General features: G+C 36.5%; 6 protein-coding genes, 1 long non-coding RNA gene and 1 pseudogene across 16 annotated transcripts; 5 read left to right on the top strand and 3 right to left on the bottom strand.

The window, feature by feature from the left end:
- LOC109709164 lies at positions 1,188-30,344 on the top strand (annotated as a pseudogene).
- LOC109709166 lies at positions 12,787-13,281 on the top strand. Its single transcript, XR_002215893.1, has 3 exons — positions 12,787-12,928; positions 13,029-13,141; positions 13,268-13,281. It is a non-coding gene; the product is annotated as an uncharacterized LOC109709166 (long non-coding RNA).
- On the top strand, positions 15,971-22,933 carry LOC109709165 (TATA-box-binding protein 2). Its single transcript, XM_020231253.1, has 9 exons — positions 15,971-16,594; positions 18,284-18,371; positions 18,635-18,706; positions 20,257-20,307; positions 20,440-20,484; positions 20,576-20,668; positions 21,903-22,004; positions 22,096-22,169; positions 22,449-22,933. The coding sequence occupies exons 1-9, from the start codon at positions 16,518-16,520 to the stop codon at positions 22,450-22,452; spliced, it is 606 nt and encodes a 201-aa protein (XP_020086842.1). The 5' UTR covers positions 15,971-16,517; the 3' UTR covers positions 22,453-22,933.
- On the top strand, positions 36,944-47,706 carry LOC109708862 (casein kinase 1-like protein HD16). Of its 4 annotated transcripts, none has more exons than XM_020230749.1 (18): positions 36,944-37,149; positions 37,278-37,425; positions 38,116-38,551; positions 39,916-40,041; positions 40,139-40,212; positions 40,589-40,658; positions 40,773-40,828; positions 41,128-41,199; positions 41,297-41,391; positions 41,891-41,957; positions 42,075-42,204; positions 42,582-42,800; positions 43,233-43,363; positions 44,054-44,228; positions 44,636-44,726; positions 45,462-45,619; positions 46,391-46,579; positions 47,281-47,706. In XM_020230749.1, the coding sequence occupies exons 3-18, from the start codon at positions 38,180-38,182 to the stop codon at positions 47,338-47,340; spliced, it is 2,085 nt and encodes a 694-aa protein (XP_020086338.1). In that variant the 5' UTR covers positions 36,944-37,149; positions 37,278-37,425; positions 38,116-38,179; the 3' UTR covers positions 47,341-47,706. The 4 variants fall into 4 exon arrangements, with proteins under 4 accessions (XP_020086338.1, XP_020086337.1, XP_020086336.1 ...); XM_020230748.1 differs by lacking the exon at positions 37,278-37,425 and adding an exon at positions 37,893-37,957; XM_020230747.1 differs by lacking the exon at positions 37,278-37,425.
- Positions 54,091-59,006, bottom strand: LOC109709651 (cysteine synthase-like). The gene is made up of 10 exons (XM_020231965.1): positions 58,868-59,006; positions 58,618-58,727; positions 58,465-58,522; positions 57,548-57,811; positions 57,053-57,190; positions 56,907-56,958; positions 56,032-56,111; positions 55,507-55,566; positions 55,314-55,394; positions 54,091-54,377 (listed from the first exon to the last, which is right to left on the bottom strand). The coding sequence occupies exons 1-10, from the start codon at positions 58,907-58,909 to the stop codon at positions 54,285-54,287; spliced, it is 978 nt and encodes a 325-aa protein (XP_020087554.1). The 5' UTR covers positions 58,910-59,006; the 3' UTR covers positions 54,091-54,284.
- LOC109708957 (FRIGIDA-like protein 4a) lies at positions 60,146-64,495 on the bottom strand. The gene is made up of 3 exons (XM_020230932.1): positions 63,536-64,495; positions 61,585-61,760; positions 60,146-61,019 (listed from the first exon to the last, which is right to left on the bottom strand). The coding sequence occupies exons 1-3, from the start codon at positions 64,398-64,400 to the stop codon at positions 60,486-60,488; spliced, it is 1,575 nt and encodes a 524-aa protein (XP_020086521.1). The 5' UTR covers positions 64,401-64,495; the 3' UTR covers positions 60,146-60,485.
- LOC109708493 (ferredoxin-1) lies at positions 70,357-71,217 on the bottom strand. The gene has a single exon (XM_020230265.1). It carries the CDS (start codon positions 71,130-71,132, stop codon positions 70,677-70,679), a length of 456 nt encoding a protein of 151 aa, XP_020085854.1. The 5' UTR covers positions 71,133-71,217; the 3' UTR covers positions 70,357-70,676.
- Positions 73,392-102,160, top strand: LOC109709414 (protein MON2 homolog). Of its 7 annotated transcripts, XR_002216087.1 has the most exons (45): positions 73,392-73,702; positions 74,728-74,913; positions 75,168-75,257; positions 77,244-77,317; positions 77,407-77,559; positions 77,712-77,829; positions 78,054-78,109; positions 79,166-79,220; positions 79,304-79,360; positions 79,916-80,017; positions 82,698-82,778; positions 82,863-82,915; positions 83,055-83,127; positions 83,829-83,892; positions 84,774-84,922; positions 85,012-85,139; positions 85,224-85,281; positions 85,558-85,655; positions 86,779-86,863; positions 86,991-87,056; positions 87,147-87,206; positions 87,641-87,727; positions 87,816-87,990; positions 88,783-88,826; positions 88,904-89,035; positions 89,375-89,503; positions 89,595-89,647; positions 89,755-89,803; positions 89,982-90,040; positions 90,422-90,555; positions 90,722-90,912; positions 91,848-91,976; positions 92,060-92,145; positions 92,394-92,509; positions 95,174-95,286; positions 95,786-95,909; positions 96,962-97,080; positions 97,717-97,924; positions 98,434-98,608; positions 99,552-99,873; positions 100,209-100,348; positions 100,445-100,566; positions 100,724-100,925; positions 101,472-101,558; positions 101,654-102,160. XR_002216087.1 is itself a non-coding variant. In XM_020231651.1 (44 exons), the coding sequence occupies exons 1-44, from the start codon at positions 73,598-73,600 to the stop codon at positions 101,730-101,732; spliced, it is 4,899 nt and encodes a 1,632-aa protein (XP_020087240.1). In that variant the 5' UTR covers positions 73,392-73,597; the 3' UTR covers positions 101,733-102,160. The 7 variants fall into 7 exon arrangements, 6 of the variants coding, with proteins under 6 accessions (XP_020087240.1, XP_020087241.1, XP_020087243.1 ...); XM_020231651.1 differs by lacking the exon at positions 101,472-101,558; XM_020231652.1 differs by lacking the exons at positions 89,375-89,503; positions 101,472-101,558.

Genomic DNA, 104,073 nt, shown 5'->3' on the forward strand with positions numbered 1-104,073 from the left:
TATAAAAGTAATAAAGAGGATATCAATTAAAAGTCTTTTGAAGTTAATATTCCATTGAGTTTGACCATTTCAGGATATATATATATATATATATATATATATATATATATATATATATATATATATATATATATATATATATATATATATATATATATATATATATATATATATATATATATATATATATATATATATATATGATGGTTTATTATACTTAATAAAAAATTTTATTTTATTTTAAAAAATATTTTTAAAATAATATATAGTTTAATTTTTAGCCTAAAAGAAATATTTGGCTTATTTAATCGGTTAATTTGGTCAATTCAGGTTTCAAGTTAGACATCCGAACCGAAAACCAAAAATCAAAATTTAGATCATACAGAACCATTTAAATCAAAAAACCGGTAAAACCATTTTTTTTTGTTTTTGACCGAATTAGATTGATTCGGTTCGGCAATACGATTTTAACCAAATAGTGGTCACCCCTATCTGTAGAAAAAGCTTCAGTGGAGAGCTTCCTAAAAATGCTTCGTTGAGGAGCTCCGACCCAGAAAAAAACTTCAGTAGAAAATTTCCTAAAGATGCCTACTTAAGGAGGTCAAATCTGCTGCCACACATCACTTTTATCTTTTGCTAAAAGTTATAATTTTTTTCTTTAAAATTTCAATTTTTTTACATTTTAATATTTAAAAATATCAAACAAATCATTAGATAAAAGCAAAATTAACGTATAGCAACAGATCGTGGGCTCTTTACTAAAATTTTCTTATCTACTATACGTGTTTATTTTACCTCTATTAAAAAATTATAATCATTCACTCTACAATTTATTTATTTTTTTATAATTTAAGTATTAAAAAATACTCAACAAACTCTTAAAAAATGTGCATTTAATACATAGCAATGGATCAAAAATTGAGAAGCTCCCGAGTGTAGTTTTATCCCCATATATATACACCGGCAATACAAGAACAATTAAATACAATCAAAAGATTCTCACACATTACACAAAAGGCTTTGGTGCACGATGCTCGCGGATACACCAGGTGCATGCAGTTTTTTTTGGGTCTTATATATATAATGGATATCCTATTGAGGGTAAAACTGTAAAAATTGGCAACCGTACACAATCCCTTTACGCGCTTTTACCCGGGGTGATGTTCCCGTCTTTCTCTCTTTATATATTCCCATCGCTCTCTTTCTCTCTCTTCCTCTTATCATCTCGTCGAAGAGCGTCCTCTTCGTTGCACGCGAAGGGGAAGAGGAAAGAGGCCTCTTTCTCTCTCTAAACCCCTCCCTCCCTCTTCGATCCCATCTCCTCGTTGCGGCGATTAGGGGTTTGCTTCGCCCAATTGATCCGGATTCGTCCGTGTTCTCTTCTTCATGGGGATCGAGGAGGGGAGCAATAGCAAGGAGGGAGGAGGAGGAGGAGGAGGAGGAGGGGGATGGGGAATCGGGAGTTTGATGCGGAGGAAGCAGGTGGATTCCGATAGGGTTCGAGCGGAGGCGGCGAGCCACCACCAACTCGCCAAGGAGTTGTCGATTCCCCAATTAGTCGCTATTGGTATGGTTTGATTTAGTCCGTCCTTGCTTTAATTATCTCGTCCCTTTTCTTTGCCTTTTTTAGGAAACGGATTAGTTTTTTTTTCTTGTGATTTATTTGTTTGTTTGTTTGGATGTAGCGTGATGTAGCTTACTCGTAATTGAATGATGTGGAGTTGTTGATTCTTTGAATCGTTTGCTTTTTTGAGTTTGTTGACATAATTGAATCCTTTCAGGTTGATGTATGTTTTAGGAAGAAGATGTGAATTTTGCCTACAAACACTTTTCACAAAAAAAATAATAATAATAATAAAAAAATCCAGTGGTGGACCTTTTTTCCGCTCATTTGTTCCGCTATTTTTGTACTTTTTGGGGAATTACTCGATTCTAAATATGATTGAGTAATTAGAGAATTTAATTGGTCCCATTTCAATATAAAGGACAGGTTTGAAGCATTTCAATATAAACTTGTTCGAACTAATGAAACAATTTTATGCATATAATACTTCACTCCTCGACTTAATTTTTACGGAATTGGGGGATTTTTTTTTTTCTTACTTATTTGATATCACGTTGAATCCTTCAGTTAGTAGACTTTTTATATGATTTGATTGTCTTGAGCCCCAATTTTTAGTTAGAAGTAGTGTCTAGGACAATTCCTTTAAATAAGATAATTTAGTATTTTGGTTTGTATTTTTGGTGGGTGGGGGTGTGTATTGAGTTGGTAGTTATTTTCTTTTTTTATTTAATATATGGATCTTCCTATATATATTATATTGTCTGGTATATATATCTAGAATTGAGCTCCTATGCTTTTAAAAGTACCAAGTTATTGGTGCTTGTAGATTTTTAGCCATTGGATTAAGAGATGTGCGGTTAGGATGATGTGGGCCCCCTCGGATTGAGTGGGTGGTTGGTTGAATAGTATAATATAACGGGTGAAAATAATTAAAGGCGTAGACCTAACGGTAAAAAATTCACAAGCACCAAGAGCTTGGTGCTTTTACAAGCACCATAGTCGGACTCTACATATCTACTAGTTTATTTTATGTTTTCTTAATACAAGTGGGTTAACCCATTTCTCAAAGGAAAGAAAAAAAAAAGAATTTTATTGTAGGGTGATGTTTCTCATGTTTCCTTTGTCGAAAGCATTTGGTGTTTTCCTGTTTGCTTGTTCTTTGAATGTTCTGTCTTTTGTTATTCTATTAACACTAACTGATTGTTTGCCAATTTGTTCTCCGAATTTGACTCTATGATAGCTTGGCTTCTTACTACAAATTCATTAGCTATACAATTCGCGAAATCTTATTTTTGGTTGTTGATAGGTGCTTGCATTAAGAAATTTGTTTTTCTTTGTTCAGGTGTTGGTTCAACGATAGGTGCAGGGGTCTACGTTCTTGTAGGAACCGTTGCTCGAGAACACGCGGGACCTGTCCTGACCATCTCCTTTTTGATAGCTGGAATAGCTGCTGCACTCTCAGCTTTTTGTTATGCTGAGCTTGCGAGCCGTTGCCCCTCTGCAGGGAGTGCCTACCACTATTCATACATTTGTGTTGGAGAAGGGTAATTGATTGGTTTGATTTTTGCTGGTTTTAACTCTCTTTTCTTCTCTAACAAGAAGAAAATTGTGTTATTTACTTAGAAGGAAAAATAGAAAATGACAATTATTGAACCGTGTCTTAATTATTTTAGCGTTGCTTGGTTAATCGGTTGGGCTCTAATACTGGAATATACAATTGGCGGCTCAGCAGTTGCGTGCGGTATATCCCCAAATTTGGTATATGGATTTCCATTTTCTTTTTCTTCTTTTTATTTCCCAAGTGACTGCATTTTCAGTTGATAATACATCATACTGTGGTTATTCTCTTTGTGAGTTTTAACTGAGTTTACGTGTTTCTGAAAGTCTGACAGTCCAAATGGTTTATGCAGTTAGCATATAATTTTATATTTTCGATGTACCTTTCCTTGAATATTCAGTTCACTTTTTCCACAAACTCTGTGGCATACAGTTGGAGTCTGAAGAAATCACTTACTTTGTGTCTTTATTATTTCTCAAATCACTGGATTAAGCTATTGGCTTCCTATTCTCATAGTTTGGCTGGTCTCAGATAATAGGTGTACTGCATATTTATCAAGTCTTTTCTGAAAATCCCAGTAGTCAGATTACATTTCTTGTTATCTGTTCTTAGGGCATTTTGTCCTGGATAGATGATCTCTTGAAGTGCAGTTCAAGAAGAGTTGTTTAGGGATGTGCAAATAGATTTTCTGTTAAAAATTCATTAATACCTAGCTATTCACTAAAGCCAGAAATAGAAGCTATTCACTAAAGCCAGAAATAGAAGCAGCTTATGCTATTTCCAGGTTTGAGTCTCTTTTTGGTTTTTCACTTGAGCCAAAAGATCTAGATTCTAGATGCTTTGATTTATAGCAAGAAGTCGTTTTAGAAGCCGGGCAAAGAGACTCACGAGATATGAGGGGCGGCAGTTTTCACTATCCAAACAGCCTTTAAGCATGTACTCACATTCTTGAGTATAGGCAATACTTTTTTTTTTTTTTTTTTTTTTTTTTTTTTTGCTTTTTTAGTCCACACTTTAGGAGTTAGGCTGTTCTGCAATTTTATGGAATCTTTCTGTATGTTATCAATTGAATAGAAAAGTCGTTTATGTGATCCGTACCTTAGAAGCTGGTTAGCAGATTGGAAAAAGAATGAAGATCTTTTCAGTAGCTAATAGTGTTTGTAATTTTGGCCTAACAGTCTATTAAATATCATTTCAGGCCTTGTTTTTCGGTGGACCAGATAGCCTTCCTTCTTTTCTAGCTCGTGCTTACATTCCATGGCTTGATATTGTTGTTGATCCATTGGCCGCTTTTCTTGTATTAATTGTAACTGCACTGCTTTGTGTTGGCATAAAAGAGGTTATTGTTTTGATCCAAGTATTCATTTAGTAATTCTTGGTTAATGCTATCATAAACATCACTTGATATCTCTTTTTCTTTAATGCAGAGTTAATTTGTTCAAGCAATTGTCACAACATTAAATGCCTGTGTCATGCTATTTGTGATTATTGCTGGTGGATATATTGGCTTCAAGACTGGATGGGTCGGCTACACTGTTGCTGGAGGGTAATGAGAACTAAGAAAATCTAGGTAGTTTTTTCCTTTTTTTTTTCTGAATTTTTAAAAATTTTTAATGTAGAAAGTTCTAGCAGTTATTTCATCCTACCTATTCAATTTCCAGGTACTTTCCTTATGGAGTAAATGGAATGCTTGCCGGGTCTGGTGGATATATAGGCTTCGATTCAGTTGCTAGCACTGCTGAGGAGGTAATTAATTTGCTTCTAGAACCTCCTAATTGCACTAGAAATTACTTATGTCATATGCATGATGAGCAACTCTCCTAAATTCATTAAGTGCTGCTTATAGTTTTTCTTCAGTTGCATGAATAATCTCTAAATCTTGACAATATTGCAATTTAACCCCTAAGCTTCCCATTTAAAGTGTTTTATTCCTGAAGTTTTGTACATTTCATAATCGCACTAATGATCCTTGTACTTTTGCTGTCCAAAATGATCGTGTTGTTATTCTCATTTGCTGGTAAAAAATCCTCAGCGAGATTTACCATGGGGAATAGGGACCGCACTGTCTATATGTTGTTCCCTCTACATGATGGTGTCAATTGTTATTTGTGGCATCGTACCTTATTTCGCAATGGACCCAGACACTCCTATTTCGTCGGCTTTCTCAAGACACGGGATGCAGTGTTCAATGTTAGTTTCTCTTGTCATTATCTGTTGGTACTCGTCCTAGTGCTCTGCAGTTCTTGTTTGACCTCTTATTTTGTCATTCAATTATAGGTACATAGTCACAACTGGTGCTGTGCTCGCTCTTTGCTCAACTTTGATGGGTTCTCTTCTCCCTCAGGTATAGTCAATCAAAAAATGCTCCTATAAAAAATCTTGCAAAGATAACTTTTTTTTGGTTGAGAGTAGAATTTATAATTCAGGGACAAATATCTTCGAAATTGATTTTGGGGGAAATTATGATTAGATAATTACTATGTTTATTGGACATAGCTCTGGTGCATTCGATTCTTACCTTGTTTTACCTTATCATCTTGTAGTTGCAGTGACTAATCTATTTCTGTTTTGACCACTATCTAGTCTAGTATGGCATGCCATCAAATTTATAGATAGGAAAAAATCGCCAGTTCAGTTGTAATTTTGCCTCTGTCAAATCCACTATCATGTTTATTAGCTTCTGCAAAATCCTAGTAGTCTTCTACAAAGAGAGTCATTGTTAGCTCAAGGCTAACGAAAGCCTCCTGCTGTTTTGATCTCTCTCTCTCTCAGCCTAGAATACTGATTGTCACGTCCCGTGCCCCGCCTATTTGGTCGGGTTCGGGCACGCCAACAGACCGCCGAACGGACAGGGTTTTCTGTACCGCGGACGGAGTTTTCCCTGTACGTCCAAGGCGTCGCAATCGATACAATTCACGATGTTCCAACCAGGAACCGAATTCAACCAAAGATTGCATAAGGAAGTATCAAAAACATAAAACAACTAAGTTATTACAACATTTGTCTCAAGTGTATTTTACATCACAATTTTCTTTTACATTCAACTTCCAAAATACAATCTAGTTATTACAATGATTACAAGTTTGAAACATTTGTATTCTTTTCACTGTCTATACCCCTAGCTAGTCGACTGGGGTACTTCTATCTCTGGTCTCTGGGGTAGGGCCGCTATCTACGGAGCTACGCCCTTGCCTCGCGCCACCGCGCCGCTCACATGCGAACCTGTAACACCCCAAAATAACGTGGGGTGAGAACCAACTCCAAGATTCCCAGTGGGTACGGTCACCCAAGGGAAAAGCTCAACCAATAGGTCTAATGAGGCACTGCAACAGGTTAGTCCAATAACATATAACAGATATTTATACATTTACTCGATATTGAACTACATGTCATGCCTCTCAATATGCAAAATGAAACTATGCAACCAACCAAGTAGATTACTTTAATTCTACTCTTTAATCTTAGTCATTCTTTGTCCTTGACTATTCTTTACTCATAGCTATTCTTTTCTTTATTCATAGATACAACTTGCTCGTTGGCTATTCTTTTCTAAGGTTATTCTTACCTTGGTCACACTATGCCACTCGACTCGGTCTTGAGTCAATCAACGGCGGACAATCCGCGCTCTGTCCAGCTCGAGGTGAAGGAACTCACACATGCACCTCAGCCTTCCACAGCTCACCGCGCTCTATGACCTAGCCACCCGGCGGCGAAATCGTCGCACAGGCCACGTCAGTGGTTCGAGTCAACTCCTGTACTTCACTAGATCCGGCTTTCTCAGGCACCTCAGGAGATGGTGCCGGAACGGACCTACGCACATAGCGTCTTGGGGACATTGTTCCTGCAACGCAACAACCGGGTTAGTCATCTAACCCACTTAACTCCGTCGCATACACTATACTACGCGACTCAGCTCCGCCATAAGCGGACGTACACTAGTGTGTTAGTCCTAACTCTTAGCGTCGTGTTGTCGGCCGTCAACACAAACTCCTCGAGCTCGGGACTAACACCGCTCGGATCTATCTCTAGTCACACTAGAGATCTATACTCGATCCGACCTAATCGGATTCTTCTTCAACCGATATAGGTTTACGTTTCTCTTACGTACTTATCACCTTAGGGTTGCCAACCTAGGTCCCCTAGGTCCATCCTAGACTCTCTCTTTACTTGCTCTTACTTGCTCTGATACCAACAAACTACTGTCACGCCCCGCCCCGAATCCACTACTAATTTGGCACGGTTCGAGCGCGCCGGACGGACCACCGAACGGACAGCACACCTCCTGTCCGCCCAAGGCTAAACAACCAGATCATGTACAATCAAGCACCCAGGAATTTGCTTAAACAACATACATGATCGATACGATGCACACAAGTGCACTATAACTAAGAGCAAGAACCACGAGTGAATGTACAAGTGTATAAAGAGAGATAGTCTAACTATTACAACCATTCAATAGTTACATCATTTGATTATATTACATTTTTCCATCTTCCAAAATGTAAATACATGTTTTCCAAAATATAAGTAGCTCTCCAATAACTACCAAAACATCATCATCTAGTACACGAGGGTACTCTAATGCATAAAGGAAAAGCTACTAACTAGGCTCACTTAGGGCGCTATGCCCTTGCCGCGGTCCTCGCTCGACTCGCCTCCGTGTGTACCTGTACCCCAAAACCACACGGGGTGAGAACTATATAAATATAGTTCCCAGTGGGTTCGGCCGCCGACGCCGCCGGTTTTCCCACTAGGTCTAAGCTGGCACAGATAGAGAGATAGATAGATATATAGAAAATGAACTACAACTACTCTATCATGCCATCAATGATAATAATGCATGCAACGACTACTATCATGCTAGTATCATGTCATGAGTATATAAAGTGCATAGCAATGTAAACTACAACATACACTGTGTCTACTCAAGGTAATAATGCAAATCTACTATGCATTTCATGTTTATTACCCAATCTACTTGGTTAACCCGTAGGTTAAACCCTCGACTCACTCTCAATCTCATAGGTGAGGAGAAACTGCACTCGCACACCGAGACCGTCTGCGGGACAACTACGTCTGCCCCTAGTGAAGTACTCCGGAGACTCGTGCCTCGGTGGAGCGACCACCGACAAGCAAAAACAGACTAGTGAGTATGATCCAATCCTCACAAGAGGATACCCTGTCTACTAGGGTCAATGTGCCTCTGCTGCACAATCATGATATATAATCAATGTTGGGACTTCTAACTATCCCTAAGTTCCATGTCAAGTTTTACTACACTAGACTCAATACCACTCGTTTAGTCATTGTAGTAAATGTCTCAATTATTCTACATGCTACTTGTTCATGTCATAGTGCTTCTACCACACTAGTTCAATGCCACTCTACTAGGCTATGTCCAAGTTCGGCTCTTTATGCCGCTATAGGATTTTATGTCACAAGACCCAATTCCTCATGCTATCCTAGTCCACGTGTCAAGCTCACCCCGCTACACTACTAAGTAAGCATGCAAGGAAATGGAAATGTACAACTACTATTTCTATAGCACAATATGATCAATGTAATTAACTTAGACATAAAAAGAAACCCGGATGCTTCGGGATGACACCCCCCACCTTTTCAGGGTATGGAGGCTCTAGAAATGCGCTTCGGCGTCCTTTACGGCGAAGCTTCGGTCTTCTTGGTCCAAATGGTGCTCAATCGGCCTTATTTTGCCGGTAGCTCTCGACCCGCTCAACGAATCGAAATTCCGACTTCGCCCCCGCGTTTGGTTACCTAGCAATTAGGTTTACAAGGCCTCAAATGAGATCAATCTCATATTTTACCAAAAACTCTATTTTGGTGCCCTAGGGTTCCCATCTTGCCATTTGCAATTTGAAACCCTAACTCTAGCTTCAATCCACCAACAATGGTGTTAGGGGTCCATTTGACCCCATTTCCAAAGCTCAAAACCCAAAAACCCTAAATTTCACAAGCTAGGGTTAGAAGCTTACCTCTAGGTTAGCTCCAAGAGAGAAGAGAGGAAGAGGGAGAGGTCAAAAGCCTCCTTTTGTTGATCTCCTTCTTCTTCTGCTTCCTTTCCTTCTTTTCCTTCTCTTTTCCTCTTCTTCTTCTTTTTCTTCTTTCCCTTCTAGAGAGAGAGAGCAAGAGAGTGTGAGAGAGAGAGGGAGTAGAATGAGAGAGTGAGAGGGAGAGAGGGACTAATAAGCCCTCTAATATAACAATATCCAGCTGGCCCCCTCAACTTTTCATCCTCTGCACAGCCCTCACTGGGCATTCTGCGCGCGGAGGGACCGGTCTCCCCGACTTGGGACCGGTCCCCGAGAGCTTCAGCTCGGGTCACGCGTTCGGGTACCGGTCTCTCCTAGAGAGACCGGTCCTCGGGAGACCGGTTCCTTCCTGAGAGACCGGTTCCCGAGAGCTGGGATTTCAGGACTTAGCCAATTTTTGACTTTTCACGCTGGGCTCGCGTTCGGGGACCGGTCCCTCCCTGCCAGGGACCGGTTGCCTTAAGCAACCCTGCAACACCCGCTGATGGGACCGGTCCCTCCTTGCCAAGGACCGGTCCCCGAGAGCAGTTTTGCTCCAGTGCAGGTTTCACACTATTTGCTCTCGTGGACTTGTTTCCAATGCACTTTTGGTGATTTTGACATCTTTGGCTTTTCCAAAGCTCACCAACACGACCCTTGGTCGATCCTGGATGAAGTCTAATCCTCGTATTTCGAGAATTCACTTCCTCATAAGTACTCACCTGATCAGGAAGAGATAAACAAGGTAATGAGCAGATATACTGAATACAGTAGCAATAAACTGAAAGAAAGTAGGAACTATACTGAATAACGGCTACCGCTACTGTAACTAGAACAGAAAGCATACATGAATATCTACTATAGTAGCAAGACGACTGTAAAGTAAGAACTGTAAGTATGCATGCAACGACTGCTACTATAGACATATGCGTCAACTGGATGTATAGACCAAATATACCCAATCTGAAATCTGCTGCTCTGTTGGTCCGCACCTGAACCTCAAGCCTGTGCCCTGGAGGTCCGCACCGCAAACCTCCTGACAGTACCATTGCCACTCTAACATGCATATAACCCTTCTAGGGCTCATGGGTTGACACCTGCAACCATTTTTTCGGAAAAGAACACCCCTTGCGATGGATCAGACCGCCGGTGTTCGTGAAATGCGAACGAGTCTCGGGCGGTCAATGCTGATATGCTCAAAGGTCAACCGTCGGCAACCAGCCGACAATCCTGCCCACAGGGCTCACCGACCGTATAGGTCATCAACTGTAAGGAAGCACAAGAACCGACCACTCAGGTCAACTAGGATGGAACGACTCTACATCCTCTCAAAAGTATGAAAATACTGCTCGATGGGTCAACTAAAGTATAGATGTAAGAACCAACCAATAGATCACAGGAATGTATCACTATAATCTGGAACTACCGTCAGCCACTAGCCGACAATCCTACCCCTCAGGGTACACCGACCTCAACGGTCATCGGACAACAGAAGTCAAAGAACCGACCAACCAGGTCACTGATACGAAGTACAAGAAACCACCAACCAGGTCACCAATACGAAGTACGAGAATCGACCAACCAGGTCACTAATACGAAGTACGAGAATCGACCAACCCGGTCATAGGTATCACAAATAGATAGACTACTCTACTCCTACACCTGATACTAAGCATGGGAACATCTGAGTAGAGTGTAATGTAAACAATAGAGGTGCAAAGCTCAACATATAATATATGCATGGATAATAACAAAAGAGCAAGGGTAAGAAACCATCACCGAGCGTGCACCACTGTACCAACGTCGGATCGAAGTACCCACCTGTACGAATGTCGCGCCTCTCTCCTGACTGCGAAAGAACATCAACCGGACCTAAGGAAGGTCCACCGGGTTAGTATCTAACCCACAACTAAGAAACCCTAAAAGCATAACCCCACAAATAAACCCACGAGAATCGGTTTCCCAAACCGATCGCCGTAATACGCCGGTAGTCCCGTAATCGCACCGAGACTCCGCCGGGACCCACGGACTGTCCCGGAACTCACCGACTCGTACCACGAGTCACCCGCTGCCACTAAATACAAATTTACGTGTGACTTGGTAGCAAAGACCTTAACTCACTCCAAAACGATTATCGTCGGATAATCGTTCCGATCCGGGTTCCTGGAAGTATCGATTTCGACACCGGAACCCACCGTCGCTCACCCGTCGTTTCCGAACCCTCGAAACGACGCGAGTGACCAGCCAACAAGGCTCAGCGACGTGGCAAATGATCACCTAGTATCGTCGGAAGAGTTCCGAACCGAAATCGCGTTTCGTCGGCGGATTTCGCCGAAAAACGCTCCGAAAATCACTTTTTGATTTTCGCAAAGGCTTGGGGCCTTGGACGATCAGTCCAGAGGTTATCCTCATCCTTAACTTGCTGCCAACAGCAGCTACGTCGAAGCAAAAAGAATAAAAGCCCACACCGATACATAGAATCACATCATTTTATGTGATTTCGGGGCTTTTATGATCCGTATACGCAAACCAGGGATCGATTAGCCAAGCCGTCACACTCGCTGATAGGTTTCTGCGTGCCAGAGGCCGTGCTCACCTTTCGGAGCACTGCTGGCCACTGTGGCACGCGCACGAGCGACGCGAAAACCTGTGAAACAGCGCGCACAGCGCCAAGATCGCAATTAACTCGCTAACCAGGGCATCCTTGCCCCTGCCGGAGGTGAGCACGATGTTCAGCACGAACCCTAGATCATCGTGCTCACTTCCCGACATCGGATCACCGGAAAGCTAAACTACTATGTTGGAACTTAAAAACAGCATACCGGAGCAGTGGGAGCTAGGGTTGGCCTCCGGCGGCCGGACGGCAAGCACAGTCGGTGCGAGAGGTCCGGGGAGGGTGCTGGCCGGCGGAGGGCGGCAACCGGTGGCGCGGCGGAGGAGATCAAATTGGTGCACTAACTCACGGGTTCAAGGTTTCCCGGCGGCGCGGCGGCGGCAGGAGGAGGTCGGGGAAACGTCGCTCCGTCGCCAGAGGTCGAGGGGGAGATGGTGCGCCCTGCTGTGGGTGGCGGCGACGTGTGCTAGCTGAGGTGGCTCGGCCCCGATCCGCACAGCAATTGGGCGGCCGCAGGGTGGACGAGCGGCGACCGGCGGCGTGCGGGAACGACGGCGTGGCGAGCGGCGGCTAGCGGGAGGTCGCCGGAGACCGTATAAGGTCGGCGCGACTGGCCTCTAGCTGCGGTAATAGGCGGAGACCCTGCGGTTTCAAGCTTTGCCCGCCCCAGGCCTGGGTGGCCGCAGAGAGTCAGATCGGCGGCCAGCGGCTACGGGGCGGCGGCGACGGTGTGCGGAGGGTCACCGGAGTCCCTGGACATCGGCGCGACCGTGTTTGGGTGGCGGCAGCGCGCGGGCCACAACCAGGGCTGCGCTTGGCCTTGGCCGGGTCTGGCTTGCCGCGCGGAGCGAGGAGGTAGCCGGCGGCGCGGTGTACGACGGGGGCCGGCGGGGATCGGCACCGGAGGTAGTTCTCTGCCTACTCAGGCCGAGAGGGTGGTGGATCGGTTGAAAGAGAAAGATGGAGGGGTGGCCGGGTTAGTGTTTTCCGGCGGTCGGGGCACTTGCCGGCGGCNCTGAAATGCGGATTCCAATAGATATTTCACGGCTTATAGCTAATGAAGCTCCTAATTTTTAACAGTCTCCAATTCGACTCGAAGGAATAAATAAACAATGTTCAGGGCCTGTTTCAAAATCGCCTATAAGTTGACGGGGGCTCTCCACGTATTTACCTTGTTTCATCTTTTTTGGTTACATTAAATAATTCTCCTACAACTATTTGTGCAATGCTGATTCTGATTTCATTTTATTATTTTCCTTCCAGATCTGTTCGTTATTCGGCTTGCTCTGTTGGTGGTTTGCTCCTGCTAGTGGGTCTCTCTGTACTCTCCTGGATTGATCAAGATGACGGGCGGCACAGTTTCGGACATTCCGGAGGTACACAATCATTTCTTTTACCAATCAAAATTTACGAAAAAACAGTTATTCGGGCAAATCTGATTCCTCGCAGAAATTGCTTCTCATAAAAGTGCTTCTGCTCTCTCTCTCTCTCTCTCTTTCCAGGATTCATATGCCCCTTTGTTCCTTTGCTGCCAGTCATGTGCATCCTCATAAACGCTTACTTGCTGATAAATCTCGGGTGAGTTGTTGAACCCGCTGTTTCGTGTTTCTCAGATTTAATCTAATTCTCAAAACTCAAAAGTTTCATGCAGCAATTTGGATGGAAGGATTTCCTACCATTTCGAGTTTTGAGTAGGCATATTTTTTCATCTTTACAAAGAAACCTAAACATAGAAAAAAAAAAACTGTTCTGAATTTATGCAGAGCGAGCACGTGGTTTCGTGTTTCCATATGGCTTTTGACTGGGGTTTTTGTGTACATATTCTACGGCCGAACGCATAGCTCTTTGACCGATGTGGTATACGTCCCTGCAGCGCATGCGGACGAGATTTACAAAACATCCGCGCAATACGTTGTGTAGAGAACATATTTAGCAGTAACTTGCTAATACGGTGTATTGTAATCCCACCGTTTTCACATACTGTTGTCTTTGTATTACTAGAGTTCAATTTATTGTTCATTACACATATATTTATATGTATACGGATAGTGTGTGTGGGAAACATACAATGCTTATCTCTCAAAGCAATGTAAATAGTTTGAAGCAATGGCTTAATCACTGGGAATGGTCTTGGGCGAATTAATGCTCTTTATCTCTGTGTTTGTGTTGTTGTTTATTTTGATTGTTAAGTTAAACTAAGGAGATCTTGGGTTTTTACAACATTTTCATGCATACTTCAATGCTACTAGTAATTGGCTCTAGTTTGTAATAAGGTAAAAAAACAAATAGAACTTTTCCTGAACTGTAAATACTTTTTATTCAACTATTTTTTGCTTTTTAAAATTTTAATTTTAATACCGAATTTTTAATTTACTTGATTTAAGTGATTTGATGGACCCACTTAATTTTCAGTACCAAATCCTTTAATTCGTAAAGATAAGCGATGTATTTAAGTAAACGAGTTATTAATTGGCTTAAATTAAATAAACCAAGAGATTAGATAGTGAAATTAAATTCTTTAGAATATAAATAGTCAGATTAAAATGAGTGATATTTGAGATCAGCTTTATGTACCATATATAATAATAATAACTAAACGTGCGGAAAATTGAGAACATCAATAGCCTCATGTTTTGGGCCCATTGAGTTTAAAAAGGTTACAATTTAAAAATTCTTGGTAGTAATCTGTTGAATTGGCCTAAAGTGACGTCCCCTATAGTTCTTTTTCCATTTTTCTTTTTCCTTCTTTTTTCTGGATTTGATTTGTAGGTTTGGGGGACAAATCTATATATCTTTTTTTAATTATTATTATTTTCATAGATTTGGGAAGTCACTTTCATTTTTCCCATTTTAGTTTTGGGGATATTACTTTTTTCTCCTTGTTTCTTTATATATCAAAGTGTGCTCTTTTTTTTTTTTCAAAAGTGTTCAATCTTGTAATCAAACTCTACTTTTTTATGAATCGCCTACAAGCTTAACCTTAAAAGAAAATAATAATTAAATGTGTGCAAAAATTGGGAACATAACTAGGGTCATGTTTTGGGCCCAGTGGGCCTGAAGTTGTTCGATGAATTGGGCCAACATTGGCCTGCAAATGGTTCTTGTACAGTATAAACTATTAGTGGCCTAGTGCTTAATTCAAACTTAAATTAAAATTTATGGATTCAAATTAAAATTTAAATTATAATTTTAAGTTTGAATTTAAATAAATCGAAGTTTAGTTTTATATTTTGAATTATCCACTCAACGTCAAAGTTTAATTTTTTTTAAAAAATAGATTTATAATTTTGACATTATTTCAAAATTTTGATGTAAATTTTTAATATTTAATTTTCAATTTGAAATTTAAATTAATATATTATAAAAATAAAGTTAGTATATTAATTTGATTACGTTTTTTTATATCTAGATGAACCAAACACTGACAATATGAATAATTTATTCCGATTCTGATTCAGATGATGGATCAAACAGAATTAGGTAATGAATCATTCCGATTCCGATTCCAGTTTATTTCGATTTTGATTTCGATTCTGATTCTGATTCTTATTCCGACTTCAACCCAAACACGCCATGAGTGTTCGTAAGTTTATTGATAACATGAAAATCAAATGAAATACACTAAAATATAATTACTACAATTAGCCACCTAGCATCAAATTCTTTTATTCCTTCAATAATTTTCAATCATGTACAAATCCAAATAAATTGTATTATTATTAGAATAAATTCTTTTATTTGAATGTTTGGATAATTTTTAGCATTTTTAGAATGATTTGATTGATCAACTATTTATAAATTTTTATCACAATTAGCTTGATTTTTTAAAATTCAGATTACTGTATATCATAACCGTTCAATTTTTTTTTAATACGAAGCCGTATTCAATCCTCACCGTACATTCAAATCGACCTGTTCTATACCCTTCAATCAATCAGCACATTCCCCCAACTAACAACTCGGAAGAGTAAATTACCATCCTACCCTCATACTCTTCTTACGCGATACCCAACTCACGGGCCCATTATCGTCATTTCACGTACACCAAGTGCTCTCCAACGGAAACCTTTTCTAGAGACCGCATATAAATACCACCTTCGCCAAACCGGCTACACCCGGTCGCGTCGCGGGTCCACCGGCTACTACCCTTCCAACCGGTGGACCACTATAAATACCAAACCCTAGGCTACAAAACGCTACCTCCACCGACCCCCTCCCCTCCTTTCTCTCTCGACCGATAAGAGTCGTCGCCTCCTCCTCACAACCAAACGAAACCCTAAAATCCCCCCCCACACACCCCCCCTCTCCCTCTCGCTCTCCCTTTTTACCTCCAAAATCCGATCCCTTCTCTATAAAAAGACCCCTTTTTTGAACCGGGACTCCATTTTTTCGCGCATTAAACCCCTTTAAATTCGCCCTCTCTCCTCGTTTTCCCGCTCAGATCGATCGTTTCGATTCCCGGATCGGAAACCCTAGATCTCTCAAAAGATCGATAGATCCGTCGATTTCCACTTCTCATCTTGAGATTTCATGCGATTTCGCGTCCGATCTCTGTTTCTTTTTGTCCGGTAGGTAGGAAAACCTAATAAAACGCTATTAGATCGCCGGAAAGTATATAATATATGACAATTTTGGGTTAGATTAGGAGATAAAAAATAGGAGCCAGTGTAGAAATTGTGTAAAAGAGGGTTTTTTGAAGGAGTATTTGTTGGATCGAAGGGGAAAATAGTGGTATTGGGAGGGGAGACGGAGATGGCCGATCAGGTCTTGGAGGGGAGCCAGCCGGTTGACCTTTCTAAGCATCCGTCCGGCATCGTTCCCACTCTCCAGTAAGTTCTCATTATTTCCCTTTTCGTAGAACGAAGGTTTTGGAATCGATCAGGAACATTAATTTGGAAATAAAAGGCTATAATAGTTATTTGAGTGCTGTATGGTTCATTTTATAATGGACAAGCTACGGTCGAAAATTCATAACGTAAGAGATTGCTGAAATATATTAAAAATATCGATAATGATGAACTCAATTATAGATTTCAATTTTTTTTTTAATCTCAAATAATTTAAGATATGTTTTAAATATTCTTGATCTATAATTATACATAGTTTAGATATAGAATAAGTTTTTATCTACTGTTTATTTATTTAAAATACTTTTTTATTTTTGTTATATTATATTTATTTAATTTTTGGAATAAAATTTAATAAATAAAATAATTCAAATCAAGAAAATTCGAGAGAAAAAAAATGTAAAAACAAAGATTGGAAAAGAAGAAGAAGAAGAAGAAGAATGTTTAGCTTATGAACTTTTAACTTTGAGGTCGAGGGGAGAAAACCTTTTCTTAAACTTTAACTTTGAGGTCGAGGGGAGAAAACCTTTTCTTAAGTGATGAACATGCACAGGATGTTATTTAAATCAGTGAACTCATCATTTACCTGAGGGATGCTTGTTAGTAAATTCGTCCTTTTGCTATGGGATGCTTATCCTTTCACTAAGCGAAAAGGTGCAAAACTTCATGTCATTTACAAATTCTCTCAGTAAAATTTATATTTTTATAGGAAGGAATGATGTGGCTTCATGCACGGACTCCAGATTCCACAATTTTATGTATATATTTGATTAGAGGGGGATCTTATTTGATTGATTAGTTAATTCTTACATGTGTTTTGGAAGTTTATCTAAGAGGACCAAGTTTTATTCAGCTTGTAGGATCTAAAGCTTGATTTTAGAAGTTAGATCTGTCTGTTGGGAAAAAGGTTAGGTGCCTATAACCTAATAAAATTATTGTTTTCACCTGGAAAGTGAATTGTTACTATATACTTCGTAAGAGAGTTGATTGTTTCTATGAAGTTACAGTTTCTGAATTAATTTTGTACATCAATGCCCCCTAAGATGTACATTGGTCATTTTTCAAATCTCATATGATTTGGGATGGTTGAATGTCCGGTTTTCTGACTTTCGAGTAAAATTTTGCCTATTGTAGTGAGTTTTACTGTGTGCTTCTGGTTAGAAATGCCGTCTTGAAAAAATGTAGAGGCCCTTTTGCTGCAAGAATTCATGTCAGATGCCCCGCAATCACTGAGCTATATGGTTTTTCTTTTGCTTTTCCATAAGAGGAAAAATTGCTGTGACAGTTAAAAACAGCTAGACAGTCAGCCAGCTATATTTTTGTCTAATATAATGGTTCTTTTAAACTTGTGGCTGTATCAAAAGAAGCTCGTGCACTATGTCTGTGTTCTCTCATAAATAAGATGTTATGGGGGTTATGGGAATCTATGCTGATTTTGCTGCTTCGTTTTCCAAACACAAATCTTTCTCGTGATACTGTTGTGAGTGGGGGAAGTTACAAACAGACGTAGTATTGAGTAGTTGATTATTTTTGTTACACATTGTACCTCGAAGAAAAAAAAATGTTTTTATTGTTATCTGTGGTGTATTAGTCTAATCCATTGCCACGTAAGGATATAGGAATGAGCCAATTGGCAATTGATTTTGCAAAAACTAATGGTATGATGTCCAGGAATATTGTCTCAACCGTCAATTTGGACTGCAAGTTGGATCTTAAAGCCATAGCTTTGCAAGCCCGGAATGCGGAGTATAATCCTAAGGTATCAAATAGAGCTTGGCGACATGTTTTTGTTTTTGTCATTTTTGTGCTTGTTTTCCCTTGTTTCCAAATTGTATTACTTTCAGGGTGAAATAATTTGATGAATATGAACACACACTTTTTATTATCCTTTATGTTTTTCCAATATCAGTTTCAATCATAGATGTGTTAACATTATGATTGCATGTGTTCTATATTATTATTAGTTTGTTGAGGTAAAAATATTTCTCCTTTTCTGCTAACTGTTCCTATCTCCTTAAACAGCGTTTTGCTGCAGTAATCATGAGAATAAGAGAACCAAAAACCACAGCATTGATTTTTGCATCGGGAAAAATGGTAAGCTGACTTCGATCTGCAGCTATGCGGGTGCGGCTTTCATTGTTTTTTTTATAAAAAAAATACTTATCTATCTACCCTCATGAAATTCTGTTGTGATATTCAAGCTTTCATATAAGCTCATCAAGAACTCGAACTTTTTCACATATATTCCTTGCAATAACGGATTCTTATATATCTTTGAGGAAGTTGTGGCTTTTTTTACATAAATGCTCACGTGTGAAGGCTTTGATTTAGCTGTAACTAACTGCGATCTCGTGAATTGGTAACTTCCCTAAATGAGATCCGTGTTTTTTTTGTAACAAATTGTAATTCTAAGGGGCATATATGTAAACAGTTAATTTTTCTGCCGCATCTATGTAACACATTAAATTTTCAAGGGCATATGTGTAATTTTGAATTTTATAGTTGTACCCTTGTTTAAGCTTTCATTCTGATAGTCATTTCTCATGATGAGTTGAGAGATTAAATTTTCAAGGGCATATATGTAATTCCGAATTTTATAGTTGTATCCCTTGTTTAGCTTTCATTCTTATAGTCGTTTCTCATGATAAGATGAGACCTTACATGTTGTACTCAAATTTTCATTATGATTTTATTTTGGTTTGTACTCAATCTTGAGCTCTCTTTATATAGGCGGTTTAAGGATTCTTAGAATTGTAGAGATTTTCTTTTAGAAACTCTTCCTTATTCTTAGGTTGTCAGAACTCGACAGATTTCTCAGTTGCCTAAAAGAGAGGTTTAGGAAGCCCTGCTGCATCTATGGATCTCTATCGTCCTTAGATCTCTATAGGTGCTTGCATTGTAGCACCTATAGGAGATTTATTGATGCACCACCCACAAAAGTTCCTCTTAATGAGCTGGTAGCTCATTTGATTCAGTTTGTGTTGTCAATATGATGCAAGGATTTAAGTGCTGTGATATGGGATTATGCTGGCATGGCACGCACGTGCTGTGCCTTACCGATATATGCCATTTGACAAAAATACATGTGTGCTGATACACTTCGGCATAGAATATTTATTTTCTGTGGCACCAATATATTTTAATTCCTTATTATAAATTCTTTATCAAACTTTTTGCATTTTATTGATGTAATTACTTGCTAATTTCGAGCAAAAGAGGGATTTGATGTAATTACTTGCTAATTTCAAGCAAAAGAGGGATTTGGGCAATGCCATCAGCATGAGGATCGTATTGTGCCGATATTTTATCGGAACAGTACGGCACTGTGGGCACTTACATATTTTGGTTTTTTGGTTTTGATATCAATTGACTGCTTTTTGTATGAAGAATATTGCCCTAGATCCTTTCTCCTCACGTATTTTGAATCTAGCAGTGTTGTGGTTAAGCGCCGCACCCTTTCGATCATCACCTAACAGCTACTATATAGGAAGTTATTATAGTCAGTTACATCAGTTTATTCAGTTCTTAGGCTTTGAACCTGAGCTTAGGCCGTTCTTTTGTTTCGAATAACTGATTTAAGATGCTTTTGTTTCACTATGTTAGTGCTCAGTGATGGACTTTAGTATAAAAACGTGTATTGTCAGGTTTGTACTGGAGCAAAGAGTGAACAGCAATCGAAACTTGCTGCTCGAAAGGTATTTGACGATATTCCATATTTACATCATTGATTTCCTAGATTGTGCTTCTTGCTTATTCTCTTTGACATTGGTTTTTCTGACCAAAAAACAGTAGATAACTAACAGGCTCTTTTTTTTTTTTGCTTCTAGTATGCTCGCATTATTCAAAAGCTTGGTTTTCCTGCTAAATTCAAGGTATCTTTTTTTTTTTTTTAAGAGTTTCTTCATCAACCTTAATGTCAGACATGTCTCGGTTTATTTATCACCATCTAATTTTGGACTGTAGGATTTCAAGATTCAAAACATTGTTGGTTCCTGTGACGTCAAATTTCCGATAAGACTTGAGGGCCTTGCATATTCTCACGGTGCTTTCTCTAGTGTAAGTAATACTCCATTTGTATTCTCTCAAAATGTGAAATTTGCGCCTTGGATCATGTATTGTTTCTGTTTTTTTTTTGGTCTTGATTTTCACTTGTGATAACTTGTTATCATAAGAGGTTTATAAAAATGTAATATTGGATCCCTCATACTCCATTTGATTAGTTTATGGTATGTGTTGTTTTGAAATCTCTGATATCTGATAAGGCAAAATTGCAGAAAACCCTCTATAGGTTACTCAATGTTCACTTTACTCTTATGAAATATTAAAATTGATATATCCCCCTTTGTGATGTTTTGGTTGCTGCTTGTAAGGTAGTGTAAAATGCTGGTTTTAATATTGTAAACACATTTAGACTTGCACATTGTATTTTGAAATGAAATAGTATCTGAAGTCTGAGAGTTTTAATTTTATTAACTTATGGTATAGTGTTTGTAATATTAAAAGGAATATTCCATAATCAAACGGAGTATTCTGTTACAAGATGGAATATCCTATAATTTTCTTGATGGTAACATTTAAGTTCTAACAGAATTTAACTGAAATCAAAAGTCATGAAAGGATGTGTAAAATTATAAACCATAAAGAAACACCAAATGGAGCCACAGTCACTGTCGTGGCGAGGAATTTCTTTATGGGAAATTTTGAGGGCTAAACACACTAGCATTTTTGGTAATTCAATCTAAATTAGTTATCAATCTACAAACAAAGGGCCCTTTTGCATGGAGGTTTATCTAACACTAACGGGCAAAATGGAGTTGGGGCAAAAGTATATAAAGATACGCTTCTGCGTTTTCTAGTGGGACCGCAAAAAATACATAGTAATTGACTTATTGTGATATACAAAACACAATATTATGTATAGAAACGAATAGTATATTTCTCATCGTACTTTTTTACCACGTGTAACGCGATCTCCCCGCAATCTTAAATGGAGCCTATGAATATATTCATAGGAAATCAAATCAAAGGCATATTCCGATGAACATATTTGTCTATGGTAGTCTGACCGACATTGAAATTAATCAAACCTAGGGAACTGAAGGACATGGGGGTGAGGGGCGGAATTTAGGCACCTACTTATCGATGGGAGCTATGCAAAACCCAGGACATTTGTAGGGGATTTTTCATGACAGAGATTAAAATTAATCAAATCTGTAAAATTGTCATTTCCTTTTGATCCTCACTTGCTTTTCCTAATCTGAATGCATCTGCTTGTGTTTTGCTTCTGTAGTACGAGCCAGAACTCTTTCCGGGTTTGATATATCGAATGAAGCAACCGAAGATCGTGCTTCTCATTTTCGTTTCCGGCAAGATTGTGCTTACTGGAGCCAAGGTGAGTCCTCCACATCGACAAAAAACTGTGATGAAACATCAACTGTTCTATATCCATCCGATTTTACATCTTTCTTCGATTTTCTATGCAGGTGAGAGATGAGACATACACGGCCTTCGAGAATATATATCCCGTCCTTACAGAGTTCAGGAAAATCCAGCAAGGGTAGGATAACTCTCGGATTAAATTTTCAATATTTTCGCTTGAAATTGCGATGAACTGCTTAACAAACTGAGTTTTTATCACCTTCTATCGCTTCAGAATATTTATATTCTTATCACATTTTGCTAGAATTTCGTAGTGTTTCTTATACATGCGAGGAAGAGAGGAGCGAGGAACTTCAGATATCCATTTTAAAATGCGCTACATGTTTTTACCTCTCTACATTTGTAGCAGTGTATCCTTTGAAAGTCTAATCATTAATTGTCTATTGCCGGTGTGCAGGTAAGGGAAGTGAACAGAGATTGAGAGAGCATCTTGCCGAGCAGCCATCAACCGAATCAATTTCTCAGCTGTATATAGGACAGAAATCCCTTCTTGCTGGCCGGAGTTTGCGCAACGTGACGATGTTCGTTGTCTTATGTCCGAAGAGCTTTTGCTGTGAGGACTTCTTGAAGCTGTTGCTTTGGGGCCCTTTTTTGTTTCTTTGAAAAGTTCAGTTGAGTGGAAGTGTGGAACCTTTGGGGGGGGAGATGGACAGTTATTCAAGGCGCGACTTGCCATGATCTGAATGTTCATACAAACCCTAATAAAACTGAACTATTTTTTCTTGCCTTTTTTCGGCTTCAAAACTTTTGAAATGTAAATCGGGAAGTTCCGAAAAGTGCATGATGATGATGTTTTCATGATGCATTGTTTGTGCTTAACATGTATAAATATTTACAAAGAACAGCAAGAAAAGGACTCAAACAAGTTTCTTCGAGGAGTAATAGTAGTTAAATCTTGTAAATTTGATCTAAAATTTGCAGGCCTTTTACCGACTCTCCAAATGGTTTTCATTATAAGGTTCTGCATGAATCATACTATTAAAAATGTGCTATGTGTGGACGTGCGAATATCTTATTTGGCATCTCTCTGATTTATGCAAAAATATTATAGTATTCGATAAATGTGGAGTGAAATTTAATGTCTATACAAAATCTTTCACTTTATTTTCAACATTGTAGAACTTGCAACTATGATAAGTGTTTTAACTTAAGTTGGATTTTACGTCACCTAATTAATATTTCACATGCTTGTGCCCGTACGAAATTGAACTGTGAACTTTGAAATAAAAATAGTGAATATCATCTTTGAGAGTAACTTTTAACTGCTTAAGGGGAGCGAAAAATNGCGCTTGGCCTTGGCCGGGTCTGGCTTGCCGCGCGGAGCGAGGAGGTAGCCGGCGGCGCGGTGTACGACGGGGGCCGGCGGGGATCGGCACCGGAGGTGCTTCCCTGCGTACTCAGGCCGAGAGGGTGGTGGATCGGTTGAAAGAGAAAGATGGAGGGGTGGCCGGGTTAGTGTTTTCCGGCGGTCGGGGCACTTGCCGGCGGCTGGGGTGCGTGCACGGGTTGGGCAGAGGTGCAGAGGTGTCGGCTAGGGTTAGTTCGGCTAAGGGGAAGGCCAAAAGCTAGGGTTTCCTCATGAAACCCTAGTGCAACTACTATATACATATGTACATTTTGCAAGATAGTTCTCCCAGGGATAATATTCTCAGCCAAGTCCCTCACAGCGCGCGTATTTTACACATACGCACCTCCACGTCCGATCTCACGCGATTCGGCACATAAAATATCAGGGTTTCGCGCGAAATACCAAAAATGCCGCTTTGACCTCTTAGCGAAACTTTGTAATTACCGGAGATCCGTCCGTCGGATTTTCGATTCGACTGGACCATTGCGTTCAGCATGACGAGAGCATCGAAACCACCATTTCGTTTCATCCGATTTCATCGCCGATTTGCGACTGAACCATCCTCTCTCTAATTATTCCATACTAAACACATGTACAACTATGTAATCCCACTAAACCTTAAATTCGCACTTGAATTTGACTTCCCTACCACTAGTAGGGACCCGAAACATCCTTTAGCCTACTCTAGGTCACAAGCACGGAGCACGAGGGGTTTCACAATGCAAGAACAGCAAAGAATGAAAACCCTCTTTTCGGTAAAACTCCTTTTTCTCGAAAATCGTGTCTCAAAACCCAAATCCGTCAGCACCAATGGTTCCAGAATAGCTGGACAGATCAAAACGAGCTATTGGATCGCTATGAACGGAGTCCAATACGCACCAGAACCCTTCTCTACTCACAGGCTCATCCGAAAAACCGGAGTTACTATTCACTTTAAGTTATCGGTCCTGGTCGCGTAACTTCTCCATTCTAGCTCATTTTCTCCTGAAACTTGACGAGTGCTTATGTAATTAAATTACACACAGAAACATTGTAATATACCGAAAATTCGGAAAATAAATATCGAACTTTAGTCAAATTGACCAAAGTGCGAGGACGGTATACTTTGGAAAGTCCGAAGATGTTAAAATGAGTAAAAGTGAGTTAAAGAAGGTTTTCGAGAGCTAGAGAGTTAAATTCTGCAAAACTGCAGATTTTCAGCTCTCGAGGACCGGTCCCTGGTGGGAGAGACCGGTCCCCGAACGCGTATGAGATGAGACAGCCGAGAAATCGGCTAAGTCCTGGAGGGATGGCTCTCGGGAATCGGTCTCTGCTTGAGAGACCGGTCCCCCAGAGATCGGTCCCACAAGGGGAGACCGGATGCATCGCGCGCAGCAGCTCTGGCTGCGCTGGGAGAGCTCTCGGAGACCGGTCCCTGCTCGGGGAGACCGGTCCCTGCCTGCGAAAACTGCCCAGTCCAGGCAGTGTATTAAGATGAAAGTTGAGGGGTTTATTAGCAATTTTGCAACCCAAGGGTTATGTTGGGGCTGANTTGCTTACCCTCGTGTAAGCCGTTTGTGTATGTTTCCGCTAGTGCACTTCTTATTGAAATTGTACATGTGATGAGCCTTGGGCGGATAGGGGAAACTCTGTCCGTTCGGCGTCTGTTTGACGTGCTCGGGTCGGGCCAAATTGGCGTCGGTCCCGGGGCGTGACAAACATCGTCAACAGAGAGTTTAGCTGCACTGCCAAAATCTCAGTCCTTACAAAATTGCTTTCCGATTGCTTGTCAACACTTGCAATCGGCCTCCCGCGGCACCCGTGTCCGGTTCGGCCCGATTTTGCTAATACTCCCCAACCGTGCGTCGAATCGCGGCTCCGAAAATTATAGGTCTTCGGTTATGTGTCACGGTACTCCAAATCCGTTTTCATGATTTTACGATGTCGCCTCGGCCCTCCAGGCGGAAACGAAGCTAAATAGTCCGTTTCTTCAATATCTTTACAACGGCTCAACGAATCGCCGAACCGACCTCGCCAACGCATTCGTTTACCTAGCAATTAGGTTTACAGAGGGTCAAATTAGATCAAACCCTTATATTTTACAAAACCCCATTCGGAACCCTAACATGTAATTAACCTTCAAATAATCCAAATTAAATGGAGCAACACGCTAACAATGCTCATTAGAGGCTACTAGAACACTTAAAGTTAAGGATTAAGCCAAATCCCAAAAGCTTACCAAAACGTGAACGCCGAGACGGAAGCACGCCGCTCCAACGGGCGCACGAAAGCTCGATCCGTCGCTCCCAACGCGTTCGCAAGCTCGCTCTCCACCAACCCTCAAATTTTTAGAGAGAGATTTAGAGAGATGAGACAGATATTTAGAGAGAGAGAGGAGTTTCTCTCACTAGCACCATGTGTGCGTGTGATGTTGGTGCTCGGGCTGAGGGAGGAGGAGAAGAAGCTCCTTTTGTTACACAACAGCCCCCTCAACAATACACTATTCACATCAGTTTAGCAGATACAAACTGACGTTTTTCGCCGGAGCCCTTCTGAATGTCCGTTTGTGCTCAAATTTGACAGTCAGGCTCGGTTTTACTTAATAAGTACAAAAAAATTTTAATATTTCAGTTTTGACCCCGTTTGGTCACCGAAAATCCTACCGAACTGTAATCTTTATTAGATAGTCGTCGGATTTTGCTTTCACCTTCCAGGTGTCAAAATGATATGAAACTTTAAATCTAGCCTCATAAAAATAATTCTGACTTATCCTCCAGTTTTCATAATTTTCTGACATTGTGCATTTTCTGCTAATTTATTTGTTCCGTTTCTAACAGAAAATTCTAAATCTTCTGTTTTCATTCCGATTTCAGCACAAGTCACTTCTGACTTATATTTTATTTCTCTAAATCCAATAAAAAGAGTATCTCACACTAATTTTTATTTATTTCTATTTTTATATCAAAATCCGGTATGTTACACTGATGGCAATGGCTAGAGATGGACTGTTGCCACATTTCTTCTCCGATGTCAACAAACGAACTCGAGTCCCTGTCAAGAGCACAATCTTAATTGGTATCTGTGCCGCTGTCCTAGCTTTCTTCATGGATGTGTCACAATTGGCAGGAATGGTAAGACATTGCTTTAACCCAATCGCTCTATCATGTTTATATATATATTTTCTTCTAGGTTTAGTTCATAGTATGATCCCTAAAGTTTGACCTGTTTTTCTGCTACACCCTGAGTTCCACAATTTAGTCCTTCAAATTTGTTTAGTATAACAGTTATGTCCTTGTGATATTCTAATGATAAAAAGAAACATCGTGTCAGGCTGTCAGCATCATCTGCTGTTAGGGCTAACCCCGAAAAAACTGCCATGCCAGTAACTACAACAACAATGCTGACGTGGTATCTTTTTTCCTTTTGACATAAGACTAACAAAAGGACTTGATTGTTACATAGTATTAACTTAAAGGAGAAAATTGTTAAAATTGAAACTTTGAGGCTGTAATTGAAAATGAGCTGTAATTGAAAATGAGGATCGAATTGTTGTGAAACCTTTTCAACTTCAATAGTATGTTCAATTCCCGATTGCAACCATATATATTTCTGCCATACTGTGAGTTGCATTATAACCAAGTTGGCATAACTATTTTGTGCAGGTTAGTGTTGGCACCCTTCTTGCATTCACCATTGTAGCCGTCTCGATCTTGATACTCAGATACGTCCCTCCAGATGAGGTACCAATGCCATCATCTTTTAGAGAATCAATCGATACGGTGTCATTTCGTAGTTCTCAAGAAAACAACAATGAGAAGGCCAAAGATATTACTGGTTTGGAGGACCATAAAAGTGGCACATCTCGTGCAAAGGATGTTGAAGTACCAGCTGATTATCCTCTCATTGTAAAGGAAATAGACCAAGGTAATGGCAGCAAAGTATAAGTAGCTTCATTCTAATATATTTAGGGTGAACTACAAATGGGTGTTGACACATGTATTACCCTTGCAAATGAGACAAACTGCATTAATATTCTTGCAAATTTGGTTATTATGTGCGTCCTGAAAACCTTATTTAGCTGAGCACATGACCACTGCTGAGGGATGAATGCAAATAAACACAGTTTTTATGGATGCATTCACATACAAACTTTACATAGGTATCTGTCTGATCTTGCACGTCTGCAGGGGTATATGCAAACAGAAACCATTTAAAAATGTAGTCCTTGGGTCTTTTTTTTTAATAATCTGGTCCCTGCAGTTTGTTCATGCTACATATGAGTCTTGTCAATCTACAGTCTAAAAAATGTCACATCCGCATCATAGTTAGAGTTTGCTGCTGGAGCCAGCCTTTAGAAAGTGCCACAGCAATAAACTCTCCATATGATGCTGAAGTTGTAAATTCTTTCCCCAGACCGTAGACTAACGAAGACTTAATTGTTTAGCAGAATAAACCTTGGAGATTGATTTGTTAAAATCGAAACTTTGCAGACATGATTGAAATCAGGGTCAAAATTAAAAGATTGAATTTGTAACTAACCTACTGTTCAATATCTGTAATTTCGGCGGTATCTTGAATCTTGCCAAGCTGCTAGCATACCATTCTCTATTCACATGCTTTGAGGTAATTTTCTTATGCGCTTTATGTTGCAGACAAGTTGGACAAACGAACACAGCGAAAAAGAGCAGCTTTGAGCATAGCATCTGTTTGTGTAGGAGTTGTAATCCTCATCCTGGTAAGCTTATTTTCTTGTTGTTGCCTTCTGGAATGCATAGATCAAGGATATGCTTGGTTTGGTTTTGTTTCGTTCATATTTGATTTGCCTTCTGGAATGCATAGATCCACATCAGTTTTTGTTTAGCATCTAATTTTCTGATTCTGAAACTTTGACTCGTCAAAAGTTTGAGAAAGAAACAACAAACTAGCATCTACTAAACACTTGATATGTTAGGAATTAGGCCATACCTCGCAGTGGAAGTTTGCGCGAATTGCGGAATACTTGCTTAGTAGGCCAATTTGGTTCATGAAATGCTCTACCAAAAATCGCGACAGGAGCAAATTCCGCCCTCAAAATGGTGAAACCGATTAGCATCTCTCACGACAATCTGTCTATGAGTAATATCGCTAATCAACTTCAATACCGTATGACAGTCCCCACAAACCCGAAGGTTCTTCACCACGCGAATCACCGTTCCTGGAACGGATTTAAGTAACCCGGATGCGACGGCCAATCTCTCGCTGTGCATATACAACTGCTGCTCTTTCTTATGCTCTTCCAAATCATGCATAACAAAACTAGTATCAGGAACATAACCTCTCTTCTTCATCTCCATCATCAATTCGTTGAGAAGGCGTAGAATCTCGTCTCTCATGTCATGCGGCGCTTCCTCTCGAAACAAGAAGCGCTTCCTGTTTCTCTTTTGAGTTCTTTGTGTTTGTGAATGCGATTTTCAGCTTCCTGTTCAGCTTCCTATTTCGACTTGCTATAAATTTGGTCTGTTTCTTTCTAATTCTTTTGTGCTAGGGTGGGAAGTGTGGTCGGTATTGATTGGGCTGTGGGCGAAGGATTTGTGTTTCTTTATTATTATTATTATTATATGGTAGCCGAAGTGGCTGCATACTTGATACTTACCGAAGCATTTCTGTGTCAAAAGAAGTGCAGCTAAAAGCAGCTTGCATGTCTCAAGGATGATGATTGTGTCTCGACATATTATAATTTAATAAAATAGTGTTTGTGCTTTATCTGATGATTGCGAACTATGCCTTGCTTATAAATTGCTATTGATTTCTTTATGCCTTATAAATTGCTTTTGATTTCTTCACCTTGATGTTGAAATCAATTAACTTTGTAGGTTCGCCTATTATGGCTTTTCCATGTAAGTGAAAAAGAAAGAGAGCCTAATTCTACATGCAACTCATGTGGTAATTTATTGTTCGTCCACCTTCGTAAAGCAGCTTAAAAACTGCCATATTGAATGAGTGCAAGACGCAACCAATAAAAAAAAAAAACTTCAAAACACGGGATTAAAAGATACACAACTTAAAATTAATGCCATATATGTCGGAGATAACACAAAATTACTCTTTGAAAATGACGAAGAGGGGAAACACAACAACTGATCAGAAATAAAATCAGTGCAAATTATAGTATGGTAATGCAGAGAATGTTCCCAGTTTTCATCTCCTGTTATACTATATATAATCATTACTTGATATTAATTGGTTCGCTTCTTGGATCACTTTTAAGTGAGACAAATTGAGTAGATTGTTAAATATGTTGTACGCTCACTCGGGTACATGCTTTTTGGCAAATTAGAGCATGTAAACTGATTCTATGATCCAGCTTCTGATTTTGTGCCCTACGATTAGCTTCAGTTACAATTTTATCCTGAAATTCTGATTTAGTCCTCTTAAGTTCTGTACTTGATTTGACCTTAATTTAACTTCCCTCCGAGAGTATCAGTTTTATCTAATATTATGCTGTGTTGATGGATGTGTGATTTCTCGACATCTAGTGAGAGTTTCATATGCTTATTAGAGAAAATGAAGTCTCAAAGTTACTCAGTTTCTTTGTTACTCTTAATGCTCAATATTTGGTTACATGAACTGAATTAATGTCGGTTTCTGTCTGTTATATAGTTCATAGCCAACATTGTTATCTACGTACTTGGCCTTTTTATTCTTATATTGTTTCCGTTATCAATTCAGGGATCAAAAAATGTTGAAAAGCTAATTTTTTTTTATTTTTATTTGCAGATTTATAAGAGGTGGTGACGAGAAACATTTTGGCAGTATTTTGGCGATGTATTGAATCAAGTTTAAGAATTTAGACATATTTTGAAAACTTTACACTTGATAGCATGTGGAAATGACAAAAATACTATTATTGTGTTTTGTTTTTTGGTTGTGTTGGGTGATTGTATTAGGTGACAATGCAATGATACTCTAAGATGGTTCTTGTGAGACAATTTAAGTTACTTATTTGCCTTATATTTTTATTTATACTCTTCTTAACATTTAAAAGTTTGATTCAGTTTTACTTATTTGTGTGGATTAATTTTATGATTAAATACTTATAGAGATTCAATTAAATTTAATATATATTGATTCTAAGGTGTTTGAGCATAGTGCTTGGGTTTAATTTGGTTTTGAGAGGATTAAATTGAAATTAAAGGTTAAAATTTAAGAATGAGAAATTTTTATAATTATAGGTTATTTTTTAGTAATTTATACTAAATCAATAATATCTATTACTACCAATTATTTTTTTGCAAAAAAATAATTTTAGATCAGAAAAATGGTGGCGACAATAGTTGCCACCATAAAACTAGTCATAAGGCTGCTAATTATCTAAAGTTTTTTGCGGCGACACTATGCCGCCGCTAATTATCTAACTTTTAGCGGCGATAGCATGTCGCCACCAAATATTTCGGTCCGGGTTTAGGGTTTTCGCGGTGACAGCATGTCGCCACTAATTATCTAACTTTTAGCGGCGTCAGTATGTCGCCGCTAATTATCTAACTTTTAGCGGCAACAATTTGTCGCCACCAAATAGTTTTACCGACGGGGTTTTAGGCGGCGGCATGCGGCGACGAATTGTCGCGGTCAAAACGTTTTCGTGGCGACAATTTTGGCTATGGTGGCGACTGTCGCCACTAAATCTTGTACTTATAGTTGTTGGCCTAGTGGCCCTAATCTTTTATTAGATTTTGATGATAACAAATAATTACGATTATTGGACTAATCTTTTATCTTGAATTTTATGTTTTAGATCTCTATATCTTCAAAAGGTTCTAGCACCAAGTTTCACCATTTGAAGCTATGCTTGCTTCCTTTGTCAAATAGACAAACTCACTCTTTTTATTCTTAATTTGATTAACATCATTAGAGTGAGAATTTTTGAGCTAAGTTTAATCTATTCCTCTTATCACTTTATAGCTCACTTGATCTATCTCTATCTTGTGATAAGGTGCATAGGTTTTTAAAATATTCAAAATTTACTTAAAATCAGTTTTCTGTCAAGTTACTGTTTCTGGACTCTGATCTGGGCGTCCTAAAGTGGATCCGAAACTTATGTGTTTTTTGGATCCTGCTGTTTGTTGTTCGGGTGGTCCAAAAATTTTTTTATCTGATCTGGGCGCCCAAATGTCTGTTTAGGGCAACCAGATTGATTGACTTGACAGGTTGCGTGTTCCGGACAGTACGACGAACCAGCCCGAAAAGTTCTAACGTGGCGCGGCGCAAGCGGCGCGCGTGCTGGAAATCTGGGCGTCCACATCTTCTGGAAGCCAAAATGATTTCGCTCAGAGAGAAGCGGCGCACGTGGTATGTCTGTCAGAAAAGTTAGCGCGCATGTTCTGGGCGCCCACAATTTCTGGAGGCCCGATTGTACGAATCCAGAAAAGCGGCGCACGATGTCTGACAGGCAGCTGGAAGCGCAGTGCGCGTGCACAACTTCTGGGCGCCCGAAATCTAGTTTAGGGTGGCCGAAAGTGCAACGGTCTGAAGCTATCAGAGGCTATAAATAGATGGCTTTGAGGCCTTTCTTAGCCTTTTTTTTAAAAAAATGTTGATTTGAGCTTAAAAATTTCAGTATTTCTAATACTCTTAGCTCTCCATCCTCTCTCTAAATTTGAGTGCAATTTGTAGTGAGATTAAATCTTGTAAAAAGAGAGAGAAGCAAAGCCTTGGAGCTTGAAAAGAAGTAGGTGTTGGTGTGAAGGCTTGGTGCTTGCCCGCAAAAGCATCATCTAGTGGAGATCCAACGTTCTCTTGTGTTGAGGAGTTGGCGGGGACGTAGGCAAAGTGCCGAACCTCGAAATAAATTGATTGTGTTCCTCTTTGAGTTTGCATTTCTCTAAACTCCTCCTCTATTATTTGTTTTGGGTTTTTAACTTTCTTGATTTTTTAGCTTTTTATTTTAGAAACCTAATTCACCCCCCCTCTTAGGTTGCCATTTTGATCCTCAATTGGTATCAGAGCGAGGTCTCACATTATTTAGATTAAAATCTAAGTGAGAATGGCATCCACGGGAAAGAATATCGAAGGACAATCTATTGTTCGGCCACCATTTTTTGATGGGACCGATTATCTTTTTTGGAAGATTAGAATGAAGATATTCTTTCAATCTCTAGATTTTTATATTTGGGATATAATCGAAAGTGATTATATCACTCCATCAAAACCAAGAGCGGAATGGAATGAAGCCGAAAAATTTCGCTTTCAATTGAATGCTAAAGCTATCAATTCATTCCTTTGCGCTCTTAGTAGAGAAGAGTTTCATCGAATCTCTACATGTACAACGGCTAAAGAGATTTGGGATAAATTAGAAGTTACTCATGAAGGTACTTCTAGGGTGAAGGAATCTAAAATAAGCATGCTTATGTCAAATTATGAACTATTCAAAATGGAGGAAAGTGAATCCATTTCGAATATGTTCACAAGATTTGCTAACATTATAAATAGTTTGAAAGCCTTATGGAAGGATTTCTCTCAATCGGACTTGGTACGAAAACTTCTTCGCATACTACCAAGAAGTTGGATACCTAAGGTTATGGCTATCCAAGAAGCTCATGACTTGGACAAAGTAAAAATTGATGAACTTGTCGGATCACTCATGGCACATGAACAACGCCTCAAAGAATATGACAACGAAGAGGCTCCTGAGAAAAAGAAAAGCCTTGCACTTAAGGGAGTCATTGCTTCCGATAGTGAAGATGGCGAAGAAGGCTCGAGTGAAGAAATCACTATGATTTCAAAAAGGCTTGACCGACTAATCAAGAAGCGCAACTTGAGGAGACCTAAACGAGACGGGTTCAGAGGTGAAGGATTCAAGAAAGGGATCATTTGCTACAATTGCAATAAACCGGGGCATTTGAAAAGTGAATGCACTCTTCCAAGCAAGGCCTTTAAGAAAGACAAGAAAAAGAAAGCTTTCAATGCACTAAATTGGGACGCCCCCGACGAGTCTAGCGATAACGAATCGGAAAACGAAGTTGCCCAAATTTGCCTTGAGGAGCAAAGCTCAATTCTATGTCTTATGGCTCTTGAAGATGAGGTCTGTCTCCAATCAAAAGGTGCAAGTGACAAATGGTACTTAGATAGTGGATGCTCAAGACACATGACTTGGGATCAAACCAAGTTTAAATCAATTGAAATGAAAAACGGAGGATTTGTCACCTTTGGAGACAACACTAGAGGAAAGATCATTGAAATCGGCATAATCGGTGATGAAAAGGTTAACATTTTCAATATTTTTTTAGTTGATGGCCTTAAACATAATCTACTAAGCATTAGTCAATTATGTGATAAAGGCTATTTTGTGGAGTTTGAAGCATCTCATTATAGCATTCTTGATCCATCTACAAATGAGGTAGCTTTTATGGGTTTTAGATCCAAGAATGTTTATACCGTTGATTTAGGCAAACTCTTATATGAAGGTGAAAAATATTTTTCGATTTAAATTAACGAATCTTGGCTTTAGCATAGAAGGTTAGCACATGCTAGTATGGATTCTCTTTCAAAACTTTCTAAGAGAAAACTTGTAAAACTTGTAAAAGGATTACCTAAAATAGACTATGCCAAAGGTGAGGTTTGTAATGCTTGTGCTCAAGCAAAGCAAGTAAAATCATCTTTTAAATCCAAAAATGTTGTCTCCACAACTAGGCCTTTTGAATTAATTCATATGGATCTCTTTGGACCAATTGATATCTCTAGCCTTGGTGGAAGCAACTATATTTTTGTAATTGTTGATGATTACTCAAGATTTACTTAGACTTTATTTTTAAGACACAAGTATGATACTTTTAAATCATTCAAGGACTTTGTCTATCGTGTTCAAAATGAAAAGAGTTGTATAATTTCTAAAATTAGAAGTGATCATGGTGGTGAATTTGAAAATCGCCACTTTGAAGAGTTTTGCAATGAATTGGGAATAGAACATCAATTTGCTATTCCTCGAACACCTCAACAAAATGGGGTTGTTGAATGCAAAAATAGATCTATCCAAGAAATGGCTAGATCTATGTTAATTGAGGGGGAGTTGCCTAAATATTTTTGGGCCGAAGCCGTAAACACGGCTTGCTATTATAAACCGTGTTCTAATTCGACCAATTCTTGAGAAAACTCCTTTCGAATTATGGCATAATAGAATTCCCAATATTGGTTACTTCAAAATTTTTGGTTGTAAATGTTTCATTTTGAACACAAAAGACAAGTTGGGAAAGTTTGATGCTAAATACGATGAAGCAATAATTTTGGGTTATTCCTCTACTAGTAAAGCTTATCGAGTGTATAATCGACGAACTTTAATAATAGAGGAAAGTATGTATATTCTCTTTGAAGAATATAAAGGAAAGGATATTTCTTATGAAGATGACCTTTTTGATTTCGAGAAGCTAAATATAAACTCCACACCTCAAGATGTTGAACAATCTAAGGAAGTTGAGAAGTTCATTTCTAAAGAGAATGAACCCACTCCTCTACCTAAAGTGTGAAAATTTGCTACTTATCATCCCAAGGACTCCATCATTGGAGATCCAAGTCAAAAGGTCAAAACAAGATCTTCTCTTAGGTTACTTTGTGACCATTTGGCTTATATATCTCAAATTGAACCTAAAAATTTTATTGAAACTAGCAATGATGAAAATTGGCTCATTGCGATGCAAGAAGAACTCAACCAATTTGAGAGGAACCAAGTTTGGACGCTTGTACAAAGCCCAAGTGATCATACCGTTATTGGCACTCAATGGGTCTTCCGAAACAAGCAAGATGAATCCGGTGTTGTGGTTCGAAACAAGGCTAGACGAGTGGCCCAAGGTTTCAACCAAATTGAAGGGATTGATTTTGATGAAACTTTTGCACCGGTTGCTCGACTTGAAGCTATTCGAATTCTTTTGGCATTTGCCTCTTACATGAATTTCAAGTTATTTCAAATGGATGTAAAAGGTGCTTTCTTAAATGGATATATTTCCGAAGAAGTCTATGTTGAGCAACCACCCGGCTTTGAAAAACATAGCTTTCCGGATCACGTTTTTAAACTTTTAAAAGCATTTTACGGTTTAAAACAAGCTCCTAGGGCTTGGTATGAAAGACTTAACACTTTTCTTATTTCAAATAATTTTTCAAGAGGAAAAGTTGACACCACATTATTTATCAAAATTAAGGATAAAGATCTTCTCATTGTACAAATTTATGTTGATGATATTATATTTGGTGCTACTAACGAATCTCTTTGCAAAGAATTCTCTAAGCTAATGCAAAATGAGTTTGAAATGAGCATGATGGGCGAGCTCTCATTCTTCCTTGGACTCCAAGTTAAACAAATGAAGAATGGAATATTCATTAATCAAACCAAGTATGCAAAAGATCTAATCAAAAGATTTGGCTTGGAAAGCTCAAAAGAGACAAACACTCCAATGAGTGCTTCAACTAAACTTGACAAAGACGAAAAAGGCAAGGATGTTGACATCAAGCTCTACCGAGATATGATTGGTAGTTTGCTTTATCTTACCGCAAGTAGGCCGGACATTATGTTTAGTGTTTGCTTGTGTGCTCGGTTTCAAGCTCAACCTAAGGAGTTACACCTAGTGGCCGTAAAGAGAATTCTTAGATATGTTAAGGGGACTCTCAACTTAGGTTTATGGTATCCCAAGGGCACTAGTTTTAATCACATTAGCTTTTCGGATGCCGACTTTGCCGGGTGCAAAGTTGATCGGAAAAGTACTAGTGGGACTTGTCAATTTCTTGGTCACTCCTTAGTCTCATGGTCTTCGAAAAAGCAAAATTCGGTTGCACTTTCAACCGCCGAAGCCGAGTATATCGCGGTGGGTTGTTGTCGTGCACAAGTTTTATTGATGAAACAAACCCTTGAGGACTTTGGAGTGCATCTAAAACAAGTTCCAATCAAATGTGATAATACTAGTGCCATCAACCTATCTAGAAATCCTATTCAACATTCTAGAACTAAACTCATTGAAATTAGACATCATTTCATTAGAGATCATATTCTAAAAGGAGATGTCACTATAGATTTTGTGGACACCCATCATCAATTAGCGGACATTTTTACTAAACCACTTAGTAAGGATAGGTTCACTCAACTTAGAAGAGAATTAGGAATGATTGATTTAAATACTTGATTTTTTCTTTGTTTTTGAATGAGTGTTATTTGCCTCGCTGTTTATTGGCTGGAATCAAATTTTCTTTTTTTGCTTTTTGCATGCCAGTTTTCGGTCACCCGAAAAAAATTCCGGGCGCCTGAAACATGTGGTAACCACGGTAGTCCTAGCGGGTTATCGGGTTTCGGATCCGGGCGACCAGTTCGGTTCTCTGTCATGCCCCGGGACCGGCGGAGGCCCTCCCGGTAGCGTGCCCAGACCCGCCATATGTCAACACATATAAGGCGTCTACAACAAAAGCGGAAGTAAAAGCAAGAGATAGAACAAATATAAGAAATGAAATAACTAGCAACTAGAGATATCAGAGCAAGTTCTATCATCTGCACCAAAGTAGAGAAATAAAGCTAGTCAAACAAGGATAACCATAAGTAGTACAATAACTGTCTNTCTCACGGCCCTCTCCGCCCCATTCCCAAGAAACCCTAACCCTAGAACCGCGATCGCTCCCTCATGCGCCGCGTGATGCCCCGCCGCAGCCCCGCCTCGGCCCGCTCTTCCGACGAACGATCGGCCGCGATCGGATTCGCGGAGATGAACGCCCGATCGTAGGCGAGCCCGATTTGATCCTTCCGCCTCGTCTTGGACCTCCGATCGTACGTTGTTTCTCGCATTTGTTGCCGATCTTTCCCTTTTTGATTAAGAAATTTCAATTTTTTGGTTTGAATCTTTTTTTGGGTTCACGACGCTTAGCAATCGTGCTTTTGGATGATCGGTTGCACAGAGGTGGTGATTTGATGCTGTTTGATGCGGTTTGATGTGGGACGTTTCCATTTTAGATCCGTTTCATGGGGATAAGATGGAAAAGTGATCGACATGATCTTGAATTCTGTGTTCTTTCGTGATATCCTGATGCCAAAATTAGTAAAAAGGTTCAATTTTTCCTCTGATTCCAGTGAGAAAGAGAGAGAGAGAGAGATTTGAGGAGTCGATTAATAATTGTAGAGATGATCGGATCGCTTCTTCTTGCGGCGATTCTTGCGATCGGATGATGGAATTGGCTCCCTTCTTCTTGCCACACTTGAATCCTTTCATAAGCCTATGGTGATAAGAATGTTGGCCACCTATTTATTCGTGATTCTTCTTTCTTGATTTGATTACCGATCAGATGTTGGATAACACTCTTTATTTGATCACCTGTGAGGTGTTTGGGATTATCATAGTTATCTTCTTGCCATTTTACATTTTTCCTCCTTTCTCTTTCATGAAATATGCTGTTATTTTTGCGTAATAGCTAATCTTATTACCTGATTTCAGGCTACTTTTTCTTCTTCCTCTTTTGGAGCTAATTAATTTGTGTTTCTTCATTGCATGACCTTTTGGATGAGGATTTAATAAGAAAGTTCTACGTATGTGGGGGGATGTTATTCTAATTGATCTGATGTTACTTTGATTTATCATCCGGTAATATGAATTTCTATTAACTCTAATATGGCAGAGTTTTCAGTTTTTGCTTAATAAAATGTCTTATCTTTCGACTTCCTAGCTGATTGCGCATTTGCTATTGTTGATTTTTTTGGGATTCTAATTTGTTCATATTTCTTTATGCCATCACCTTTCAGATGAGAAGATTATAAGTGATCTCTATGAACTCGATGTGGGTGTGACTTGCATGGGGGAGAGAGAATGCCAGAGCTTCGAAGTGGGGCCCGACAAACCCGGCAGAAGCCCAAGAAAGACAACGATCAGCAAGCTGAGAATTTAATATTGCCAGCCACTAATAGACCAGGAAGAAGGGGGAGAGGAAGAGGCACTAGGGCTGCAAAAGGGACTTCGGCAACACCAGCTAGGCAAAGGGTGGGCGGTAGAGGGAGGGGAGTTTCAGTAATCGACTTAGATCCTGAGCAGCCTGGTGAAGCACTTCCTGGAGGTCAAGAGTTGAGAGGAAATAGAGAAGTTGAGGGCATTGGTGGCAAAGATTTGGTGATGGATGGTGGAAGTGCTGGGAAAATTGTAGGAGCTGAGGATGAAGGGACTGCAGCTCCTGTGCCTGAGAGGGTATGCACTTCCTACAATTTATTTTTATGACGTATGGCTACCTAATCAGACTTCTGTTGCTATGAACAATGATGCTTATCTTTTTCCTAATTGAGTTCGTGACATGTTTTATTGGTAGCACACAAGCTTTTTTCACATTAGGGAGCATGAATTTCTTACTAAATGAATGGGCAGAAACAAGCAAATACTGTGTTATAATGATCTGAAAAATTATTGTTGTATGCTTATGTATTTCTAAATCTGTGACGAACATACCATATTTACTTCAAATATTGTAAAAGCCAGGATGCTCCCTGATGAGAGACAGTTGGAAAATGCCAGTTGACTGGAAAAATCAATTTATTTTACTCAGTTTCTGTAAAAGAAAGTTCATCTGTATAGTTTCATTTGGTCCTGCTCAGTTCCACACACCATGAAATTGAATGAAAGAAGGTGGAAATTTTAGTATCAATTAAAATTTTATTTTTTAATCCGAAGTTTTAAAAGCAGCACATATGAGCGCCCAAATTTTAAAACAAATGTTTTAAAAGCAGTGCATGTACCCGCATGTGCAGCATATTGCATGCAGTACTTCTATGACGATCTGTGTAGATTGCATCCATTTGGGGCATTTGAGGTAGATGACGAGCACAAGAGCAAGTGACTATTGCCACACCTTCAGAAGATACGAGCAAGCTAAACATGTCACGTGGATGATTAGCTACTTAAAAATATTAGCATCAAAATTGTATGCAGATTTCAGAGTTTCTTGTTGTGATTATTTAACATTTTACTGTTAAAAAGTTCTTTCGCATACTTGAATCTTGGGCAGTATTTTATAAGATCTAATGCCAAAAGAAAAACTTTATTAGGTTTTGAAAATTTCCTCTTTTTTTTGTACTTCCTTTTGTCTTTTTACATTCTTTCTCCAAGTTTTCGAAGTCTGCTGTCTATAGTAATTTAATTATGAATCAGCCTATCGAATAGACACTATGCTGTATCTTGATTGTTGGCATGCCATTTTCACCTTTTAGAACATTGATTTAACCCTTGAGAAAGCAAGCTAGGAACTCCTTAGTTGCTTCAAGTGATAGGTGGAAATTTCTCTAATGTATAAAAGGAAATGAGCCAAATCATTACCATGCCGTATCATACTTTCCTCTTTTCTTCCATTCTCTCCTTACCTCCTCGTTCTCTTTTACCCTTCCCTCTTCTCTTCTCTTCTTTCCCTTTTATCCTCTCGTTCTAGGTCTTCTAGTTAGTATTTTGGAATTTTATTTCGAATGTTTGGCTTTCATTATAGCAGTTCTTGTCCAACTTTACTAAGTTGCTGATTAATTAACAAGATTATCGCAGCGGAGCTAAAATTCTCATCTCTATTGCAGGTTCAAGTAGGTAATTCTCCTGTATATAAGATTGACAGAAAATTGGGAAAAGGTGGTTTTGGTCAGGTTTATGTTGGCAGAAGGGTATCTGGTGGAACCGACCGCACAGGCCCAGATGCTTTTGAGGTTCACTCTTAACATTCAGTTTTCCATAATCGGCCAGAAAGTATTGTTTCTTTTTAATGACACTTCATTCCTTGATTCCTTCCTGAATAATGTGCAGGTGGCACTAAAATTTGAGCACCGAAATAGTAAGGGTTGCAACTATGGCCCACCATATGAGTGGCAAGTTTATAAGTAGGCACTGACTCATTATATTTTCTTGTGTTATGATGGGTCCTCTACATATATGTCCCTGGCAAAATTATATATTTGCATATCTAGTCCTGTAAATTCTGGAATATATATACATCATGAAAGTGCACTTTCTTAGAAAACATACTGTCAGATTCATGGGCAGAACTTGGTTTTGCAAGGGAGGAAACTTCTTAAGAAGAGTATTTTTGAAAGAAAGGGTATATATGCAAGAAATTATGTTTTTGAAGGGACTATATAATATTTCAGATTTATTGAATGACATATGTCTAAATAGGTAATTTCACAGGGATGTACATGTAATTAAAATCAGTCTGTTTACTTTGTTGATTCATCTGATCTGATTTCTGGTTTCAAGCACTCTTAATGGATGCTATGGAGTACCATGGGTTCACTACAAGGGCCGTCAAGGAGACTACTACATTCTGGTCAGTACAATCTTCATTGATTTCTTATGTGTCTAGACTTTTTCTCGACGATAGTGCACTAGGGAAACCAGGGTATCATTTTATCTAACTATTTATACTTATTTGTTATTTTAGGTCATGGACATGCTAGGACCTAGCCTTTGGGATGTTTGGAATTCAGTCGGTCAAGCGTAAGAGAAGATACTATTCATCTTCTAGGGCTGGTTTGGCTCAACTGGGGCTTGTTGTAAATGCTGTCTGAGTAAAGCCGTGCACAAGCTTCAACAGCTTTTTTCATTAAAATCCTCGTGATAGCTTCCCACTGCAGCAAAAGCAGAAGCAGCAATTTGCTGTAAATGGAAGCTTCTGCTTTTGGGACCCACTAGCCCATTGCAGACACCGCAACAAAAGTGCCAGACAATTTTTATTTCAAACATCTGTTAAGTTTGCTATTTTTCTCATGCTCAGTAAGTTGCTAATTCTTGCACAGGATGTCAGCAAATATGGTGGCCTGCATTGCTGTGGAAGCCATTTCAATTCTTGAGAAACTTCACTCTAGGGGGTAACTTTTCCATTTTGGGCCTTCCATTTTTGTAGCTAACTGAATTTTGTTTCCTCTTTTTACTAGTCCAATCCCTTTAATGTTATTTCTTATCCAGGTTTGTTCATGGAGATGTCAAACCTGAAAATTTTTTACTTGGTCAGCCTGGAACTGCTGATGAGAAAAAGCTTTATTTAATTGATCTTGGTTTGGGTATGGCTATATTTCAAATATTAGTTTCATTTTCTTAGTTAATTAATGTGCTGTTTGTTTTGACGTAACTTGTGGCATGAACTCAAAGATCCATTTAAGTGCTGAGTTCAGCTCTATGATTTAGTGAAAATAACAAAAGTAGAGAATTAGACCTTCTTTGCAGTGCTTTACTTCCCCGTAAGAAACCTTATGGGTTCAAAGAGTAAACTTGGACACGTGAATAATTAATCTAACACCAATCTATTAAAGCCAACAACTAGATCTTCTTATCTATGGTGACTTCTAGGCAAACAGACAACCAGGCAGAAGTGTACTGAAACTCAAAGTTTCCTTGAACTTCACTTCCTCTTGTTTTTTGTTTTAACTTGCATTGTCAAACATTTTGTAATGGTGCTTCTGAATGGAGCCTTCAAGCTTCTAGTCACTTCTGCTCTCTGTACTATTTAAATGGATTTTTTTTCCTCCTTAATTTTGTGTACTCGACATATTTATGATGCAGCATCTAAATGGAAGGAAGCATCATCGGGTCAACATGTTGAATATGATCAGAGGCCAGATATTTTTAGGTTTGTTTCTTTCATTTTTATTTATTTTTTATTTTTTTTATTTTTTCAGTTTTTATATTTATCTCCTTCACATAATTTTTTTTTCTTTCTTTCTTTCTTTCCCTATTTCGGTGGCAGGGGTACAATAAGGTATGCAAGTGTGCATGCCCATTTAGGCCGGACAGGAAGTAGGAGGGATGACTTGGAGTCACTGGCCTATACGTTAATATTTCTCCTCAAAGGAAGATTGCCCTGGCAAGGCTATCAGGTACTATTTTAGCTGTAATATTTACATATACCCCATACAAAATATCTATTCATGTATGTGCTGTACAAAATCAGATTTGTATATACAGGCTTTAAATTTTGGTTTCTTATTATATATGCCTGATCGCCTTCAAAGTTCCTCTCTACAAAAAGCATGAAACCAACCACTTCCCAGAAATTGGATGACCCTCCAACTTCAGATATTTTTGCGAGAAACAACAGTTTCGAGGGGTATATGAAAAATCAAATTTTACATGGGGTTGTGTGTATATGTGTATATGTGACTTTTTTCTTAGCTTTTAATAAAGTCTTTTTTTTACTGTAGAATTTTACTTTGTACTTAATCGAACCTTTTTCTTATTTTGGTTAATAATGCAGGGAGATAACAAAAGCTTTCTTGTATGTAAGAAAAAAATGGCTACTTCAGCAGAGCTTTTGTGCTGTTTCTGTCCACTTCCATTCAAGCACTTTCTTGAGACTGTGACAAACATGAAGTTTGATGAAGAGCCAAACTATGCCAAACTCATTTCCCTTTTTGATAGTTTAATCGAACCATGCACTTCTTCAAGACCTATCAGAATTGATGGTGCTCTAAAGGTCATTTCAATCAGAATTGATCTTTCAATTCCATTATCCAATAACAGTTATTTTTGTGACTTTCAAATTTTATCATTTCTATTACCTGTTTTGCCCAGCTGGAGCTACTGGTAAAGTGGTGTTGAGAAAAATCTATAGAGGAGAACTAAGAACCTTTTCATTATAGCCTTCCACCCACCGAAAACAAAGCAAAGCATTAATTTCAGATTAGAGATTCTGCTTTGGGGCCACAACTGCTGATTTAGCTCACACCAAACCAAAAGCTGCAGACATTTCATTTGCCAAACACATAGTTGCTTCTTTCAGGAAGAGAGGAGCTATTTAAAAAGTCACACATAGTTGCTTCTTTCAGGAAGAGAGTAGCTATTTTAAAAGTCAGGCCAAACAAGCCCTTACTAAATTTGCTTCAATATGTTTCCTTTACATATGTAGGTTGGACAGAAACGTGGAAGGTTGGCCGTAAACCTTGAAGAAGATGAGCAACCCAAGAAGAAAGTTCGTTTAGGAAGCCCAGCTACACAATGGATTTCAGTTTACAATGCTAGGCGACCTATGAAGCAGAGGTAATTAAACAAATTGTGCATTTAATTTGAAATTTACGTACTTGTCCTTTTAGCTGCCGGAAAGATTCTTATATGTTTATGACTTGCAATTTAATCTATTTTTCAAGTTAAGAATTATGTGTGTTTGATTGGTAATCACTAGGATTTCTTCCATATGTAGTACAAATCTATTAAGCTTCATGTTTACCTATGTTGGCTATTTTATTTGATATTTGGCAAGAGCTCTGTGTTTTGCTGTGAGTTTCCAATAAAATTGTTGGTTTTAAGTTACTTTTATTTTAGCAGCTTTACACATCTGGAATATTCTTAATGAAAGTCGGCCTAATCTTGAGAGAATTTAATCGTTGCAAAAATTTTGATGGCAAGTATATTTATATTAAATTGAATTAAATATGCAGTCTATGGACTGATAGAACATGCTCACAGAGATGTGAACTGCTTCATTGTTCATTTCACTTAGAAATTAAAGATCTGAACTCCAGAGTTGGGGATGAAAAGCATGAGTTGGGGATGAAAAACATACATCAGAATTGTTGCTGCCGCTTGTGACATGTGGGCAAAGCAACCTTCATCATTATATACAACACTATGATCACATCTTGATCATGGCTTCTGCTCTCTCTCTCTCTCTCTCTTCTTTTGCATGGTAATAACAATTGAAATTTTGAGCTCAAGATTTTCTTTCCACAGATACCACTATAATGTAGCAGATGCTAGACTCCAGCAACATATACAGAAGGGCAATGAAGATGGCTTGTATATTAGTTCGGTGGCGTCATCAACAAATCTTTGGGCCCTCATTATGGATGCAGGAACCGGTTTCTCTTCTCAAGTTTATGAACTGTCGCCTGTATTCCTGCACAAGGTATGGTAGTGTGTTTGTGTTTAGCACTTAACTCCCTTCAGATTTTCCATCCAGTAAATATTGAAATATCATCTGAAACTTCCATCATTTCATTTACTGGATGTGTGTTTGTGTTTAGCACTTAACTCCCTTCAGATTTTCCATCCAGTAAATATTGAAATATCATCTGAAACTTCCATCATTTCATTTATGATATTTGCGTTACTTTAATGCAAAAATTTGAAGGAAATGGGTTAAGTGCTAGCAGTCTAAATGTTGAGGGAGCTTAGATGTAGTTTTCTTTTTCAACGGTTCAAAGTGCAAATCGCAATTATTTTGGCTGGTTTTCAGCTTTATTCTTATTTTCATTTAGTTGCTATCTTTATTTGTAAGCACTGATGACTGTTTTCGCACGGGTTCTTTGTTAGGATTGGATTATGGCATACTGGGAAAAGAATTATTATATCAGTTCCATATCTGGTGGGACAAATGGAAGTTCACTTGTGGTTATGTCTAGAGGTTAGATATTTTCTCATAGTATGTAGACAAGTAGAAATGCATTTAAGATTGGAGCGTATGATTGTTATGTATATTAATAGTAACAAATATTCTCACATATAAATATACTCATCTATGATTCTATATAATTTCTGATGCAGTCGTTAATTATCAGACAAGGTTATTAACCAGTAGAAAGCAATTTTATATAGGAGTCTTAGCATGTTTATGTGAAACTTGTTACCGAATATCTTTACTGTTCGAAAATCATCTGTTTACATATGAATACCATGTAAAACCTGAATTTTCATGTGTACCCTCAAAAGTGCAATATTTTACAAAAACATCCTTATATTAAGTTGTGGATGCATCCAGTTCTTGAGAGAAGTGATTTTTAAATAGTAAACATTTCTAAAATGGAACATATTTTTAGGAAAACAGTCACACACACACACATTTTGAAGCTTTCTGATCACTAGACAAAAGATGTCGAAAAATCATGAAATTTGATATGATCCCTAGATACTTCTAATAGTGTAGATCATGTTTAATAGAGCCGACCATCAATTTGGATGTTCCATCGTTGGGAAGAAAGTGGAAATCTTCCGTAAGCAATCTAATACAGAAAATTTACCTGTTTTCACCAAGTAGTTCTTTTCTTTCGCATGCATAAAATATATCTTCATTTTTTACGTACCTTTTAATACTTATAAAAATTGTTCATTTCCCAACTGTGCTCCTGATTTTTGGTGTCAGGAACTTCGTACACCCAACAGTCATATAAAGTCAGCGAGTCATTTCCCTATAAGTGGATTAACAAAAAGTGGAAGGAAGGTTTTCACGTAACATCCATGACTACTGCGGGTAATCGTTGGGGGGTTGTTATGTCACGGAATTCCGGCTATTCTGATCAGGTAATGTTTTCTAACACTTTTATATGTTTGAATATATTTATTTTCTTTATTTTTGTAACTTGAAGGGGCCATTGCTTGGTTCAGTGATAAATGCCTTTTGGCTTACTGACTAATTAGTGTCTCGAATTCATGTCTCTCCTATTGTTTCACTTTGGTGCGACCATAACTGGGTATTTGAACTTCTTTTCATAGTTGTAGAAATCAGTTTTTAAAGCAAACAATTTATGTCTTTGTTGTTACCAAAATCTCTACTTGTGTAGCAACCAGCATTTTTTCTTTCAGTAAAGATGCTCGTTCATGTGCGTTTCACCCTTTTTTCTTTTTTGCTTCTCGTCTTTTGAGATCTTCTTCTCTTCTTCATGTGTTAAGTGTGTATGTGGATTTTCATTTGTATTTGTAACTAAGATTTAACTCTATATGAAACTCGGTCTCTTCTCAACATTGTTGGAAAGACCTGAAGGACAGAATTTTGATGTTTTACCTGTTAAAATTTCCTCTAAAAATTAGAAGAGAAACAAAATGCCGATATTCCCATATCTTGATGAAATTGACAAATTATTCTGCACATTGAAAAAGTTGTGATTTCACACACAATTTATTTCTCATAAGTTTGCTAGATTTGTACAGAAGTGTTAAAAATATTCTTCTGAAATTTTGCGTTTCATTAAGTTCTTCAACTTGCTATTAGTGATTTTTATTTTTCAATTATTAAAGAAGTTGGGATTGCTCAATTAATGAATGGCTTGGTTCATGAATGCCCTTGTGATGTAGGTAGTAGAGCTAGATTTTCTTTATCCTAGTGAGGGCATTCATCGCCGATGGGAAAGTGGTTATAGAATCACATCTACAGCAGCCACTCCTGATCAAGCCGCTTTTATTTTGAGTATACCAAAGAGAAAATTGATGGATGAGACACAAGAAACTCTGCGTACTTCAGCCTTTCCGAGCAACCATGTGAAGGTATAACTATTTTGCTTAATTGTCAAAAATAAGTAGTGTTAGGAAAAATTTCACTACTGCCCCTCTAATGACACATAGTTGTGTCGATGCCCTTTACAAGTTTAAAATATCACGCATGCCCTTATACTTGTGTGCATAATATAAATTGTACTCTTTAAAGTATTATAAGAAGAGCCAAAATTTGATTTTGCGAAACAATATTGTGCTTTCATAGGGGTGTTTGTGATATTTCGAACTTTGGAGGGATATGCATGATTTCAAGGGGCACATACTAAATCGACTTGATTTAATCATCAAATGATATCTCATGGTTGTAGAGACTATCAGTCTTTCGGGCTTATTTGGCCCGGCTAAAGCTTCTTCGGAAGTGCTTACTTAGAAGGGAGAAAGAACTAAGGTTTTCTTTTTCACATTAAATCCATGTTTCCACCTCTATAAGCAAAAGTTTTTAAGTTAACAGCATCTACTTTGGGGGTCAAGGAGTTTGTTCCAGGCTCTTGCAACCGCAAAAGCTCAGGTTGTCTTGTTCTTGTATGACGCGATATGTTACCAGTTCACTGCGATCTACTTTCTTAGACTAGTCTTATATTTTATTCAAACTTGTATTCTATCAATTATATACCAGCCTCTTCATGGTGGAGATGATACAAAAACTTTACTAGCACTTACAGGCAACAAATGTATATGTGCTTTTTTCGTAGGAAAAATGGGCCAAGAATCTTTATATTGCATCAATCTGCTACGGTCGAACTGTCTCTTGAAACTAGACGAGGCAGAAGAAGTAATTCGACGCCGCATTCAATTTTGGAAACATGAGGGTCCTGTTCATCTATCAACCATCATATATGTAAGTGCTAAGTTGCATTTAATATTTTCCTATAGAATCGGCATTTTTAAAGCATTAAAAGAATGGGGGGAAAGAGAAGAGGCATAAAGGCCTCTTTAGTAATCTGTTTATCTGTAAAAGAAAGAAATGCTGTATTGAGGTCTGTATACATGCCAGATTGTTTTATTATTTTGCTTCCCTTTTTTTTGGCAATTGAAAGCTTAAAGTCAAGGCTTTCTCAATTGCATTAGTCACTTAAATTAGCGCAAGTGGGAAAATAAGTATGCAATTATTTGGTGATTGAAACTGTAGCATGTAATTATAATTATGTCTAATCACATTGCAATTGAAAGCTTAAATTCAAGGCTTTCTCAATTGCACAAGTCACTTAAATTAGTGCAAGTGGGAAAATAAGTATGCAATTATATCTAATCAGATTGCAAGCTACTAACAGATGGTGATGGTTGGCTCTGAAGCCTTCACACCTAGTTATTCTCTTTTAGGTTTAAGGGGTATTTTAGTAATTTCATGCGGAAACTAATGGTAAATAAGTTGTTTTGAACTCGTATATAATATTTAGCCTGGTTTGCTTCTAAAAGCATCAAGGCCAAACTTTAGGCCAATAGCTGCTCTCTATACTTAACTAAGTGCCCCCCCCTTATAAATAAATATTATAATTTTGATATATAGTATTTATAACTGAATTAGACTGAAAATATTATCATTATTTTATCGAAGAAAAATTTGAAAGAAATCATACATTTCTGTCCATTATGTCAAAAAAGATTGATCTTCTCCCAGTCATTGCCTATATTAAAAGTAAACTGAAATAAATAATATAGTAAACATTATCACTATTTCATGAAGTAGATAAGATTAGTAAATGAAATCTTCAGTTTCTGGAATAGGTGGATTAAGAACAATTTTATTGGCAAAATTCGTAGCTACGTAAATTTATCCATGTGCAGATGAGAACAATTTTACAGAGAGGGATTATGTAGGAGATATTATGTTGGCGGCTAAGTATTACAATATTGGCGGCGGGGATATTAATGAGTTTTCAAATCACACATATATGATGGACAATGGAGATATCATATAGGGGGGATCTAATTGAATGTTATATAAGCTTCACATCAGACGTATGATATGCAATGGATATATTACATACAGGATCTAATTGGATATTATATAGGTATTACATTTATTAGGAGATGGATTACATTTTTTAGGAGATGAATTATGCGTAAGATAAGGCAATATTAGATGGTGATGATGATAGGGAACGAAGATATTAATAAGAGATGGAGTAGGTCGAGGAGATATTAATTAGATGTTGACACGTGATAGACAACGATGTAATAGTATTATATGTTATATATGTAGGCGCGCAATATTAATATCATGCGTTGGATACGAGTATGATAGGCCCATGTCTAGTCATTTTGAATCATTCGTTTCAAATGGCTTACAAATGATCAGTTATTCTATTCATTTCAAATGACTTACAGATGATCAATTCTATTTTCAAAAGTGGTTCTTTAGATAAATTAAAAGAACCACTTTTTTTGGGCCAAAAATGATATTTATACCTGCAAATTCTTTAATTGTATAAATCATGCCAAAAATGATTTAAGTCATGCAAACCTTTTATACAAAAAATAATTTAGATTATACCATTCATACTATTTTATTTTACATTCAAAAACTTTTATACTTGAGACCCCTTTAATTAATACAAATCATATCATTTATTATGATAAAAAAATGATTGAAGACACTCAATCTTTAGGATATTTATGAATCAATCCCCTAACTTTTTTGCTACTAAATGACAAATGAAATATTTAACAATTTACATACTAAAAATAATCCAAACAAAATTTAAAATGAAACAGTATCCAAAATATTATTATTTAATAAAATCTCCTTAAAATATTTTTTTTCTACATATTATTTAATTTCCATGCAAATCTTCTACATCAGAGAATAAAAAATTATATAATTTATTTAGATAAAAATGTAGGAACTCTCCCTCATCTATAAGCAATTTATCTCCTAATTTTTTTATTAACATACACATAATTACTAATTAAGCCAAATAAATTAAAATTTAAACCAAAATTTTAAAAAAATTTAGTAATATATTTTAATCATATTAATTTTTTATGATCTATTTAAAATTTAAAAGTCGTTAATATTTAATCTTTTTAAATTTTAGAAAAATATTTTATTATTTTGAATAAATAAATTGTGTAATGTCTATATATGTTTAATCATTCGTGATATATAGCACATTAAGCTATTCCATTTATTATGATTTTGAATTATTATATTGTTTTGAGTTTTTTCCTAATATCATTTTAAAGAATTTTTTTATTTGTAAAAAAATTTTAAACATTGTTTGATTTTTAAATTTCCGTGGGACTTAATCTACATGTATTAGAAGTTTGAAAAAATTAGATTTTTTTTAAAAATTAAAAGTTATGCATTTAGTTTTCCAAAAATTTTAACCAGTATATATTATATTTTTAATATTTTATGTAACGTGTATTTCACGTGCACTTAGCTAGTAAATCTAAGCTAGAAACTAAAATGAAGAATTAGGTATAGATTAAGAATATTGGGTAGAACCAAAATACTTTTTCAATTGTCAAAAAAATGATTGTTTCGGTGAGTAGAATGACGACGAAGTGCTGCCAAATGTGACGATAACGATATGCTAGCGAAGGCGACAATGATTGGCGAAGGTGATGACGATGACGTGTTGCTGCCAGTGAGGAGGACAATGATGTGTCGGAAGGACGATGACTTACGCAATTAATATGAGAGATAAAAGATCATGAAAATGCAAACTTATTGGCAGTTAAAGATCTTAAAAAGTAAAACAAAGTATACAAAAGACAAATTAGATAGAAAATTATATAGATCTTAAAAAGTAAAACAAAGTATACAAAGACGAATTAGATAAAAAATTATATTATGACATATTAAAATGAATTAGGTGGAGCTAAAATAGAGCTAAAATACCTTTCCAACTGTGACGAAGGTGATCAGGGACTACGACGATGAGGAACAAATAAAATATTACTAAAATAATATTTGAGAAAATAAAAATTTGAGAAAATGTATAGTGGAAATGAAAAAGAATATGCTTTATATTTAAAAAACGTATAGATGAAGATGAGAAAGTATTGAAAAAAGTTATACTTTATGTATGAATAAGTATTATGATGAGATCAAATTAGTTAGGGAAGGAAAATTTTATATGCGAGTTATTAAGATATTTTTTATATTAAGATATATTGAGATAAAATTGGGTAGGGAAGGAAAATTTTATATGCAAGGGTATTAAGATATTTTTTATATTATGCGTAGATGGCGGGCGGGTATTACATGAGAGAAATATTAAATATTTCGCTATATTTTTCAATTTTTGACGAATTCAAATTTTAAATATATATATATATATATATATATATTAAAGTAAAAATATTAAAATTTTAATTATGTTTAATTTTAAGAGTTAAAATTTAATTTCGATCTACTTTAAGATTTAAATTTAAAAATTTAAAAATTTTTAAAATTTAATTTCGATTCACTTTAAGATCTAAATTCAAATACATGGGTAGTGGAGATATTATATACTTTTGAAAAATCTAAAATTTCATGAATTATTTGAAATGAATGGTTCAAAATTTCTGACCATGAAAAAATTAGTAAAAAAAGACAGACATTTTCAGAAAGAAATTCATGTTTAATTAAAAATCAAATTTTAATTTTGATCCATTTTAAGATTTAAATTCAAATGCGAGGGTAGTGGAAATATTATATGTTTATAACGAATTCAAAATTTAGTGGATTATTTGAGATGAATGGTTCAAAATTTCTGGACATGAAAGAATTAGTTAAAAAGATAGAGATATTTTCGCAATAAAATTTGTTTTTAATTTAAAATTTAAAATTTAATTTTGATACATTTTTATATTTAAATCCAAATGTAAGGATATATTTAATTCAAACTTATGATAGGTTAGAGAATTTTTGAGAAACAATGAAAAAAAATTAGAATTACATTTTCGGAAAGAAATTCATTTTTAATTAAAAATCAAATTTTAATTTTGATCCATTTTAATATTTAAATTCAAATGCGAGGGTAGTGGAGATATTATATGTTTATGACGAATTCAAAATTTAGTGAATTATTTGAGATGAATGGTTCAAAATTTCTGGACATGAAAAAATTAGTTAAAAAAATAGAGACATTTTCGCAATAAAATTTATTTTTAATTTAAAATTTAAAATTTAATTTTGATTCATTTTAATATTTAAATCCAAATGTAAGGATATATTTAATTCAAAATTATGATAGGTTGAGTGAATTTTTGAGAAATAATGAAAAAAAATTAGAATTTTGATGAGATATTTGAGAAAAAAAAAGCGTGGATATTATGTGTGAGAAGAAAAATATTTAAAAAACGCATAGATAGAAGATATGATATAAATGCGAGGATATTATTGTCACAAAAAGTGACAGTGTGACGCCCCAACTTCCCAGGGGGTCACCCATCCTAGGACTACTCCCGTCCTAGCACACTTAACTCTCTTAACCTCTTGGGGCTTGCCATCACCCAAAATGCTTAAGCCGGGTTAAGAGTTTAGTCCTATTATATCTCATATATAGAACTATCTGGGGTCTCACAGACAGATATCGCTAGATAAAATCTAATAGTAAAAAATTAATATCTTTATTTGAGAATAAATTATTACTTAATAAATTATTTGAAATGATTGGTTGAAAATTACTGGACATGAAAATATTATTAAAAAGGATAGAGGCATTTTTGGAAAGAGGAAAAATTCAAAACCCACGCTTTTATAAGTAGTATAGATTAGGCTACTATACTATCTATAGTACCGGAGCTCCGGTACTGTAGTTTTATTTTCCATATTAGGGTGTTTAAATTAACGATCCACAATATTAAATATGATCTAGGGTATATAAAGTTTTTAGGAATAAAATTTTAGTTTTTTTCGACATCGTTTACTTAGTAAATAAATTATATCAAAATGAACAGTAATAATTGAATAATCTTTAAAATTTGAGCATAGGACTTTTAAATTCAAGATCAAGAATATTAACCATAATCTAGATAGTTTAAAGTATTTTCTATCAAAATTTGAAGAAATTTAAATTCTTCTACACCGTTAAACTCCAAACTTGCCATAGTAGCCATTGAAAATTGATAATTTTGAAATGGCTTGATCATAAAGTAAACTATATCGAAAAAATATAAAATTTTATTTTTAAAAATTTTAAATACCCTATATCAGTTTTAACAGTATGGATCGTTAATTTGAACACCCTAAGATCACCCTAAGATCGAAAACGAGACTATAATACCAGTCCCGGTACTATAGATAGTATAGGAGACTAGCTCTCTCTCTCTCTCTCTCTCTCTCTCTCTCTATTATACTCTTATGAGTATATCTATACCTCTCTCTCTCTCGCTATTATACTCTTATGAGTATATCTATACTTTTATGAGTATAAATATTTTTATACTCATAAGTTTTTAACTTTTGGATGAAGGGATGTGTGGTTAAGATAGTAATGGATCCCAATTAGGATGATAGTGAACCATAGGGTTGAGTGGATGGTTGGTTGAACAATATGATCTAACAAGTATAAATGATCAAAGGGGTAAATGTAACATCCGCAAACTTATAAGTACAAAAGAATTTACACTCATAAGAATATAGTAGCCGAAGAGAGAGATAGTTAGGCTGGAATGCTTCTAATAGCACCAAGTCATTAGTGCTATTAAATTTTTGGCCCTTGGATGAAGGGATGTGTGGTTAGAATGATAGTGATCCCATAGGATAGAGTAAGTGGTTGGTTGAATAGGATGATCTAAGGGGTGGTCCAGGGTCTAGCTAGGGTGGTTCTAATAGCACAAAGCATTTGGTGCTATCATCAACCAGTTCTATCTCTTAGATCATGCTATTCCACCAATCAACTACTAAACCCCTTATAGGAATCCATTATCATCATAACCCTACAAGTCTTCATTCAAAAGTCGAAAACCTACAAGTACTAATGACTTGATATTATTAGAAGTATTCTAATCCAGCTACTATCCTTTTAGAAATATCCTTCTAAGTCATTTTAGTAGTATGGATTCCAAATCGATGATCGGAAATGTCAAAATTGATCTAGAGTATTTAAAGCGTCTAGAAACTAAATTTCATAAATTTTAAAGTTATCAAAAATTCCAAATCTAGAGTATAAAAAATTTTATATCAAAAATTTAAGTGATTTAAATTGCTCTATACTGTTAAACAAGTAAACAGCTCATATTCGCCCTTAAAAACTATCGATTTTGTAATCCTTTAATAACTATGTAAATAATTTTTAAAAGCTATAAGATTTAGTCTCTAGACGCTTTAAATACTCTAAATTAACTTTAACGATTTCGATCATCGATTCGGAATCCCTGTTATATAAAACGACTTATGAGGACGAATGCCTCCATCCTCCCAAAAAGATAGTAGCTGCACTCATATTGATGCCTCCATCTTCCTTCGTCCTCCAGCTACTATATATATGATATATCAATTGATAATTATATTGATTAAGATCAATTATATTGATTAATATTAATGGCCAATTGGATAACAAAAAGAAAAAGGAAAAAAAAAGACGATTAATTACACCATTATAACACATTCTCAGTGTACAAAACAGACTCCAAGTGCAACAAAACACACTTTCACAAGTTCATCACCAAACAAAGATGATTTCAGAAGTCACGCAAACGAGAGAATTATTGAGATAAGAAAATGTGAAAAGGAGGGTGGATTTAGAGTTCTCACCTCTTAGGGCTCAAAAACCATACTCTCAGCTTCTTTTTTGATCGATTGGAAGAGCGGCGTGGAAAGATAGCGCTCGCCAAAACTTGGGATCACAACCTGCAACAAGAGAGAGGGGGAAGCAAATTCATTCAAAAGCCAAACGAGCATGAGTGGAGATCAAAATTCTTAGTATTTTAATAAGATGAGTGAATCATTCTCATATATTAACATGACAAACATTTGTTACCGCAGCAGTTTAGCATTTGATTAGATCAATAAACACATTGTTTTAAGACGTAAGAGGGAATAGAACTATCTAAATATTGTCTAAGTAGAGTTATTTGAAGAATCACCGATAGTTCTTTCTTCAAGATCCCATCGTTAGTTCCACACTGAAGCTCGAAGTAAAAGCTTCAAACTCCGGCCACATCTTGTGAGAGATTGAAGTTCATCTCAGCCTCCTGCTCCAGCTGCTTCTTAAAGCTGGGTTAGTATCTGCTATCTAGGACCATGAGCTTAGAGCTGTGCCTCAACGACAGGCTACTGGTCTTTCCACTTCTTTTTACTCAGGGAACACTTCAGAATAATTTCAATCTAATTCCATGTTTCGTTGAAACTTTTATCATTTATTAGGTACACAGATCCATTTCAAACATGCTTTCCACCTTAGCTATGAAACTTATTTGAAATTCCTAGAAGCCTAACTACAAATTTATCCCAAAAACTTTGGATACTTGTGATCAAATACTAGAGAAAGAAATATTGACGAAGATTTCTTAGCGACATGACTTCTCTTTCTCGGCAATACTTAGAGCGATCCAAAGTGTCCATAGGCCAGGTACGGGTCACAAGACAGGATCCAATAAATTTCAGGTTTTGGTGCAAATCAGGCCCCGAGTTTAGCGAATGATATGGCTTTTCTTTTCCAGGCATTATGAAGAGATAAAGAGTATAATAGGAAAATAAAGGAAAATAAAGATAAAGAGTATAATAGGGAAATAAAGGAAAATAAAGGACAAGACAGGCTTGAATAGCAAAAGCATAAGCACTCACAACAATTAGTTTCCCCTCATTTTCTGCTCTCTGTGCAACTCTGATCGCTGCAGCTGTAGCAGCTCCAGATGATATTCCAACCTGCAATGGTTGTGCCATAATCAGCAATATATAAGAAGCTTGGCAAAGAACCACAATGTCGGAAATTTCCTTGAGCCTAAACAATGAAATGTTGCAAAATAGAAAGACTCACCAACAACCCTTCTTTGAGAGCAAGTGTTTTTGCCATTTCAATTGCCTCCTCACTTGAGATCTGATCATGATCACCAGCACATTAAACAAGAACAACAGAAGTTCGAAAATGATATCACGTATATAATGTTATAATCTGAAAGGTATGCAAGATGTGATCCAAACTAAGGGCCTGTTTGGCCAGCCTGGAGATTTTGCAGTAGTGTTATCTGACCAAAGCCTTTCAACTAAGCACTAATAGCTATTTTACTCAAATCTTCTCAACTATTTCTTACTGTAGAAAAAACAAGAGCTTCAAATTAGAGTTTCTGTTTATGGGGCCCAAAAGTGCATTTTAGCATTCGCGACAACAAAATTTTCAGACTATTTATTAGCTAAAGTTATTTTTTGGAGAATCTACTTTCTAGAGTAGAGAAGTAGGTCCAAAGCTGGTTGATGAAATCAATAATGATTAATGTGCTAACCAGCCAACCAAATTTAGCCAAGAAAGGGAACTCATAATTAAATTAAACAAAAATGAACTTACCTGGATAACTTCATCAAGGAGATGTACATTCAAAACACCGGGTATAAAACCAGCTCCTATTCCTTGGATTTTGTGCGGACCTGGCATATTTGTGAAGCATATTAGTAGAAGTTTTTTCAGAACTACCATCAACAAGAACCATCCTCTCTGAAGAAAGTAAATGGAGAAAAATACTAAATATGCTAAGATGTGAATAGCAATAAATGAACAAAAAATGGTAGCCATGATGGGAAGAAATAGATCTTTTATGTGAAATGTTATTACAACTTCATTTTTCTCCTAGTGTTACCAAAGGCATCTTGAAAGCGTGTGTAGGTCATGTCATGCTATCAAAAACCGAAGAGACTGTAAAAGCTGGAACAGGAAAAAGGGGGGAAAAACAGATTTTTATGTTAAAAAAAACACACTTTTTCATAGGAAAAGAAAATTGTTATTTTTGTAGGGTACATAAGAGAATGTCAATAAATATCTGTTTGAAGGAAGAAGACTGAAAGTTGTGTATACAACAAAGATATGTCTACATCATCAAAATAATATAGAATAATAGATAGATGAAGTATATATACAAACTTCTACTATCACCAAAATCAAATATCAAGAAATAAGAGTGAGTTTGATCAAATGCAAGAATTCACCAAAATATGACAAAAAAAAAAACCTACATGACATTGGCGCAAAAAGTCTACCCATTCCTTTTTCTCTGATGGCAGATACATAAAGTACGAGCAGTGAAGTAGGACCATGAATTTTTTGAGCTTATAAATATGTAATCTTTTTACAATCATCCAAAAAATAAAAAATAAAATAAAAGAGATGTCTACAGCATAGAAGGCAGTATGACAGAATAAAGAGAATTATAGGCGGGGTGAGGTTACCAGGTTTTCCCCCAGCTAAGACAGGACTCTCAGCTGGTTCCACCCCGTACAGCTTAATGGAGGAAACAGAAACCATAAAAAGTAAAATGTTAGTTTAAGTGCAAATTACAAAGGCATAAAAAGGAGGAAAATTTAGGAGAGCTCACCTTGATATTAGGGTTTTGCTCTTTGAGATACCTTCCTGCTCCCGTAATAGTACCGCCGGTACCTATACCAGCTACTAGGGCATCAACTTTGCCTGCAGTTCCTTCCCAAATCTCAGGCCCAGTTGTCTCATAGTGAATCTAAATTACATTAAAGAATAATGGTTAATTAAAAAATTTATTCCCAAAAGTTTGATTGGAAATTCAATTCCATCATCTAAGTTTCAATTGTAACAATTTAGTTCCTAAACTTTCAGCTCATTTTTCAATTTCTTTCTCCTAGTTTCAACCCTTACAAGCTTGTCACCAAAGTTTGATCCTGGTTTCAATATAACCCCTAGATTTTTTTTTTCTTTTCAATTTTGCCAAAACAAAGTCTAGAGACAGTACCTAATCGGACTTAATTGCAATGCTGAGTGATTTGTTACCACTAAAACTATGAACAAGGAAATTTTCTGATTATCTAAGAAAATCTAACACTAATAATCCCACAATTACCTTTGGGTTAGCAGGGTTTTCAAACTGCTGAAGGATATAAGAGTTGGGCGTCTTTGCCGCCAATTCCTCTGCCTTTTGGACTGCTCCTTTCATGCCCAAAGTTGGATCGGTTAAAACCAGTTCAGCACCAAAAGCCTTAAGAATGATCCTTCTTTCAAGGCTCATTGAAGCTGGCATCGTCAGTATGAGCCGATAACCCTTTGCAGCTGCCATAAAGGCCAGTCCAATTCCAGTGTTTCCACTGGTGGGTTCTATGAGCACACTCTGAAAAGAAAATATTCACAAGTATCAATCAGGTGTTCCATGAAATCTTCCTATTAGAATTGTTTCAAGAGCCTGCGTGAACATCCAAACATGTCCGTATGGAGATAACTTGGCGTTTTTTATGGTGCTGCGTAGGAGTTTGACTTTAAATTTTCAAGATCCTGATTATCATTTTCTCAAGACAATGCATTTCAACTACGAGGTGATTTGTCATAGTCATATCCTTAATAGCTGGGCTTGCTTGTTCGTTCTCATGTGACATCTCAACAACAAACAAAATAAACAATCCTATGATAGGCAAGAGGAGATATGCTATATAAGTCACGTAAGCATTTAAAATTTACAAAATTGGTGACAATTTTCATATCTATGCACATTTAGCATTTTAGCTCTGTAAATATATTGTTTCTTAACCCCAAATCAAACTTCTTCATATAAAAGGAAACCAGAAACCCAAAAAATCTAACCCACTCCTAATCTTGAAATTTGACCCAATTCCATTCTTTGTTTTGTTGTAATAATTAGACTAACATTCATATAAAACCCACACAAAAGTTTATCATAATTTCGCTCAAGAAAATCATAAATTTGTTTTTTCCAATTCAAAATCAATTGAAGCGCAAGAATTGAGAAAAAATATTTGAAAAACCGACCCTCCCAGGTGTGATGAACCCTCTCTCCTCCGCATCAGCGATCATGCTGTATCCAATCCTGTCCCATTCGATTCAAACTCATCAAGAAACTCCCAAACCCCAAGTAAAAACAACAATAAGAGATGATCGATAGTTAAAATTAGGGTGTAATACCTATCCTTGACGCTGGAACAGGGCTCCATCATCTCCAACTTCGCCGCGATACGCGCGACGCACCCCGTGGTCACATTGTTGAGGTACACCAACGGGGTTTTGCCGATCAACTGCGTATCAACAAATCGAACACCAAATGCCAAAAAAAAAACAGAAAAAAAAGAGCTGATGCAACACAATCGAATCCAAAGCGAAGCAAAAAAAGAGGAAAAAACAGGAGAAAAGAAGGGAGAGAACGATCGATTCGCACCTCCGTGACGTCCTTGGCGATCGTGGGAACGGATTCGTCCATACTGGAGAAAAAGCGAAATGAGCAGGAAAAAAAAAAAAAGAAGCGAAGGTTTGGATATAGGAGGAAGAGGAAAGAGGAAAACGAAGAGGAGAATGGTGCGTACGAACTTCTATGATCTTCTACGACGAGGGAGACGCATTATATATAGCGTTACATTTGCAGATTAGTATCCAATATTTTATGGTATTTTAACCAAGTCCCTTATTAGTACGTAGGGAATAGGGATGCGAACAGGGCCGATCCGGATTCCTACCATTCCGTCCTGTAGTTTGTTGGATCGGACGGAGTAAATTTTTAGCAAATTTTTTACGAATTAAAACAAATTAAAGAAAAAAAATAAAAATATGAACGAAACTTAATTGGTAGTAATTAAAGTTTTCAATTCGAAACTTAATTATTTGATACATCGAGTTCAAATTTTTTTTAAAAGAAAATATGAACGAAAAGAAGAGCATATTAATTTTTTCTAAAAAAAAAAGGAATGTACCGGTAGGATCTCTGACCATCTAGAATAGTAATTCGTTCGTTTAACAGCCACCGATCAAGCTTTTGTTTTCCGGTGGCATTTAGTTGAGGGGCGTGTTTGTCCTCTTAACAAACTAGCTAGTTAAATCAATGTTCACATTAAAATATTAAATACAACTTACAAAAATCTCTTGAACTTTAATAGGAAAGAGACAAAAAAGTTAAGGTATCAAGTTGTAATTATATTATGGCTCTGGAGCTACCTGAAAAATTAACCCTCCACGGCAATGTGTAAAAAGTAAAAACTAGGCTCTCCCAAGCAATTGATCTCCCAGTATATATATAAAAGAAAAGTTACAACAACTAGTGAATGGTTAATGGACTTGCTAATCATAAACAGTGCCCATTATCTGTCCAAATCCATCCGACCAATATGGGTCTTTTTGGGTCTAATAATAAACAAATTACAAGAATAATGAAATATATAATAATTAAAATATTTACAAATTAAAAGAAAAACCTAAAACACGAGAGCTTCGAGACAAAGTTGCAATATACCCCTGTTCATTGCGGCAAGCAAAATACAAGCTTTCCGAGTTAAAGGTATCTGTTTCCAAATAGCCCAGAGTTCAGGTAACCTCTACACATTTTGATCTTATATAGAAGAGAACTAACCTGGGCTTGAACTTTGAACAAATACTTGGTATCCAAGAGAAATAGAAAATACAGAGTCATCATCGGCAAGCCGAAGAGCAAAGCAAGCAAGAGAGATATATCTAATAATTAGCTTTACATAATATTATAGGGTTTGAATTTGATTACAACATGCTAGTGCCAGCTTAGCAATAGTTTTAGGTACTCTCCATATGTCCAGCATTAAGTGCCATAGGATTAAAACATTCTCAAATGCCTCCTCAATGAATTACAACCATTAACAACCGGAGGCAAGATACAGCAGCTGATCTAACTTAATAAGAACTAACCAAGCATCTAAATTAAAAGCACACACAACAAACAACCCTACCCTTTTTTAGTTTTAGTCAGTCGCTACAACAAAGACCGTTCACTTAAGAGACAGGGTTATTAGAAGTAGTAACTAATAGGCCATCACTTACCGATAATATACCTGCTGAAACGCCGGCGCGAAACCATTGCTGTAACCCCCATAAGCTGGATAGCTCATAGGAGGAGAATGATACGGCACGCCGATAGGAGTGTTGGATATCTCTTCGGTTGGGTATGCATACGGCTCCCGCATAGCTGGTGGGCTTCGGCTCCCATAAATGCCGGGGCCTGCGGGGCGATCATAAGGATAATGGGTTGACGACGGTGAGCGCACGAAGGTGGGAGGGGGGGCCTGGGGAGCTGGGAAAGAGGAAACATAGGCATTGGTAGTTAGACGGCCAGCCTTGGCAGGAGGCATCGGTCCCCCGTTGTTCGCCCTAGTTCGTTTTGCGGCAGGAGCGTTGTTTGAAGAAGGGCTGCTGCTGCCCCCAGCTGGCTTCTTCTTCTCAGCCTTGGCCTTCTCTAGGTTCTCAAGACGCTTCTGAAGGCCCTCCAAGGGGAACTCTGCCTCAAGCTTGTGGTCCTCAATGCATTTCATGACGGCACGGATAGCTGACTGTTGTTTCCGATTGGCATTGTTCTGTTGAGGCAAAAAAAAAAAACACCATCAAAGCCACTGCCTTGTGAAAAGAGAAGAAAAGTTTTTTAAAAAATACGTATTGGAAGGTTAGCTAGCAAACACCGTAAAAGTCACTGCCTTGTCAAAAATGTTCTAAGATGTACTTAGATCAAACATATTGGAAGGTTAGCTAGCAAAACCATGCTTTGTAAAGTTCAGGTCCCATTTCAAGATACGTTTTTAATTACTGAAAACAGGAATAAAAGAACCTTTAACTATAACTTCACATAAATAAAATACAAATGGTCTTCCAATAAAAAAAGGGCAGAAGGATTTAATGGGTCGAGAGTGCCCAAAAGAAGAAAAAAGAAAAAAAAGGTCAAATTTACCACCAAAAAAATGGTGCAACTGAGAAGAATGAGAGGCAACAAAAATTGAAAGTACTAACGCCACAAACAAACATTCTAAGAAAGCATATTTCAGTAGATTGTTCAGTAACAGCAATAGAAACTAAAGATGATACTTGTTCAGTCTCAACTTACAGTGGCTCATGTTCATACAACATCAGAATAGTTAATCTACATACCACAGCTTGCCCGGAGTTGTTGTTATCCTCTGAGTTCGAAGATTGGAACTTTTTTGAGTCTTTCAAAAAGGATTTCAGCAGAGGAACAGGGGGGAACTTGTCCTGAAGACCAGCCTCATATGCGAAATTAACAGCATCCAGATGTTGTCCCTTGGCAATAAGTTCCTCGATTATATCTGCAAATTGACGAAACATTTGTAATGAAGCACCTAAACAAGTAGAAGAAGAGTTTGCACATTGACATCTGGAAGTAGCATGAATATTTCAGAAAGAGCATTCTTCTCAGGCATTTAATTCAAACTAGAGAATCATACATAAAGTCTGCAGATAAAGGGAAGGGGAAGTAGGTTAGAATGCTTCAGACATAATCTGCCCTCAAATACTGCCTTGCACAAAATCAACCTTATACTCTGAGTACTTATATTGAAGATCCTTACCATTAAAGATGATCTTGAAGAGGTGGGCCGGCAACACTTTAAAATAACATCACGAAATATTTGGAGAATTTAGAGAAGGCCAGTTCTTTATGTGTGTTTATGTGTGTTTACTCAGATATTTGTAGGAGCTTAAATAACAACTACTATTCAGTTCCAGAGAATGCCAGACCATACTAAATGCATTCAACAAGTGGGTACAATTTCTGAGATCTATAACTTTCGTTTAGAAGTTCTGAAAAGCCTAAAATGTTATGCAAGCAACCAACCTACCTGAAGTGCCAATGAAGTAGACACGTGAATATGTAAATGCATTTGTATTGACTGCAATCCATATATGACATGATTTATGTATTTCAAATATACTGGAAATGTACATACAAACATTCAAAGGGCCCAAATAAAGGGTCCAAGAAGAAAATCAAATCTATGCTGTTCTAAAAGATCCAATAGAGTATATCATATCATAAGACATTAGAATGTAATACCACAATTACAATTCGAACAAGACATCTGATCTTTAAAACATTAAAAAGCAAAAAGTATTAAGGGGCTGTTTGGTTCAAGGTTTGTAATGTTCCGAAAATATTTTATATTTAATTTTTGGAATGTCAAGCTTGTTACTAATTTATCAAGCCGCGTGGGTTGGGACTTGGGAGGGTGTTAGGAGTTAGTATATTCTTATTAATGGACTACTAATGATTCCCATGAAGTACGAAAATTAGAATACCGCCTAATCTATGATAATCTAGTATTAATACCATCTAGGAACTTATGAGGATTCCACCACTTCACTAACACTCTTTACAACTACCCAACTTGGGTTGACTGGTAACAATTTGAATAATTTCAATAGAAAATATGGAAGATTACTAGAATATTATAAACCTTGAACCAAACGGGCCCTAAGATCTACGTAAACAATTTGATGTCCACGAGTTTAAGTAGCTGATTATCAAATGCAATACATACTGATAGGTAGCTATGGAATAAATGTTAGGGCGATAACGGATATCTCGGGAGCAATCTAGGGAGTGGTCCTCTTCATTAGGGATGCATGTGCTACACTTTAGAAGAGCGGTCATCTCGATTTGGATTAATCGTGAATGATACAACCCAAACAAACAACAATCAGCACAAAGCAATAAGTTTAACCAAAATGCCTTTTGCACCCTAAAAAACACATTACAATCAACTGACTTACAATAGTAAATCCCATTTTACCAGTTATTACTCGGGCTACCACTGGGTCTTACATTTTTGGGACATTTCAACAGGCTTAAATTAATTATACGACCGAGCAAGCATGATGAAGGAAAAAAAGAAAATTATCAAAAGAGTCCTACCACCAATACCATTTAAGGCATCGATGATCATCAACCAAGCTGATTGCATATGCTGACACGTCGAAAGAACAGGTTTAATAGCACTATCAGCAGTATTAGTATGAGCAAACAATATCAAAAATCGAAATTTTATAGATAGGTTTCATAAAGGAAAGAAAGAATTTCATATACCAGTCATTCTATCCTCAAGCCCCAGAGTGAGGGCCAGCTTCGGCATCTGTCTCCTCCACGAGAAGCTCACGACAATCTTTTCGTACAATTCCCTATCCTCCTTTGCGGCGATCCCAAAGGTCACAACATGCTGGGCGAAGGCGTGAGCATCCGCAGGCTTAGCACTCTCTATCCCACCACGCTGATCCAAACCTTCCTTCCACCCCTCCGCCATTTCCTTCGCTCTCTCCTTCATGTCACGAGTCACCAGCGGCCTCACCGCGCCGAGCTCCGGATCAGCTAAGGAGGGGACGAGAGATTCGAGAATAAGCACACAAGCCCACCCCAGATCAGTCGGCGACTTCACCTCCCTTTTGTCGACAGGGAAAACCCTAGAAATGGCGTCTAGAACGAATCTGGCCGGATCTATGCAGCCGGCGAGGGCCAGCGGGATCTCCGAGCGCAGGAGCTCCGCCTCCTTCCGCTTCGACACGACGAGATCTAGGAAACCCTCGGAATCCATCTTCGCGCAGAGAGATCGGAGGCTCGCGGGGAGATCGGAGGCGGCGAGCGCTTCGAGGGCGGCGGCGCGGCGCTCGTCGAGCTTGGAGAGGGCGAGGTCGACGGCGGCGTCGATCGAGAGCTCGCGGCGGCGGAGCGAGTCGAGGGCGCGCTGGGCCCTGAGGTCGAGGGACCGGCGCTTGGAGCGGAGCGACTCGGAGCGCTCCTCGAGCCCCCGCTCGAGGGACGAGAAGTGCTCCGAGAGCTCCTTCCACAGCGCCGTGCAGCTCGTGATCAGCTCCCGCTGCCGCTCCAGCTCCTCGAAGCTCTCCCGCACCTGCGAGCTCGTCACCGCAGCGGCCGCGGCGGCGGCCGCCGAAGCCATGGACGCAGCACGACGATCTCGGCTCTCTCGCGATGCGATCGCTTGATCCAGAGAAGGGAGGAGAAACCCAAACCCAAACCCTAACCCTAACCCTAACCTTATATATATGCATATCGGGACTAAACTTTTCGTTTATATACGCAAATCCTACTCTAATTCGTATCGTACGGAAGGAAGGAGGGAGCCAATAGAGGGAGACCACGTGGCGGGCGCACACTGTAAAGGCGAAAGAGCGGGAGTAGGTTATAACTTATATATATATATGAGACCGGTAAAATAAGAAAATGGGAATAAAAGGTATTGGAGTGGGTGTGGTCACTACCGGTGAGGAGAACTTTTTGTCGCGTTCATGAAGACATTTTATTTTATTTTATAGATAATTGGGTAAAAACTTAAATTTGTTTTCTGTGGCCTTAGCATGTTACCCTTTTAGTTGTAATCAAAAGTTTTAAAATATTTGTATTTATTATTAACTATTGAGAGACTTTATTTTTGTTTTTCAACCATAACTATTGGTTTAGAAGGACCAAATTTCCAATTGAGCTTAATCAATAACGGAATGTTGCATTGAACCGAGTCATATTCGAAGTGGTGGGAGGTTAGTTTGACCTAATCACAATTAACGAAAAATCTATGTGGAGTATCTAAAGTTTTATATATATATATATATATATATATATATAATTTAACGAAATATTAACGAAAAAGTTGACGAAAAAAATAAAAATAAAATCATAGAACACTAACTTCATACACTTCAAACAACAAGGCACTAAAATGAGAAAGTGCGAAACTACGGGGGTGTGTTTGAAGTTTACCCAAAATTGGGTGCCGAGTCGCAATTGCGGAGAGGTACAGGGGTGGGGTTCAGCAGCGACAAAGGTGAAGAGGATTAATTGGTTAGCGATGGTTTTGTTTTTTAGTTCTTTATTAAAGGAGAAAATAAGTAGTGATACTTTTATTAATGTTAATGTTTAATAAGAACATATATGAAATTTATCTATGGACCATTGTTAATTGGCTACTCAAAATTTTTTAAAATTTAATTTTATTATCTAATTATTCAATTTATTTGATTTGAATCGGTCAACAATACTTTAACTTCAAAATATAATTAATCTAATTACTTACTTTAGTTAATCTATAATTTTAAAAATTACATGAAATAATATTAAAGATCATTAACATAGTCAAATTATTTTAAAATTAAAATACGGTTAATTAACTCAAATCAAACAAAGTTTAAATATTAGATAGTAAAATTAAAGTTTTAAAAATTAAATAATCAAATTAAAATATTATAAAATTCAGATAAATTCTATAAATTTTTATTTTATTTTTTTTTTTAAAAGAGAGAATTCTAATTGTGGCTAGCATTATGGGTTTTAATTTTATTTTTAGGTTAATGTTTATTTTTTCAGTATGAACGGTCTTAATTTCTTTACCAACCAATTATAACCGGCAATAGTAGGTATTTTGTTTTTGGGTACCGGTTAGGTGAAATATATAAAAGGTAGAATTGACCTGATGTAAAAGAATATAAAAAAAAAGTTAAAAATTACTCCCTACACCGGGTGTACTAACATATCAGTACACTGCTCCTGTGTTAACTCTTCTTCCCATCATATATTTTGATCCAATCATAAAAGTTTTTAAGGATAAATTATACCTTTGGTCCTCAAATTATGTGATGCAGGATACTTTGGTAATCAATCTTTAATCTATTATAATTTTTAGCTCAAAATTTTAAATTATTATAATTTAATTTTATAATTTAATTTAATTGACTAGAAGATGTGGACAATTTATTAATGTAAAAAATTAAGCTTTATGGGTGAGTAACTGAAAGAAACTACTTTTTTCCATTATGAGTTTATGACCATCGGATGATTTAGTTACATGATAATAAAGTATGAACGCAAATATCTTGCTTTAAATACTTATGTTATGTAATTATATGTCAGCATAATGACTTTTTCTTTTAATTATTATGGATGAGAATATTTTTAGAAAAAAAACAAAAAAAAAAGAAGCAAATGAGCAACATTGCTTTTCAAATTTTAATATTTTATAGTTAATATTGCTTCCAAAAGTTTTGAGCTAAAAATGGGAATTAGAGTAATGTCTAACTAGTGTAGTAACCGGACGTTGCGGCGGATAGATACTATTAAAATAAATTTAATATTTAACTAATATATTAAAAATTTGTTATTATTTTAAAAATCAAAATAGTCCAAACATATTGGATTCCTGCAAAAATATATTAATTTGCTGAAGCCGATTAATAACAAAATGCTCAAGATAATAAGCATGTCAACCTATTAAGCCGAAAAGCGACAAACTATGTAGGAGAGATTTAAATAAAAAATTCAATAAAAAGTAGTATTTTATAAATCAAATCAAAACAATTAAAGGGTAAAATTTTTTTTGTGTAAGTTATATATTTATCCCTTCATTTTCTATATAAGTTATGATACTTCAAGAAAATAAAAAAATTTTTAGATCATATATCAATCTAATTTTGTAAATATTCTTATATTAGTTAATAAAAAGAATCATGGAAGTAGAAAAAAAGTAAACATATTAAAAGTTATATAATAAATATTTAAGAGACAAAAAAAATATACAACCTAATGCAATCTAATACAGCAAATATAATACAGAATTTTACTTTCGAAAAAAAATATAAAAAACAAAGGATAGAAAAAGAAAAAGTAATAAACATTCAACACAACAAACACATTAGTTCGAATACCATACAAATAAAAAGAACTTGAAAAAACTTAATAAAACTATCTAAAAAATTTCAACGCTACAACATAAAGAATATATATATACATATATATATATCTTTTAAAAGAACTTATAAAATTTGGAGGAAGGCTCGATTTGGTGAAGATGCAGCGCCAAGCTCGGCGATACAGCGTGCAAACTCATACTTCGTCTATAGAACGTGCTCGATTTTGGCCTCGGAGCTCATGGAGGAGAAAGAGAAAGTAGGAAGGAGAGAAGGGAGCTTTTTGTGGATTTTTATGATTTACAGTTTAGATTAGGGTTAAGATGAGTGGACCATTAATTAAACGTTATGTGTGGAGGAAATGCAAAAAGTTAGATTAAGGTGGGTGGACCATTAATTAAACGCTATGGATGGAGGGAATGAGAAGGGAATGAGAAAGGTTGGGTTAAGGTGGGTGAACTATTAATTAGACGTAATGGATGGAGGGAATAAGAAAGGTTGGGTTAAGATGGGTGAACCATTAATTAGACGTTATGGATGAAGGGAAGGCGAAGGATTGGCTTCGTAATATGAAGTCTAAAAGTAAAGAAAACACAGCCATGTGGCACTTCTTGTATAGGTATAGAGGTATAGATAGATATAGATATAGATGTTTGGTTGGATAATATTTCATTTCAAATTTTATGCGAGGTAAAATGAGAATCTTCTAATTTCCCCACTTCAAGCCCAACAACATGGAGGGAAACTTTATTCTCCAGGATAGAATGAACAATTTTACAGTCAAATCCTATTACTGCAGGAACCAAATAAATTGGGAGAATCATACCGCTCCCACTACAATTGTAAGCCATCTTGAATTCAATTCCAATTTAGATTCCTCCAAAAATCATCATGGAAAATTACTTTTCGGGGACAACAAAGTTTTCCATCGAAAAGAGATTTTTCATAATTTTTATTTTCTAGATTAAAAAATCTGGAAAATAAAAAGATGATTTTTGCATTATTCCTATAACAACTAAGTCCACTAATACTAGTATTGAGCTCAAAGTACCAGCACAAAATGCCTTTAGTTCCATTATTACTAATAGAAGTCTAAGGAGTACTAGGGCATCACAAATCTGGAAATAACATTTTCAGAAAAAACTACTTTGCTAAAAAAACTAAGGGCTAAGCAAAAAATATTTATGAATATTTTCTGATAAAAAAAACAGCCCCTAAGCAAATCAAACATGGCTATAAATTTCATTGCAAGAATAGCATTCTGCTACAACAAAAACAGAAACCTCATTTTGGAGCATCTGTTACACAATATCAGAAGCTTGTTTCTGCTTGCTGTCATAATAGAAGCTCCTGATTTTGCAAAAATTGATGATATCTAAGATAAAAGCAAAAAACAAAATCATCCTTGCATGAGCAATACTGCCTGTACATCCATAGACTAGATAAAAATCTAATATCTTACTCATCCAAAGGCCACTGTTTACCTAATAATTTTATCAACTTCAATTTTTTAATACTAAGAAGCTAAAAGGATTTCATGAATCCTAGGATAAGCAAGGCGTAAGATTTAAACCTATATACAAATGTATCTGTGTTTGGTCATACTTGCTAAATAAATTAATTAATTAATTATAAAAGAATAACTTTGTCAATATTGCGGGCATGTTTTCACTCTTTCTGGATATGTAATGCTCGCTCAATCTTAGTTGATGATCCTTTTAAGACAAAGGATGTGATTAAGTAGTCTTGCCAGCAGAGCTAAGGGACTGTTTGGTTCGTTGTAAAACTATGGAAAAAAAATTTTCGGTGGAAAAAAAGTTTTCGGAGGAAAATAAATTTTACACTCTAAGTGTTTGGTTTGTAGGAAAAAAAAGTAGTTTTCCGTTACGGTTGTTTGGTTGAAAGGAAAAGAAAGAAAAAGAAGAAAAAAGTTAGTTACAAATAAAAAAATTATTATATATATATTTTTATTTTAATATATTATTAATATATAATAATTATCATATTACATATATTAATATTATAATTTATATTTGTAAATAAAATATATTTAAAATATATTATATAATAATTTTTTTTTATAAAAAATAATATATATATNATATTATAATTTATGTTTGTAAATTAAATATATTTAAAATATATTATATAATAAGCATAATATATAATATAATAGTATATATATATATATATATATATATATATATATATATATATATATATATAAAAGAGGGGCAGAGAGAGAGGTCCATCACCTCACGCGCGGTCCACCTCGACCTCGTCGACCTCGCTTTTTTTCTCCCGCGAGGCATGCGCAACTCTGCACGAGGTCCATCATGGACCTTTCTCACGCGGTCCACGAGGTGGAGTGGACCTCGTGGACCGCGCCTTTTTTTTCCCGCGAAGCGCGCGCAAAGCCGCGCACAAGGTCCATCATGGACCTTCCTCATCGTTCCCCCAGGCGGCGTGCGCAACGCCGCATTGTAAAAAAAATTTTCCGGAAAATTTTTTTTTCGAGACACCGAACACTGGAATCCCATTTTTCAGCCGAAAAAAAATTTTTAGAGTGATTTTACGAGGAACCAAACACATCCTAATCAGTATGTTGCAATTAGGAAAAATGACTTCCAGCACAGTAAGATTCTTAGCAACCTATTCCACTGTAATCTAGTAATAAGTGCTACACATATTAATATACTTTTTTAATTATTTCTAACAAATCAGAGATACAAATTTCGAGTCAGAATTTTATTTCTATCTATCACCGCGCTATACCAAACGCTGTAGTAAAAGCTTCAGGTTTTTTATGCTCCCTCACTTGTTTGATAGATTTTGTTGTTGAAATCGAGCCCAAGTAGATCCAAGATGTATAACATTAGAAGGTGATAATAGTTCCATTTAGAATAACAATTTATAGACTTAAAAAATTTTATGTTCAATATGTTTCGATAAACATATTACATCCATGAGCTTACATGGGTTTGAGTCACACCAAAACATCGCTTCAAGACCAATATATGACATTCATAAGCTCGCGCGGGTTTGAGTTGTGCCAAAACATTGCCCCAATACTAATATGGGTTTGAATCTGACGAAAACTCTTCCTCCAATTAGTATTGGAGCTGTGTTTTAAATATTTATATTCAAGAGAAATTAATACCGAACTTGTTCTCTCCAATTTTACCTTATATAATCACAAGTTAACAATCCACGGCAAAATAGAACTCAGAGCAACATTACATATGCACGTAGCTAATTAATCAATTCCAAGATCAGTAAACAACAACAACAACAACAACAACAACAACAACAATCGAGAGTAGCCAATTCAAATAGCTACATATATACTCAAAAATTATTATTATTCGAATGAAATGCGGAGCAACATGATACACATAGCAGGAAAACTAATCGATCTACATTACTGACCATGCTAATGCTACAGGGCAAAGAACAACTCGATCATCCCCGAAAAAGGATCGAACAAATTAGGGTTGGTTTCAAACTGAGGAGAGGGGGATTAGGGTTTCGTACCCATGTCAGTCGTTGGCGGTGGCGAGCTGGAGCGAGAGGAGCTCGTCCTCGGGGATGGTGCGGATGCGGCAATCGGAGCGGGGGTAGGAGGCGCAGAGGAGGGCGTAGCCGCGGGCGACGACGTCGTCGGAGAGCATGCCCTCGCTCTGGTCGACGGCGCCGGCGAGGAGGCGCGCGGGGCACGTCATGCACACGCCGAGCTTGCAGTCGTGGGGCACGGAGAGGCCCTCCTCGAGCGCCCACTCCAGGATCGTCTCGTCCGGGGCCACGTCTAGTGTTTGGACCGAGCCCTCGTGCTCGATCGTGACCTTGTAGGAGGATGAGGAGGAGGAGAGGGGAGGGGCGAGGGTGCGGCGATGGAGGCGGAGGAGGGTGAGGGGGCGATGGAAGGGGCGGCGGTGGTGGTGGAGGAGGAGATGGGTGGGGGAGGAGAAGGGGAGGAGGAGGGAGGAGGAGGACATTGGAGGGTTTGTGGTTGGGTTTTGAGAGTGGAGTAGGAGAAAGGAAACGAAGATGAGAGGAGATGGATAAGGTGGGTTTTTCTTTTTCTTTAAAAAGATTATGAATAAAAAAATATGTGAGTATAAGTTAAATTATAGACCACGAATATCCGTATATATTTTTTAATTTAAAAATANCTTGTACTCTCCCTATGACCAATATTACAATAAAGAATTTAAATTCTCTCTTAAATACATTTTATATGACAAATTAGGCCTCGAAACTTTCACGCTAAGTTTCAATTGAGTCCTTAACCTTCTAACTATCGTAACTACGCCCTCAGCCTTTTACCCAAAATTTTAATTTAGTTTTTAACCTTCTAAATGTTGTAGTTTAGGCCCATAACCTCTTTGAATAATATTAATTTGGTCCTTTCCATCATATTCTTCATCATAATCTTCATTAAGGTGGATGAAACATGCCGCTTCGGCAATAATGTAGTACAATAAATTTTAAATACTAATATCTTACAAATTCAAATAATAAATCTTATGTATTAAAAGGTGAAAAGGCCACTTAGCAAATTCAGTTTAATATAGCAAAGTTTTTGATAAAAAAAATCTGATTGAGCTGACTATAAAATATTGCAAACACAATTAGAACTTGGATAGAAGATTAAGAATCTGATTGTAATAATTAAAAAGTCTTCAGTAGAAACTTGAATAAGAAGTTACAACCTTCCGCATAATTTATTTCTATATTTTATACAGATTATGCTCTACTAGTGTAATTCTAAAAAAATTTTATAATGTTATTGGTTTGAAACAAACTTGATCGGTCCAAATGATATAATGAAATGCTTTCCTTACATCACAGTGTGATTTATAAAATCATTTTATTACTTACAGAACCAAACAAAAATATTTGTTGATTACATTTGCTCTATGCACGGTCTCCCAAATTGAACTTCAATCCTTGAGCTTTCTAATATTTTGCAATTGCAACTCAGTTTAAAATTTAAAATTTTAATTTTTATAAATCTTTCAGTTCAATGTTTATCTTAAATCTTAAATGATAAACAATTGCCTGCCCCATTTGTGTCCTACAAATCAAATAGCCTTTTATTCATTCAATACTTTTAATTAATTGATACTCCACAAACGCCCTCCCACACCCCTTTTGGTTAGTGTATTTTCAATACTTCACATTATTGTTCAGATGATTATACTTGACTATTTTTTTTTATTGGGTTGTAAGGATCTACGTTAAATATAATAGTAAAGTGACATTTTATTTAAGCTCTAATTGTATATCATTAGATGAATCAACTAAGATTCGAACTTGGGAACCTCAGATACCAACCATTAAGCCCTTTGCCACTTGCGCTAGAAACGGTCGGTATCATAAGTTCTTTAAAAAATATTATTTGCTATCTTGCTTGATGATAGATACTGAAATTAAATTGTAGAGTATAAATATAACATTTTAATGTATGGTGTTTACGAGAGATAACTTGCTGAAAAGGGACCGGCACGGGAAGGATGAATGTGTTTTCTGTAGGGCGGAGCTAGAGTCCGTAGATCACCTCTTTGTGGGATGTAATACAGCCAAACTTTTGCAAGAGGGTCAACTACCGGACAGGAGGTTTATACACAATTGCTCTTCGGTGAATAGGCTTTGGAATGTAAGCAGCTCCAAAGGTGGGGCCTTAGGGGGTAGAGAGTTAGCTACAATTGCCTCGGCCTGGTGGTCTACTTGGTTGGAGCGTAACAGAAGAATCTTCGAAAAGAAAAAGATCATCTTGAGTCAGCTTGTAGCAAACTTACGCTCACTTCGTGTCCTTTGGGACTCTTTCTGCCCGTAGCTCTACTTTTTTTTTTTTTTACTATTTTTTTCTCTCACTTTGACGAGGCCTGATTGCCTCATTTTGTAGCTTAGCTCATATTCCAAATGAATGAAGTGGTAGCTAACTATCCATTTTTCAAAAATTTTTTTTTTTTAAACTATAAGGCAGTAGTGAAAATATGCTAAAACATGTATGGCCAAATTGAAGAGTTTCTTTTTTAACAGTAAATAAAGAAGTGTTAAAGTATTTTTTTTTAAAAAAAAATTAACCTATTTATTTTTAATGTTAAATTAAATTTAAATATTCGGGAACCTCAAATAGCGACTCACAGTCACAGACCGACCCGAAAAATAAGGCCCTGTTCGGGTCCAGGTCAATCCACCCGCTAACGCTCTCCCCTTACATACCCCCCCCCCCCCCCCCCTTCTTCATCCATCTCCACGACCGGAAGTCCCGTTATTATTACTGCTCCACCTCTCGCGATCTCGTAATGTCACTTCCCTCTTCCTCTTCCCTCAGAAACCCTTTCCCCTCCTCCTAGTTCGAGCTCTAACAAACCCTAATCCTCCTCGTAAACCCTCGATCTCTCACTCTCCTCTCGCTCGGATCGGAGGAGCCGAAACCCTCGTCGGAGCGAGGATGGCGTTCATGCCGGTGCTCGAAGCCGATCTCCGCGCCCTCTCCGCCGAGGCGCGCCGCAGGTACCCCGCGGTGAAGGACGCCGCGGAGCACGCGATCTTGAAGGTGATTGATCCCTTTCCTTCACTCGGATCTCCACTCTGATCTGTTTCTTTCTTGCTTCCTTCCTTGGTAGATTCGTCCGAATTCGATGCGATTGGTATAATTTTGCATGGTCATGTCGAATCTTGCTTTTCTTGATCCGTTTTGGTTGTGAATTGTGGTGGGGTAAAATGTTGCAAGATCCGCAGTAAACTTATTTGCTTAGTTATTTCGGACAAGCAAGAGATCTTCTTGAAATTTGATAGTTTCCACTATAAGACAGAGCGCCTGTTTTGGATGCGTGAACATCTTTTGTGTACTAAAGAGCATGCAGTAATCGATAGATTGGAAGCATGATTAGATGTTTACAAGCTCTTTACATCATTTTCTTGCAATAAGATCGCCTTGTAGATGGCATTATCCTAGAAAGGTCATGAAATGCCAGAACCTTGCAATGGACCAAAAGCAAACTTGCAGGCACAATGACACAAGAGAGTCTCCATGAAGCACGAGTTATCACCAAATAACTTGTTCGAACATCCTAACAGACGCTAATCGATTTTGTTGGTAGAGTAGGAGCCTTTTTCTTTCAGTATATAATCAACTGGAATTGCTGGCTAAACATAGTGATGGTGGTTAGCTTGCCAAATATCGAGACTGCTATTTCTGTCTCTTATAAGTTATCACTAAAAAGTGTAAACTGATACCATAAATATCTCATAGTTTGAAATGGGCACCTGAAGTTTGGAAATTTTTTATTTTACTATTCAACCTTACAGGTTTTCTAGATTTCAAGTAGGATATTTCATCAAGTAACAAAATTCTTCCAAATAAGTTGAGAGCACTATTAAGTTTTGATGGAGACGTATTTAATCGAAATCACTCTTAAGGATAGGTAGTTAAGTCAAAATATCTCAAGTCCAGGTACTTATCTCAAAATGTGGTATAGTTCAGGTAAGGTCTATAAATTTTTGCTTTTTCTCCCCACCATTATGAAATTAAGAATAAATACTTGTATTTTTGATATAAGAATGTTCTCTTCTCTCTAGTTACGTTCTTTGTCCAGCCCGAGCGAAATTGCGCAAAATGAAGATATAGTGCGGATATTTCTGATGGCCTGTGATGTTAAATCAGTAAAACTGAGTGTCATTGGGCTCTCTTGCTTGCAAAAGCTCATATCACATGATGCGGTGGCATTGTCAGCTCTGACAGAGATACTTTCCACGTTGAAAGACGTAAGTTTCTCATCACATCTGCATCCAATATGTAGCTAGATAAAGAAACAATTATGAATTATAAAATTTGATTTGTAATGCTAGTATCTCATACTTCCATTTCAACAGCTGTTTGTCTAAAATTTTTGAACTTTATATTGATCTTTCACATGAGGAGAAAACATTTAATCTACAGCTGCCATGTAATTTTACAATACTATTTTCATTGTAATTAGAATACATAATCTTTAACTTATAATTGTAATTTTATTTAGCATGCAGAGATGGCTGATGAGAGTGTTCAACTCAAAACCTTGCAAACTATACTGATCATATTTCAATCCCATTTACATCCAGAAAACGAGGTAATAGACTACGTTTTTGCACGTTGTTGTCAAGGGACGACTTTAATATTCTTATGCTCAGTTGGTTCTATTTTTGAGTCCTTTTACCCAAATTGCATGGTCACACAAACAACAAATATAAGCCTTCAGCCTGACTATTGGATTCCTATCAGGAACTAAAATTTTAGAATGAACTTCTTGGGGTTGCCAAATAATAGATTAAAACATTATGATGTTACATGTCTATCTAATGGTTGTAGGTGCTAAAATACTGTTGTATTTGGTTTGCAAATTAAAAGATTAGATTCTTCTATTAATTTGTGCTCAAAAGTTCAATTTGGGAACGGCCCAAATGGTTGAGCTGGACAAATGGGACCTTCTCACTTTGGTTACTGTAGGTTTTGGGTCGGTGTTTGTTTTGGTTTAGACGATGGAAGTCAATTTTTCTTGTTCAGTCTGATTTTCTCCCAGAAACTGATCAAATGGACTTAGTGCACAAGATAGATGGCAATTAGCTATTTGGATTGTTGATTTAGATGCACTATAACATGTTATTCCAAGGTAACATCATGGTCATCTCCTTCTTATTACACTGTTGTCTTTTTTGGTGTCAAATGTGTAAGTATCATCTGTAGTTCCTGCAGCAGTGAGTACTATTATTGATACTCACCTACTAGAGATGGCTTTCAGAAGGGTATTCTTCTGGGCTTCGAATGAAAGCTCTCATAGTGTACCACAAAGTAAATTGACAATTGAGTTGTTAGTGTTATTTGGTATTTACATGTTTTCTATTGTTTCAACCTTGCAAATCTTGGGTTTTTGCAACTATTTTGTCGAAGATTTCAAATCCTGGTCTGAGTAAATTAATAATTTTTGCAAATTGCACAGTTTACTAATTTTTCAGGTATTTGTTTTCTTATTTGTGCGGACCATAAAGTATAGCTACATATATAGAAAAAAAATCATTTCTTGAAGCTTAACAGGATACAAAAATCGAGTGGATTTCTGTTGCCGCTTTCAATATTCTTTTCTACAGCTTCTATTTCTTGCTAGTAGGTGAACTATTTGCATTTCAAATGACGAATTAATCAGTACAAATCTTGTATAAGGAAATACACCATTGACATCACCCACGAGTTATGACCTAGCTATTAAATATTATTTTCTTTCTAAAAGAAAAGAAAACTGCTTTAAACAGCTTTTGCTACTTGTTCCTAGCAAACCGTTATATCACTTTCCTCACACAGACCGCAGGGTGTGAACGGTGAGTAGTGGGCCAAAACGGACTAGTAGCATATCCACAATAAACAAGAACATTCCAATGAACAATTACGAGGATAAGAAACAAACTAGATAGAAGAAATGGAAGAAAGGGATAGGAGACCTGGATGAAATGAGAGTGGATAGAGAAGAGGGAAGGAAGAAGATTCTGATGAAATATGACTAACATATTCCACCAAGATTATATCGGAATCACTTACTGCTCCAGAAATGATTCCCATGGAAGAATTGCTGCCTGCTTCTACTTTTGCGGCTTGTTTTCATTGCATGGGAATCTGTAGCAGATTCTCCATGCACATTCCCAATGTGCTAGTTGCTTCTTGCACCACCAAAGACGATATTGCACACATCTGAAGTGTGGTCAAACAGGTCGTAGGAACAAAACACTTCTTTCTATTAAAAATTCATTAAAATTGATGGCTTATCCTTGCAAGAGGAAAAGGTAATTATTTTCAATTTCATATTTATCCATATTTTTTCAACAATTTTTTTTTCATATTTATCTGCTAAAATTCATCAGTCTAAATTTGCTTGAGGCTTACAACTCTTACAGTCTTACCTTGTCTGGTAAGATCAAAGACTTACAGTCTTACCTTCTTACCTTTGGTTTGGTTGAAATTAGACTAACAAAGACTTGATTCTAATTCAATGAGACCCTAGTCATTGAATAGTAGTTCAACTTATTCGTAAAAAACGCAATCGAACTAATGCTTCTCTCTATAACAGGAGAACATGGCACAAGCTCTGGGTATCTGTCTTCATTTACTTGAGAGTAATAGATCTTTGGACAGTGTTCGCAGGTAAGTGTTTTGAAATGTTATAGGCAATTCTCTGAACTGGAGATGTCTTTTATTTGCCATTCTTCTAAGCAGTACATTCTTTGCTATAGCACTGCTGCAGCTACTTTCAGGCAGGCAGTTGCTTTGGTTTTTGACAACGTTGTTCGCTCTGAATCACTCCCTCCTGGCAAAATTGGTTCATCAAGTCTCATCTCTCGTAGCTCTGTCACTGACATCGTTTCCCGTAGTTTCAGTCAGTCAGTGTAATTTTCTTGCTGAACAATTTTTCCTGCTCCTATAAATCATCTCTATGTTTTTTATATGTTCTGTAGACTCTAGTTTTTCTTTCGTTTTGCCGTTATAAATATCAGATGATTTCACTTAGCATTGAGTCATCTTATATTGCCTATGACAGGTCACTGGAGAGTAACTCAATCTCGGGGCCGCCGCAGTTGCGGGAAGGTCTTAGCAAACCAGGAAAGCTTGGGCTCCGTCTACTGGAAGACCTGACAGCACTTGCTGCAGGTGGATCCGTATGTGCGAATGAGAACCCATGACATATACTATCGAAACTTTAACATTCCCTTCATGATCACATTATGGAATAGTTTTATCATCACCCACAACGTTAATAACGCTGGATTTGCATTAGACAAGCTAGCTCTTTTTTTTTTTAATATTTTTTTATTTTTCCTGTTGAAAAATAGATAAAACATGATATATCAATATTTTTATAATCATATTCCTTTTAACCCAGGCTACCTGGCTGCGACTTCATTCGCTCCAAAGGACATTTGCTCTTGATATACTTGAGTAAGTACTCTATTGTATGATAACATATTAATACATATTAATTATAGTTCAAGATTCGGATTAGTTTATTTACAAGGTTGTTGTCTCTGTGGTGGTTAACCATAGTACCTAGCTATCATCTTATGTGTCATGATGGAGACCAACGTGAATTCATGGCATTTTTGGGTCATTGGTGCCAAACTCCAACTTTATAAATGGTAAAATGCATGATTTGATAGCTTTTAAAGATGTGACATGCAGTAAATTTATCATCGTTTATTGCTAGTATTAGTTGTTTTGGTTTAATAGCCCATTAGGAATGTTATTTGATTTAATTTGGTTTTTCAAACGATGTTTCGTTTCCATTTTGTCAACTGTAACCCTAGATTGAAAAATGAACTTGGTACTTTGTTAACTGTCTGACGTTCAAACTTCATCAAAAAGGTATTTGGTACTTTTGTTAACTGTCCGACGTTCAAACTTCATCAAAAAGGTATGCATACTTTAGGCATTAATTACGTTTAATTAAGAGGACGATAAGACGAGCCATCCTGAGTTTTCTTCAATGATTTCTTTTGTGTATTGGGAGGGTGCCAGATCTTAAGAGCCAATTCAGGGTTTTTATCTTTGAAAACCACAACTAGTCCTTGAAAACCTGACACCCTATTTCGTCTGTGCCCACTGCTATAGTGATATGTCTTAATGCTGGTCAATCTTCTGTTTTCTGCACCTGCAAACTCTACCTTATTGACGCCCTTTTAACCCTTTATTCTGATATTAACTCTATTGCTTTGTCACGTCATATTTTAGTTTGATTCTCAAAACATATTTATCACATGTTTTTGGTCATCTTTTTAACTTCATTTCAGTATAATTCTTTTCCATTAGGTATATTTTTTTGTTCTATATACTATTTGGCTGGTCATTAGAACTGATCTTTTTCTGTTATTAACTCAAAAAATTGAATGTGAATGACTAGTTAATGGCTGTAAAAGTATGTTTTAGTTCTGCGATGCTTTAGTATAAATTTTCGCTTTGATCTACATTGTAGCAAGTGGTGATTTGTACTCGGTACAGGTTCATTTTGTCCAATTATGTTGCAGTCTTCCGAACCTTGTTGTCCTATGAACAGGTATTTCTTGCCCATTTGATATGGATACAATTGGTGATGCTTGTTCTAGTATGTTGTTGTCATGTAGCACTTCAAATTTGCAGGTCTTGCGCCACCAAATATGTTCGCTTCTTATGACCTCACTTCGGACTAATGTGGAGGTAATTGCTACTAAAGTACACAGTTGAGAAAAATGTCAATTGCTGGCATCTACTATGCACTTGTGTCAAATATTTTATGTATCGAAGGGGCTTATACAGATGTATCCTGCAAAATTATCTATTTGCTTATACATCCTGGTAAAATGTGAATTTTCATCTATACATCTTGCTAGTGCAATTTCTTGCAAAAATACCCTTATCTTAAGTTGGAGAATTATCAAATTCATGGGGTGAAGTTGGTTTTGTATACAAAAAACTTTTAAAGATGGTTATTTTGTAATTACAAGGGTATATGTGTGAGAATTTGAGTTTTTGAAGGATGCATTTGAAAATTCAGATTTTGCTGGGATGTGTGCCTGCATGTGTGTGTTCAAGTCGACAGAGAGGTGTGGGTGTCGAGGTTGAGTGGGTGGCGTGGGAATGAGTGTGGGAGTGTGGTTGTGGTGTGGATATATGTGCGCAAGTGCACTTGTGTGCTTGGGCACGTATAGATATGTAGTCTTACAGGGATGTATGTTGGTAACTCTATATCTTATCTTCTGTTTGATTTTTAAGCTTGATGGTGAAGCTGGGGAGCCAACCTTCCGCCGGTTGGTCCTTCGTTCAGTTGCTCATGTCATCAGGCTTTACAGCGCATCCCTTGTTACTGAAAGTGAGGTATTGTTTTGTCTCCGAAATCTCTTCTATATAAGTGTACGTAGCTTGTTCTTATTGTCCATGTATTACTTTTTGCAAAATATTGGTTTATTTATACCATTGTCACCTTGGTTGCACAGACACTGCTCTAAGGGAGCCACGTCTGCATCTAACCCATTTATTAATGCCATTTTCTCTTTCGTTATACGGACACAGTTTCAAGGGAGCTGTGTCTGCGTCTGACTTGCGTCGGAAGCAGAATGCGTAGCGGACGCGCGACGACGCATGTCCTCTGCGCGTCCAGGATTTAAAAAAAAGGAGATGCGAAGAGGACTCACGTGCATCACGTGAGCTCTCTCTGCGTGGGAAGAGTTCCATCCATCTTAATAATGGGCAATATTTTTGCCCCACAATCAATATTTCATTAATGCTTTAAAATTAAGATCTAATTGAACATATATATGATCTATAGTATTTAAAGATATATGTATAAAAATAATAATTTTGGAAAATCTAACACTTAGATATTAAATGGTTTTAAGAATCAACAGTATTAGAAGGACTGTTGTTCAATTTATAAGAAATTTATATTCAAAACCTTATAATTTTTCTATATAATACCTATTTTAATGTCATATTATACATCTAATAAATTAAGTTCAAAATTTTGTTGTGCTGTCTGTGGTGAACGAGATCTCCTTAAGAATCTGGTACAGGTAATGTAACTCTGATTTATGCACCAACTTTGTAGGGCATATAATTAGAATATATTTACTGATTTTAATATATTATAATATTTTGTACATAATTAAAAATACATTTTCCTGTCGGCATTCGTGTGTCCATGTTGTAATTTTTTGGAAGTTGTCAATTCACCACGTCTGTGTTGTGTCATGTCCCGTGCCCCGTGTCCGTATACGTGTAACATAGATTGTCAGTTTGTCACACTTTTGTTATGCATTATTGCAACTTGTGGGGATCGTATTCATCTAAATATCCTTTGGAGGTTCAGATAGAAATATGTTTCTTGTGCATCCTGTACTAGAAGAAAATTATCAAGCTTTTTTTGTTGGTTGAGAGTCTTTACTCTTTTATCATTAATTGGGTAAATTGCACTGAATGTCTATGAACTTCAACTCAAGATTCATTTTGGTCCTTGAACTTTCAATTTCTAAATTTGAGACCCTAAACTTTCAACAACATATCAATCTAGTCCTTGAACTTTCAACATTGTTTCATTTTAGCCCTTACCATATGATTCCGAATTCTGTGACAATGCTGGCAAATTATTGGTTGCAGCTAGTCAGTCCATCTCAATGGTTAGTAAGGTTGAAATATGAGAAAAAATAAATGGCCAATAAATGCATGGTACATAAATGTACAAATCTAGGCAATATTTTGCCCCCTAATAGTAAATATGAATAAGGACAACTGAAATTTTTATGCGAGTTTAGGGTCTCTAATGCTGAACTTATAAGTTTGAGGACCAAAATGAGACCCGTCTGAGAGTCCAGGGACCAGTGCTGCAATTTACCCATATTAGTTGGTAGCGATCCAGTGTTTCAAAAAGCTCGAGGCGTAACAAGGCGCAAAGGCCTTATGTAATCTAGGCGCGGGTGCACCACAAGGCGCGTGCCTCAAGAAGGTGAGGCGCATATTTAATAAACTTAAAACATTGTTAACTAGCCTAGTTAAATTGATGTTCTACATAAAAAAGATTCAGACACAACCATACAAAAGCAAAATAACTATGGAAAAGCAAATCACATGCATAAATGTTCTCTAAGAGTCCAAAAAGGAAATTAAGAAAAGAATCAAACAAAGAACACAAAAAATGAATCACATGTGCAATTGAAAGAAAGAAAGAGAAGAATTGTTGCCCACCATTTCAATGAAATATGAAGAAGTAAAAAAGAAAAAACCTCACCAAAACATCAAATCACATCAAAAGAACTTTAGAGAATTGGAGTATAGAGAGTTAAAGACCACACCAAAACTGCTGCTGCTTGCTATTGCCGCTGCCGCCTACTGCTGCTGCTTTGTTGCTATTGGAGAGAGAGAGAGAGAGAGAGAGAGAGAGAGAGGGGTTCTCATTAGGGTTTTCTAAATCCCTTTATGGGTTAGAATATATTGATAAAATTTGAGACCCAAGAACCCGAGCCTGAGACCTTTTTAACTTTAAACATCACGAGGCACGCGCCGCAGGTTCTCCAAGGCACGCGTCTTAGGTGTGCACCTTAGGCGCGCTTTTTCAAACACTGCAGAGATCCTAATTCTGCATCCCTCTTGACAAGTAGGACCATTGTGCATGCTGTAGTTTATTTTCTTTCCTGGTATGCCAAGATGCTTAGTGTCTATTTAGCCTGCCTTCAGAAAGAGCCTTTTTACTCCTGGAAGCAATAGATAGTCGTTTGGCAAATAAATAGTCTGGCGCTTTTGCTGCTGTGAGAATTTGAAATGAGTTAAGGAAAAGCTCCGAGTTGAAGCTTTTTCCTTCTGTTGAAACTGAAATCTTTTTGGGGTATTTTAGGTATCTATCAGTTTTTCTTCAAACAGCTCTAATCAAGCCTTATTGAGCTAGAGGCTGAATTATGCCCAAAAGTCTACCTTCTGACTCAATCCTCTATTTTGGTTTGCTTGGACCATTTACGTATTTGTTGTAGCTACAGGCTTCTACTTATAAGGACTATTTTGATGGCAGGTCTTTCTTAACGTGTTGGTGAAAGTTACTCGTCTTGATTTGCCGCTATGGCATCGTATACTTGTTCTTGAAATTTTGAGGGTGAGTTTCATCTACTTCGGTATAACTCCTGCTGGTGACTGGTGCCAAGTGAATCTCGTGTTTTTTTTTTAATTTTTTTATCAGGGCTTTTGTGTAGAAGCGCGTACACTGCGCCTCCTTTTCCAGACTTTTGACATGTAAGTTTCTTATAATTGTGTGGACTCTTCACTAATCACTCATGCTTCACCCTACAATACTTTGTACTCTTTTGGTGTTCTATTTTATTTTATACTTTTAATGTGCTGGTTAAAATCAATTGTTATTTTATACTTTCAGGGACCCAAAAAACACTAATGTTGTAGAGAATATAGTCAGAGCACTTGCTCGTGTGGTTTCTACTATTCAGCTGGTATTGGTTTTCTTTCTTCACTTTTAGTAGCCACAAGCACTTAATGCTGGATTACCCATGTGAATCATATGGAATGTTCTTGTTTATTTTACCTGCAGTATGAGATTGCATTTGCTCAGTCTTGAATACTGTCCTCCATGTTTAATCGATTGGTGCTGCTAATGAGGGAAACTTTGCAATGTCATACCGAAAATTCTTAGCCATAAGAGGATTTGTATATCTATGAACAATTATTGGGCTTTCAATTCTTTTCTGAACCTTGACTTAATCATCACTTTCCAGCGGACTGGTATCAAATTGGAGGTGGAAATTCTGGAAATACTTTTTCTACTTGTCTGGATAAACAAAATAAGAGACTTCTTAAGATTTCAAACAAAATGTTTTTTCGCCTAGTTTCTGTAATTCATAGACAAGTGTTTTCGGTTTAAAAATCATCTTACTTCTATCCAGATCCTAAATATCCAAAGATTCAGATCCTTACACTTTTTAGCACAGTCTATATCACTAGATATGTGAATCTCCTGTGATATTTTTGCTGTGTGGCTATTCCATATTATGCTCTCTTTAACACTTGGAACTTATTTCTTGTCCTTCTGTTTTTTGTTTTATTTTATAAGATATTTGAATAGAATCAATAGATCTTATGTGTTGATGTTAGGTTTTTTGAACTTTCTTGGAAATGATACATCTTTCTGTTCTAGGTTCCAGATTCAAGTGAAGAGAGTCTCGCAGCTGTTGCAGGAATGTTTAGCAGCAAAGCTAAAGGTATCTTCTATTGTAATATAGTTTGAATTTTGAAATATCAATATCGGTTGCTTTTCCAAGGGAGCTAACTCATAGTTATAGGAATACAAGAATTTAATATATGAGAATCTCCTCATTGTCTCCTTACTGGCATGAAAAGAGAACAGCATCATATTTTGTTTGATTAAGTTACACTTATCAATCATTGTTTCATAGAAATTCTTTCTTTGTGTTGAATCTGGTCGATGCAATGGGGACAAGTTCTGTTCATTTTTTTTTCCCAGTAGTTGATTCTTGGGAATTTCTTATTAGCTGTTCATTAATGTTTGTTGTGAAAATACTTGGACTTGCCATGCTGTATATAACAACATTTTCTTTTTTCATCGAAGATACATATTTGCTTGCAATGTCAGAATTAGTAATGCGGCAACTTTTGTCCATGTAGTTTGTGATTCAGTAATGTGGCACTGTTGTTAGCTAAAATGCAAACCTCCCATAACATATTGTGATATTCTGATTGTCACCTTGTCCTCTGAAATCCTTATGAATTTATGGAGGGTAGATGTCATATGAACTAGCATTCAGAGAATTTTGTTGCTTCCAAATGCATTATCTCTCAGTTGCATTAGCCAGCAACATATATTGGGTGAATTATGTGATCTTATTTCTAGTAATTAAAGGACCCATAAGTTGTTGGCAGCATTTTCTGAGATAAATGTAAAAGTAACTGCTAGTGTAGTTAGCCGGATTAATTGAAGTGATGGTCTCCAGTTGTTGCTTGTGTTGTTTCCATTCCTGTTATGATTTCTTTTTTTTTTAAACGTGTTATTAGTATTCATGGCTTTCGGAGCATGATATAAAGTTTGGTTTTGCATTATCGTCTTTAAGTGCGATCTCTGTAGGTGTTGAATGGAGCATGGATAATGATGCGTCAAATGCCGCTGTTCTGGTTGCCAGTGAAGCCCATGCTATCACTTTAGCTGTCGAGGGTCTTTTAGGTGTTGTTTTTACAGTTGCTACTTTGACCGATGAAGCTGTTGATTCTGGTGAGGTGAGATCAACTAATTTTCTTTCACTGAAAAATGATGATTTCCGTGGAATGTTAAATAACTCTTGACTTATCATTTGCTTCACATGCAGCTTGAATCCCCTAAATCTGATGCTGACCAATCAGCTGAATGCACTGGAGAAATGGCTCTTATCTGTATATCAATGGTAAATTCAACATGGTTGACCATCCTTGATGCTCTCTCTCTTATTTTAATGAGGTAGGTTGACATCTTCCTTTGGGAGTCTTACTAACGTCATTGTCTAGTCTGTTTTTTTTTAATGACGTGAACTGCCATTGGAAGGTCGCAAGGGGAAGCCATAATATTGGAAATACTGAAAGGATATCAGGCATTTACTCAGGTGATTAGGTTTTTGATGTACTCATCGTGTGCATATGATTGAGGCTAATTATTTCTAGCTTGTTCATATTATTGTATAATGATATACTTCTTTATTTATTTTGTATGGAGAAAAGAGTTTTAATGTGCTATTTAGGGCTCTTGTATCTATTTTGCATTTTATTTTCCAGTAATGTTCTCCTAGTAACCACTCTTATCGCATATGAACTCCTAGCCGTTTGTATGAGGCTACACGTTTACATTCTGGAGGTGATTATCTGCATGAATACTGTTTCAGGCATGTGGAGTTCTTCGTGCTGTAGAACCGTTAAACTCTTTTCTGGCATCTCTGTGCAAATTTACAATCAACATTCCTAATGAAGGGGAGAAGAGAAGGTAGTAAACATCATTTTAGTTGGCTCATTCTGTGTTCTATTGTCCAGTTTTTCTCAAATGTGTAACAGTCAACACCGGCATTATTATACAGTAGATAATATGCTTTATGACACGTTTAGACCATGTGCTTTTTATGATCCTGTGAAAACTTTCTTGTACCTCTTTCTGTTTGAAGCATATCTATTTGTATGTTCTCCTACGAATTTGGATGTTTTTAATCCATGAGATGATGAGTATTTTTTTTTTTTGGGTGCAAATCTGAGATGAAATTGCCAATTTACTGTTGTTATTCTTTTTTGAAGTCTAAATCTTAATGTTCTATTGCTTTTTCTTTAAATTAATGAGTTCCTAGAAGTTGTAGACTTGAACTTTTTGTCATTTTTTACTTGTTATTGCTTCCTTGTTTGACTTATAACTACAGACAGCGTGTGTGGATAGAAGTAATATCTGGAAGGAATCTATGAGTATGGGCTCTTGCTTTGTTGGTTTGTATAGTTGATACAAAAGCTATTCTAGATGAAATCTGGCCATTAAAGTTTTTGAGCTACCTTTTTCTTTGTTAGCATGATATGATAGTTCAACTTAGTCTCGTAAAGATGGAGCACCGGCTAATATATCCTGCTTAGATTGATTTTAGGTTGTGTGTGAAGGCCAGTGCCTCCTAAGTATGGTATAAACCACATAAACCAAATGGAGCAGAAGCTGAAATTCACATATTTTATCATCATGTTTATATATCCATAGGTGATTTCAGAATGGAAGGTGGCAGTTGAACACATATATCAAAATGTTGTATGGCTTAATTGAGAATTGGATGCATAATCTTAACCTTGGAAGTTGGAAACATTAACAAAAGAAAATTAACCGAGTTTATTTTGAGTTTCATTCTTGTTTTTTAATCTGGTAAAAGTAGAAACAAGATTATGAAACATGTCTGAAGGTCAAGATGTCCTGCTTTGTAGCCCCCTATATTTATTAGCCAGTACTTCATCATCTTGTCTTTATTACATGGTTTGAAAAGTATCTCTTGCACTCCTCTTTCCTAATCCGAGAGAATCTATGATGGCAATGTCATTTGCATTGATATACTTCATTATTTAATTTTCTTTCCACTTTTAATCAGTCCTTTATTATCTCCTGGATCAAAGAAGCCAGAACCTTTACAAGATCAGCGGGATAACATTGTTCTGACACCAAAAAATGTGCAAGTAAGATTAGTCAGATGGTTGTTGATAATTAATTTTGTTACAAATAATTTGCCAAGTTTTGTGAAATGATGCTTACTTCAGTGAAATTAATGCTTTTAATTTTGATTGGTTGTTTGTATTCTTTTAGGCTCTGAGGACACTTTTTAATGTGGCCCACCGCTTACATAATGTTTTGGGTCCATCCTGGGTTTTGGTAGGCTTACACTTTGTTCTGTATCACAACCTTTTTATTTAGAGTTCTCAGTATCCTATCAATCAAGCCTTTCATGCTGCCAATGTCTAGGTGTTGGAGACCTTGGCTGCGTTGGATCGAGTCATCCATTCTCCACATGCTTCTACCCAGGTTGTTTTGTGAATCAGCAATCACTTCCGTCACTTCATTCCTAATTTCTGCAATATTTTGAGGAACTTTGTCCTTATTACTGTTATTTTATTTCATCAACATTTAAGCATGTGAAAACATATTTTTGGTGGGCAGAGTGACTGATGAGATTAACTCCAATTTAAGTTAAAATAAAAAATAATTAAGCTTCTTTGAGTGATGGCCATCATTCAGATTTCATATGACTTCTAGTTTCATGGTAGTTATATTTCACGCCTTCGAAGTTTCACATTTGCCATTAAAACCATGATAAAATTTGCTCAATAGTTTTTTTTATTTTTGATTGTTGATAGTTAATAAGTTTTACTCATAGGCTGCTAAAATTTACTTGAATTTTTAATTCGTCACAAATAACATGTTTCTGAAGCAGTATTGTGGTCCATATGCATGTGTAGGAAGTTTCAACTTCTGTTTCAAGGGTTACAAGAGAATCGTCTGGACAGTACAGTGATTTCCACATCTTATCTTCTCTTAATTCTCAGGTCAGCAAAGTATTTCAGTACTAGTGATACAAATTTTATTTTTTATTACAAATTCTGATATTGTTCTTTTTTTTGTTTGTTTTTTTAGTTGTTCGAAAGCTCAGCAATGATGCATGTTTCTGCAGTAAAATCACTTCTAACTGCATTACGTCAGTTGTCGAGCCAATGCTTATCTGGAAATTCTCAATTATTAGGTCAACACATTGGAACAGTTGTGTTTTCGGTGGAACGCATGGCGTCAATACTTGTTAATAATTTGCACAGTAAGCATTTAGTTTTTAAACATCAAAAGTCACGTGCTTCTTTATACTGTATTTATTTTATGTATCAGATAGTAAGTGTATGTAAAGGGACGAAATGAAAATATTGAAAGTAACTTGTTGACAAAATGGTGGATATACCACATTTGCCCCCCCTTTGTCTTCCCCCTAAGTGGCTATAACTTTAGAGTATAAATTAGGGATTATTTATTATGGATTCTAAATAGCAGTTTATAGTTATAGATTGTAGATTCTAGTTATTTCATAAGGTATATATAAGAGTACATATAACAATAAGAATATATATACTAATTTCATAAGGTTATATATGTAAATTGATTATTATAAGAATATATACCTAGCAAAGTTAGCTAAGGACTTGATGATTGGTATCCGAGGTTCCAAGTTTCAAGCCTAGTTGCTTCATATTTCTAGCTAAGTTCATTTCTTAAAAAATGAATGAGGCGGGTAGCTTGCTACCTTTCTCTCTCAAAAAAAAACTATTGTTCTCTCTGATACCAAGTTAGTTGGGCATGTTATGTATTTACTACTGCTAGTTCTATCATTTTGTAATGATGCTATTTTCCTAATTAGAAACTGTTGCCGACAATGATCCAATCCTTTACTATGACCTGAATTTCTCTGTCCACTCCCACCTACTTGTGTGTATACCTGTATATTTGTATATGTATGTACATGAGCTCTTTGAATAGTAAATTGCCAAAACAACTCCGTCCAGATAGATATCAAATTCTTACACACTAATTATTGTGAACTGGATTTCCATCTTTCCAGGGGTGGAGCCCATATGGGATCAAGTTGTTTCTCATCTTCTTGAGGTGCTGTTTACTGGTATTTTTGATGTTACATTTGTTTTGATTTTTCTCTCTATTGGTAACATGATCAAGTATTGCAGCTTGCTGATTGTGCCAATGCACAATTAAGAACCATGGCTCTGGATACATTGGATCAATCAATTTGTGCAGTGCTAGGTTCTGATCATTTTCAGGGTGTCAGTAGTTCTTCATATCAGCTTCCCAACTTCGAAGTGAGCAATCTTTTTTTTTACGGGTAGACTGTACGTGTACTCTTGTACTGTCACAATATTACGAAATTAATCCCTGAGCTTTTCACATGAACTGTTAAATAGACTCCTTTAATAATCGGGAGCTTGGCCCCCTACACCAGAACCCTCAAGTCTGCCCATTGGGACTCGTGCGTGTGTCCCCACCCTTTTCCTCCCGATGACTTTAATTGTCATATATGAGAAAGTTCACGGACTAAGTCTTATTATGAGTATAATGCGTGGACTTTCCATAGGTAGTACCCTTATTTTAGTTTTCTGGTATGGTCTTTTATCTTTTGAATTGATTGGCCTTCTGCTTAGGTGGCAAAAGAATGTGAAATGGGATTATTCGAGTCTGCAGTTTTATCTCCATTAATGGTCCTTTATACTTCTAACAAGAACCTTGACGTCCGTGTTGGGTCGTTGAAAATTCTCTTGCATGTTTTAGAGGTAATCTTATTGAATCAGAGAGTGACTACCAATATTTTGTTAGTTTTGAAATTGCCAAGGCAATGACAGTTTTTGCTGCATTGAATCTCAGAGACATGGAGAGAAGTTGTACTATAGCTGGTCCAGCATACTTGAAATGCTGAGGTATTTTCTTTTCAGCAATTCACTCAATTATCCTTTTTTGGCTTTATTGGTTAGATATGTGGAGATCAGACTATTTTCCTTTTCTTTCCATGATTTTAAATGCATAGGGCGGTTGCTGATTCAGCAGAGAAGGATCTTATCCCACTGGGGTTTCAGGTGAGGAAGATATAATTGGCAGCTTTAGATTGATAAAGAGCCCTCATGGAGGGCAATGAACTTATTGGGTTAAATATTCCTTTCTTGGCTTAAATTTGCCTTCCTGTATTGCAATTTTCGTCAAGATATACTATGATTGCTTGAATTTTAGAGCTTTTCTTTGGCTTTTATTATGCAGAGTGTCCGTGTTATCATGAACGATGGATTATCAACCATACCTGTAAAATGCCTTGATGTGTAAGACTCTTTGTTGTGTATATTAATTTAATTTAGTTGCTGATCTAGTCATTTTTATTGGCAGCTGTAAGTTTTATTATTTTACTCCTATGATTCCTTCTGGCAGATAAAAAGGAACTTCATTTGATGTAATGTGAAGGTTATTTGTTTGCTAATTTCCTAAAGGAGCCTATTATGTTTTATTTTGTTCTTTCCCACACAAATTTGAATATCAATTTTGGCATAGTTTTGGGTTACTTGTCTATTTTGGCGCCAGAAGTTGAGTTAAGTTGTTACAATTGAAACTTTGACTATGAAAATTGAAAAGTAGGTCTAACTACTTCTGACTAAATTTGTGATTAATTCTTTTTTTCTCATATATCGCCTTCACAAATTCTGCAGATGTATAGAAGTTACTGGGGAATATGGTGCTCAGAAAACAGAGCTAAATATAAGTTTGACTGCAATTAGCCTCCTCTGGACTGCAACTGATTTCATGGCCAAGGGATTAGTTAAAAGTGCTGCTCAAGAAGCTGGTATTACAGAAAATGATAGACCATCACTTGCTTAATATTTATCAACACTTTAATTTTGCTACTTTTATGCTTATCATTAATTGTTTCTTTCATCACAGAAAATGATATGTATCACAGAAAATGATATGTATGCTGATGGCTAATAATTTGGTTTTGTATCTTACAGAGCTAGTGTCTGATGTGGAACCTGTCAAAGGACAAGAGAAAACATATGAAACTTATGAAGATGAAGCCATTGGACATCCCACTGATGGAAATGCTAGTCAAGTTCCTATGAAAAGTGCTGTTGATCACAAGAAATTGCTATTTTCGGTTTTCTCCATACTTCAAAGACTTGGCGCAGATGAGAGGCCTGAGGTACTCCTTTCGTATTAACGAGCATCTCCGAACATGTGTGCACACATCCTTTGTGTTTGCACAATCTTGTTTTTTGATGGTTTAGTTTAAAGAAATTATTGCCTGCACCCATTGCACAACATAAAAAAGCATGCCCAATGAGACGCCACCGTCCCTTCTCATCTTCAATCTCTTCCATCTCTTCCATCCCCTGTGTTGAATGCTTTCCTTGTTTAGAATTCATTTTCATTATAAGTGAGTTTGATGGTTGTTTGGAAAGTGTGCAATGGAAATCACCAGGGGGCATCGGCAGTACACCACAGTATTGTTTATTGACTTCTTGACCTTATCTATAAATCTTTCATGATCTACTTGTTAGACTTCCATCCATTATTTGTTATATATTATCTCCTACATCTTGTTTTATTTAAAAAGAAAAAAAAAACTGTTCAATCATGAAATTTGTAATACTACTGCTGTGAGGAAGGTTTTTGAATACTTTTGAACTTTCCTCTTTAGCATGTGATTGTTTTGTTAGTGTTTTACACAATAAAACAGTAAAAGACCATTACTGCGACTTGGTTCAAAATTAATTGTTCTGTTGAATTTATCAGCTTTGTTTGGTTTTCAGCATTGCAGCCTGCAGAGTTCTGACTCTAATTGTTTAATTAAGAAGTTTTGTTCTGATAAACAAACAAACATATCTCCCTATTGATCTTCAGCGGTTAAAAGAAAACATAAATTCTTTGCCATTCGACAAAATTTATTGTAAAAAATGTGGTAAGAGTTCTAGTAAAACCTTCTGTGCTCATATCAATGCAGTCTACTCAGTCTTGTGGTAGTACACTTTTTTCTTGTTTGTAGCTCTGTTTTGTTTTAAAACAACAAAATCAGAATAACCTCTTTTTTTTTGTGGCAAAGATATAAACATCTGTGTGGTTGTTGCTTCATTACAGGTGAGGAACTCGGCAATCCGGACTCTTTTTCAGATTCTGGGCAGTCATGGACAGAAAATTTCCAGAATCATGTGGGAGGATTGCCTTTGGCAATATGTTTTCCCTATCTTGGAACGTGTTTCTCACTTAGTAAGTTATTTTCTCGTAACTCTAAAGTTTGTGATGAGTCTTCTGTTCTAATTTTCCCCTGAATTCTCTAAACACTTCCACAGGCTGCCACCTCATCCAGAGATGAGTGGCAGGGAAAGGAACTAGGGACTCGTGGAGGAAAAGCTGTTCACATGCTTATACATCACAGGTATGTACACTCAGAATGGAAGGTGCTGGTTCTATCAGGAGAACTTATTCCCTGCAAATGGTGCACCACATCAGCGATGCACTGCTGATGTGATGTGCTGTCTGTTCTATCTCATACTCCTTGGTTGGATATATATGAGATGTAATTGAGGATAGAACATTGAGCAGTGCACGGGTGGCGCATGTAAATTCTGTTGTTTACTTCTGTTTGATCAAACTTCTGGTACTTGACCATACCTGGTTTTGCAGCCGTAATACAGCACAAAAACAATGGGATGAAACAATTGTATTGGTTTTAGGTGGAATAACACGACTGTTGCGATCCTTTTTCCCTTTTCTTCAGAGTTTGAACAACTTTTCTACAGGTAAGTCTTCTCTTTTGGCAAGTTTGTGTCCAAGTTTGGACACACACACACACACACACACACATAGATACATACATACATACATACATACAAAGAGAGAGAGAGAGAGAGAATGTGTCCTGTGCTTTCGAAAGCACGGAGGCCTCCGTGCTTGTAAGTTGTTTTTGATGATGGGATATCAGATTCAATGATCGGCTCCGTTAGGCATAATTTACGCTATTAGAACTATTTAGAAATCAAATTTCATAATTTTTCGATATTATTTACCAAGTGATCAAAGGGTCTCAAAAATGACTATTTTAATGGCCGATGTGGCACATTTGTAAGTTCAACAATGTAAAACAATCCAAATTTGGTGAAATGTTAATAGAAAATTTTGCTTATCATCAAGAGCAAGATCAATACTTCCAATTTAAAATTTATCTTTTTACACTATTTTTTTGTGAGATTTTTATTTTCGGCCGAGCAAATGAAGTAAAAAATTTATGAAATTTGATTTCTAGATAGTTCTAAGTTCCAACACTGTAGATCATGTCCAATGGAACTAATCGCCGAATCAAATGTCCCATCATCGAAAACAGCTTGCAAGTACGGAGGCCTCCGTGCTTTCGAAAGCATAATAGCTCATATATATATATATATAGAGCTAGGCTGGTATACTATCGGTAGCACGGAGACCTCCGTGCTACCAAGTTGTTTTCAATGTTGCGGCTTTCAAATCGACGATCGGCTTCATTAAATTTAATCTACACTATTAAAAATATTTGGAAATTAAATTTCATAATTTTTCAGCATCATTTACCTATCAAACGAGTAGTCTAAAAATGAACGGCTGAAAATAAAAATCTCATAAAAAATGATGATAAAAGACTTCATCAGATTTGGAGTGTTTTACACCGTTAAATTCACAAACGCATCACATCTACCATTAAAATTGTCAATTTTGAGACCTTTTGATCACTAACCAAATAATGCCGAAAAATTATGAAATTTAGTTTTTAAATAATTTTACTAGTGAAGATCAAGTCTAACGGAGCCGATCGTTGATTTGGAAGCCGCATCATTGAAAACAACTTGGTAGCACGGAGACCTACGGAGGCCCGATAGTATACCAGCCTAGCTCATATATATATATATATATATATATATATATATATATATATATATATATATATATATATATATATATATATAAGAGTTGAGCTGGAATGCTATTAATAGCAGACGGACTCCGTTGTCATCCATTTGTTTTCGATGATAGATCCTCCAAATTGATGATCGACACTGTTGAATATGATCTATACTACTTGAAGCATCTAGAAATAAAATTTCATGCTTTTCTGATATTGTTCTCTTGTCCATTAAGTGGATGCAAAAATGGATGACTGAAAATAAATATTCTTTAAAAAGTGATGCTAAGAATATTGTAATCAAGATCAAGAGTATAGATCTTGTTTTAAATAGTTTAAAGAAATTTCGAACCAAAATTCAATTAATTTGGATATCTTTATATCGTTAAATGAGAAAACGCCTTATATTGACCATTAAAACTACAAACTTTGAAACACTTTGATCATTAGGTTAATGATGTCTAAAAGATTTGAAATTTGGTTTCTAGATACTTTAAGTGGTCGTTGAGTTGGAAGCTCCATCATCGAAAACAAATGGGTGGCAACGAGGCCTGTTTGCTACTAATAGTATTCCGGCTTAACTATATATATATATATATATAGAGAGAGAGAGAGAGAGAGAGAGAGAGAGAGTCCGGCTACTATACTATCGATGGTACCAAGCTCTTGGTACTATCGAGTTTTCTGCCGTTAGATGTACCCTTTGATCATTTCCACCCGTTAGATTATACTATTTAACCAACCACCCGCTCAACCCTAGGGGACCACTATCCTCCTAACCGCACATCCTTTCATCCAACGGCTGAAAACTCGATAGTACAAAGCGCTTGGTACTATTGTTAGTATAGTAGCACAATTATATATATATATATATATATATAGAGAGAGAGAGAGAGAGAGAGAGAGAGAGAGAGAGAGAGAGGAGGGCGTCAGATCACATACTATTATGAGGTATTGGGCCTTCGTACTCATAAGTTGTTTTCGATGATGGAGCTTCCGAATCGACGATCCACTTCCGTCAAATATGATCTAGAGTATTTGAAACTTCTAGAAAATAAATTTCGTAATTTTTCGAAATCATAATAAAGTCCATCAAGCAGGCATAAAATAGATGGTCAAAATCGAACGATGTCTTAAAAAATGGATGGTCGGATCCTTCAATTTAGATCAGTTATTGATCTTTATCTAGGTAGTGAATAGAATTTTCTATCAAAAATTCAACTTATTCGGATTCTTTTGCACCGTTAAACTAGCAAGTATTCCATACCGGCCATTAAAAATTGTTAATTTTGTGAGCTTTTGATTGTAAGGTAAATGATGTCGAAAAATTATGAAATTTGATTTCTAGATGTTTCAAATGCTCTAGATAACGTTTAATGGTGTGGATCGTCGATTCAGAAGCTCTATCATCGAAAACAACTTATGAGTACGAGGGCGATCGTACTCATAATAGTATAGTAGCCGGACTCTATATATATATATATATATGATTTGTTATCCACCCAGTTTATTAACTACCTTGAGTAACATGCAGGCTGGGAGCTTTTGCTCAATTTTGTCAAGAATAGCATCTTGAATGGTAGCAAAGAAGTTGCTCTTGCTGCAATAGGCTGTTTACAGACAGTCGTTATTTCTCATTGTCCGAAGGTATATTATGTGGGGGCTTTTTACATTTATTTCCCTGCAAAGTCATCCATTAACTTTGATTAACGTAGATATCTCTGCAACTTAATTTCTTATCCTTGCGTCCTTGTACTTACAAAATTTCCCCATGAATACAAAACCAACTTTCCCCATGAATACAAAACCAACTTTCCCCATGAATAGAATTTCTCTCAAACTTGAAAGGGTAACTCACAAGATTCAGCAGTTTCAAGGTCAGGTTATACAGGGATACAGCATATATATAAATTATAAATGGATTATTTTGTAGGGATATGTATGTAAAGGCTCCTTCTTGAAATGCCCTTCTGTTTGTCACTTTTGCTTTGACGTACTTTACAGAAGTACTTTTCCTACTACTGTTGCTACTATTATACTAAGTCAAGACCTGGAGTCCCATTTGAAAGATCTATTTCCGTATTTTACTTCAACTGCATTACTCTAATACCTATAATTTTCACTATATCAACTTTGAGTTGACCAGGGAAATCTTGAGATGTCATATTTAAAATCCATGCTTGAAGTTTATGAGCTTGTACTTCAGACATCGCTCAGTTATAAGAGTAATTCAGCTGATAAGGTGAAGCAGGAGATTCTGCATGGTCTTGGTAATGCAGCTGATGCCTAGTAGTTTGTAAAAGTCCTTGAATATTGGGTAAAAATCTCAAATAGTCTTAGTACTCAAACAATATTGTGACTTAGTGCTAATACCAGTGTTTACAGCTCGGTTCCAAACCGAAAACCAAACCAAATAAGACAATTTGGTTCGGTTTATATGGTTTTCAGTTCTGTTTGGTTTGAAAATAGTTAAAATTTGCTTTTTGGTTTCGGTTTGGTTTTAACACTCATAACCAAACTGAACTGAAAATTGAATAGTAATGTTACCCACACTTTTTATCTAAACCATATATTAAAATTCTATATTTATAATTAAATCTTGATTACATATCAACACACTTTTCAACATCCTATGCTTATGATCAAAATTTTTGTGTAACTTTCATAATGATTCAATTTTGATTCTTAAATTATGAATTAATTCAGAAGAAAAATAGGAGTTCTGAATCTACTTGTGAAACAAACCGTACTAATTGAATTAATTTGGTTTAGTGTGGATTGGTTCCAAGAATAAATTGGTTTGGTTCAGCTGTGGATTTTTTCAAACCGAAAAATTTGGTTCGTTTTGAGAATTTCGTAAAATCCGAATCGAGTGCACCCCTAGTTGCTGAACTTCTAACTTGAACACTTTAGTCTTTGGAGTCCTTCTACATAGCAATCACATCCCCAGCATTACTATGTACATGAAAAGTGTTAAGTCACATGCTCAGCACGTGACCCTTACCTTAAAACGACCAATTTACCCTTTTCCATAAATTGACTTCATTATTTCAATTTGTCTGAAATGGGGGTAGATGGTATCTTACAGGAAAGTACCGTGTGCTCAGCATGTGACTATATGGATGTTAGGCATTTTGAACGGCCTAAGATGCAATTGCAAATCTATAGGAGGGTTCTGGGAGCAAAGTGTTTAAGGGGAAAGTTTATTTACTAAGTTGCAATATTGTGCAAGTACATGGACTATTCATAAATTGTCCAAGTACATGGACTATTCATGTTCTACCCTTGGAGATCTGATGATTGCAGTTTTTATTATGTGCAGGAGATTTATATGTGCAAGCAAAGTCAATGTTTGACCCTGACATGTATCTGCGACTTCTTGCTGTTCTGAAATTGACGATTAGAAGTTTGAGAAGTTCTTGTGATTCTGAAATTGAATCAGTATGTTCATACATCAACTGGATCTGGCTTTTTTTAATTTTCGTTTTGCGCTGTTAATTGCATGTTTGGCCTGGCTATTGGAGCAGCTTCTCTTCTTCAAGTAGAAGTCTGGCATTCAATAACCAACAGTTTGAATGTTTGCCCTAGTTGGGAAGCTTCGAGGCTCCAAAAAATTGAATCTCCTGCTACAAATTAGCATGGTGCACTACAGCACTAGTGAGGAACTTTAAAAGAATAGCTGTTTGTGCTTCTCTGGACAGACAAGCATCATGAATTTCACTTTCTTAGAAGCTCCAACTGACCCTATGTGTAAATATTGGATTATTTTGTATCTTTCATATTACTCAAACATCAACAATGTGTTTACTTCTCTCTCTTATGTCGATTATGTAGAGCTCCTTTTCTTGTTTAGCCTTTCTGCTAACACATTTTTGCTCAGGGAAATGTTACCCTGGTTCAGCGCACTGTCTTGGAAATTATACCCCTTCTAGTCCTGACTTTACGTGTATTGTATCTGATTATTTTGCATCTTTCATATTACTCAAACATCAACAATGTGTTTACTTCTCTCTCTTATGTCGATTACATAGAACTCCTTTTCTTGTTTAGCCTTTCTGCTAACACATTTTTGCTCAGGGAAATGTTACCCTGGTTCAGCGCACTGTCTTGGAAATTATACCCCTTCTGCGTCCAACCGATCTTTTACCTTCAATGTGGTCCCCGCTCCTCCAGGAACTGCTTTGTTGTCTTATTGGGTTTGAAGCTTCCCCAGAGAAAGTGAAGAATCAGATGGATGGAGACCAAAATGCGATGGAATCAAATGGTGATACTAACAATAATACTGGTAGGTCTGATTGATTCTAATGTTTAGATCCTTCAAGGAAGGCTTAACCCTTCAAAAGTTTGAAATAATTGTATATAGCCATTGATCTTTGAAAAATATCACAGATGCTTTCATTCCTGTATAAAAGATATAGTTTGGAAGTGCTTTCTCCATGATAGCAGTCAGATAGTGATCTGCCAAACCCAATGCAAAATGGATGAATTTATTAAAAAGAATACCCTTTCCGAATATTTTTCTGAAAATTATAACTATTTATTTAGGGCATTTATTATATTTACATTGGCATTTTGAGTATTATAGGCATACATTAATACATACAAGGGCATCACTAACTGTTTCCAACTAGTAGGGGGCATCTATGGTATTGTAGGTCACTAGAAAGGAAGTATGCAATATTTTGAAAAGGAAAATAATTTTGGAAATTGGTTGTTTGTCGAGAAAATAAAATGGAGAAATAAAAGCTTGAAAACTTGATGTGCTGAATGGTCTTGTATTCATCTCCATAACAGAAGTGGGACCTTGTTCTCTTCATTCTGGTCTTGACCCTTCTGAGGATACTATTGCGTGTGGCTGGAACCATCCTTTCGAGGAAAAGCTTGTCCCTATTATTGTGGAGCTTTATTTAGAGGCGCCTGCAAATGAAAGGTTCAGTGTATCTCCACGAATAATTCAAGGCCTTGGAAGGTAACATTGCTCCTTACAACTTCTCTTTCATTTGAGAGTACATCATTCTTAAGTTAACATGCTACTTCAGCTGAGCACATTGGATTGCCATAAAATAACTGTAATGCCTTTATGGCCCATATCAGTAAAGTGAAATTCCCCCATGGTGCACCTGATCTCTGTATTCCCTTCCCCAAGACCTTAGGTGAATAAGCAGAAACGTGAATAAAAAGAAGCTAAGAGAGTAAACGGTATGGCACCCTATTCCACCTTCTGATTGGAGATTAAAGAGTAGTGAATTTTAAGTTAATTATGTTTCTGGTTTTAAAACTTCTATGTTTACTTTTTGTCGGAAAAAGAAAAAAAAAAAGAAAAATAGGCCTATCTGGACTTTATTATTATTTTTTTGTATATTAGTTATTGTTGGTCAGATGAATCTGTATATTCATGTAATGTAGGGATTGGAACTTTTTTTTTAAAAAAAAAAGGAGTTTAGTAACAGACAAACATCAGCATTTAAAAAATAGAGTTAAGTTACAGACAATCATCAGCACTTGTTGGTCTCCTCTTTTTTCCTTTCTCGCAAGCATTCTTCTCCTTTGAGGGGAACAGCTTTCTCTACTTTTAAACCCTAGTTTACTCTAGAAAAAGCATCTTATTAAGCAACGCATTCCAAGTCAAGTTACAAAAATCTAAGGATGGAGTCTGTATTTATAACCTAAATCTTCATATGACTCCTAATATGGTAACAACTCTCAATAACATAGTAATGATCATAACAAAAAGAGAGAACTCCCAACTGGAAATCAGAATGTAGAAAGATAATAAAATAAACTTTACTGAATTGGATCATAAGGCTTTTTCACTTATTCCTTTCAAACTTGGTTATTGTCTTTGCTGATGGATGTATGCAAATAAATTTTTTTTCTTAAAATAACTCAAATTAATCTTGTTGTCTGGTCAGGTGCATGAGTACGAGAAGAGACAACCCAAAAGGTTCATTGTGGAGGGTTGCGGTTGAGCGCTTCAACTGTGTTGTTATTGATGATCTGAAAATAGTAGTTTTGGATCACAAAGCTGACAAGCATGCATATAAACTAGCTAGGGCACGTTTATGGAAAGAAGTCGCAGATGTGTATGAAATATTTCTTGTCGGTTCTTGTGGGCGGGCTTTATCAACTGATGCTCCTTCAGCAGATGCTCTCAAGGCTGATGAACAAAGGGAGATGACTCTTCTCAGTGTTCTGGGTGATGTCCTCAAAGGTCAAATAGATGCTCCTGCTGAGGTGAATTCATTATCCTCGATTATCTCCTTTGTCCTTGTTTGGCCTTACCTTAGAAAGATTTCTTATCCGGAGTTTGGCAAACAGAAATTTTGGGGCTCTTGCCGTGACGGGAAGCTAGAATGAACTTTTGGGCTTCAAAAGAATAAGCTTTATTCCAAAGCTTCTGTTTCTGCTTCTGCTTAGGAAGTTGCTTGGGTGAATTTAATGAAAAAGTTGTTACTGTTACTTCAAGTAGATCTATCTGATCAGCACTTCCACAGAAGTTCCAGCTGCTCCAAATAGGCCTTTCTTCCTTTTTTCTATCCCATACTCTGCCTAAAACTTTGCATTTGCAGGTACTGCAACGGTTGGTGATGACACTTGATCGTTGTGCTTCCAGAACAGGCTCTTTACCTCTTGAGAGTGTCGGGCTTATGCCTTCCCATTGCAGCAGGTTCTCACTAAGCTGCTTACAGATGATATTCTCTTTATGCAGGTATCATTTTAAATTGTTTGTTCTGTTTCGAGCATTCTGCGACTAAAATGGATCTCTAGGTTTATAGAAAAATAGATAATGTTTATGTTTTTGCAGTTTTACTTCTACAGATAGTTGGGATCCAAAAAGATCAGAAGTTAGCAAAGTCTCAATTATCATTCTCATGAGGAGATGTGAGATTATATTAAACCAGTTCCTAACTGATGAAAATGACCTAGGTACGTTTTGTATTTGTCTATTATAATAAATAAACCTTAAAGGCTTACCTTTTTTTCCTTTTCATAACAACCAAGTTGAATTATCCTGTTTTCATTTGATTAATACTCTGAATTCTGTTACATTATGGTTCTTTATTTATATGTTTTCCTTTTGTAGGTGAACATCAATTGCCTAGCGTAAGAACTGAAGAAACAGTTTTTGTCCTTCAGGAGCTTGCTCGGCTAGTCATTCATTCTGAGACAGCTGCTGTTCTTCAATTACCGCCTTATCTGAAAGCAGCTCTGGAGAAGAATGAACAATGCAGGCGCCCTCATTTATTGGTTTTATATCCATCTTTCTGTGAACTCGTTATATCAAGGTTTGACGATTTCTGCTATTAGTAATGCATAATTTTCCATGTTTTTTGACTTCTGTTTCCTTGCTTCAACTGTCAAAAGTTTTTACAACATCTACAATCACTTATTTTGCAGTCTTTCATTGGCTCTTTTGGTAGTGATAAATTGATAGGTGCTCTCTTCCTTGTAATAACACCAAACATCCAATTAGAAGTCTCCATGTCTATATAGTTGCAAAGAGTTGTAGAAAGTGGTATTGGGCATAACATTACTCTAGTAAATACCTACTACAAATACCATGCGAGTGATCAAAAGAAGAGAAAAAAAGAGAAAACGTACGGACTTTAATGTACTGTAGTTTATTTTGTGGTAGATACTTGAACTTCAAAAGTTTTGATTTTATCACACGACATTTCATATTTTTGTTTTGGTCTCACTGCGTCATTGTTAGAACTAACAGTGTTTGTAACTTTTTTGATGTAATTTTCTATACCCTCATGGGATATTAAACTACTTGACTGGATATTGTACTCCACTCTTTTGACGGGAACAATTTTCTGACATTATAGAGTTTTCTAAAATCAAAAGCGATAAAAGGTTTGGAATCAAAATTAATTCTTGGTACCTATTTCAAGATGCACTACAGTTCAAGTAAGGTATGTGAATCTTGAAAAAAAGGGGGGGAAAAAGAAAATCAACTTACTGAATTTTTTTTGCATATTAACTTGATTACTTCTTGGTAATTCAACAGGGAAGCCAGAGTAAGGGGGCTTGTGCAAGTGCTTCTTAGACTCATTGCATCTGATCTAGGGCTACAACGTTTGATGTGATTTTTAAAAAAAAATCCCTTCCATGTAATCTTTGTATGCGTATCCTTTATTATGTTTCCTCTATTTGGTTTATGTTATTTATATCTTCTATGATTCTTTGTAACATTATAGAAGAAATGCAGTGGTTGTTCTTACAGATCCAAATCACTTGCAGTGTACTCTGTCCTTTTTCATCCTGTCCTTTTTCTTTCCGTTCCATTTTTCCTTATTAGCGAACCAAAGTTGTAAGGAATGAGGGAACGGTTTAGTCGCCAGGAAAAAGGTATTTTCTACTGAATTCTTTTTTGCCACATTGAAAGTTAAATGTTATGATTTCTGGTAATTGTGCAATCCAAATGAAAGCTGTTTGTAGATGTTACCCGTGCTATGCTATGTTTTCCATGGAACAATCTAGAGAATGAAAAGCTTGGCGTTGTCTTGTATCTTTATATTTTCGCCTTTTCTGTAAATCCATACAGAATGGACTTGGTTTTGCTGCTTTGTAATTTTTGTGAACTCATGTAAAGCTATCGAACACTGAAAAGAAGTAATTGCATGATGAAGCTTCTGCGTCCGCCGCAGAGGTGCGTGGTGCGTAGCGTAACCGTAACTAGTGTTTATAAAAAACATGTTGAGAGGCGGGCTCCTGTTGGTGCATTTTCGCATTGGTGCCTCGCGATTTTGCTCGTATCTGTTTGGCATCTGGACATTTTTATTTTGGTTTTTCTAAAACGGCATTTCTCTTACCTTTACAAAAAAAAAGAAAAAAAGAAAAAAGAAGAGCTTGAATCACAGTCCGGGATGTGCAAATAGCTGGTTTCCATTGTGTTTTCATCGGGTTTCTTATCTGACCTTGATATGAGATCTGTTAGAATTAAGTTTTACGGTTTAGGTTTTGGATCTTGGTTGGACCAAAACCTGATCAAATATGATCACAACTTGGGTAAACGTCGGAAATATCTTTTTCGAAATGACCCAAAAGATCTAGCGCTTTCTTATCCAAGTAATACATTTGCAGAACCCGCAAATTAGTCAGATGGCTAAACTCTTGAAGGCAATGTTCATCAGTATGATCAGTCTTTTAAGATGCTGTAATGAATTTATTGAAAAATAAGTGGATTTGGAATTTTCTTTTTTAGGTTAATTGCAACATTGGCTTGCAATCTTTATCCCATTTTCTATTTTAGGCTTAAAATTTTAATATTTTACAAATTAAGTTTGACTCAATCACAAGTGTAAAATTGGCCCGCTTAACTTTTTTTCTAACTTTTTTTTTTTTTAAGAATTAAGTTGTCTACCTGCTGCACCTTAATCCTCAAGTTTCGTACCTATTATTAGACGTAGGATTCTGCAAAATTACCCTTTTGTTTTTTATACTTTTTTTTACAATAATCTGAAGAAATTTTATTTATATTTAGTTAAATGATTGAATTATTAATTATTTTGCCAAATAAATGTTTGACAGAATTATTAGTTTAAATATTTTAAAGGTTATTTTAAAAATAAAAATTTGTTTCAAGATCGTCTGACTTGAAATTTTTTTTTTATTAATAGACTTAAAAAATATTATAACAATAAGAGCTTGTTTGGTTCATCCATTTTGGGTATGAAATGGGAATTGGTTTGATCAAATCCGGTTAATTTTGTTTGGTTCGCATGAATCGATTTAGGATTTCTATTCCGGACTGGAATGGGAATGGCCCATTAGTCTTCAACTTAATTCCGGTCTTCTAGCCCGGATTGAGATCTCATTCCGGAAGCCCACTAAGTTCTCGAAACCCATGTGACCATCTCACCCTCCTTCTCTTCACCCCTTTCTCATCAAAAAAACAAAAAAAATCTATTCTCTCTCAAAATCCTATCTTTAATCCACATCAATAAAAGTTTTTAAAAATAAATTTGATATTTTTTTTTGGAAAACTTATTAGAGAATAGTATTATATTTTTCATAAATTTTAAATAGTATAAATTTATATTTGAGAGTAAAATTAGTATTATAGTATTCTATAATTTTTTTAGTTTATACGAACCAAACAATGAAATGTGAATAACTCATTCTAATTCCCAATCCACAAATAAACCAAACGTTTTGGGGGAGTGGGCCATTCCAATTACCATTCTATTATCTATTCCAATTCCACCCTTGAACCAAACAAGCCCTAAAAGTAGTTAGTTTGATAAAAAAATTTATTTACAAAATTAGACCTATGCGGTGAATGAATTTTCGTTTTTTAAATATGGCAAATCATTCGCCGCTTTCTTTAAAATATTAAAATTATTTTTAAAATTTAATATTATAATATTTTTTAGAGTTTCGATATGGAAAATATAAAAGTTATGTAAAACTAATGAATAATTTATC

The sequence above is a fragment of the Ananas comosus genome, linkage group 4 (assembly GCF_001540865.1).
Source record: "Ananas comosus cultivar F153 linkage group 4, ASM154086v1, whole genome shotgun sequence".
NCBI classification, from domain to species: Eukaryota; Viridiplantae; Streptophyta; class Magnoliopsida; order Poales; family Bromeliaceae; genus Ananas; species Ananas comosus.

What these genes read in the sequence shown, in the direction of transcription:
- LOC109709165 (XM_020231253.1), top strand. Translation starts at nt 16,518, where the DNA reads ATGGCCGATCAGGTCTTGGAGGGGAGCCAGCCGGTTGACCTTTCTAAG. An exon ending in GTTTTCCTGCTAAATTCAAG is followed by an intron (nt 20,485 to 20,575) that starts GTATCTTTTTTT and finishes TTTGGACTGTAG; the next exon opens with GATTTCAAGATTCAAAACAT. An exon ending in CTCACGGTGCTTTCTCTAGT is followed by an intron (nt 20,669 to 21,902) that starts GTAAGTAATACT and finishes TTGCTTCTGTAG; the next exon opens with TACGAGCCAGAACTCTTTCC.
- LOC109708862 (XM_020230749.1), top strand. Translation starts at nt 38,180, where the DNA reads ATGCCAGAGCTTCGAAGTGGGGCCCGACAAACCCGGCAGAAGCCCAAG. An exon ending in CGCCTGTATTCCTGCACAAG is followed by an intron (nt 44,229 to 44,635) that starts GTATGGTAGTGT and finishes GTTCTTTGTTAG; the next exon opens with GATTGGATTATGGCATACTG. An exon ending in ATTCCGGCTATTCTGATCAG is followed by an intron (nt 45,620 to 46,390) that starts GTAATGTTTTCT and finishes CTTGTGATGTAG; the next exon opens with GTAGTAGAGCTAGATTTTCT.
- LOC109709651 (XM_020231965.1), bottom strand. Translation starts at nt 58,909, where the DNA reads ATGGACGAATCCGTTCCCACGATCGCCAAGGACGTCACGGAG. An exon ending in TGTTCCAGCGTCAAGGATAG is followed by an intron (nt 58,523 to 58,617) that starts GTATTACACCCT and finishes CGAATGGGACAG; the next exon opens with GATTGGATACAGCATGATCG. An exon ending in CTCTCAAAGAAGGGTTGTTG is followed by an intron (nt 55,395 to 55,506) that starts GTGAGTCTTTCT and finishes CAACCATTGCAG; the next exon opens with GTTGGAATATCATCTGGAGC.
- LOC109708957 (XM_020230932.1), bottom strand. Translation starts at nt 64,400, where the DNA reads ATGGCTTCGGCGGCCGCCGCCGCGGCCGCTGCGGTGACGAGCTCGCAG. An exon ending in GCTTGAGGATAGAATGACTG is followed by an intron (nt 61,761 to 63,535) that starts GTATATGAAATT and finishes GTCAATTTGCAG; the next exon opens with ATATAATCGAGGAACTTATT. An exon ending in ACAACTCCGGGCAAGCTGTG is followed by an intron (nt 61,020 to 61,584) that starts GTATGTAGATTA and finishes TTGCCTCAACAG; the next exon opens with AACAATGCCAATCGGAAACA.
- LOC109708493 (XM_020230265.1), bottom strand. Translation starts at nt 71,132, where the DNA reads ATGTCCTCCTCCTCCCTCCTCCTCCCCTTCTCCTCCCCCACCCATCTC.
- LOC109709414 (XM_020231651.1), top strand. Translation starts at nt 73,598, where the DNA reads ATGGCGTTCATGCCGGTGCTCGAAGCCGATCTCCGCGCCCTCTCCGCC. An exon ending in CGGAGCACGCGATCTTGAAG is followed by an intron (nt 73,703 to 74,727) that starts GTGATTGATCCC and finishes TCTTCTCTCTAG; the next exon opens with TTACGTTCTTTGTCCAGCCC. An exon ending in TTATTTCTCATTGTCCGAAG is followed by an intron (nt 95,287 to 95,785) that starts GTATATTATGTG and finishes TGAGTTGACCAG; the next exon opens with GGAAATCTTGAGATGTCATA.